General features: G+C 44.8%; 1 protein-coding gene and 1 long non-coding RNA gene across 5 annotated transcripts; one reads left to right on the forward strand and one right to left on the reverse strand.

Annotated features, from left to right (window-relative positions):
- Window positions 1-351: 351 nt before the first annotated feature.
- Window positions 352-65,828, reverse strand: SFMBT1 (Scm like with four mbt domains 1). 4 transcript variants are annotated; one of them, XM_042823326.1, is made up of 22 exons: window positions 65,766-65,828; window positions 36,305-36,460; window positions 30,838-30,932; window positions 26,146-26,386; window positions 25,766-25,854; window positions 24,315-24,561; window positions 22,922-23,019; window positions 21,814-21,915; window positions 20,546-20,696; window positions 18,872-18,954; window positions 17,405-17,531; window positions 16,585-16,698; window positions 15,408-15,450; window positions 14,122-14,186; window positions 12,574-12,713; window positions 10,816-10,925; window positions 8,329-8,504; window positions 7,380-7,558; window positions 7,160-7,195; window positions 6,950-7,051; window positions 6,335-6,463; window positions 352-5,640 (listed from the first exon to the last, which is right to left on the reverse strand). In XM_042823326.1, exons 2-22 carry the CDS (start codon window positions 36,330-36,332, stop codon window positions 5,500-5,502), a joined length of 2,496 nt encoding a protein of 831 aa, XP_042679260.1. In that variant the 5' UTR covers window positions 36,333-36,460; window positions 65,766-65,828; the 3' UTR covers window positions 352-5,499. The 4 variants fall into 4 exon arrangements, with proteins under 4 accessions (XP_042679260.1, XP_042679257.1, XP_042679258.1 ...); XM_042823323.1 differs by having other exon boundaries at window positions 6,950-7,195; XM_042823324.1 differs by lacking the exon at window positions 65,766-65,828 and adding an exon at window positions 42,472-42,566 and having other exon boundaries at window positions 6,950-7,195.
- On the forward strand, window positions 64,421-71,264 carry LOC122162754. The gene is made up of 3 exons (XR_006169687.1): window positions 64,421-64,536; window positions 69,138-69,253; window positions 70,632-71,264. It is a non-coding gene; the product is annotated as an uncharacterized LOC122162754 (long non-coding RNA).
- Window positions 71,265-144,179: the final 72,915 nt, after the last annotated feature.

Raw genomic sequence — 144,179 nt, forward strand, 5'->3', positions numbered from 1 at the left:
GGAAGCCCCGCCCGCGGCCGGCGTTAAAGCCGTCGGCGCCGGCCCGATCCCGACCGTGACCGGAAGGGGCGCCGTGAGCCGGCACGCGCGGAACGAGCGGCGGCGTCTGTGAGGCTCGGCGCTGCTCGGCTGCGAGCCGGCGGCTGCTCACGATGAAAGGCAGCGCTGTGCGACCTTCGGGATCCCGCGGAACGCCGGTTCCCCGCTTCCCCCCGGCCGCTCACCCGAATAGTTTCCCCAACACCTCCTTCAGATGGAAAAATCACTCGCTGGAAGCAGCGGCGTTAACAACCAGAGCCGTCCGTAACAGTTGAAGTATCTTTTTTTTTTTTTTTAATTTTCTTACAACCACTTAAAACCGTCATATACCACAAACCTATGTACATTATTTACAGACAAAACAAGCAAAATAGCCATCCAAAATATTTTTTAAAAAAGCCTCTGATTAAATTGTTACACCTGCTCCGACAATGGTGGGACTTCACACGCGCATCTTCTTGTTCCTGTTTCTCTTCCATTTAGTATTTCAGTCTCACTGCATATATATATATATATATATTTATATATATTTAAAAGTTAAGGATAAAACAAGAAGCAGAAGGGACACAACACAATACGCATTTAAATCTTTGTTTAAGAATAAGCAGCTAATTAAAAAAGGCGAAATACAGGAAAAGTGCATCAGTTCCGATGAGTTAGTATAAGAAACAGGCCCAGGTGTGGAGAGCAGGTTCCCCTTAGGGCCAAGTCTCCCCAAAGGCCTCTGATTGTCTACAAAGATTATTTTTTAATTTATTTTAAACAGAAATAATAATAACAAAAGGAATCAAACAGGTGTGGAGAAACGTGAAGCCTCCAGAAAAAATTATTTTTCCACAAGGTTTCTTGGAAACTGGTGTTCAACAACTTTTGGGGAGTGGGCAAGAAACGTCTGTGCCCAGAATTCATTGTTCATTCACACACGTTGAGCGTGACTGGAGCAGCAGGCTGTTCCTCTTCAACTGTGCGATGCTGGAGGACTTGTGCAGGCTGCGCGCCCGCCGCTGTGCCGTCAGGATGAGTTTTGTCAGTGCAAGACCTGCTCGCTCCCATGGCTTAAAGCTGAGCCAGACACCGCTGGCTTTGCACCTAATGGGAACTTTGTCTTCCCATCAAAAAATCCATCTTTATTGTCCGGTGCATTTCGGGACAAGAGATGCAACTCTGAAGAAGCGAGAAATGACCATGGGGACAAAGTGCCACTAAACGTGAGTTGTTTTCACTAGATTTCGTACAGATTCTTGTCATCATTTAAAAAAACCAAACACGCCCATAACAGTAGAGAGGCTTGCTGCACCAGATGTTCTCCAGTCCCCTTCCAGTCCTTCACCCATAAGGCTGCCTTTGAAAACAAGGCTACATGCATGCATGGGCAAGTTCAGCAGCACCCTGAAAGGTGGTTCAGCACACAATCCCCTTAAAATGGAGCCTTCAGCCAACATGTGAAGCCTCCTGACAGAGCCTGTCTTTGTGCTTGCTTGTTGTTCAACAATTTGAGCTCTCAGTAGGCAGTAACCACTGACAGGTCTGGTTAAGGAGTAGCTTTATATAGGATCATCATATTTTTGGCTTTCTGGTGAGGCTACTTCATCTGAGAACCTCTTCTCTAGCAACAAGTTTGGTTCAAAAGTATTCAGTCTGCAATCTGAGTTTGACAGTTCTGAAGCCTATTCAGTTACATTCAAAAATCTCCCGAGCCACCTCTCCTTTTGCCACATTTTTGTACTCCAAACAGAAGAATGGAGTGCTCAGTCCAATCTACCGTAAATGCATTTACACTTCTGTGGACTTAGCAGCTAAATACTTCCTTCCTCCTTTAAAGCATCGTTAGAATCAAGAATAAACCCTAGCAAAGTTTAAAGCAACAACAAAATAATGCTGAAAGTTGTGAAGGAAAAAGTAATCCTAAGCACTCTGAACTCTGTACTCAGTCCCAGGAGAAACTTCAGACATCCCCGGTGTTCCGCACAACACAATGAATTTCCTTTTCCTTCTGCCTTTCTCAAAGAGCAGCTTGCAGAAGGGCTTAGTGCTGCACCTCCCCTCTTCTGGAAGGGCCACTTTCAGCATAAGGTGAACAGCAAGCTGCTCACGCCCTTGGGGATCATTCTACCACATTAACCTTGCATGACATTTTTAGAGGTCAGATATTTCTCTTATGGGTTCCTTGTGCTGATTCTGCACACTGTAGAAACACAACAGCAAAATGTTGCTGCCAGTGAAGCTAAGCTTAGCACAGTACGAGTGTGACGCAGAGGCACCATCAGGTTTCTAAAGCTATGATGTGCAAACCAAGGCTGGACAATGCATACAAAAATCAGACAGACAAGAGTATAAGCCGTCAGTGGGTCAGTTAAGCAGCATCTCTGTTTACCATCTATATAAACAGTACACGAGGCCCAGCAGAGGGCTCCTCTTCTTGTAATGAAGCCATCTGCGAGGTACCACCGCTTCCCTCCTGGACTTCAGCTTCGTCATGTTTTGTGATGAATGGAAATGGTAGAGGACAGCACAAACCTCTGAAGCCAATCTGAATTACTGAAGTCCCAGCAATTTCTGCTGGTAAAACACAGATATAATCCTGAAGCCAAGGATTCAGGCATCAAGCTACCCAAAAACTCAGTTTTGAAGAAAAACAGCAGAATGTGAGCTGATTGAAGTCATATTGCTGCAAGAGGAACAAATATAAGGGCAGTTGTGTTGTCTGCCACACAGAGAGAGAAAAAACTTGAAACAGTTGTGTAGAAACACCATCCATCAAGATGCCCCAGGTATCCCTTTAAAATCCAGCAGTAAAAGAGTGCACCTTCTTCCAGGAAACAGAGTGTACAGTACCCGTGTGCAGCATAAAAACATTTCACAAATAATGAAAACATCCCTTTTGAAAATCACAACAAAAACAGATCCCATTGGGACCAGACTGTCAGTGCCTCCCAAAACAAGGCAGAAAAATCCAGCCTATAAAACATGCCAAAGGTGACCAGTAAGTCTCCCCCTATCCTCTGAAACTGACTGCTATCTTTGCTGAATAAAAGAAGTATGACTTTTGTATTTATACCCTAGGTGCCACGTGAACAGGCTCACTAAGTTATCCTTTAAGCTCTGTTCTCTCCTGACAGCTACTCTGAAGGACATCTATCTGGGAGTAACATCTCTTGGCTATGCAAGTAAATCTGCTAGGTACCAGCTTCTTTAACAACACAGGAGAGTTCTGGAATCCCTGAAGAATGACAAAAGTGCCATCTTTCAGCCCAGAAGTTCTCTCTGCTGGTCAAATTTCTCAAGACAAGATGCTGACAGCAAAGCAACAAGGTTTCTTTCAAAAAACTTGTCGGGTATAATTAGTTCCCACTGAGCTTACACTAAGGGAATGGGGCAAGGAGGATCACAAAAAGAGCCAAAGCACCCTTTCACTGCCCACACACTTGGTGCAGGGGAAGAAAAAGGGATATTTTGTTTTCAATTTAGCTTGTTGCATGGAAAAAAAATTCTGATTGTAGCACTTCTGTAAGTAGTTCTGCCTCAGTGAGGTCGTTATTCTAAGGGGCTCACAGCAAAAGAAATCAGAATCAGTCATGCAGTTTTGCTTACTCAAAACAGTTTGCATTGGTCGTCAATCCCCTCAACGTGTGTGGTGGATACAGACTGTGCAAACTCAGCTCCTCGTTTACAGCTCTTCGTTTACAGATGACTGATGACCTCTTCAATGAATCTACAGCTCCCAGCACCAGAATAACCTATCATTTTGGGCCCTGGAGAAGCTTGAATTCATCCACTGATCAGAGTAACCACACAGAAGCTAGCACAGACCCTAAAGACCCTGCAGTAAGCACCTTCCTGCCTCGGCTGTCTTAGTATGCCAGGGTCTGTATTTGAAAAGGTAAATGAACAGGAGAAAGGATCAAGGCTGCATGCTCCCGACTTCACGAAGCTCCTGCCCATGCTCCTCCACATACTGCTGAGAAGAGGCAAAGAAAATGAATGCAAAGCACTGGAAACCTAATCCTTCTGTGAAGCAGATCTCAAGCCTGATGCAAATTCCTCACATCTTTAATGGAAAGTAAGTTAAGCCCTCTTAGTTCAAGCGTGAAGCACAGGTCCACAGCAAGTGGCTGAGTGTGTTTAATGCCTAAAATTAAAATCAGCAGTTCATCCTACTGTGGGTCTACAAATAGATGCCCCTCAGGTCCTTTTTCTTTTCTCTAGAAAAAGATCAAAAAGCCCTTCCCAAACCCCCACATTGTTGTCAAGTCTGATCCTGAGTAGCTGTAAGTAGGTAAAAATACAAAGTCATGCTTTAAGATAGTTTCCAGTATGCAAACACTGGCACAGAGCTATGCTGCAGTCCTCATTGATTGCAGTTTTCTTAGTGTGTTCTCCAAGAAGATGCACAGGTAACAAAGCAAAAAGCTGCTGACAGGCTCTGTGTACATGGCCCAATTCCTTAAGAAAAGGGAAACAACTTCACAGAATTGTGAAGGGCAAAATAAAGAAAATATCTTTTATCTGAAAACCAGAATAAAAGAAAATGCAGAGGCACTTTCTCTTTCCTTCCTTTCCACCCCTTCTTCCCCACCCCCACCACAGTCCATCTGTAAGAGAAGTGCAAAATAATTATTTTCTGACACGTCAGAATAAAGTAACACCCAAGTTCAGCCTGCACAGGTTTCCATTTAAGCTCTGGAACAGAAGCTCTGTATGCTTATACTGCTTTGTATTTCTGACATGCCTACAGAAGAGAGACTGCTGTGCAGCTACCTATGAGTTATCCACAAGTAGTTCCCTCCCTTTCTAGTTCATCATTTCTACTGTTCAGGCCACAGAGGTAGTAAAATCAAAACAAAGACAAAACAAAAACCCAAGAACAGAGACAAAAAAAACCCTAAACAAAACAAGAAACAAATCTCACTCTTGCTATACTGTACATTCAGAACCTTGTGGTCACATCGCTGTCCTAACAACGAACAAATTCATCAAAATACTCCACATTAACAAACGAATGTGCACCAAGCACATTCCAAAGCCAGTGCTGTGGTAAAGCAAGTGTCCGTCCACGGGGAGGGATGGAGATTCTGCGAATCACCAGGAATATAGAAAGGTTATTTCTGGCAGCCTGCATGCGAACGTAAACAGGATTCGTTTCTCCTTTTAAAGTTCTGTGCCAACAGAACTATTGAAATGTCACTTCCCACCAGAGGAGACTTTTCTGTAACCATTAAAAAATACATTAAAAAAAGGGAACCATAGAGCAAGAGACTATTGTGTTCCCAAGCTGGCAGCTGGTAGAGTAGCCCCTGTTTTTGCACTGGCATTTTCCTCCAGATGTTGTCTTTTCTCCAAAGTGAAAAATGGAGGTTGACTCATGCTCCTGGGTTGCCAGTTCAGCTTTATTTGGCTTTCCTTGATAGAGAGAAAGGAGCATGGTTGTGCTTCAAAGGTCTGCTTCAACTTGACTGCTTCTCAGTTAGCGAACTGCTGGTAAAAAGCAAGTTTAACCCTTTCAATGTGATGGCAAAGTTTAATAGCTGGCCCAAGTTTCAAGTCCATACACTCCTGAACGGTCGGCAGGGTCAGCAGCAGCAGTGCCTGGCCGTCAATTTCCTGTCAGAAGACAAAACCTCCATATTGACTTTGCATTTTTTCTTCCCATCTCCCTTCAGCTTTGACTTGCTGTCATTTCAGAATCGTGACCACTTGTAAATTAGCAGATTTCTATCCTACTCTAGCTTAAAAACTCTCTTTCTCACCAACAAATTAACTCCTATCTTAAGATGTCAGCTCAAATTCACTTGCTAAGAGACAGAACGAGATGCTGTTTTGTTAACATCTATCATAAACCATACTCAGCACCAGTTCCTGTACTAGATATTTTTTATGGCAAAATTTTAATCAAGATGCATAATCTGACTCATGTTTGTACTCCTGTCGCCATACTTCAACACAGAATTCTTTACTTGCTATGTACAACACTATGACGCTTGCAGTCAGTCTGCAGAATGAATAACATCATTTGGAGACCTCAATACAAGGGGCAAAAACCCAGAAAACTAGCTACTGCCTTTGAAGTGCTGAGTGATACCCCACAGACTAAAATCTCTTCCACTAAGAACTTAGAAACCTGAACAATTGTGGCCATTTGCTAAAGTCTCCTCCGGAATCTGCAGGAAGTCGTGCATGCTTTCTTTTTTTACCCCTCAAAAATCTGTTATGCAATTTAAACTCATTCCTTTTTGTGATTCATTATAAAGGTCTAAGAATAAAGCAGCAGCTTCAGTGCTTTAACAGAAAATCATACCTGGTCGAGGAAAATTCTTGCCAGCGGTGCACAGTCAGTGGATTTGAGGAATCGCACGACGTCAGCCACGCTCCATTCCAGAGGGTTGCTGTCCAGCTGCAGCTTTTCGGCAACTTCAATCTTTATTTCCTAGACAAGCCACCCACCACAAAAAGAACTGAAATACTGTAGGTGTCACGGACCAACAATCCCACACTCCAAATATTCATCTGCCCAATAAAGCTCTAATGGGAGCTCCCAGGTTTTCATGCTCCTCGGTTGGCACAGACGTGCAGAACAGCACTGTGCTGCAGTTGGAGACGACATCCTTATCGTCAGTAAGGTAAATCTAAAAGGAGGATTTCTCCAAGCCCCTGCTCAAGTTGAACCAAGGAGTGCCAACAGTTGAGAAGTGGAAAGCTCCCCATTCTATCTACAGCCATCCTCAGTTTAGTCTTCATTATGATCCTGTAATACGATTGTAATAAAAATTACGTTTTTAAATATTCTGCAGTGCCTTCACAATATCCCTCATGGGATAATGGAGTATTTAAAAAAAACACACTGCTTAATACTTCCAAGACGTTTGTGCTTGCCCAGCGCTCAGCAAAGGCACAAATCTATGTTCAGAATTACCTTGGGCGAAGGAGGCTTATTTTCATCATCGGAAAAAGAAAAGGTCCTAAGCTTCCTCTTCCTCTTGTCTTGGTCCTGAGTCAGAGAATGAGACAGCTCACTCTGTGTAGGAGAGGATGACAGTGATTTTTTCTCTGATACCTCTGATTCCTCCAGCAGTTCATCTTGCTGCTCGGATGTACTATCCTCACTCAGAGATTCTTCATCTACCTCATCCTGGTCATCCTCCTCTTCTCCTCCACTGCCCTGGATGGTGGGGAAAAAGAACACAGCAACAAAATAAAACATGGGAAGATGAGGACAGAACTACATTAGTCACCCACTTGTCAGCTGTAACCTGAAGTTATAAGGAACTGACAGTTTCTTGTTTCAAATGAAGCTGGTCCACGATCACATACCATATCTGTTAAAGCTGTCGTCAGTCTCATACCTGGGGAGATCCAGCTGGAGTGTTATCCACTGAAGTAGAAGAACGTTTTTTCTTATGAACAAAAAAATGTTTTCGTTTCTTCCGTCTTTTATTTGGTTTCTTCATGGCTACTTCCAAGTTACTGTGGCCACCCGGAGGCCTACCTATCCGCTTGTTTTTCCGCTTTCCATAATAGTGTGCTACCAGGACAGAAGAAAGGAGCATCATGTTGAAATGCACCTTCAATGTCACTAGTTATGTTTGTCCATCATCAGGACTGGAAAACCAGTAGCAGGACATTTCCCAGTAGAAATCCCATTTCTGCAAAACTTCTGAACGAGCATATCTATATTTTCCTCTTCAATTTGGTTTAAGGAAGAAGAGTTACTAGTACATTTTATTTGCCCAGTAACAGTAGATTTACTTCTTTAACTTTGAGAAATCCCAGATGATCACATTTTATTTAAAAAAAAAAGTCATCAGCTACAGACTTCATCCACTGTCGGATGTCTCTTGTGATGTTTGTGCAGTTTTTAAACATGGCCTCAATGCACTGTTTGTTCTCACAGTGTCAAATGGCTAAAAACCTAAAAAACCTAAAAGCTAAGAAGAGGGCTTGAAAGTATTTTATTTTGTTCCACAACAGAATGGTAAAAGCAATTACAATGCCACTTAAATTACAATATTAGAGCCAGTTCTTGTCCCAAAAGTTGTCTTAAGAAGATAAAACTTTAAGCTCACAATAAGTTAATGCACAGTATTACCATTTAATATAAAGTTAATTTTTTCTGCCCTACACATTGGTGCATGGATATTTTGCAGGCCAGTGAGGGTAGCGCTCGAGCTTTTCCTTCTGTAAGCAAAGCAATGCACTTTGGATTCCTTTTGGAGGCCAAAGCCAGAGCAAAAGCAAAATATAACACCCCTCCATAACAGCCCCACCTCAGTTGGACAGCCACAGCCTACTCACTGTATTTAGTCTTTGTCAGGACAGAGCAGTTCTCTGAACACTTATCCAGCACCATCTGAGGGCCAAAAAGGTTCGGACAACATTCCAGCTTGATGCATGTTTTCCTGCAGAAATCTGCCACTCGATCTGCTGTCCTCACAACTTCCACAGTTGCACGGTAGCTCTTCCCTTTGTACCTAACATTGAAAATGTGATCATAATTCAGGAATCCTCAAATACCCTCTGAGAAGACTATCCCAGAGTTCAGATAGTTTGTTTTCTTTGTTCACAGGGTTCTCTTTATGCAACCACACTATGGTGTGGACCCTAAAACAAAGACTGAGCATACTAATTCATGCTAGAATCTGCCAACCAGGCTAATAAAAGGTATCAGCAGACAGCTTCTAGTGAGCCATTCTATGTGCATGCTATGGCATATACTGTCACATTTCCAATCAGCTTTCATCTAACTGCTGAAGAATTTGTCAGGACAGTCGTTTGCCATAACTCCACATAGTGCTCTTGTTTGAATTCAAAGTAAGAAATATCAATTTATTTTTCTTTATCAGCCTTGCAGCAACACTGACAGAGCAGCACAGTGAGTTATCTGCCATCTCATGCAGCATTCCTGCTCCCAGTCCAGCTATTGGCAAATGCTGATATGTCTTGGGGATGTCTCAGGCCTACAAATACCTAGGTGATACACTAAAAAAGAGCATTATATCATTGCACTGCAGACATCCTAGCTCTCACCGTGGTGACAAAAGAAGCACACAGCAACTTCAATGAAACAAATCAAAAGATTTTTTTTCTACTTCAGCCACAGCTTTTATTTGCATCAAATCGAAATGATCTTCCTATTATCCAAAGCCAAATACAAAGTAATCCTTCAGCATATGGAAAAATGCCCTTTTACACACAAAATTGATCCAGCAAAATGATTACTGACATATTCAAAAGCATATAGGAAAGTCTGTGCTATTGCACATTGGGAAAATCTACTCTTTAGTACGCAAATAGGGAGACTTAATTACAAGGCTACTGCTAGAGTGTAAGAGAATACCTGGATATATACAAATACAATCATTGTTTTTTTCCTAGCAAAGAAGCTCAAACCCAAAAGACTCAACAGGAAAACTAGGAAGCACTTTGGCTAGGCTGCTGTAGAAAGACTTCCACGCCAGACCATTTCAGAGTGCTGCTACAACTTAACTTCAGAGAACTCATCTCCCACTGAGAAATGTGTGGAAATGCAATGGAAGCCTGCTAAACTTTCAAAGTACTTTCAAAGCAAAAGTGTACTTTTGCTTCCAAATAGTGACACTTATCTTCAGGTGTATTCAGTAGCTCAAGCTTCACGTTCTAGTCTGCTAGTGGATATGCTGTGTTGTACCAGCACCACACCAATAACTGCTTACATGCCAACAAAGAGCACATTTGGCACAGTAAGGAACATTAAATTCTGATGCACTTTGACAGACATTCACAAAGGACCTTATGAAGAGTTGGAAATTTAGCTTACAGCATGTAAAGATTCTGGCAGACAATTTTCTCATCTCTGAGATGAGTGCACCCTCAGCAAGTTTGCAGACAACCCCAAGCTGAGCAGTGCAGTGGGTACGTCTGAAGGAAGGGATGCCATCCAGAGGGACCTGAACAGGCTTGGAAATTGGGCTCGCCAAATGAGGTTCAACAAAGCCAAGTGCAAGGTGTTTCATTTGGGTTGGGGCAATGCCAGGTACGTGTATAGACTGAGAGGAACTCGTTGAGAGCAGCCCTATGGAGAAGGACTTGGTGTCCTGGTAGACAAAAGACTTAACATGAACCATCAGCGTGCACTTCCAGTTCAAACACCAACAGGATGCTGGGCTGCATCAAAAGAGGGTGACAACAGGCAGGAAGGGGACTGCGCCTCTCTGCTCTGCCCTCATGAGGCCCCATGTGGAGCACTGTGTCCAGGCCTGGGGAAAATTGTGGAGCTTTTAGAGCAGGTCCGGATGAGGACCATGAAGATGATCAGAGGTCTAGAGTCCCTCCTCTACAAAGACAAGCTGAGGAAGCTGAGCTTATTTAGTGTGGAGAGCTGGGGAGACCTGAGAGCGCTCTTTCAGTACTTAAAGGGAGATTACAAATGAGAGGGAAGTCAACTTTGGGTTGCTTTATATATGGGTAGATAGATAGAACAAGAGGGACTGCTTTTAACTAAGAGGGGAGATTTAGAATAGATGTTGGGGAAATTTTTCACCGAGAGAGTGGTGAGGTGCTGGAACAGACTGCCCAGAGAAGCTATGGATGCTCCATGCTTGGAGGTGTTCAAGGTCAGGCCGGATGGAGCTTTGGGCAGCCTGGTCTCATGGCAACGCTGCCCAGAGCAGAGGGGTTGGAACTAGATGATCTTTGAGATCCCTTCCAACCCAAGCCATTCTGTGATTCAATGAAATATAAGAAGTTAAAGCACAGAACAGTGTTACTAGGATCAACTGAGTGGGGAATGGGACAAGCATTTACTTGGCTTTTAGGGTCTCTCCATGCCCATGCCATGCAGCTTCTTCATCCAACTGCAGCTCTCGCAGGACACGGCTGGGTTTGTATGCTGCATTGATCAATAAAGTGAGAACCTACAGTAGGGAGGAAGAGGAGAAACTGTGTTTAGACTCCTTGTACAATAAATCTTTTTAAAGTGCTGGGGTAGAATAGGAGATCACTTCCATTCATCTGAATTATCCAGCATCAAAGACCTCATTCACAGCAGGATTACAGATACAGCCAAAATGAAAACTGAGAGCAGTCAATGCTTTAGACCTTGCCAAACCTTTAGAATCTGTCTGCAGAGTCACCAGTGTATCTAGCAACTTCCCAGTCAGTGCCTTTGAATTACTCATCACTAAATTAAACTGCAGGGCTGAACACTGCAAAACTTGCACAACTTTTGGTAAATCCGAGTTACCATCTCAGAGTCTTGTTCAGCATGTGAAGATATGCCTACAAACACTGCTGGGCTTTCCTGCCTGCCAACCTTCTGCTTGCTACAAAATCTTACTCCAGAATCTTAAGCTCTCTTCTTTTTTGGCTTTTGAGAATGAAGATAGGGCCTGTACTGTAACAAAATGAGAATTTCTCTAGTGCTGTGAAATAAGTAACTCAAAGCTCTGAAGAACCTCAAGTTAGTGGGGATAGCACAAAATCTGCATTCAGAGAGGTCTATTAGCAGATTTGCTCAAATACAGGCTATATCTTAAAATCAGATCCCCCCCTCAATTTACAGACGTGCATTTCTCTCCCCAGTCCTGGGACTCTCTCTGCCCATTATGCATTTGACTGGGTATGAGCAAGCTTCACCAGTGAGCAACTACTTGAACAAGCAGAGCAGAGGATATAGACCTGCCTGCAAATCTGCAATTTGTTTGCCCCCATCCCCAAGTGCTGATGGATTAGGAACGTGTTTTTTGAAAAAGATGATATGCAGATAAATGATTTTAACAACTTTATGAGCATGCCAAAAGACAGCTTTTCATTTTCAAGTCGAATATTTGGAGATCAAAAGGAGGGCAAACATCTTACTCAAATGTCCACCAGGCTGCGTGCTTGTTCGACTCACAGTTACACCTTAGGAAACATGCAACCTCTCAGCTCAGATAATAACCATCCCACGACCTTTTTGGAGATTTTGGAAAAAATAATTATTACCTTAGGGTATGTGTAAACTTTCTGCAAAGTGATCTTAAGCATTAACAAATGGTCTTTTCCTCCTTTCTCCCCTCCTTTAGTTATGTTAGAAAGTGAATCCATGATTTAACCTGATCTTTGTACATTATATCCAAGTTAAGTACACCATAAAACAAAGAACTCCTTACATTTCCCAATTACTGAAAACACATACTTTCTTCTTTCTTCTAAGAAAAACTGCATTTCCTCTGTTCTAATATCAATGGTGTAAACTGTAAAGGAAAACTTGGGGGCTTATCTGAAGCTAACAGCTGTTAATGAGAATGGAAGCATTCATTACAGCTGAAGATACTAACTCCTCTGGTTGTGGTAATTAAAGGTTACTAAGAGTTAGCAGTTGGAGGTTGACTTTAATTCAGATACATGGGAGGGTTATACTCTTTCCAACTATTCACAAAACGATCCACAATTTGTACATCTTTCCATTAAAAAACCTGTTTGCTCATCAGCAGTTTATGAACTCCTTAAACATATTAATTATCCATCCATGATTAGAGAGTTTATGATGTTCTGCAGATCCACCACATGCAAGCACCTCACCTCTTTCAGAACGAGAACACAGTTCCCAGGTCCCACAGACTGAGGAAGCTCTGCAATCCTGCCCTTGTTAAGGTAAGGCCCTGAGAAGCACCGGTGGTTGAAGTAGATCTTTGGGCAGCAATACTTTCCATTAATTACCACTGAGAAAGGAGAAAGCAAAGATTTAAATCATGTGGCACAATCTCCCAGCAAAGAATTATTTCTTTGCAATGCTTAATATTTTGCCTGTTGGGGAAAAAAATAAAAAAAGGAAAGAACATTTGAATGTTCTTGAATGACCTGAATTTGGGCAAATTCTGGTGCCACATTTGCAATCCCAGCGCCAGCCATTCATGTTGCTAAAAGTACTTTTCATACTTTACATGCATATTAGCAAACTCAAGAACAGCTGGAAATCAGGCCTGTCATGTTTTGGAAAAGAAACATTTCTTCCAGCAGGATGGATGTGTTTGTTGTGGGATCACATCAGTGAGTACAGGCAGAAAGGCACCCACAACTGTTGGTAGCACAGCACACCCCAACATGGTAATTACAGACAATTTTTCCAGTCAAGTAATTGTCTGTCCCCAGGATTTCTCCACCACAGAAGCTGGCAAGGCTTTTCTCCACTATTCATTCTAAACTCGACTATTGGTTGCTTTCCATTTTTTGCACTCAGTCAAACCAAAGATGTATCAACTGATGAAGTGACCTCCAATGAATTGACATCAAGTTTGTTAAGCCTGCTAAGTGCTGTTCACAATTTCAGTTCTGGCTGTTGTGTATTGTAAGATATTTAGATATATAGAAATTGTTTTATTCTAGGAATGTTGTAGTATTTTTGATTGAGCAACACTATCACTAAAAGGTCTTAAACTGGAAAATAAATAAATGAAGTCAAATTTACATGGTGACTCTATTAAAAACCAATTAAAATGCTAAGCAAGCATGGATCATTTCAATAGAGCTGCGTTTGGTGCAGCTTCAGATGTTCATTTCACTACACAGAAAACAGCAGAAGAGGCATTTTGTTGCCAAACAAATAGATCTGCATGACTGTTTCACCAGCAGATGTACTTATTCATCATATTCATTTGCAACAGTTTAGAAAATTATTAGATTTCACCATCTGGCACGCAACACAGTTTACCATTTGAATTGCCTTTGTTTATTATGATGACAAAGTTACCGTAAAAAACAGAGAAACCTGCTTTTCAAAGCTAGAATCTAAGTCAAGAGTACAGATTTAGCAGGCCTATTATGATCTTCCCAGTGTTACTGAACATAGCAGGTGACAGTAAAAAAATAATCTGCATGGGTGACAGCAGGCATCTGGCTCCAGATATCCGGCTCTGCTTCTCATGTAAAACATCTAACATTAACCAGGTTTAATGCACATTTCAATTGCAGGACTCAGAGCTAATTGTATGGTTTTGTTCACTTCACTCTTTCCTGATGTCCAACAAACAGTCAAGGATGGAAATCTTAAAACCCTTTCCTCCTCTTCTGGCTGTGCTGACAGAAGACCGCTGGATTTTATTTTTGTTAGCCAGCCCTATCAATCAATACCTGAATCTGAGGAGTTCAGTTCCTGGTTCTTTAGTCCATCATGAACTGTCCTTGAAGACAAAATCCTGAAATGCAAAGAAAGATGTTAGGGACAGACGGTGAGGATGACACCCCTCAGCTGCTAAAACTCAAACTCTAAAAGCCAAAATATTTCTTGCTCTAGCTTTATTAGTCTGCTTTTTACATATTCCACATTTGATAATATTCCTAACCTCATCTTTTCTTTACTTAAACATACAAACTCAACTGATTTCAATTCGGGAAGGACTGCAGCACTGCTACAGCTAGTAGCAATCATCTCTTCCTTGAAACAGGGGCAAGATGCTGATAATCACATCACATAAAGCAAGCAGACGTAGTTCACATTTTCTACTTCCTTTAACTTCATTCATACAGTAAAGCAATGTACAGTCTTACATTTTGAAAAAGAGGATTTTAAACAAAATGTGATCAAAATGAGTCAAGCACTGCGGTAAGAATCCCAGTTACAAAAACATGGACAAAGAGTCTGCTCAGTATTTTAGGAACAATGAAAACATCAACAGGGCTGCTGACAGATCTGGTGTTCGTAAAGCTCTAAGTCAATAAAGCCAACTGTCAGGCATTCTACTGAGCAGTTTTGAACAAGCTCACACAGAGGAATTTCATATGCATGGCACAGTTTGTAGAAGATCTGTAGATATTACTAGGACCCATCTTTTCTTTTTTGCTAGTTTGGTCTTGTACATCTAATATTGCCTTCCTGAATTTATTTTGTTCCACCTACTGAGTGACAGTATTCACATTGAAAAGAAACTCTGTAGAACTGTGCATGTTCACATTACAGAAACTACATTGTTTGAAAGGAGAATACAACCAAAAGGGAACTGAGAAGTATTCGAGTTATCTTCTTAATTACCATTAAGAAAGCTTCAAGCACACACAATTGTAAATTCACATTGTTAACATCAGGCTAGTTCTTCTTAAATGCATTCCAAAACTCACAGATACTGCAATCTTTTGAAAGTGATAGAGCAATAATTTCAAGACCGGATCTTCAGTGACTTCATCTATCCAGTAACTCAGTTGAGTTGTGCTAGCATTGTTAAAAAATAAAGCCCATGCTTTCTGTATCCAACTATGACCTCTTCCAGGTCTTTTCCAACATTACCAACAACTGCAGCATTACAACAAACAAACTGTGGAATCTCTCTGCCCTCAGCGTAGCCTTAGTCTCCCCTGAGACATCATTTACTAATTAGAAGAAAACAAGACTAAACACAAACTAACCCAACACTGTTACTTACTGCTTCTCTGGTTGAACTACTGCAATCTTTTTCTGTTTATTTACTGAAAGAAAGGAGAAGAAAATAAATTCCACAAAGCAAAGAAGGCAAGCAAATAATGTTTCCACTACAGTAGATTTATTAGATACCTTTCCTTGAAGTTATATGCTATTTTTAAGTTCTGCTGTTCAAAACTGCTAAGAAGGCCTCCTTGTTGTTTTTATGCTTAAATCTACACTCCTGCCCCCCAGCCAACAGAAAAAGCTCCCTCTCACTATTGCACTGCTAATCTTGGATACCATTCTTCATGCTCTGTCTATACTGGCTCTTACAATTAGCTACCAGTATTACAATGGTAATAATAGTAGGGTAATGAAACATGTGCCTCTTGAGCTATTTCAGGCGTTGTCCCCAGCAAACAGCTGGATTTTTCAAAAAATAATCTTTTCTCTAATTATGTTCCTCCTTCCTCTCCTGCTTTCGGCATTTCAGACACTTCCCAGATGAGTTTCTCCTGCTTTGACTTGCAGTAAATGACAGCTCATTCCAATCTTACCGTTTTACAACTTTACTTAATAGACATTCTTAGTTTTCCCATCTCCCATTTAGCTTTAATAAACAGAACTCACTAACCATTTGAGAGAAGACACTCTTACGTTACTAGCATAATTGGAACAGATAGCATTTACTTTTCAACATTTTATCATTAAGGGATCGTGACCAGCTGGCACATTTACAAAGCCAGTCCTCCTCAATTTAGCTCCCAAATGTCTACCTACTCAACACTGCTTTACTAAGGCATTAATTTTGTTTGCACAGAATCAATATCACACTCAGCCAGACATGTGGCAAGAACAGCTCATACAGATGTATGTGCATGTCATGTGTATACATGCATGCTTACATATGATTTCTTTCCTGTGGTTCATGCATTGTTTTCATGCCCTCTTACAGCCTGTGAGGGTCACAGAATAACACTGTTTTGGAATTATTGTATGGATTCCAGTTCCATTGGAGCATTTCTCACAGCTGGACCACACATGCAGGGGAACAGCTGCACAAGGCACGGATTCTCTGTACACAGTGGAAGTTTCCAAATTCAGGGATGCCAGATATAACTGTGCAGTAACTTGCTCTTAAATGGTCTCACCATCTTTATTAAAACAGCTAGCCACTGCAAATGGAACACAGCTGATACCTATTGCTTTGCAAGGAGGTCTGAGCTGATATCCATTCGTCTCACACCAGCCCACTGGAAATATATTCATCGATTCCACACTCACTATGCAGTCAGGGATGGGCTTCTTGGAGCCTGTTAAGAAAAGCAAAACTTGATACAACTCATAAAATCCCAAGAGTTCACTCCCTTTCTAACTTACAGTGTACATGGATGTTACAGTGTACATAGATACATCAGTATCAACTATTCTCCTCCTCTGCTGCCCAGTTACTTTCCTGATGTCATTTACTTCCACCTAAAGCTGGAGATGGAATTTTCCATCCACAGTCCAGCAGAGATGGACAGGGCATAGTAAATGCATGCTGATGTGCTTTCAATCAAGAAGTGGGATTATAATGGAGAGTGTCTGATATAGGCCCATCTTAATAAGGAATCTCTCTTTAAAGTTTTCTTCAAAACACCAAGTCAAAGCTTGGCTTTAAATGGAAATCACTCATTTATGAAAAACAAACAAACAAACAAAAAACAACCCACATTACAAGGCTCTTGCTTTCTAAAAGACGCTGATCATCCTTTCACACAGGGCACTCACTGTAACCCTAACCCTAGCACTGACCCACCACAGTGCATAAATTATATTATATAGATTATATATATGGCTTAACTAAGGTTAGCTGGGAAACAGGCGGTGCAAATGATGTGCTGTGTTTTTCTTTAGGAAACTGATCTGTTGCTGATATTCAACAGGTAGTGAGTTTGTTCCAGATATTCTTCAGATCAGATTATGGTACCACAGAATAACCCATGTGAATTCTCTGATCTCCCACGTCAGGCTTACCCTCCAGCTGAAGCCAGAGGTAGGAATCTCTCAACTTGGTGACTGTAGCAATGCAAACTTCCTCCGGATCAACTGGGTTCACAGCCTCAAGTTTCATATTCTCCTTAAATCCATGGTCAGAAGTTAACTAGGAAAAAGACAGAAAGCTTCAGTGAAACACCATCCATATATCCAAAGTATGATACGAATAGCTATGAAGAGGAGTAACACACAAAACCCTCACTGTTCCAGTATCACAGAATGATATCCACAGACAGAAAAGACTTCAGGTAATTAGCATATTAATTGAAAAGAAAGGCTTTATACACAGACCTCGGAAAGCACATTAGTACTCAAAATAAGGAGGCTGAGACTCACTGAAAGGAGTCAGTGCAACTCCATGCGAGGAGGGGCTCCCTGCTGCTGGCTGCAGAGTCCCACAAATAGCATGACAAGGTTTTCTATTCTATTATTTTAGCTTGCAAGCTCGTTTTAGGTACATAAACAACATTCCTGCCTCATCCAGTAGGGTCCTAGCAGACAGCAGAGGAAGCTTGCTGTCCATTTTATATTGCTTGGGTAACAGGTCCACATCTATTCAAAAATTCCTACAGAGTAGGAAGGGGTGCTTATCCTGACCTGAAGCACCTGAATGAAATGCCAGGCAGGACTCTTCCTCCAAGAGCCACTCTGTAACGTAATTACAGGATCAACGCTACAAATTCTGAAACCAGCCTACAGTGAGCAACTTCTCAGAAAAGGGATAAGAAATTCAATGACCATGTTCTGAGACACCACAACTTACAAGACAGAATAAGGGCAACAAGAATTCACAGCCAGCAACAACCTCTTCAAAAAATGGCAGTTTTTCATCTCAGCTTCTTCCCTGAAGCACTGCAAAAGCCCAAATATTGTAAATGGAACTGGAAGGTAGGTGTAATGTATGATGAGGCATTCTGCTTTGGGACACAGCAATTCTATCATTTTACCAGGAAAAGACCAAAATCTATCATGTGCTTCAGGCATTGATTAATGTCAAATGATTGCCTGGTACTAATTTAAGATTGACCTGTTATTGCTTAACACAATTGAATGAATTTCTCCACAGTGAAAGGAAGGAGGATTGAAAGAGTACAGTAAGTAAATGGAAACAAGGTTCTACTGTAAGGCTGCCACGATTACTGCAGTGCCAAGGACCAGTGTTATTCTATGGCCATTCCCTGGACTCTAACACACTTCCATGTCATAGAACACTGGTTTCTTTCCAAGCTGCTTTATCACAACTGAAGCATTTAGCCTGCTACGTACTTAGCTAGGAAGACCACATGCACCTACTACATTCAACCCACACTCGCACTCTCTTAACTCTTTCATTTCACCGGTCATCACGGACAATTTAAGCCAAAACATGCAAAATGGTTCTTCGAGCTGGAATCAAACATATAATTTACCTAATAGAAATGATGCTTTTCTACAAGAGAACCTTACCGAAGGGAAGCAGCTCTGGGGAGCTGCCTCAGCACCACATTGTTTGAGGTAGTCTGCCCAATCAAAGTCCTGCCCAGGATAACCTAGGCAAAGAACACACAAAGGGTTAATTTAACAGTGTGAAATGACTCATTTCAAGCTGACATGAAATTTCTTTCGATCACTCAAGCTGCTCAGCTGACTGTGGTATCCCAGAACCTGTAGCACGGCTCTCACATATCTGACACATCCTCTTTACTTCCAGTGTAGAAGGACTTTGGGCACTGCTTCACTTTGTTTCTTGTTTCTTGAAATAGCGTCAAACTAAAATTAACTTGACAAAGCACATGCTGAAACTTGAACAGAGTAAATCTAAGCAAATAAAGGGTTTTTTTTCCCCCTCTTTTTAAATAGAGCATCTCAAATGTGCTTAATATCAACATACTATTCCCTTAAACACCTATTAAATACCAAGCCTTTAAAGGTGGCAGTTAGTCTTTCCTAAGAGTGTCAAGTTTGCTAAAAGCTCTTGCACACATGTTTAAAGGGAAGGGTCTTAATGTGGAGCCTGTCAGGGGACAGAGCATCACTCCAACAAAAGGAGAAATTAAATTACTCTCAGAGAAATACTTTGCTTCCTTATGATCAACAAGTAACTGAAGGGAATCGGACGCAAAATAAATGTGCTGCCACAGTAGGTTGAGGCTGGCAGCATAATACCAGGGGGACAACAGCAGCAGTGATTCCAGCAGTGTCTTTGAAATGTTCCCTTCCAAGGGACATCTGGGAGTAGGGTTTAAGAAATCAAAACTTTTGAAATGAGTCTCAGAACATCGTACTATCATGATGACCTACAAATAACAAGGAAGGACTTAAGCACAGAAGGACCCATGTATCTTTCTCAGTTTTATCAGTGCCAGTTGGATTTGAGACCTCACACAAATCTGAATGCCCACCATTTCCTGGGGGTCTGTAAGAAGAGAAGCTAAAAATTCATGTTAGCTCTAGACACATGCCTAGAATTCTAGGCATCTCTCCCATGCAAAATTACAATTAATGCTGGGTCAAACAAAGCAAAGACATTTTTTGCACCTGACTCAAGGAAAACCAAAAGACATACATGCTACAGTCTTTGCTCCTCTGAACTGAAGGGGTGAAGAAGGATACTGAGTCCCTGGTTTTACAATAGTACTGCAAATATGTATGTAATTCAGCAGCTGAGAATTACTCTCCATTCCCTTCCATCCTGAAGCAACATCTCAGCAATCTGCTACCTTGCCTGATAGGTCCAAGGAAAAAAAAAAAGCAACAACAAACCATTAACTTCTAATTGATAAGACTCTGAAGACACTTTAAGACACTGAATAACAATGTTCTGCTCTTACCAGAAGCAAAAATCCAGAGCATGGACCATAGGCTTCTGATACAATATGAACACTGAAATCAATGTTGCCTTTAGCCCTGGAACACAGTTTTCAAGAGGATTCCCATCCACTGCCATCTCCTCAAATCCAGGCACATATCCAGGAGACTTCAGTTTCACTAACTCTAAGCTCCTGTTTCTCAGAATATTTCATTCTCTTTGCTTCTCCTACAAGAGATTCTTTTGCAGAAGTGCTGTCCTGAACACAGCACTCTAGGGCCCAGCAATCTTCTCCAAAGCTGAGTGAGTGTGACAAGCTTGCACAAACATACCTGGCGGGGCACTGAGATGCACGCCGTTCTTCAGACTCCACTGCACCGGAAAAATCCCAGCACTGTTGACATGGCAAATGTAAGACTGGCTGGTTGCACGCTCTGCCCTCAAGTCATCAATTTCTATCATGAAATATTTCTCATTGTACACCTGTTTTTAGCCAAAAGCAAAGCGGAGTCTTGTAAATAGCACAAATGGATCTATTCCTCCTTCCTCGTTTTGATGACTTTAAATTAAAAAGCATAAAAATAAAATGATTCAAAAATAACCCGTGGGACTCATAGTGCAGGGCAGTCTGCTGACTTATCTGGAAAACTAGGCAAAGTAAATAATAAAAGGCAATGTGGGAACACTTAAAGAGATAAGGTTATCAAGTGCTAAATGGAATTATCTTATGACAAAAGAACACAGAGCAAACAGAACTTGCAGTCTTACTGCACGCTGGTAACAACAAGCTGCATATTTAAACAGAATCCAACTATGTCTTAGGATACACTGCCACAAGGAGAAACACTGAGCTGCAATAAGTAGGAACAGAACAACATCATCATCATCCAGAAAAACAAATGATTTTCCTTCCCTTGGAACTGCCTGCATTGTTTTAGTAATAAGTGAGCATCTTATTTGAAACGACACGGTTAGTGTTTAAAAGAGAGCTAGCACTGAAATGTAAGCTATTATACTGAGAGAACATCTGCTCTTAAAGTAAAAGAAATATTCTCTCAGATCCATACAAAAAAATTTAAAATAAGCCCTGGGTTTATGTTGTACAGCAATATTTTGAAAGCAGGTCTCTTCCAGAACCTTTTACTTGTTTATTAACACAATAAAAGAGAGGCTGTTCAAAAATTCTGTTTGAAATCTGATTATGGTGTGGAGTTTTAATTTTAGCTTCTAAATCCACGTGTGGGCTCTTGTTTAAAGTGAGACCACTTAAATTTCAGAGCTTATACATAGGAACGACATTAACTTCTGCAAAAACAAAACAACAAAACAAATCTTCAGTCAGACACTGATTATGAAGGACCATATCTTGTTTTAAAAACCCAGGTTTGACAACGTCAGTTATTCGATCCTTTGAGCTTCTCTATTTATGGAATTTTTCCCATCCTTTGGCAGCTAATACTTATACTTACTACATCAAAGAGTTTATTAGACATCTAGTTTGAGGTTTTAAGATCACCAGTTAAGGAGAATTTCCAGATCTTGTGTTCACAAGGAGCAACTGAACTGAATCTCAGCAGGACAATTTAGAGAACCCTGGTACCTTGAGAACTGTGGCAGGAGAGATTACAAAGGGAGCCGATGGGTCCACAGCTTCTAACTTCATGCCTTCAGAGAATGAATGCACTCCAATCACAGGTTTATCCTGAAAGATCAAGTTTCAGAATCATTACCTGCCTTTCTTCAATAGAAAAGACCAACTTCATGAATTCAACTGAAGTAGACAACCTCGCTTTTTATTGGTTCATCTGATGAAAGTAATCTGTCAGAGTACCAGCAACATCTCTACAATAAAAAGGCCAGCTGTGATACCTGAGACTGATACTTTTCTATGAGTTTCTACTTATAGTTCCAAAGATTCCCTCCTTGGACGTTCTCTACACACAATCAAGATTTCACAGTGCAAAGTGATCTGATAAGAACATACAAATCCTTTTTTTCCCCACTTCAGCACTCATGAGCTGGACTAAAAGAGAACTAAAGCAGTCTTCAGTTCCACCTTAACAGAAGCTAACAGAGTTCCTGCTCCAGAGAGTTGGCTGTTCTGTGTAAGATTCAACAAACTGTAGAGGAACACCACCTCCTCTTCTGTTTATGGACCCAAATGAAGCTGAGAAAATGGAGCTAAGGACTAAATTGATATTCCTACTTCTCAAAATATGTCAGTTTTTTTGATTTTTTTTTCCACTCAATGTAAAATTCAGACTTACTAGCAACATTTACTAACACTCAGGATCTAAGAGAATCCATTATGCAGCATATATAACTTTACCAGGTTACATTTTAGATGTCACATGTTAAACTTTCCAATGTACTCAAATATTTAGGAGTCAGACCAGATCAGAGGATCAGAACAAGGTTTTTTTCCCAGCATGACAAGTAAGGCTCACATAATTGCGATGGGTGCATTGTCTAACTTCACAAGAACAGGATCATAGTCCGACATTTTATTTATTCCACTTCATTTTCAATGAGAGGAGGAGAGGAGAGAAAAGTTTAAACGAACAAAGCAAAAACAAAAATAAATTTAAAAAAACATCCGAAACATAGAAGAAATTTTGCACAGTGACTGACTTCCCTGAATAATTTCTTAGGAATACAGCATTTTGTGGTATAATTCACAGCATTCTATTTCAATATTGTGTCTTTACCTTAAAGAGATCTGTAGGAACCGATGACTCTTCTTCCTCCTCTTTTACCTTCTTCAGGATTTCTTGCCAATCTGCTTCACTTTTCAAAGACCTAATGGCTTAAGTAAAAAGGATGGGAAATAGTGTATGAAGTGACCATCTTCATTCCTTCCCCTCAGAAAATGGATGCAGTGATACCAAAAGTTTGATTTGTGTCCCTTAAGTGTTACATTCATATCTGCTCAGAATCTGTGCAAGTATCTTCATTCTTAGAAACTTCCAGCTTGGTGAGACTTTTGGAAATGTTACAAGAAGGGACTGTAGTCAAACACTGCATCACCAATGTGGGGCCCAGTCTTGTCTTTCTTAGAAAACATTAACTGTCACATCAACCCTGAGGAAAACTGCTGCAGAAATGTATGACCAGAAAACTGGATAATATTAGTTTGTTCTAGGCTTGAGAAAGGAGATGTCTGAACAAATCACTGAATCACAGAACACCCTGCGCTGGAAGGGATCCACAAGGAACTTCAGTTCCAACTCCTGTCTTCACACAGGATCACTCAAAAATCAAACCAGGTATCTGACAGTCCCAGCTGTTACTCCTTCAATAACTGCAGATCCCACACCTCTCTATAGCAGGGGAATTACTTTTACTAGCACCATGCACAATGGATCCCTGAAGTCAAGTCTGTAAGGACAGACGTAAAAAGGAAACAAGTCTACTAATTAGATTGAAATCAAAACCTAACGTTTTAAAAAAACATTATTCACTCAGGTAGTGCTGTGAAATCCACTCATCTGGTTCCTGTCAGTGATGTGGTGTACCCTCACTACCCTCATTTCAGCAGAAATTGGTCAACCATGAGCAAAGGCACAGTCATTTCAGTTTAAGCAGTCTGGATTTTATCAGCACGATTTTTTCCTTATGCTCCACTCCCCCTCTGACCAATCCTCTGTACCCTTTTCCACACTCAAGGCACACATTTATAAGGACATTTTCGTACGATGTAAGACCTCTTTAGAGAGAGCCTGAAGTATTCTCCTAGACTTCAAGTCCCAACTGTGAAAGCTCCCATTAAGCAGTACCTCAACAACTGATTACCTTTTCCCCCACGTACAGGAATACAAACTAAAAAATAACTGTAGAGGCCCATTCCTCAGACCTTCCCTTCCCACAGACAGAAAGTTTCAACAGGCAAAACCATTTAGCAATTTTTAAATGAGTGAGTGAAAAGTCTTGTAGGACTATTAGTGCTGTTTTCACTTAGTTCTTATTAGGAATAGTATTTGACAGATCATATAATGATTATTTGACCATCGTATGCATCCAGAACATGCATTTAGAGCACCAGAGTGGCAGGAGTATTCCCCAATCTTTCTCACCATGTAAAAGATGAAAGTTTTGAAGTACCTAAAGGCGGTTGCAGGTTATATCCATTTTGAGTCGCCCATCCCACTTGATGAAGGAAAGGATCCAAGTAGAAGACCCACTGGTCAAACTTGTCAGAATCCTCCAGCCCTTCGTATCGCAACTTGAGTCTCCCACCAACATTTTCTACCACAGTGACAATCCAGGCCTCCAGGGCATCCCGGGAGTTCTGGAGCTCCAGTCGGGAGCCTGGTGCAATGAGATCCAACGGATTTTTCCCTCTGTGAAGCTATAGAAAGAGAACAAGAAAATAAAGTCAATTATTACAACAGAACTCAAAAACCCTGCACTTCCACTTTTGTTCTGTCCCTCACCCACATTCTTTTGGAATAAATCAGGTATCAGCACACAAGCAAAGAAAGTCACATCCTTACTTCCACACAGGACAACAGAAATGAGTGTTTAGAATCTCTGGTGCTTGCATCAGAGTTTCTGTACTGTCTGTTCTGTGCAATCACACATTTCACTTAAATGCTGTTTATCATTTTCAGAAGCATTATGCCTTATATATGCAAGGTTTGGAGTAAACATGAATAGTTCCTTGTTAACTCATCTAGCATACAAAGAAGACTGGACAGAAAAGATGCACAGATAAAAGTGTTAATTTTGAGGAAGACATCAGTAGTACTCTCCCAAAAAAAGGTGTTGCATACTTAACTAGCAGACACTAATAATGAGGTGGCCAAGTACTGTTTTAGGTTCAGAGAAGGACAACTTAACTAGCAAAGTTTAAAGATTTAAGTGAAACAATAATCTGTCCACTAGTGAAAAATAAAAAATTAATGATAGCAGTCAGCTCAGAAAGGGAACAACCTGAATGCCTGATAAATAAAGGATGATTTCCTCAGAGTTGTATAAAGGAGGACTAGAATAGAAGGAAGACTGAAACCTAAGGAAATTTGAAAAAGGTCTTTCTTCTGATACGGCTTATGAACATTTCACATTAATTCTATCAGGAGGAAGTTTTTCACTCAGAGGAACAGGTTGCCCATGGAGGCTGTGGATGCCCCATCCCTGCAGGCATTCAAGGCCAGGCTGGATGTGGCTCTGGGCAGCCTGGGCTGCTGGTTGGCGACCTGCACACAGCAGGGGGTTGGAACTGGATGAGCAATGAGCACTGTGCTCCTTTGCAACCCAGGCCATTCTAGGATTCTCTGAACAGGACAGACAGTCCAAACCTGCAGTGAAAAGTTTATTCATTATAAACTTATTATAATAACTTATTATATATATATATATATAAACTTATTATATTTATATAGCACAACACTATCAAAACAACGCAATGCAAATAGGAAATGTTAAGTTCAGCAGCATACTACGTTGCTCCTAAAACTTAAGGAAAAAAAAAAGGAAAAAAAAAAAAAGGAACTGAATCTGAATAGTAACAAGGGGAAAAAAAAACGAAAACCAAAATGTATTCAAGCACTTACCCCCTCCAGCAGGTTAGCAGGGGCACTGCATGCTCCTTTCAACACTTGCTGAAGGAATTCCTCCTGATCAGGTATCTTGTCTTTGATACCTAGTGAAAAAATAAGTAAAAGCAATAGGATTTAGTGGGTTTAAATGAACAACAAGCCCCTGAGTAAACCTAAGTCCACTTCTGAAATCAAGCTAAGAACTCTCTCTGGTGGAAGAGTAGCATCCTACTGAAAGTCACGGGGTTTCCAAAAACATGACAGATAACCTCACCTCCTCATCAGAGCAAAACCACATTCTCCTCATAAAAGCAACTATGAAGACAAGGCTTACAAAGGACAAAAAAATACTTTTTGTTTTATTTACCTCCCTCTTCTGCACATGGAGGCATTACCTTCAGGCACTTTGAGAACCTTCTCGTTCTGCTCACACCAGCCGATGGGGTGCAAGTCAGCTGTCATGATGTCACACCAGAAGTCAGCCTTGCGATCCTCCCCGTAACCATCGTAGCGCAACAGGAGCAGCTGCCCGCAGGTAGTGATGATGGTGGCCACCCAGTAGGTGTTTTGGTCAGACTTGACAGCAACCTCCAGCTTCATACCAGGTGCAAAACCATTCTGCAAACTTGTGTCCACCTGAAGAGAAAGATCATCACACCTGAGCACCTCCCAGAACTTTGTGGAACAGGGGAGAGAACATTTCAGATGCATTCATCAGCAAAGGCCCTCAAGTCAAATGCCATTCAGTCTCCTCAGAGGAACCACCTCATCACACCGTGACCCAAATCAGACTGAAAACCGAATCTGCATTAATGGAACCTCCTCTGCATTTCAGAGTATCCTTCCAACCTTTGCTTAACGCTTTGCAAGGCATCTCCCTGCCCCAGACAGCACCTCACCCACCACTGAAAAGCTTTCTAACTCACAGCTCGTCTGCCAAGCTAGACAAAAATCAAGGTCACACTCACACACACAGGCTTCTTGTGTTAAACTATTTCTTTCAGCTTCTTTGTGCTAAGAGTCTACTTAAAATATATACATACGCTTTAGTTAATGATAGCATTGTCTCTGCTACCATGCTTAAGAAGGCATGAACCTGCACAAATTGCAGAATGAGGACATTTACAGTCTCTAACAATCTAAATAATTGTGTGCAACACTGTTACATGAATGCTTAGATTAATAAAAGCTTAAGTGATTTTTCAGTGAGTTTCCGTCTAGGCAATAGCTAAGTGTAAACAGTGAATGCACTTCATGTGTGCAGGTGAGGAATCCAACTGCCCAGCACTCCGATACTGAAATGTCAACTTAAAAAGGAAAGGCAACACACCAACTTCCTCACCCCGCTAGCTTTTGCAAGCTCACACACTCCTGAAAGGGCAGAAGGACCCTGCGCTGCTCCCACTAAAGCAAGTTCCCAAGCCACGTTCAGTTCCACAGCCTCAGTCATAATTAAAAGTCGGACATGTCAATCCCCTGTTCTCAGCCAAATGCAACTGGTGCTTGTGCTCTTCAGTGGCCCCAAATTCCATTTCTTTTTTGGGTCAGCTGCAAGGAAGGCTCTTGGTATGATGCAGATGTGGAAGCTGTTTTTTGGGTTATTTATTACCAGTGCTGTGCTGACAGCTCAGTAACTGCCATAGCTGTTATAGTCTCATCATCCAGCACATACTGGTTTGCTAAAAATAAAACTAAGAAAACCACAGCAGGAAGAAAAGCACATGAGGCTGTTGTTAACTGTTTACACCCTTTAGGTTAATATCCACCATGTGGGGAACCCCCTTCATAAAAACAGAATCAGCAGAACACAATACCTGCAGACTACCTGAAGTGCTGTTTCAGAGGCAACTTCTTCAGAAAGGTAACTGCCTTGCTGAAGAGATTTTCATTATTTATCTTGCAGTCTGACCCCAAGAGAAAAGCCACAGTGACACAAAGCCTGAGAACCGAGCAGTCGATGCAGCTCTCTCTAGCTGAGCCTCCTGCAAAGCCTCACGAACTGTACTGTAGGAAACCAGCAGCAGCAGATGGAGCTATCCCTGAAGTCAGTCGCGTTCTTCAGATGGTTTCACCTATGATCCCAGCAGATGAAGCAGAGCCCAAGAAGTCAGCACCCCCTCCTGGCAGCTGGGCAAGATAACACCACCGACTAACTGATAGATAACTGTACGCACATCAAGTTGCAGAAAGGAATTATGAAGAGCATTAAATAGTCCCAGAGAAAGTGTACTTAAGGTAGGATGACAGCACTGGCATCAGTACAACTCCAGGTATTTGCTAAGCTCTGCTTTCTGCCAGATCATACGCAAAAACAGTCCCTTGAATCTTAACACTGTTTAAATTTTAAAATGCAAACAAATTAAACATTAGAACATGTTTAACTTGAGAGAACAGCTTACATTTTCCAATGCCTCTTACTCCTGGTGAGAGCAAAACATTCAAAACTAATGCAAGCTCCCATCAGCACAGCTAGTACTTTGCTAACCCAGGCTGTGTCATCATGGGTTACATTTCCCAACCTGCTTTGTGTGCTCTCTTGTGTTGTGGGTGAAGTATTTCTCACCCACCGCTCATAATGGCAGGCTCTTACAGTTTCAAAAGAACAAAACAAAGCCTTAAGCCCCCATCCAAAATTTATTTCAAGTCAATACCAGCCCATTTTTCTTGTGCCAGCATTATTCTTCAGCTTAGTGTTTTTCACTCCTCTTTTTTAAAAGTACAAAAGTCGCTCCCTCCCAGCTCTCCTGGCATTAGATTACAGAAATGTGTCCCTCTCCCAGGGAAGCACCAAGCAGCAGGAGGCTCCAGCAGGAGGGATGGGGCTCCAGCACTGGGCCTGCAGCGCTCTGCTCTGAGCCTCTCCTGCACCGTATCCTGCAGTCACACAGCCATATATACGGCTTCACCAGACAGGCTGCCGCTGCCTACCAGGATGCACTGAGCTCGCCCTCCTCCACCTTTTCTACACAGGTGCCTTCTAATGGACAGCAGGAACCTTGAGTGCAGGGCCTCACACTGTTGAATTTCTCTGAGCAGCAAGATGTAGGTGATGTGACAGTGCTGTAAACGCCCCCCCCTCTCTGCTGGGCAGTTCTGGGTCAGCATTCACCTCCATTTTTTTTGCCAAGTATATTACAGAGAATATTAAGGCTGGCTTTCATCAATCCTAAGGGAACTCTGCTACTTTGATAGTCTACAACTGACAGTCCACAGCCGGGCCTTATTCTCAGCTCTTTTATGCCCCCATGCAGGCCCTGACAGCCTGAGCCCCTGGCAGCCCCTCTCTAGGGCAGGTTTCCCCTCCAGAGGGCTCCCAGTGCAACACAGCAGCATGGGATGACGCTGCTGCGCCCATCCTGATCCACAAAGAGCTCTCTGTGCCTCTATTACTTACATCAACAAAACCGTGCAGTGTTCTACACAAGTAGGGAATCATCCCAACCAAAGATGTGGATTTTTTTTTAAACCTAGTTCGATGTAGGTCACTCCAAACGTAATGCCTCCCATTTATTTCCGTGGAAACTACAACATACAAAGAGCACAATAACGCTATTTGATATAGCAAATTCTTAGCTACAAAATACTGTTTTTCAATATAATCACCATCATCATTGAAGCATTTTTGCCAGTGATGAGCAAGAGCCTGCATGCTGCTTATAACAATCTGTGTCAGCGAGGTGACTGCAGTTGCTATTGCCATTGCTGAAACACACCACTCACCCATCACTGCTCACATCCATATAAGGAACGATCCCTAAACATTCAGCAAGTGTCAACAAATGTCAATGGGTGCCATTTTTTTGGCACGGAAGAAATAAATTTCACACCTTTGCTTGTTACACACTTCCATGTCAGACGCCATTCTATCAGAGTGCTCCTCTGCTGTCATCTGTCACATGGTGACAAAATGACACACAGAGTATAGGCAGGAAGGTTCAGCTCTACTGCCATCCCACCAACACCAGCCTCTCATGTCATGGGCCAACATAATAAAATAGGAGGCGTTACTTTTGGAGCAGCCCTCATGTTCCTATTGCCCACGAGGACACTGGTGGGAGCTCTTGTTTGGCACAGGGCAGCAGGCAGGGGTGTCAGAGTCATTCTGACTGTGTCTCCTACTGATGACTGAAATGCAGTCACCGTGTTAATTCCCTTGACCATGACAGTAAGGTTGGTGGGCTGGTGTGACAATTAAGCGATAAGGACAGGCTTCTGTAAGAGATACCAAACAAGGTAAAGCAGACCAGAGAGGCAGACAGATGGCAGTCCTGCTACAACATGCCCCTGCTCTACTTTCACGCCATTCCTCAGCACTTCTGCTTGCTCTTGCTAGAGCCTCGATAAACCAACAAAAGCCAAGGCAAATGTAAGGTCTCTCCCCTCCAGAAATGAGAGGTCTGAAAACCTACACTGAATGAACAACTTACAGTTACAGTGTATGGAAGAATCTCAGCAAAACGTCCGTTTACTGAGGATCTTTACTAGGTATTCAAAGGCAAAGCCAAGACTTTGTCCTACTCATTACACTTTCTGATCAGTATTCCAACTACTGCAGTCAAGTGTATGGTGGAGCTATTATTTCTCCTTGGCCTCCTTGAGAACCACCACTGAAATGCTCTTTGAGAGCACACCTGAATTCTGCTTTTTGCTATTCAAGAATTATGGCAATGCCTGTCTGAAGTGCAGCCACTCTACTGCAGCTGGCAAGGAGAAATCCCTCAGAGGAAACCGAGACCGGCACCTGCTCAGGCTTCACGAGAAAAACCAAGCTTATGCTCTGGTGCAGAAAAGACTAGGAGCCTTTCTGCACCTGGGCCATTAATGGGGTCACTCTGTGCTACTCTGCTCTGTTCAGAATGGAAGGCAAGAAATAATAATAAAAAAGGTGAAATTCCAAATTTCCCATTCCTCTAAGAAGCATAATTTTAGTGAATCTTCCAGATTTCAGTACATCAGTAAATCCAGATTTCCAGTACATTCAGTACATTCAGTACATTCAGTACATCACTCATTCAAAGAAACCTTCAACATTCAGTGCATAAAAAAGTGATGCTGAAGACAGTAAGTAAAGACATTCCCTTACTCACATGTTTAAAAGACCCATGAGGGGCTGCAACCGCTCCTGTGTCTTCTAGATACTCATCCCAACTGAATTCCATGTCTTCCACACCAGAACCAGCATCTGGAAGAGAAGCCAAACACCTTCAGCAACCTGTCAGCTTAAGTACGGGGCTACTAAGAACTTCAGCAAAGATGACTTCATTTCTAGGTGACTGACCACAGAAGTGTGCAATGGACTTCAGCTATGCAACTCGCAGCAGATAACGCTGTTTCACCTTCACTTGTATGTGACACTTTAAGTTGGATTTGTGCTGAAATAGTGAGACCTTGGGTATTTTGGTTAAGCACAAACTATTTACACACCTAAGCGAGGGGAGTATGGGGTAAGTTCTGTATCTGTTCCAACAAATAATTAGGGCAAGACTGACAATTCTGGGCATACCAGACCTTCAAAGAATTGAATGAAAAACCACCCCAGAAAATGCAATGCCATAAGTGGTTTGAAAAGACAGACTTGAAAAAGAATTGCAATAAGACTCCTCTCTTTTTTTAAGCTGGAAGGTTATTTACTTCGGTGTTAAAAGGCACCAAAAGCAAAGAGAAGAATTCAGGGTAGTTTTAAGAAACACAGCTCTGAACAATTGAAATCAAGAGCTTTCAAGTGAGTCATTAAAAATACCAGCTCATAAAGTATAACAGCTTCTTCAAAGCAAGAAAACCTATTTCTAGAGATATTTAAAGCCAAAATGGGCTAAACCCACTCAAGCCATAATTGTACATTCATGCTACCAGGAAAGAGAGCACCTGTAGTGTGAGCTGTGTGCTCCCCTTTAGCCACATTTTCTATCACTATTACCATACCTGCCCCTCCTCACAGTCTCCCCTTCAGCTCCTGGCTCACCTCCCTGTTCCCCCTTCCATTGCGTTCTCTCTGATGTGCAAACCCACCCACTGAAAGCCCCAGCAGGGTAGATTTGGACCTTTATTCTGTTCAGTGTGCTGCCACACTGGTTTTGCTCTGGCTGGCACAGTGTGGGATGACAAGGGAGGCTTGCTGCCACTCTATGCAAGGAGCAGCTTTAAGCTAAACACAAAACAACAGCTTCAGTAATGAAAAGGAACAGCAGTGATGTGAGACGCAAGCGAAGCGATCTTCACACAATCCTACAGCCTGCTCCAGAGCCACCTGTGAACAAACACGAGGTGCTCACCCTGTGTACAAGGGAACCAACCCCTGCTTTATGTATAAGAACAGAAATCTCCGTGTGTTGGACATGCAGGAGAGCTCAGTGCATAACATTCCCCACACTCCCAGCTTGTATCAGGACAGGTGGAAACTCCTCTTAGAAGGAGTAGCAGCGGGAAACACTAAGTGTCCAAAGAAGGGATGAGATACTGTTACACGCCATTATCTGAGCCGTGGGCACTGCAAGATCTGCCAAGCACGCTCCACAGCACTTCTTACCTCTTGAACAGAGAGGGGCAAATGTTTGCCCAAAGTTTGACCACCTTTCAATCATTTAAAACCTGCAAGTCCTTAGACTTCAAATTCATGTTACGCTCATCTTTGACTCTCACTGTAATTCTAGGAATGGCCAATTGCTAAATTCAGAAATGCACCTTCAAATTGTGCTGTTTGCTGATGACAGTGCCTGTTTTAGGGGTGGCTCTTATCACTCCCCAGCCCAGCATCACTTCCCTTTATTTTCAGATTGGCCTCCTCTAATCATCATCCATTTGATGGGATACCTTCTTAACTTACCGAAGAAACAGACCTGGAAAAGGACAAAAGTAATCCTAGTTCACAGATTCCGGGAGAGCGAAGAGGGCCAGGCACAGAGCACAGCTGCTTGCAAACCAGCATGAAGCGGGGCGAAGCTCTGGCTGCACGTCATCCCAAGGATAACCTAACCTCACTGCAAAGCCAGAGTACGATTGCTTAACTCGTTAGAACATAATATAGCCATAAAAATGCTTACATTCAGGAAATGGGACGAAACTTCAGCTCAAAACAAGCACTTGTGAGCAGCCCGGCACAGACCTGCTGGCTGCTGCCCCCACCTCCCACCAGCTCCCACCCCAGGCACAGCGGCCACAGCCCATCTCACAGCACCGCTCCCAGCCCCATATACATTCCCACACCAAGAGAGCCACATCCTGCCAGGTCTCTGCCATGGTCAGAAGGGCCCAACGTGGCCAAACCCCACCAGCACTCAGCTTCTCTGGAAACTGGTTTGCCACAGGAAGAAAAAAACACCAAAATTCTTGCTCAACGCTCACTGCCAAGATGAACACTTTCCACCCTCTGTTCTAGAGGATTTCCTTGCAGGGTCAGAGGTCTTCTTTTGATTGAAAAAAGCACCCAGAGCTTTTGCCACCCTTCTCAGCCCATTCTGCCTTCACTGACACACAGGTAGGGCTCTGCAGTTGGATGAGGCTGGGCTCTCAGCCTTGCACCTCGACCATTCAGCCTCACAGAGGGAAGTTCAGGTGCCCTTAGGATGGTCCTGCAGATGTGTGAAATCTCAGAAATACACTATCTGGTTTTCTGTACCCAACTGCAGGAACACTTCCAGATGTGGCAAAGCACTGCCCCCACAGCAGGGCTGGCTGGAAATCAGGGTTAGATCCCATCCCTTCACTGCTCACCAGCAGAACAGCTAAGGCAGAGCAGGGCCCCATTCCAGAGGAGGCTCTGACCCATTCTATTACTGCATTCTACCAGCCTCAGCAGCTCAGCTCCATTCAGTGGGTGAGCAGATCCTGGGGCACACAGAGGATCTCTTAAATCAAGCTGCATCCCTGAAGGCCTGCATTAAACATCCAAATCAATCCAAGCTCAAACGACCCAGGGAAATGTCAGGAATTTACAGCAGCAACTCACTTCTGCCATGACAAAACTTGCAGTTTAGGATGACAGATGACAACAAGGAAAAACATGTTCAGCCCATTTAATCTTAAAGCACAATTGCTTAAAGTAATGCTGTATATACACGTATGTGTATGTTCTCTCTCTCTCTCTCTCTCTCTCTCTCTCCACATCCTTCATTGCTTACAAGTCCCACATGAGTCCAGCTTCTCACTATGCAGTGAGACATATTGTTCTGCACCAGCCGGATGGCTGAAGCACAGGTTACTTCGGTGGCAAAGCACAACAGTGGCAAAGGCAGGGAGAGAAACCAGATGCCGTTCTCATCCCTATGGCCTCACCATACAACTGGCTTTTGCTCGTAAAGCTTTCAAATCAAGCTAACTTGTTTTGCAAGTAAAATGTGAGAAGCATCCCACAGAGCTTCTGTGGAGAATGCACAGAGAATGACTCCGGAGGGCAGGAAATCACCTGTAAGAACATTTGAAGTTCCCTTCCCATTTATCGCTGCTTCTACCAACATCATTTTCAACACCAACTCTTCCTTTTTTGAATTTTACCACAAGTTATCTCCTGTTGCTGTCTGACAGGTTCAGGCAGAGAAAGAACACTGAATGGTACCATCTGGATACAAGGCAGGGGATTACTAAGAGCATTAGCCCTTACATGTACCTGAATTGAAAGGAGTGCAGGCTGCTTTGCTCCTGGGACTCAAGTTAAATTCTCCCTGCGAATAACTTTCATGCATCTTTAATGTGATTGAGTTGAAGCCTGTCATACTGGACATTTAAGTACATCCCACTGAAGTCTGCAAGAACTTCAATTTAAAGCTTACTTAAAGGTTTCTCACCCTGCAACTTAGATACACTTTGATTTTAACAGCAGTTAATCTTTTCCATCAACACCAGCTGCAAGGCCATGAATAAATAAAGGCACGTTGGAATCTGAGCAGCTGAGGAAGTCTGTGACAGGGACAAAAGCTGTCACTTCCACTGCTAGCGCAGGAAAGCATTACAGCTAACACCCTGAGCACTGCCTGGGTCCTCATGCAGACAGCCAGCAAAGAAACAAACAGAAAGGAACAACAAAAAGGTGGAGGGGACGTTCCAAAAACTGCTATAAAACATCAGATGGCGACATGACAAACAACAAGGAGGGAATGCTTCCCAATGAGCTGGGACTGGTCTAACTCAAGACAGTGCAGAACGTATCACAGGACCACACCAAAACCACTGTGCATATGTTTACATGGGGAACGCTCACTGCAACTTGTCTCTGAACTGAGCACCTAACGCTCTCCTCAGTTACTGTTGCTGCTTTTCACAGCTGCTTGTACTCAAACCAGATGCTAACTTCAGGAAAATTCCTGTTCAGTCATTTCAAGAAAGCGAGAAACCCTCCAAAGCTACTGCACAAGCACAGAGAGGACTGTGTGACCTCTGCAACTTTTACAGGAAGTAGAGAGGGACGTGCAGTCAGCCTGCTGCTGAGCAGCTGCACAGCTCCTTGCTGTTCTTAGCTCCAAAAACTCTTTTCCACACTACATGACAGAAGAGAGCACATTCCAGTGGCAGAGGAAACTGCATATTTATCCACGCTGCTTTTTCTTGCTCATTGGAGGATACGATGCTGACAATAACCTGAGCGATTGGCTATCATTAATAATCAGAAAGCACGTTTTGGCATCAGACAGCAGGTGATATCATTCTGCCAGAAGCGCCACAGATTAAAATCATGTTTAACATTTCTTCAGTAACAGAGCAATTAGTCTTCCATAAGGTAAAAGCAGAAAGATCACTAATCATAAATTGTCTAATGAGAGGCTGCTTGTTGGACAAGTGTCAAAGGAAAGAAATGCTAATCCAATGGTTTACAGTAGTTACAGCAAATTTACTTTTTATTAACTGTCCCAATACTGAGGGTAGGGACCTTCTCAAGGAAAGTAAATTGTGGCAGGAAAAGTCAGAAAAACAGATGATCCCCCATTAGGGCATATAATCTAAGAACTCTATTTAAGAAAGCTGTTGGTATATTCCCAGCCATCCTGGACACTCTTCTCAGCCTGGTGCTACAAGGTGAACCAAAACCTGAACTAATTTATCTAAATTTACCACTCTGTAGCAGGTTAGGAGCTGATGTCCCAAGCTCATCAAAAGGGGCAGCAAGACACATCAAAAAACCAGGACAGATTACAGTGGCACCAAATAGCTTCAATTATCTGGCTTCAAACCAGCACGTGACCTTGTGAAAATATTACAAACAACACAAAGGCAAACGAGGGCACAAAAAGATAATATTAGCCACTTTGATAAGCAAATGCCTTAAAACAGTAGTGCTAAACTTTCCATAAGTTCATCTCATGCTGACATCATGAAGGGGAAAGCAGAGTTTCTAACAAATGTAATCAGCTCTGTGGGTCGCAGAATCATAGATGTCATATTTTGTTCTCCTCTAGGCCAGTGATAACTTGCTTTTGGCAAACTTAAGACCTGCAGTCAGAACGTAACTCACCATGACTGAAGCATACAACACACTATGGAGCATTCCCTGTGCTCAGGGCTGTTCCCTCTTACTTGTCAAGTATTTTGAGAACCTGTAGCCCCACAGCTGGGCCGTTCCACTACCTGCATCATGCCGCTGTTCTCCATTCATCTCCACAGCAGCCCAATGTTATTCCAAGTAGCCAGAAGCAGGAGAATCCAAAACTGTCACAGTTTAGCGGTCATGAGTTGCCTCCCACTTTAAACCCTGCTGGCAGCCAGGACATTCATGAAGGGATCCTGAAAAAAAAGTAAGAAAAAATACTGTTATGAAAATCTTTATTGGCCTTGAACTACTTTTGAAATACACCAAAAGCAGTGCGCACACACAGACAGAGCGTTCCACAGTCGTACAGTCTAAAGGTATTCCTGCCCATAATGTCCATTAGGCAAAATGAAACGATTTTTTAAACCTTTCAGATCAAACCAGCCAACCAAACAAACAAACGACAGAAGGCAGAAATACAGTCCTACACATTCCACAATGAGAATTCGTGGCTTTCAAACCTGTAAGCAGGAGATTTCTGTTGGAACCTAATCCAGCACCAAACTACTGCAATTCCTATGAGCAATTAAATCGCTTTGTTATTACTGGTAGAAAGTAAAAGGCGAGGTCTAAAGTCAGCCCACTGCAAGTGTTTTTGTCCCCACATTTTAAGCTTAGAAATGCTTTTTAAAGAAGGTAATTTTCCAACACCCTTCGCACTTCTGCTGAATGCCTGGGAAGCACTTTCTTTCTTCCCTTCTTCCCTTCTTTTCTATGTGAGGCACTAGAAGAAGCAGAGGAAGTTTCTAAAAACTTACAGACCCCTAAAAAGGCTGCAGGTTGTAAAAACAAAGGTTGTATTTCTCACTTAAACACACTTTGAGAAACTATGGTTTTCAAGAGGGAAACTGGAGACATTTGCAAAGCCTTATATTTTTCTGAGTTGTATTTACCTGGGGTATCTAAGAAAATCACCCGAGAGTCCTCTGAGGGATTTTTTTTTTCGTTTTCTTATTTTTTTTTTTGTAAGATTTTTAAAAGTATAGTAACCCCCTGCCATAGCAAAGACAAATCCTTCAGAAAGACCATTTGCTGAGCAAATGGAAACACAAAATCGGACTTCAAAACAAGCATCAGAAATGGGTGAATGTTCTCCATGATGGCAATGCTTTGGAGATGCAGCTATGATTTCACTTCTGAGATTCTAATTGGACTTGGCATAAGATGGCTACAAATGACTAAAAGATCGTTTTGCACCCCACTACAAACACCAGCAGGCTTTAAGTAGCTTTCTGCAGGCTGCACTTCATTTGTACCGACATTCAAATAAGCAAATTGTGACTAGCAGCTGGTCTGAAAAATTCTAACACCATGTTTTTTCCTTTGAAAATTTGCCCCCTTGCTAGAAATGGAAGTATCCTCAAGCAGCAGTTCTATGAAAAGGGCCTGAGGTGTCCATGCCTGCCAGACTCCTCCCAGGTCTATCAGAGTGGGCAGAGAACAAATGGGGAAAAAAAAACCATCCCAAAGTTCTGTAATCTGGGTTTGTGGAGGATTTCCATGGGTAACTGTAAAATGCTGAGTGCAGCAGAATGCAAATGCTTGTGTTCTGAGCACCCAGGCTTGCGAGGTGGCACCAGCACACAGCTCAACTCAACTGCAAAGTGCTCCCATACAGAGCTGCTCCGCAGGCTGAGCCACAGGGTTTGGCATCAATTTCAGGGAACTGCACAGCCTGCCTGGACTCTCCTGCATGCACCAGTCAGCTACACTCCCACACTTCGTCCCCCCTTGCTGTTACTGACCCACCAAGCAGAGGTACCAATTTCTGCCAGCTTCCATCACTTCTTCACAAGCCCTTCAGCTCAGCACAGTGCAGTGCAAGCTGCAGCAGTTCCTCACCTCCCCTGGCTGAAGGTGGTTTCACCCTACAGACAGCCTCAGTCTAGGCTTCTAAGGTTCCTTTTATCCTTTATGAAACAGGACTAGGAGATCAGCCTGATGACCCTTGAGATCCCAATCCACACTATGATTCTATATTATGTCCTCACGTTGTGTTACAGGAAATTTGGGTTAGGAAAAATTTCTTCTCCAAGAGCGGTCAGGTGCTGCAATGGGCTGCAAGGGAGGTGGTGGAGTCACCATCCCTGGAGGCGTCCAGGAAACATTTAGATGTTGTACTGAGGGCCGTGGTTTGGTGGGGAAACACTGATGGCAGTTGGACTGGAAGATCTCGGAGGTCTTTTCCAACCTTGGCGGTTCTGTGATTCTATAACCTGCGCAAAGCTTGGCACACAGCAACCACCAAAGTGCTTTTTATCATTAATCAAAGTATTTCTTGGTGACGGCCTGTAGGACGCCCATCACCTGCACACTGCTAAGACAGTGGCAGTGCTGTGACAAACACCCATGAAGCACCCTGGCCAACAAGGTGGAGATATACCGGACAGCGCGGTCCTAACAAAATGCCCTCAAAATGTACGTGAAGTTCAAGTTATTTTCAATTTATGGTATCCAGCTCTCAGTTAACTTCTAGAATTAAAGTAGACAATATAGAAATAGCCTCATCTGGTGGTGTTTTTTTGTTGTTTTTTTTTTTTTTTTTTTTTTTTTTTTAAACAACATTGAAGTATTTAAACATCCCCAAAATTAAGAGGCTGTTTATTTAAAAGATGCCAAACATTGGCAGCTCCTGCTGAAGCTGATTGATATTCTGCCCAGGCTGGGCAGCTATTCAGGATTCGATAAGCAGCACTGTTGTTTTCTGTACACAACAGTAAAAGCACTTGTAATTAGCACCCGCCACTGTGGATGCTTACAGTCTGGCACCCCCAAAGATTATCTTCTGATAAACCTCAAGAGGAGGGGAGCACGAGTGCTGTTGGAGCAAAGATGATTTGGAAACACTTTGGACTCCTCAGTCTCACTTCTGCATTTCAAACCTCCTTTCAGCACATGAAATATTCAGATGTTAGCAACTGGAGGCAGCATTAAAAACAGTTACAGTTCATTAAAGCCAGATGGCTCACTTGAATATGAAAAGAAATCAAACATAAGTTGGATGTTGAATTAAAGTAAATCAGCTGGCGTCTGAGACTTAATATTATTTTAAAACAAAGACACGCGAGACAAGGGGACACGCGGGACTCCCAGGGGCTGGGCAGGGCACTGCACAAGGGTCGTGTTGCACAAATTCCTTCATGCAAAAGAATCCAGCAAAATCTCTTGCAAAGCCTTGCGTGTGCAGTGGAAGCACGGCCCGGAGCACAGCCAGGAGCACAGCCAGGAGCACCCTGCTGCTGCATGAGATGCAGTTCCTCAGCACCTGAAACCCTTAGCTCTGCCATCGGGCTCATCCTGCAACCAGACTGTCTTGCAGCTGTCCTGTGAGCATACCTAGAGTGGGAGGAGAGGAGGTGAAGGTGCTCCCAGCCCCATGCCCACTCATACACATACATACCCATGCCCTCTCGTTTCAAGCAAATACAAATTATGCGTTCCTTAGGAGAGATAGCACACACATTTCATCTAAAGATATAACTTCTTCAGATGAAGAAGTAAAGAAGGTAACTTCTTTACTGTGAGAGTCCCGCTCTTCCTTTTAGCCGTGCCCTGCTCAGCACATCCCGCTCGTCCCGGTGCCCGTGGTGGATCACTGCTGGCACTTCAGCACAAGGAGGCACCTGGGACAAAGCAGCCCTCTGCTGCCAGCCTGAAGGATGCCTGGGTAGAATGAGCCTGGGGAGAATGAGCCCGGGGGGAGCCCACAGCAGCCCCTCCTCAGCTACCAACCGCAGCCGAGCCCCAGTGCTCACACCTCCACGTGCACAGCCATCCTTCTGGGGGACATTCCCGATTCATCTCACCAATGCACACGTCCACCTTCTAGAAGGGCCTTCTGCAGTTAAGATCCATATCTCGTATCACACAGTGAGCTGGAAGGAGACTCTTCCTTCACAGCAAGGCTCTGCGCTGGCACCAAACACAGCAGGCCAAGCGTCACGGCTGGTATGTGGTCCCCAGCCTGGGAAAGGGAAATCCATGTTCTTCTTCCTTCACAGAGAACATCGTGCTGGGGACAGCACCCAGCTGAGGGCATGGGCAGTGTGCTCTGACCGAGCTCTGCCAGCAGCCTGGGAGCCAGAAACGGACCAGGCCTCTGGGATGGAAGCTGCTTTTGAAAAGTTTCTTCTGAAACAAGCATTCACTTTTCAGTCTTCTGTTTGAGCAGATAGAATTTACTTAAAAGAATTCTGTAGCACAAGCAGGACCCAACATAAGAAAATACTTCAGGAGCCAACTTCACCTTACATCTCCTTGCAATCTGTAGTACTAGATGTACCAGAATGTTTTTAGGAAATCCATTCCAGGTATATTGGTGAGATTTGTAGCTTGCAGTAGCTTGCAGTTCCCATTAGTTGGTATGTTCAGCACAAAAAAACCAAGGTAAGATACCCTGCAAGCAAATTTGGAAATCAGAACCCAAATCCCCAGCAGTGAAGAAGGCTTCCAAAGCTACCAAGCTGCTCAGTTTCATTCATTCTCTTGTAGCAACATACTGACAGTACAGAAATGCCCAGATACCCCGTATCAGAGGTCACTGGCTCCTGGAAAGGGCCATATCCTCTGTGGGGAAATGCAGAGCTGGGTACAGCCACCAGCTGCCCTCTGCCAGGACACAGCAGGAGGTGTTTGCTGCTTTGAAAATCTCCTCTTTGAATCTAGAACTGAAAGAAGCAAAAGTAAACAAATATTCTGAACAGTGTAAGCAATCTTTAAAACCTGCAGTGGGAAGGACCTGTTTAAAATTCACACATCAGCAGAGGTCTGCACGAGCACTGCTGCTGCACATGGATAAGCAGCTCGCCCAAGTCCACAAGCAGTGCACGCTGCATGACTTAGATTTCAGGCACACTCCTGCCTCTCTAAGTCTTTTGGAGTCAAGAGAGGGTTTAAGACCTTCCTTGTAATTCAGTCTTCAGTGACTGAATTGGAAGCCTGGATACCACTCACATGTTTTCTATCTTTCATCTGTACAAGCAAGGTTTTTCAGAAGCATGTGCTTCCCTTGCACCTGACCCTCCATAGACAAAAGACAGAGTGGGAGATGTGTCACAACCTCTGATTTATGATGGAGTTTCAATTTTCTCAAGTCATTCTAAGTGCTGTCCAGTGACTAGCAAACAGCAATTTTGGTTTTCTTTCCTGCAAAGCCACCATCTGCCCCAGATCCCTCAGCTCAGAATGGTCATCACACAGTAAATCTTTCTAAGACAGTCTTGCAAAGCCCAGAACGTCAACTATAAATAGGCAAAAGAAAGTTTGATGCTTCTGTAACAAAACAGTAAGAAATGCTACCAATTTCACAAAAGTGTAGGCTGTTGAAGAAATTTTCCTGTCCAACACAGATAACAGAAGCCTTATGATGACCTCCAGTTCATCAAAGTATTACTTTTACATGCTTGTCCAGCACAGTGGGTCTGAAAGAGGGGCATATTCACTTGTGTCTGTAAGGATTTATCAAAGCTAAACAGATCATTGATTTGCCTTTTACTGTAGGTGTGCTGACCAACATTTCTTTCGAGCCATCTTGGTAGCATACTGGAAGCCATACAACAAAAGCAAAACCCTCCTTATTATTGTGCTATTTTAAAAAATACAGAACAGTGGTAGCTATGCTTCCATGGTTTTTGTAGCTGCTGGACTGCGACTAAATGTAGCCCATTTGATTTCACCAACCTGGGTTATCCCAGCCCCAAGCTGCCTCTTCCAGCCAAGCCATACCAATGTGCTCCTCTATGATGCCAAGCACTGTCTCAGCATTCTGCTCCTGTTCCACAGCTCTACCTGGAGACAGCCACTCATAGCTACAACCTGCAGCTAGAACCCTGCAGCCAGATACCCCTCTGAGAAGTTCTTTCATTAGACATGTTCAAAATTTCTCTAGAAGTCTCTGTCAATCTGTTTTTTGTCCCTTTGAGGACAATGCCTATCTTTCTTCTAATGTGTAACTCCTGCTCTTTGCGAGGAAAACTTTCCCAAATACAAGGCAAAGGCTCCTTTTGTACTTTTTTGGCTGCCAAAAGGACAGTCAAGTGTTCTTATCCAAGCAGCCCCCACATGGCCTGCATGCATAAAACCCACCAAACACAAGGATGACATGGGAACCGCTATCACTAGAGTTAATTACTAAAACTTCCTGTATTTCTCTGTCACACTGGCACCGCAACCCCCTCTTGCTGACTGGCATTCATCTCAGACGTACCCTTCTGTGCTTCCTCCATTCAATCCATTCAGGTGCAAGACAGCTCCAAGTTGTCCATCACACCACTGCAACACAACACTGAGACTCCCCCAGGGAAGCGCATTTAAAGAACACAATCCTCACTTACTTGAGCTTCTGTAGAAATTCTTGGGAAAATATAAATGGAGCGAAGATGTCCTAGGAGGAACACAGAATGTAAACATCAATAGCAATTAGGGCTTACAGCAGTTCCACCGGACACATAATGCACTTAGAACAGGGAAGCCTGGTTAATAAACGTTGAAGCACTCAGCTCCAACTAAACAAATGCTGAGATCTGTTCTTGCAGCCCATGCTGTGCTACCCACTCTAGCATTCCTCTGCCTTCTCCAGCTACTTTCTCCTGCATACTGGCTACAATACTGGCAGTCAGTAGCCAAGCAAAGAAACAAGACAGAACAGACTTCTCAGCTTTAACCAAAGACTCTGTACCATCCGTATTACAGCATGAAAACAATGGATGGGATTTGAGATAAGCCACACAGAGACCCAGAGAGCAACCAGGCAGAGGGTTGTGAGAACACCTTGCTGCAACAGCTACTAGTTCCCAAAAAGCAAGCCAGGTCCTGTCTGTGGTGCCAAGGGCTAGCACTTCCACTGCTAAGTGGAAGAAGACAAAGTAGCAGCAGATAAACACAACTAAGGACACTAAACTCAGCTATCCACTGTGCGAAAGCTGTTCCAAACCTTAAGATACATTAATTGCACACATATTTTAGGCAACTAACAAAACACACCAACAAACAATGCTGGGGAAATCTGTAAAAATTTATCTGTTAGAACTGATTTGGAAACTAATTTTCAGTGCACAAGGGATGTCAGTCCTGCAGGTAAATGTGAAGGTCAGTGCAGTCTTAACTAAATTATAATAAATACCTCCATACGCTGCTGAAAGGCTCTATTTATTCAAACAGGTCCTCTTTGCTAACTCATATATTCTGTGCATATGTTACAGGAAAGTCTTTGAACAAGATCTTAGCAGGACACTCGTAGCATGTAAAGTGAAAAACCCTGCAGCACCTCCCAAGGCCTTTGCTGAAGCTGAACTCCTCACTCTGGAGAAGCTGAACTTTAAGCACCTAATGGGTGTCACCACTACAGACAGCAGAGCAACGGAAGGAGAAAGAAGTGGAGAGGGGAGGAAGGTACCCTGCAAATCTGACTTGAAAAATAAAAAAGTCAATCACATAAAATGTTTTCAGGTATTGAAAGCATCCTTCATTTGTTATGTCATTGAAATATTATACGATACAAAAATAAAGAAATAAATAAAATAAAATTATACCCATTTCTAAGAAGAGCTTCCAAACAACCAGCTACACACAGAAAGAGCAGCTCTCCCCCAGACACCAGCACAACCACAGGACAAACTCAGGTTTCATCACCTAGGACACTTATTTCTCTCCATTCCAGACGTTTAAAGGTTAGGAACTAAACCTACTTAACTTACACACAGACACCCATTCATAGAACTCATCAAATCCATCTCAACAGGCACTGTCTGGTGCTTACTGCTTGTGAGCACCACTCTTCCAGATCTGGGTTTAAAAACAGAATCTGGAGTCAAGCATTAGGTTTGTATTTTAAAAATACTGGCACTGATATTTGAGGGCAACAAAGGAAGTAGCACTTCATACACACTTCTTACAGTCTTGGTTTGAGCAAGTAACTAACTCCAGTAAATCCAGTTCTCAGTGGCAGGCTAGATTGAAAAGTAAAATAGAAAATAGGTGGTTCCTAACTTTGTAGGCTTTGTACTATATTAAGCTTAAATCATTTCAATTTAAAATAACTGAACTAAGAACATATTTGTTTTTAAGCATGCTAACACCCAACTGATTTGTTTCTGAGTTCACAATTATGCTGACTTGCAGTTCCACCTGCCTAAGTGCTGTCAGACAGAGAGCCTTTCTAACAAGCAGCAGCACTAAAAAAAACAAAACAAAACACCCAGAAAGCAACACAATTACACTTGTAAGAGCTGCAGAAGCAATAGGAAACTGCGCTGCTCTACCAAAATCACTCATGGCACAGAGCTGGACCAAAACAAAGTCCTAAGTCACTGCTTTCCCTGTGAGGTTACCTGGCAGTGAGCACAGCTCACAATACAAAGGGAATCAAAACACACCTGGTGTGAAACCAAGCACCATTTCCCTAGCAAGCATTGGGTACTACCTCCAACCAAGAGCTAACCCTCAACTATCAACTGGCCTCGTGCTGAAGCCTACGGCCAATGTGTCTGGGGCAGGGGAAGCAGAAGGAGCTTTCACAAGGAGCCAGTCACACCCAGCACTCCCTGTACACGCTGTACAAAGCTCTCACCACCCACACCTACGAAGATCAGGCCGTGCTTCCAGAAATGCCAACAAGCAGCTCCTTGGTTCAGATGAGACCCAGGAGTAAAAGAGACTACAAACTCCCCAGGGTCAGGACGCCAGGCTTGCTGAGCCGTATTCCTCACAGAATCAGGCTTTAGGGCTCAGTGTCACTTCAGAACTTCTGTGCCTCAGGTTTTATTTTTACAGCTTAATCTCACTGTGTTTCACCGCCGTGCATGGCAGTGTCTTATGGCTACAGCTGTACTGGAATGGGACGAAATAACAATGCAATGGGCAGGACAGCCTTGCACGAGACGGCTGCGAGATGGTGCTGCACAGGGAGAAAGAGGACCAATGTCTCAGCACAGAGCAGATGTCTGCAGAAGCTGAAAGCTAAGGTGTTACGTTCTCCTGTGAGGAGATGGTCCCCTGGTGACCAGATGGTGGCCACCGCAAGGAGAGCTCTCAGTACGCCCAAGCGCCAGGCCTTGACACAAATGCATACAATTTCCTACTCAGAGGTATTCCTTCATATAAAAGCAAAAACATGACCACGAACTGCCATCTTCAAGTGGGAGGAGATGCCCAAAACTAAACCACAATTCTACTATGCACCATGGCCAAGAGGAATACATCTCCATGAGAAATGCAACTGAAGGCTTTGGATAACTTTACTCAGATCCACAAACGTGAACACTGGAACTACTAACTCCTTTCTTTATTACATATGTAAGCCTTCCATCCCGACTATTTGAGTAAAGACTGTTAAATCAAGTCAGAAATCCTAGGTGAGTGAAAACTCAACTTCCTACAATGCATATTTAAGTACCCTTGAGCAGAAAGAGGGCTGGAAGCAGCTTTCCTGCGGTTTGAGTTTCCTGCTCTTGTATTTACCTAGCCCCCATTCTGTTTTACAGAATTTCCTGCGCTCAAACAGCTGTGGTTTTGCTACCAAGACATGAATTCTGACCCGGGCTGCTCTGTATCTTCCAAAGCCAGCACTGCTGAGGAAATTTCTCAGTGCTTGAAGAAGCCAGAAGCCCTGAGTCTAACTTTAAAAACAACCCCACAAGGTTCACCAGCGCAGTGCATTCACCCTTCCCACGTAAACGAGGGCAAGCTGCTGAGGAAGTGAAGCGATTTCCCTGCAGGGAAGTTGCAAGGAAGCCCATGGCAGAATGATGATCGGGAGCAGCTCAGGGGCTGACGAGTGGCTGCGTGACTCGTGTCCTTATTTTTGCTGTTATGACTTGAAGCACCACTTCTGCTTTTGCCCAACAGTGACAAATACAACTTCACTGACACTACTCAAATACTACCAGCAGAGATGGTGACACTGAATATCCAGGCAGACGTATCTCCTGGCCAACAATTCTGAATTATTTAGTGGACAGCATGTATAGTAAGGAGAAAGAACCAAAAAAAGCCGAAGTATGACCTGGCTGAGAAAACAGAGTAAGAAAAAAAGAGCACTATTAGCTTCTCTGCTGCACAGAAGAACAGACTGATGGCAGGACTTGGAGGGCAGCCGTGTCAGGGGAGATGTGAGGGCACGGCCAGGGACAGTGACAAACAGCTCTGCACTTTGCTGGGAGCAGACCACTGCCCTGCCTGAGCTGCACACAAAGAAGTGGTCAGAGACTCCTTTTTTTAGACAATCTTCCTGAAACACTACCAAAAAAAAAAAAAGAAAAAAAGCCAGTATTCCCTGACCAGCGTCAAGGAAGAAGAGCAGGGAATGGCCACTTCACCACCCCTTTTAATAATCCAGCACAGAAACCAACTGATCATGGCTAGCATTTCCTTCAAAGGGAATATTTCTTCCTCATTTAACTTACAAAACTCTGTCTCCTGCAAATGACATTTTATTTATAGCAGTGGTATTTGCTGTAGAACTGATTGGGGAAAGGCTGTAAATGAGCATCATTGCATATATATGGAAAACAATGATAAAGCAGTCATCAAAAAGCTAAAGAAGATTTCAATATTCAAATAAGGCAATCTGCATAACCCCAACCTGAATTTTAATTCTGCAGAACTTATTTCAGAGATTTGTGCTGCAGATGATCTGTGCCAGCTATTTCTCTCCCACAGAAGAGCAGCAGCATGCATTAGGAATGTGTCCTGCAGTTCCCAGACCTGGGTTAATTTTAATCCTTGGACTTAAGGTGCAGGAGGCACTTTGTCACAGGGGGCTGGATCGTTTCTGCAGATTCTCAGGGGAAGAAAGCAAAGCTGAAGACTGTGACGGACCACAGCAAGGTTATGGTAGCAGTGGGCTGTGTCACCTGCTGAGCAAAACAACACTGTGACTGGTAGCTGTCTAAATGAGAAGTTGCCCGTGTGAGAAGGAGAGGAAGATGCCTGCTGCCATGCCATGCCTGCACCATACCCATGAACCAGCCGTCAGGACAAGCATATATTGGCCAAGCAGCCAGAAGTCCAGCCTGGTGAGGTCTCCCTAAGGAACAGGCTTGCACCAAACAGCCTGACAGATCACCACAAACCACACTGACACCTCTGAGCCCACCGGTGCTGCAGCTTTGGATCCTGTATTCCTAAGCAAGCACTTCAGTTGCAAAAGCCCACAGCCCTACAGCCTTGCAGGGCCACGCAGCACTGGTGGCTCAATCACACAAATACAGTTTGCCCTTCAAGTGCTGTGGATGCAAAGGGTCAGGGGGAGCAGGAGCTTTCCTCCTGAAAAACCTTGGTCTGAAATCTTGAGGAAGGTGGACTGAGCAATCTTTCTCTCCAGACCACAGGATTCTGAGCACATTATCTGCTATGCGTGCTCATTCAGTGTTACTAGTCACTTTCTCAACATTTTTGGTTGCAGTGATTGCACACTGCTTTGCAAATAGCATTGTTTCATCCTCAGTGTTGTCTGCATTCAAGAGCAGTAACACCAGAATAATCCTTGGACAACAAGAAAAAGATTATTTTTGAGCCCCACTCGATTCCCTAACTGCAGAAGCATTTTATCATGCCTGGAAAGCTTAAATTTGATAAGAAAAGCTCCAAGAAGGAAAGCGCGTTAAGCTCTTTCCATTGGCACACATAAAATTGGGTGTGCGGGGAAGCAGGAGAAAAAAAGAAACGGGTGGGATCATAGCAACCATAGCAATGTTCTCCAAATCTGAGGAGAAAAGATGAAAGAAAGAACAAGCACCAGAACATAGGCAGTTGCTTCTGAAACACCATTTTCCCTTATGGGCATTAACTAGTAGATCTAGAGACTTCCCCAAAGGATTGATGCCCAAGCAAATGAAATGCTTTAGCAAAACATTTGGGGCTTTATTTTACTGATCTACAACATGCTGCAGTAGCAAACGCTTTTTACTGCGCAATACAGTGCACGCTTTCTGGCACCTCAAACTGGAAGTAAAGAAGATAGAGGAAGAATTCAGACCAAGCTTCCTATGCAGGCCTCATTTTTACAAGCAACAGCACACAAAACCTCTTGTTTGTTACCAGCTGAAACTAAGACAACACCACGGGCATCCCAGCTCCACATCCCCAGCTTCCTTCAGGATCCGAGGGTTTCCTTCAGTTCAAATGAACTCATCACACTGCACCTCTGTCACACAGAGCTTATTCACCTTCTGCATCCATGAACTCTGCAGTTCTTATTTCTATAATTAATGCTGTATATTCCTATACACACTTTCCCTGTTGTTAGTTCTCTGTGGTTTTTCCTGTTCTCTATCTTCAACTTTCCACACTCAGTCTTACACGATGACACGAATCCCCACATGCTTCTATCAAGATCACTACGTTAGTCAATAACAAGTGAGTTACACTCTCATTGACATTAATTATGAGCTCATTCATTAGCATGTCAGTTTCCGCAGTAAAATCCAGCCTCTGAGAAGGAAAATGACCTGCTGGCTGCACGTGGCCCATATCGTGCACACAGAGCTGGGATAAGCTCAGGGCTGCCCAGAAGGCCCAGGGGTGCAGCTGATGCTTCCAACTCTCAGTTCCCTCAGCTGCTTCTCATAAGACTTGTGCTCCAGAACCCCCCACAGGTCCACTGCCCTTCTCTGAATGCTCTCCAGGGCCTCCGTGTCTTTCTTATAGCGAGGGGCCCAAAACAGAACACAACACTGAAGACCTCTCCAGAGCTGAGCACAGCTAGACTATCACCTCCTGCTCCTGCTGACTACACTACTTTAAGAGGTTGGCTGCTTCCAGACAGTACCACTGTCCAATTTCGAAAGCTTTGTGAGCATTCTGGATTATGATTTCCACACATAAGCAAGCCTGCACGATTCCAAGAAGCCATTGCCACAGCCACTCGCTCACTCCTACCCCACACTACACATCTCCCTGGAGCAAACTCCCGCAGCAAAGCCCAGCAGAAGACTGTGGCCAGGCCGTGTCCCTACTTACCAGGTAGTGACCAGACCATTTGTGATCCATTGCAAACCTCCAGTGAGACACCACAGGGTCCCAGAGCCCAGCAGAACCAACAGTTTTTAATCTATCCACCTCCTCACGTTCTCATCTGAACCCTGTTTCAAAAATGCTTGTGCCAGCACAGGTGGCAACAGCCAAAGGACTTCCTCTGGGTAATGCTGAAAGTTGTGCTTAAAAATTGCAGAAAATCTGTTGTACTAATTTTCTCTTGTGACCACAAAGCACTTGTGTGCTTCAGTATTCCCTCAGTGACCCCCTGCATGGGAAGGGTGCACGTCAGATGCAAAGCTTTACGGACACTCATCTGCATGGCAGAAGTGCAAACGTTTGGTAACCTAATTATCTTATACCTGAGCATTATGCCACGGCAAATGGCATGATTTCTAAGCAGGTTAATCAAGAAACAAACTTTTAACACAACCAAGAAACATGTCTGTTAACCAGAAGATGAAGTCAGATGGGCAGAAATGGAAAAAAGAAAACCTGTAGCTGTATACCAGTAACAACGCTAGCTCAACAACCCTCTTTCTCAGAGGAAGAACATATTTTATCATCTTAATCTGCATTCTCACATAGGTTTCAGCACTAAGCACCTCCAGTTCCCCTACAATTTCATATGTCTGTCCAATGCTAGAGGCTTTGCCTAAAGTTCCCCATCTGTGTAACTCTGTTATTTCCAGCCTGCCACCCAACAGGTAACTGGAACTGAACATTGCTCCATAGCTCCTGACAGACCTACATTTGAAAACTCTCAGTAGGAGGAGAAAACACTGCATCTCACTTCTGTGCAATTCACACACAGTGCCCTTCCTAAATCAGTAGTGTGTCCCTTCATTTCCCCTTGTCTCCTAGAGGCTCAAGGAGTGAAAGTGCAGAACGTGGCACATGGCAAAACAGATCAACCACTCACTGTACAGAACAGCCCGAACCATCACAGAACAGAAAACGGGAAGAAGCATATAGAAATAACACCAATATTTGTACCATGTTGGACATCACCTGCCTGCAGAGCCAGATGAAACTCTGTGGAAGGAACTACAGCACAAAAATGTAAAATTCAAAGCTCTTATTTTTATTTTTCTGTCATGGAAGGAGACCAAAGCACTGTGCACTTCACTTGTAAGAAGAAGGAAGAAATATATTTATTGATATAAATGGATCTAAGCTGGTAATTTGAACAATGATAACAGCACACCTTAACAAGATCTGAAACGGCTAAATATCCTTGACTGTTTGCTATACAGAGGGTGGGGGTGCACAGCGAATCTGAGCTCAAATCTTAGCAAAGCCAGTACAGCTCAAAAACAGTAACTCACTTACCAATGACCTGTCAGTAGGGATCACCACATCCTGGTGAATTTCTGTGCACACGTTCAGTAACCTCCCTGGGGATCCCTACTCAAGGCGTGATGCTGGTGCACAGCCCGCTGCAGCAGGAACTCTCCAAGGGCTTCTTGGGCTGCTTGCTACTTATGGGGTAAGATGATTGACTCATACAACTAAGATTTGGGTCTACTGAACCAGGTGTCTGTACGCCTGGATTGAGACAGCATGGTGGTGGTTAACTGTCTCAGTGAAACCCTGATTGCTGTTAGTCTCAGGACAAGGTCTTTCGCACCTCTCTGTGTGCACCAGGCCTTGGGCATAAGGACCAGGCTCGAGGGAGGCTGGGCAAGGACTGCACCATCAGTAAGTCAAATCACAACGTGCTAATGCAGAAAAAGGCCTGTAAAGATGATTGATTTAGGCAGAAAACACTGCATTTACCACATGGTGCTCACCATAGCTTATTTACTGAAAACAATCCATTTTCTTGCTGAAAGAAATTCACCCCCTCTTCTAAAGGCAATACACCTGATTATTTCAGTCTTAAGGAAGGAAAATAGCCACTTCATTTTCCTAAAGACGTAGGTCTACTGAAAGCAGGAAAGCTTCAGCTCCACTTTTATTACTTCACGCACACTGAAGCCCTGCTGTTTCAAAGGGCTGAAGTCCTTCTGCCCGTGCTGACATCCCCAGAGCCACACATCCTGATTACACAACCCCTTGCTTCAAGCAAGGACTGTTTCTTCCACATAATTATCCGGAAACTCACGTAACACATCCTTATTCCAGCATGACTTCCATCTGCTTCTCAGCAGTGTTGTACCGGTGAAGATGTGTTGATTTGCACAGATACACATACAAATACAAATATTGCTTTTGTTTCTGCATTTCACCTTGGTATGCTTCTCACAAGTACTGACCCTCTGAAACCCCCAGGCCTGTGCTAAAAATGTGTCAGCAATTGAGATCTAATGATGGCTGATTAGCTAATTTCTTAATTGCTAACAGGAAACTGCTGCACATCCACCCCACTGGCTACAGCCTTCTATCCCAGCAGCAAGATGAATGACTTTTCCAAACTCTAGCCATTTCTAGATCCGTTAGTGCCTCAGCACCCCAGCTATCACATAACATCAATTTCCATCTCTGCCGGGGCAGTAATGCCTGTTTTGCAGAGTACAGCACCATGGAGTAAGAAATACTTAAGCTTGGTCCATAAAACACAGAGCAAGGAGTACAAAATGTTCACTTTCTCTGTTCGCTAAATTCCCCAGCCTTCCCAGGCAGGACCAACCTGTGACACAGCTCCTAGGGCCTGCTGCACAGAGCGGGGCACGTGCAGGCACAGAGGCTGAGCCCAGCTCCAGCTGAGCTGGTAGGTCTGCTGGCACCTGATGTATAGCTCATCCTGCACCATGGCAAGAGAAGATGTGGGAAGACAGCTTGGGCTTTGTGGGACTACCACTGAACTGATCAGTGTGGATTTATTACTAATTTAACAAGCATTAGTCATGTGGCTTGCACATCATTACAAACATGGCCTCCATTCCTACTGAGGAAGGAGCCCCTTCATCTGTTCCTCTGGATGACCAGAACATGCATTTTTTCTCTCCACCAAGCTCCAACAGTGCTCCCCATTCCCATCCATTACTGACTAAGGGAAGGCCAGGCATGTAGTGTTTTTCATCAACTTAGTCTGCCAGGGCTGACAGGCAGACTAGAAATTAATAAAATATGTATCTATTATTGCACTGACACTAAACTTGTACATTTCACAGAAGACTGGAGCCTACTACACTCTTCACTCACTACCAGCTGTGTTTACACTGCAGCAGAGTTTGGAACCTCTGAAACTCACGTAAGACCTAAACCCGACAGCATCTGCTGGTTCCAAGGGAAAAACTGTTAGGAGAAAAAACGTACTGTAGCTTCTTGTGTTATATGAAAATGAAATCAGCTGCTTTTAAAGGTACCACAATTTCATTAAGCGTGGACTCTTAACATGGAAAACAAGATGGACTGAAAACTGATGTTCCATTCATACATAGCATAATATGGAAATGCATCTGCACTCACCAAATCAAACTTTTCCCTTCTCCCTCAGCAAGGAACAGACGCATTTCAATCAATACAAGAACCAGTTTGCCATTTAGAGTCTGAGTCACATCCATCGGTCACTGTCAGTAAGGACACAGGAGCTGAGCGCCTGTCCTGTGACGCATTCTTCAGCTGAACAAAGTCCAGTATCAGATAACTCAGCCTTATGTTTTATCAGTTTAGGCTCAGGGGATATCTTACTTTCTCCCCTTAACATTCATTGAACAGAATAGGAAATAAGTTATCTAGAGCTATCAGCAGCTTTGGACAACTATCCTGCACTATGCAGTCAACTTGGTCAGATCCATTAAACATTACTCATAAATGGAAAAACATCAACTTGATTTTACCTGGAAAATACACCATATGTTACACTGAAGATGCCAAATCCACCACAACAGGACTGCCTCAGCAACAAGCCCCAGCTGCAGGACACCATCGGCCTTGCACTAGCATGCACAGCCATGTTCACCTCCAGGCTCTCAGCTCTTGCCAAGCAGGACTGCCCTCTGCTGACCCACAGCACCACCAAGGATGCCTCGCCCAGGAGCTGGGAACACCCACAACACCACAGCCAGGTGGCCCCAGGGCTCCTGGCACACAGCACCGTCTCTTCCACTTGAGAAGGCAATGGTTTTTCAGCCTGGCCATCCCACTTGTTGCCTAGGATACAAGATAAAGTCAGTTTGGTGACATTAACATTTCTCCTTGGGCCACCTCTCCTTTATCTTACTGAAGGTAACTCCTCTCCCTTTGGCTTACCGTGCTGGGTCTGGTTTGGAATGGTGAGTGTGGGCAATCTCTCCTGGGACCTGTGCCAAACACATACAAAGAGCAGCAACACGTAAGTGCAACAGTCTCCTACTGGCCAGTGTAACAAGAGGACCACTGACTCCAGAGCGCAGCAGGACCGGCTGTGAGCTGCAGCCCCTCTCCTGAGATGGAGGCACGGAGCCACCTCCCCTCCCACATCTCCTCCAGAGGAAAGGGAACAAGAGCTGCCATACACCCAGCTTGTCTTTTTGGTGTGGCCTCCCTGCCTCAGAGCCACAGCCACTGCTGTTGGCACAAGCACAGCCAGCCCTGGGTTCAGGTGGCAATGCCACCTGAGCAGCTCTCATTTAACAGAGCCACAGACCCAAGTATGACAAAGAGCAGTCAGACAGTAATGCACAGCACTGCTGAAACTAAAACTGCATACTTTGTTCATCCAAATTACCAAAAACTCAGTGAGTTCTGATTTAGCTGTCACTGAATGCAGACATCTGAGAGCAGCTCAGTGATACCACGCAGCACTGGACACATTCTCGGCTTGAGCAAACCACCCTGCCCAAGGTTAATTTGTTTGGAGCTGCTCCATCTGCAGCAGTTGCAACAGAGAGATCACAGCACAGACACCTACTGTAGAGAACTCAGAGCTACCCCACCAACACTTCAATGACAGCAGCTTTTAGGAACATCCTCCTGTTCTTAAACTGAAACCTTGTCCAGAAAAAAAAAAAGAAGAAAAATCACAATTCTCTTAGGGCAGCTTTTACTCATCATTACAGATAGCAATCCAGGCAGAGGGTGCACAAATCTGTTTCCATCATCTGTAGCAGCACTGACATTTAAGACAATAAATGCAACAGGACTAAGTAAAGCGGGAGTTAAATTGAATGCAATCAGGACTTATTAATTTATAGTAGAACTAAATGAAACCAATACCAGTATCTAAATAAAACTGCTGACATCCAATGCTGCTGGGAAGTTGTTGGTAGGAAGTGAGAACTGAGTTTACTCCTCACTGCCACTTCAGGCTTCAGCAGTATGGGGCTACCAGCTCCTGCTGCAGATCTTACGAACAGGAAAGCTGCCAAGAACCTCTAACTCTAACAGCACATACTTCTCCCCATCACTGAGGACACAATGCAGGAGTGCATTTTTAAAAGCTAAAGGGAATTAAGTCCTTTCTAAAAGCATCTCCACCTGCAGTGCAGACCCTGGGACACAGACTCGCCTGGACACAGTACTCCTGGTGCAGCAGAACGGTACCCCGAGGAGAACCCCCTCAGTGAGACACTGCTGTGCCGTGATGTCACATAGGCTGAGACATGGCGACATGTCATGGAGACTGAAGCAGAGCTTGGAGGGATCAAGAGCTCAGCATGGTCCCAGCACTCATGGCCCAGCAGTGCCCTGAGCATGTGGGACATGTCAGCGCTTCCTGAGAACCCGGCACAGGAACTCACCCACACCTTCCTGACTCAGCATCTCTGCCCAGCTTTTCTATGTGACCTCTGGAGAGCACTTCCACCAGCAGCAAGTTCTGGCTGCCACCACGGTTATTAAAATACATTAAGTGATGAGCCTTAAAGTGCTTATTACATTATTAAAACATATTTATCAACATTTTGTCCTAGATTACATCTCAAACAAGACTCAACATCCAACTTCTCACCTGCTTGGTGAAGCATCTTTCAGCTTTACACACACACATGCGCATATCTTACAAAACATGTATATCTTGGATACATGGATTACACAAAATTCAGGGGGAGAATATTCCACAGACAGAAGACTTGATGGTTAGGAGAAACTGTCATCAAGCAGAGGGAAGATAGAAATTTGTAGAGCACATCAATTTCTCCGAAGTAATCATTGGTTATGGCAGGTAGCTGGAAGCCACCTGGGTCGTGTGTGTTGAAAGCTGGATGGCTGGAAGGATCATGGATACTTCCAAAGTCCAACCACCAACCCACTCTCACCATGCCACTACGCCACCACTTCCCTTGGTGCTGCATCTCCACGGTTCTTGAAAACCTCCAAGGAGGGATGTGTGGCACGAGAACTCCTACAGGAGCCACTGCACATTTGAGCAGTGCGAGTGCCTCGCGTACCCTGACAAGATGCAAGGAGGATGCCTGTCCCTGCATCATTGCTAACAGAGCAAGACAGGTGTGTGACAGAGCTGCAGTTGCCTGTGTGAGGACAGCTCGGGCTGGGAGTTCCAAAGCCAAGGCTGTAAAACCTGCCACAAGGCCTAACACAGGCCCAGGTGCAGAAGGCAGCAATGACAGCCTTTCTCACGTGCTCTTTGCAGATTTCATACTGGCCAGAAACCCGACTTAACCATCAGGAACAAAATTAAACACACCACCAGTTTAACTAAAGGAGGAAACTATTCATTGCAACTACATCCAGATGACAACGAAAAACTTCAACAGTCCAAAGCTGCAGTTCTTCTTATCCTTTTACTTGCTTTTGTCTTCAGAAGGAAAATGCTGCTAAGGAGGGTCTCCAAGCAAGAGCTGCAGGTAAGCAGTGCAAATCATTACATCTTGTGCACTGCAAGCAAATCAAACCCATTGAAATTGCAGAGAGGAAATCTAACCTTCCTCATGCCGCTCCACAGAATTGTTAAGGGCTTCCTGCATTTGGGCAGATGTGATCTCATTCCTGTTCTAACACAGTATTCCATGTCAGTGTTTAAAACCCGACAGGCAGCCTGCAGAGCCCCAGAAGATGTGTCCCGCCTCCTGCCCGCTACAATTCTCAGCCCTTGCTGGAGCATTTGTGCTGCTTTAACAGTGAGCCAACTGCATCGGTCTCGGCCTTTCTTCCCCAGGAGAGGCAGCGGCTCAGAGGGAGAGCTAACCCAGCTAAGCTCGGTTTCCCAGTGCTACATTTTATCCAGCGCAATGCCTACATCCCCAGGAGCAGCCTCAGCCTAAGCTCCTGCTGTTTCTTAAACCAAAATTAACGGAGATTCATGGAAAAACAGTCAGAAAATGTTAGTTACTACTGCACTTTCAAAGGTGCAGCAATATTTTGATAAAGTCAGGTTCAGGAGCAGTCACACCAAGTCTTCCTGACCAAGGTAAGAAACTCACGGCACAGGGACATTTAAGAGAAGTAGGGAAAACCATCCTGCTAGGAGTCAGCAGCTCGTGGTTGACTAGCAAGCGGAGGCAGCAGGAAAACAAAAAGAGGAGGATGTGCTGCTGTGTGTTTGCAGCACAGTAAGGCCCTGATCTTCCCAACCCCTGTCACTTATGAACTTTTCCAAACCATGGGCCACCTGTGCTTCCCATTTCAGACCTGACTGGGTGGAAGCGAGCACACCCATCTTTGGTAGAAAAAGGTGATTTTTGCTGAAAGAATTGTGACCTTTTTTTTTTGCATTCAAAATGCAAATGCATGGGTTTCCACCAACCTGATGCTCCCAGGAAGCCGTTTGGATGAGCAGTGTGATTATACACTTGCTCTCTCTAGCTGAAAGCATAGCTGCTTTCAGTTTCTAATTGCACATTTGTTTAATTATTAGCTTTACGAAAGCAACTGAACTGGCAGCACAAGCTATTCTATAAAAACAGGCAAGCAGGCACCAGGTATACCAAGCAAAAGACAAAACGAGGGAAGAATGAATTTTCTTAGTAGCAGAAGCTTGTCTATGAACTTGCAAGCAGTGAGCATATACACATCCAATACAACAAGAACATGGCACGGTTTCTTACAGTACTTCAAATTGTAATGCTGAGCTCCCAAGTACTGGGGAAGAGCTGGGTTTCTGAGTGCTACCCAGAGCAGCACCTGTAGCTCGAGCCAGGGGAGGCATCACCACAGAATCACAGAATCGTAGGGGTTGGAAGGGACCTCCAGAGATCGTCGAGTCCAACCCCAGGGCCAATGCTGGAACCAATCCCTGCTGTACACAAGCCCATCTCTTTTTCTGCCTTCCATTTTTAAAAGGAAAACTGCCCGCCAAGCTGCCCATGCAAGCAATGTCTGTGTCACAATACGCTGGCGGTGACACCACCAGAATCCCTTTGCATCTTCATAAAAAGTGTTTCCCCTGGGAAAAGAAATCAATAATCTTAAGCAGTAGAAACTTCACATAGAAAGCAGACTGCTTCAAAAAGCACTGTTTGTTCTGTCTTTAAACCACACTGAAAACATTGTTGTGTGTTTTAATCACACCCCTGCACACTCCTTGCTGTGCTCCCGTGCTCTCCTCTGTGCTCACAGGGCTAACTAACTTCAGCAGGGGAGGCTGCGTACGGCTGAGGTCCACCCTCATGCTGCAGCCCTGAGTTCTCCCACTGCTTTCCAATTCACTTTTTTGTCTCCAAGGGGTTTCAGTTCAGATCGCCAATTATGTTTTTAATGGAAAGAAACAAATATCTACAGGAGGAATGTTGCAACAATAACCCAAAGAATTCCTCTCTGTGCCTGAATGGATGCCAAAATCATCACCAAGCTCCATCACAAGGCTTAGCACACCTTGCAACTCCGTGCCCAAGCAGCAATAACAAGGAGCTGGGAGCCCAGGAACACAGCTATTTCTCAGCTCACAGACTGGATCACAGAACACACTTCTGGTGTAAAGCAGCAGCCAAGCCCTTCCTGTTCAGTACGTTAAGGTTCATAAGTGGCTAAGAACATTTTGGAGCAAGAAGGCTTTAAATGCGGCATGCTAAATCTAGAAAACTGGGAAAAACACACACACTGGGTTGGTTCTGAAGCCAGAATAGGTGTTACTGGGTATATTAATTTCTAGAAACTTCAGATGTCAAAACACAGCGCTCCTGAAGGCCCCCATGGACCCCTGAAACCTCCCACCCTCTGCACCCACACACTGGGATGGCAGAGCAGCTTCCTCCACTGCTTTTACGCACAGAATTGCGGCTCTGTGAGCCATGCTATGTGATGAAATTCTCTCTCTCCAGGCAATGTCAGAAAAATATGGCCTTGCCTTTGTTATCGTGCATGAAACAATATGCTTCCTTCCTGTTCCTCCTCTAACAAATAACTAAAGCTTAGGGGGAAAAAAAAAAACAAAGAGACAACAGCTTTCAACAATACAACTTTTAAATCCCAAGAGGCACAAATAAAGGCCTGGGGACTGCAACAGCACAGGTCTCAGTGAGCATCTCGTAGGGAGCGCAGGCGTGCCTGCTACCACAGCATCAGCAGTGATGCAACTACATGAAAATCAGTTGTCATTTTAAGACTTCTTTTTCACTTATGTTTGTTCAGAGTCAAAAACAAGACTGGAGCCCAAGGGCTTAAGAGACAGAGAGCAGCTACAAAAGATTCCTTTATTTTTAGGAGTACGATTTCGAAGCTTGATGCTGCTGGAATATTTACACTCATAAAATTGTTCTGAAATCCAAACAATTTTTTTTTTTTCCATTTTATTATTTGTGCAGTATCTTCCCCCCAAACTTGAGTGGATTTTTTTTCAGGCATCACTCTGCTGGCACATACAACTTTATTTCTGTTATTAAAATGTTAATATGAAAGAGATATAAGAGGCTTCCACTCAGTTCCAACTTTGGAATCTTAGACACGGTAATTAAATCAGACAGACATCTTTAATTGCGCAGCAGGATGCAATACAAAATGTCTCTGAAAATCAAATGACACCCTCTTCCTGACAATGCCACCTTAGGGACTCCTCTCATGAGGTCTCCAGAATTTCCTTCACCCATGCCAATCTCCACAGTTAGCCACAGGCCCGTGGAAGTCTGCTGCAGAGCACAAGCCACCAGAAGTTCCAGTATTTACTGTCAGCACACGCTTCCACCATAAGAGTCAATTTTAAATGTGCTCCTGATCATATGGGAAAATAAAAACAAAAATCACTTCCTTGCTTGTTTTAAAGAAATGGTAGGATCACAGAATGGCTTAAGCTGGAAGGGACCTCACAGCTCCCCACCCTGCTGGCTGCTCCCTCTGGCTCAGGCTGCCCAGGGCCCCTCCAGGGATGGGCACCCACAGCTTTGGGCAGCTGTGCCAGGGCATCACCATCTTCTGAATAAAGAATTCCTTCCTAATATCTGACCTGAGACTTCCCTCTTTCAATTTAAAAACATTCCCCCTTTTCCTATTGTTGTAGGAAGTCATTCTCCCTCCTGTTTATTAACTTTCCTCAAGTACTGAAAGGTTGCAGCAAGGCCTCCTCGGAGCCTTCTCCATGCTGAACACCCCAATTTTCCTAATCCTGTCTACATAGGAGAGGTGCTCCAGTCCTCTGAGCATCCTGGTGGCCATCCTCTGGCCCAGCTCCATCAGTTCCATGTCTCTCTTGTGCTGGGGCCCCCAGGCCCAGATGCAGCACAGCAGGTGATGCCTCACAAGGGCAGAGCAGAGGGGACAATCCCTTCCCTGTTAATGCAGCTCAGGATGCAGTTGGTCTTCTGGGCAGCAAGAGCACACTGTTGGCTCACGCCCCGCTTTTCACCCATCAGGACCCACAAGACCTTCTTCACAGTGCTGCTGCTGAAGAGTTGTTCTCCCATTCTGTACACATATCTGGGCTTGTTCCAACCGAGGCGCAGCACCTCGCATTTGACCTTGTTGAACCTCATTCAGTCCATCTCCTCAATGGGCTCCACAGGCGGGGGCCCTCACCTCACCATGCACCAAGGGCCCCACCACACTGGGACATGGGGTAATTCTACAGCACTGGGTAATTCACTGCTCCATAATTACGTCAAAGCCATAAGACCTCAGCATCCTTGCCCAAACTGTCGTTGTGTGATGGACAGAAAACCAGACACTTCTGGTGACACCCCAGATCTCCCTCTATTTGCTCTGTATGGATATTCAATTGCTAGCAAAACATCCAGGGGAAAGTGTGGTGCTGGGTGGAAATTACAGCACCTCACACCTATGGGCTGAGCCTGGCCTAGGAAAAAACACTGCCTCACAGCATTCCCAAGCTGAGCTCTGCACCTCTGCAGTGTCAAAACCCAAACTGTTACAGGGCACCACGTTAGCTCTCACACTGATGGAAATGGCCTTCTGACTGGAGACATAAGCATGTTCCTCTGCACAGGGGTTGGAGGCAGCACAGCAGAGAGGCACAAAATGAACAGAAAGCTGCCGAGGGAAGAAATGGGCTTGTGAAAGGGGCCCTGGGAAAATGGTCAGGGCATTTGTATGGGTGATGCACCCGCACTGCTGCATGGCTGGGAGCCTGGCACACACAGCTCTATAACAGCATTTTTAAAATCTTACAACCTGAGAAATTCTGCATGGTGTTTTCTCAATGGAGACAGTATCAGTGTTAAACTCAATGCCAACATCAGCAGAGCAGACCTAAGCACAAACACTTCACCCAAGGACTGGGAGAATGGGAGAAGTAACAGTTTTCAGGATATGTAACAGAAGAAAACAGTAACAGTTTTCATCAGGATATGACACAACCCAGTAAGGCCAAAACCAACTTTAACAGGCACCTCAGGTGCAGAGGTGCTCAAAATCAGAATGGAAATAGCAAACAGTATAGCTATTATACATAGCAAATGGTAGCAGCATTTCTGGTATATACCCGGGGAGCCCCTGCTCCTTGTGCTGCCTGGCAGAACAGAAGTGCCTGCTCCAAGCAGCAAGGAGACAACCCAGCACGACTGCGGCACCCTCACTGCACGCACAACTGCTGAGGAAAGCAAACCTGCCCATGCTTGGGGTGCAAAGACACACCACTGTCCTTCTGTTATTATCTACACAGACCTGAAGCATTTCGGAGCATTCTCTGGAAGGTCATCTCCTATCCTGATGGCCAGTTATAAAGATAGGTGATGATGTCAGGAAGACAACTCATTTTTCACAATATTAATACAAGGACTAACGAGCTTGTACCTAGTCCTGCTTTTCCAGTAATCCAGACAAGTGCAGAAATGTGAAAGAAACACAAAATTTTAACACTACACAGAACTGTGTAAGAAGTGAAAAATTGATGTTGGTTGCTAAGAACCATGGAAGGATAATAAGAGGATAAATTAAAGGCAGAGTAATAAGACATGGAGAAAGAAATGACCTTGCCTACAATAAGACCTAAATCAGCTGCTGCAACTGAAGATTTTGAAATTGTTATGACTAATTCTCTCTGAGCATCAGCTCTGTGCTCACCCCAAAGAATGGAGAAGAAAACAGAAAAGGTGTTACAATTCTATCAACCCAAAGCACACCTGCACCCTGACACAGCAGGCAGTGCTGGCTACAAGAGCAGGAGATGCAATCAAAGGCAGTGATGGGCTCGGACAGCGGAGCTGAGGACGGGTAGGAGACATGTAAAATCCTAACTGGTACAGTAAGAATACAGAAGGGTTAGCTGTAGCTTCAGCCTGAGGTGCAGCCACTTCCTCCTGCAGCAGAGAGCTCCCAGCCACCCCCAGCAGTGGCCATGCTGGCGTTTCTCTTTCAAGTACCTCTATTCTTGTAGGAACTGAAAAGGGTTAATTGTAATAGATTAAAGTGGATTCTGCCATGTGGCTTGTTGGAAGTTTTTGTGTTGTGATAAAACACACTCCTCCCTTTAGAGCAGAAAACAAAGCATGGATTGGCCTCCAGAGTCCAACACACAGCGCTGGGCTGGCCGCTGCGTGCTCTGCAACACTGCGCAAGGACACCGACCAGAAGCACCAGCACTGCTGCTCTGCTAGGAAGGAGCCCACAGCAGCTGAGAAGCAGTTGTTACACTGCTTTGTTATGTTACATATCACTCACATTTGCATATCAGCATGATCAAGACTGACAAAGCATATCTTGGTGCTGCTATCTATGTAAGAACACAAAGGAATGGCATTTATATTAATTACTTTAAACAAAAGCCTATTAGCCTGTGAAATACTGCCAGTTCTCAATAGGCTAAAAACAGTTCCCAGTACGATTCAACCACTGTTTGGAAATAAGGCAGAAAGGCAATAGATTGTCTGAACACTTAAATAAAAATCTCAGCTTTCCTATAAAAAGGTAATTCTGTATTTCTCACTGGATAATCCTAAGAGTTATAATTTACATCAAGCTGCACTTAAATGGAAATTGGACTCCAATTAGTAATAAAAACTGCACTTTCATTTTACCTAGCTAAGTAACATTCGTATCTCAGAAAAGCAGGTGCAAAGACAACATTTCAATTTAAGATGCATAAAGAGTTAAACCAAGGAACATTAACTTCAGTGAGGAGAGCTGATTGTTGTTCTCATCACCTCGTCCTCCCAGATATTACATTCCTGTCTCAGTTTTGTACCCGGACTGGAAGAACAAAAGGCAATCTACCCTGGTTTTTCAGTTTCCACCACTGTCTCCTACTGAAAGAAGCCGAGCTGGTTGAGAAAATGAAACCAAACCAGCCAACTGTTGCACATCATCCCTCCACACTGGTGCTTAGGCTGGAATTATCTAGAACTGGCTTGCTATCAATGGTGATGCTGAACTCAAGCACTTAGCCAAGCTGCTTCCCCAAAAACACTGGTTTTCATTAAGAGGAGTGACAAAATACACTCTTCAGTTTGCATGAGAGCACATTCAAACAAAGAGCAATATTTGGCCAAAAGAGCAATGAGAACTCAGAATTCTCCCTCTGATCCTTCAAACCTATTTTTAAGATAAGATATTTTTAAGTTTAACAGATACATAATTTAAGATGTAACAACCACCTTAGAAAACAGACTTCAGTTATCAGCTGCTGGACCAAACAGCCCAGCCGCTCACATGGCTCAGTTCTGTTCTGCAAGTACAGGAGGAAAAGTGCCCTGGAAGCAGGGAGAGCTTTCACGTCTGTACTCACTGCTGCCTTGGTTTAAAAGGAGTTAATGAGTCCAGCTGGGTAAACAGCACTAACTAAAGGTACGTAACACTTCCAATGAACCTGTGCTTCCCTTATTTCTGAGGGCATCAGTTGCACTCAAGGCAATGCTTTGCAGAGCAATGAGAAGAGCTGATCCCAGAACAAAACAGCACGGCCTGTGATGCTGCAGGCTTGCAGGCAGTGGCAGGGCTCTGGTAGCCCAAAGGACTGCGCTGGGCACATCTCATCACTCACAGTAATGCACCACCAGAACAGCTCGCTACTTCATAGTTCACTACTTCATAGGGGCACATCTGGAACCAAACATTAGGACAAAAAATAAAAACAACCAACACGTGAGAGTATGTCTGCCTATATATATATATATTTATATATATATAAATATATACATAGATAGATAGATATAAATAAAACACACTCTTGGAACCAAAAACAATTTAAAATCAAATAAACAATAGCTAAAGTCCTGCTTCCTTCATAGGGTTTATCAACATAGAGAAAACTGAGCGCTGGAAAAAACGAGGGATTCAAGTCAGTCAAAGCGCATAATTAAATGAAAAACACCGTTACACAAATGCAACTTTCTTCTGCAATATTATCCCCTACCAGAACACCCCTCACCAAACACCTCCCAGCTCTCCTCACTCAGCAGGCTGTCACAGCACGGTGTCATTGAGCCCCGGTGCCTGCACAGCACCACCTGAGGGCAGTGCCTTCAGCCGGGCAGCACCAAGCAGCACACACGGCAAACGCTGCGATCAAAGCTGCCTCAGGACAACATAACCAGGCAGGCGATACAACGCGTTACCAAACGTGCTTCTGCGGTACTCTCTTCCTTCAGCAGTGGTAAATTAAGAGCAGAGGGCGAAAAAGCCGCGGAGGAAGAACGGCATGGATCAGTGCAGTGCCCGCCTGCTATATGTGCACACACAGTGCCCCGGCACCCAGGGCTCAGCACACACAGTGCCAGCACACAGCTCAGAGATGGGGATCGCAGAGCACAGCCCCCAGCGGGTCAGAAGGGCAGCGGGAATCTTGCCGTGCCTGGAAGCCGGCAGCTCCGGGAAGAACCAGATCTTCTCACCTTTCAATCACAGCACCGATTCGCAAACCAAAAGTAAAAGAGGAAATGGCTGAGCGAGGGCAGGAAGCCCCTGAGCTCTCCTCCTGCAGCCAATCTCTCAGACGGATGGATGCTCGCTCGTTCTTTTTTTTTTTTTTAATCTGCAAACCCTACGGCAGCAACAACGGCCACGCAGGAACAGCACACTTCGCCGACAATTGGTACGTTCTCATCTCCGCATCGGTTTCCCCGGCCCCGGGACGGGCTGCTCCAAACCACCGGCCCCAGCCGGCGCGCGGGGACGGACCGCGTCCCGCCCGGCCCCGATACCGCCGCGACGGTCCGTCCGAGCGCCGTCCCGCACAGCGCTCCTCGCGGCGCGGCGGGTCCCGGGACAGGTGCCGCAGCCCCGCGCCGCCCTAAAGCCAGGCGGCCGGAGCGTCCCGCACAGAGAGGCCGCGTGAGGCCCCGCTACGGCGGCAACAAGTTTCCGCGGGCGTAACGCGCTCGAAGCGGCAGCGCCGGCCCTCAGCCGAACGAACGGGGCCGGGCGGGATCGCGCGGGACCGCAGCCGCACGGCCGCGCGCCGCCTCCCGCTGCTCTCGCTATTCCTACCGCTCACGGCGGAGCCGCGGTCCCAAGTTCGGGAACTCGCGCGGCACCGCCCGGCCGCGCCCCCCGCCCCGCCCCGCGCCCCGCCGCGCATCCCCGGGACCCGGCCCGGCCCGGCAGCGGCTCCGCAGGACAAAGGCCGGAGCCGCGAGGAGCGGAATGGAGCGGAGCGCAGCGCCGGGCGCGCACACGACGCGGACGCGCAGGCCCCGCGGCGGCGCTGCGGGAAGCGGCCTCGGGAACGGCCGCGCCGCTCTGCCCGCCGACGGCCGCCGGGCGGGACGCGCGCCGGGGCACGGCCGGGCCGGGTGGGGGTGCGGAGAAGCGCGGAGCGGCGTTTAAAGGTCCCCCTCCACCGCCATTTTGAAGGGGAGAGGGGCGAGCGCGAGGCGCTCGGTGGGCTCGGGCCCCCCGCGGGCGCGGGGCGAGGAGCGGCAAAGACGCGGGGCGCACAAAGTTCCCGCGAGGCCGTTCGGGCGGGGCGGGCGCGGGGAGCGCAAGTCGGGGCCGGGCGTGCCGCGGGACGGGGCTCCTAGCGGGAGCGCGCCGAGTTGCGCGCCGGGCAGCCCCGCGCATCGCTCCGCGACGCGACCGAAGGGGCGCTGCTCCCCCCGCACTGCCGTCTCCCCGCCGCGCCTGCCTCCTGCCGCCTCCTCCTCCCTTTTCCTTCTCCTTCTCCTCCCTCCTCCTCCTCCCTCGCCGCCTTTTTTCCCCGCATCCAAACTTCGGGAGCCCGGAAAAACCCTGTGGGCCCCGCGCTCCGCCGGCAAAACGTCCCCACCAGCTGCGGGCCGACCCGGTCTGCCCACCGGCGGACGCCGCCGCCCCTCGCCTCACCTGCGGAGAGTTTTTCCAGCCCTCCGCCGTTCCCGGGGCTCCGGCTCCCCAGCGCTCCGCTCGCCGCCTCATTCCAATATGGCACGGCCCGGCAGAGCGCATGCGCCCGCCGCTGCCTCTCCCCCCCCCCCCCCCCCCCGCCCTCCTCTCCCCTCCCCTCGCGGCTTTTCGGGCGCTCCGGGTCTCTCCCGAACCCGCCGCCTTTCCCCCGTCGCGGCCCGGCTGCCCACCCGTTCACCTGCTCCAGCCGCTAACGGAAGCCGCGCGGCTGCAGAGAGCACCGACATCTCAGCGCGTCCTTCCCGGGGGCGAGCAAAGCTCCGCTCGCCCCTGGGAGGAACGCGGTCCGTGGGCGCAGCGATGCCCGCAGCATCCCGCGGCTCTCGCAGCGCTCCGCACAAAGCCTCCGGGCACGGGCCGTCAGCTGGAGGGGGGTCTCGCCGTGCGGGATGGGGGTCCCGGGATCTCCGTCGCTCCCTTATGTTAAGGAAATGGGACAGAAGTGGGTATTTGTGAAGGAAACCGCTATCCTGGGCTGCAGCAAAAACGGCGCGGCCAGCAGGGCGAGGGAGGGGTCCTGCCCCTCCGCTCCTCCGCTGGTGAGCCCTCGCCTGGAGTACTGCATCCTTAGTACAGGAGAGATACGGACCTGTTGGATTGCATCCAGAGGAGGGTCACAAAAATGACCGATGGAATGGAACACCTCCTTGTGGGGACAGGCTGAGAGCTGGGGCTGTGCAGCATGGAGAAGAAAAGGCTGCGGGGAGAGCTGAGAGCGGCCTGTAGGTATCCAAAGGGGTTGTAAGAAAGAAGGGGACAGACTCTTCAACAGGGTCTGTGGTGACAAAGCAAGGAGAAATGGTTTCAAACTAAAAGGGAAGAATTAGACTGAATATTAGGAATTTTTTTACCATAAGGGCGGTGAGGCACTGGCACAGGTTGCCCAGAGAGGTGGCGGACACCCCATCCTTGGAGTCATTCAGAGTCAGGCTGGACGTGGCTCTGATCACCTGATGGAGCTGTGGGTGTCCTTGTTCATTGCAGGGGAGTTGGGTCAGATGGCCTTTAAAGGTCCCTTCCAACTCAAACAAGTCTATGATTCTATGAAACCAAGCACAGGGGCACAGTGAGAGCTTAGGTTGCCCGGAGGGACCTGACAGAGCCAGGCTGCCACAGCCACACCAGGAGCTCAGCTCAGGGCTGTCAACTTACTTTGTAGGATTTCTGCAAATGCTGCTGAATCTCTTCAGCTACTGGCTTAGAACTGCGTGTCTCATTCCAAAATACACAGAATTCTACAGTGCTAGAGAACAAAAGCCAACGAAGACTTGCTGATACTCAGTGCCCTCCATGTTCCCATGGGCAGCACACACAGCTCTGGGGACAGCAACCAGATGCATTTGCTGAAATGAGGTGGCTGTCGTTGGAGTTTCTGAGGTCAATGCATCAGACACTCTCTATGCCAGAAGAAAATGGCACCCCCTGTGACATCCCTGGACTTCTGCTTCTCTCTCCCTATTTCAGGCTGTACAGAGTCTGCAAATGACGTCAGGTTTAAGGTTGGCGAGTTGCTCAGCTGGCAGCCCTGTGACAGGCATTCTGTCCATCCCCAACCTTAACACAGATGCACAGGATGAGCTGTTCAGACCTCCCCTCTGCAGCTGCAGCAGCACACTGACTGCACACAGCATGAGTGCAACTCGGTGCACCCACTTCCAGCCATGGCCTCGCAAAAAGTGCTCCAGAGCATGCAGCAGGTGCCAGGCATTGGCACGTCAGCTTTCTTTCCAAGGCATTCCATCAGCATGCAGATGTGACTGATCAAGCTGAGCCATAAGATCATAGAATGGAATCATAGAATGGCCTGGGTGGAAAAGGACCTCAAAGATATCTAGTTTCAACCCCCCTGCCGTGGGCAAGATGAAAGGAAGCAGCAGCTGAGGTCCAAGGGGTTTGCTCTTGCCTGCTGCTGAAGTCCAGACTTGGCACAACAGGTTTCAGGTCACATGCAGCTGGATGCATCTCTGAATGGGTCCCTGCAGCTTGAGATATCTGTCTGCCTTCTTTCCAGTTCCATTTCCAGGCATGCTCTTTTACATGTAGCCGCTTTTTTCATCTGCATTTCTGCTTCTTTCTCATTTCATCTGACTTCTACAATCTCAATTTTAATCACTCCATATTAATATCATTTCACCTCACCTGGGTTGTTTGTTTTGTTGTTTTTTTTTTTTTTTTTAAAGTACAAATCCATTCTCAGTACTTTAAGGAAAACAAGTACATAAAAGAAATCTTCCATGATGCTGTTCACTTTTCATATACATTTTTTTTTCTCCTTGTGCTTCGTTTAGGTTATTTAGACTTAACTTGAATAATGACAGAAGGCTGAACCCTTTCTGTAAAGGAAACAAGTCACAGATGTCGTGACACAATCCTCAAGCTGAGCCTGAAGACAGTCCAGTACTTCAGGTCTGGAATCCTGTTCCTTTTCTAAGTCTCCCTGCACAAAGCTGGAGATAAAAGCACATGAGCACATATCTTAAATGCTGTTCTGCAAAGGTGAATGTAAAAATACTTTCTCTCTCCAGCCTACCAGCAGAAGCTATCTTTGGAAGTTTTGATAATGGTTTAAGGCTGCCCCTAATAAGATAGAGCAGCTTTACACCACCCTACACCTTCCTCATGGGATAGGGTGTCCTTATATTTCCCTTGCTGGCCATTAGAATACTTGCCCCTTTTCCCTTTTTTTGCATAATTGAAGACTTTCCAGATGTAGGATACGTTATACATGTCACAGTGGAAATGAGAGAACCTCTTAAGCTACAGTGGGAGCTTTAGGGGAAGAAAGATTTAGGAACCACACAGTGCCCCCGAGATACTCACAGACAGATGTGGCTGATGCCCCTTCCCCAGTTCCTCATGCATACTGAATAGGAAACTGTTTCTAACTCAGCAGGCCTGCAATACCAGATAAAAGACAAGAAGCTACAGAAAGCCCTGTTCCTCCATTCTAGTTCCTTCCAGTCCTTTCTTTCTAAGTTCCAGAATGTTAGCAGATCTCCTTTGGCCTCTGGAAGCTGGCAGCTTTCTGAGGTGAAGTGAAGCACTTATTGGGTACAAGGCAGTGAGGCACTCCTGAAGAAGCCCTCACAAGGAATGAACAAAGAACCATCACCCAGCTCTGCAAGCAAATCTGGACTAACATACTCTGTAATGCAGGTTGTTCTAAGCCCCAAAGCACGTGATGCTTACTGCATGTCACTGGTGCAGAACGTACCGTGCAGCTCCTGTGCAGAAGGGATCTCTTCTAGCTGTTTGCTTCATACACGGAGTGCATACTGACAAACAGTAGGATTTGTTTTGTATTTCCTGCAGTTCCCAATGATGCTCCCTAAGATGTACCAGTAAGGAGATGGATGCATCTCTCAAGCACTACACAGGGACTGTTGCATGCTTAACCTCTATGAAGCCCTGCCAACCATCTAAGAGAGGTGAGGTCTCCTACAAAATGCTTATGGACTGCAGTGAGAGGTGTATGGGTGCTCTTGGACACCACAGCACAACTGTGCGCTGTAAAGTAAGCTGGTGTGAAGCATTAAAAACTGACCAAGGAGAGCCTCTGGCCTCAGGCAGCTGCGTGGAACCACTCCAGCAGCATCACAAGGTATGGTTAAGGCTGTTCTGCTCTCACGATAGAAGAAACCTCTTCACATGAAACTAAAGCTCATGCATGCTTAAGAAAACACTGACTTTTTGCTGGAAGAATATAAAGGTGTGGAAAAGATTTGCTTCGTCTTATCTCCAAAAAGGTAAAATGGTTTAAATAACCAGATCAGGCTTCTTGGATAGCTTTGGAATCTAATATTACAGTCGGATTGCATTTCTCTTTAACTCCTTGAGTTTGCTTTCTTGATTTATTTTTAACTGCAGGCTTTAAACACTGGGTGGGATTTCACTGCATGGCTTTCACTTTGGGCTTCTGCAAGGCTTGTAACTCCTCCAGTTTCTATGAAATGTCCAGCTAACAAGTGATAGTAGCACAACAGGCAAACAGAGGGAAGCGTCGTACTCCAGGATGGGTTGGTGTAAACGTAGGGTGTTCTTGCATGGCATCAAGAGATTCCAGAGGAGGAGGAGGAGGAATTTCCTAGCTCTCAGGCCAATTCACCTGGCAGACTGTGTGCACCAGCATTCAGATGCCAGTGGCCTCCCCGCATCCCTCATGGCCCATAGGTTTCTGCAGTGTAGCCACCTTGGTATCTGCACCACTGGAGCACAAACATATTGGCTTCAATATGAACCTCTAAACCCAGAAAAAAATGAAATGGAGTGAAAACAAGTAGTCACGAAGTAGAGGAAAGCTGAGTGTGGGACAACTTGAAACACACATCACTGGAACAACTGGAATAGTCGTCTCTACAGAGAAGCAAAGCACCTCTATTTATGTGATGCCAACTTTGCTCTTTTATGGTTCTCCTCTTAGCATTTCTAAGCACTTCCCAGTTTCTAATACAATTCAACATACCTACAAGGTAGTTATGATCAACGGCAAATATGCAAGTACCCTTTACTCAAGTCAGTGTGTTCCCTTGCTAAGATTAAGTCCAGGATACTGACTATTATCAGTATTTTCCTTCATTGGACTGTAATACTAATTAGCTTTTGGAAGGAGGTAGAGGAAATGTATTTCTTTGAAATATGTGAGTGAGAAAGAAAGGTAGGCAATATGCTTCCTTTTGGCAAAGCTCAGACTGCCACAAGATTATGCAAAAGCAATATTGCCATTTACCTAAGAGCAAATATCCTGTTTCTTTGTTTCAATTTATGGGCAAAGCCATTTTTTTTCTCCAAATTATAAATGTTTCTCAGTTTTAGAAAATTCTGATCAGCCCTGCTCAGATGAGGAAGACAGATTATAAACAGCAGTGGAGCTGCACACCTCGTTTCATCATGCAAGCCAAAAAACCCACAGAAATTAAACCAAGAGCGGGAAAAAGATGAAGACTTAAATCTGCGCTGGGAATACTCCAAAGACTCATTAACAGATGAAAAAGTATGATTATCTTATTAAGTGTACTACCAGCCATACAGAGGCTTTGATCAAAACAATAATTAAACCACCAATAACAATCTCTCTGCATCATTAAATACTTTTGTACAAATAAATTAACTCTGCCAGACAGAAAAATGAAATGGAGATAATTCACCTCAACTAACTATACGTTCAAATGCTCAGGGAACCTCTCACATTCTTACCTGGAAAGCACTACCATTCTTCTTCCAAAAAAACCTTTTAAATAAATGATCATGACAGCATCCCTTTACATTTCTGTGCTTACACCACCATGATAAATCAATGAACCACGTGGCTTGAGATAACAGCCCGTCCCTTGGCCAGCGGTGAAAACTGATTCTTCCCTTACAGAGAGCGCACGCAGCTGGGGAGGAATATTTATTTCTGAGCAAAGTAAATGGACACTCAAGTGCAATTGTTGAGATGCAGAGTCTGGCAACAAATCAATATTGGCTTTAAATAACCAATTTATGCCATTAGTTTTTAATGCCTACAGTTCAGTTTGATTTTTTTTCCCCGAATCAGTGCAGGTCCAAAGTAGGTATGTGTGCATTTACTGGCTTGACCCTCTGCAGGCAACCAGTACCAGTATTATTTGGTGTTTCAGGGGCATAGATGAAATATACTGAGCTTTTATTTATGTTCCCTTAAAGAATCTCAAGAAGAGTAAGAGATAATTTGCCAGACCATGCAAAACTGCATTCTTGCTGTACGTAAGTAGCGGTGCTTTTATGTATGTAATCTTGCAGCCTCGTTAGCATAAATCTAAGGTGAAGGTTAAACAAAATATCTAGATTTCTGAGATCAGGGTCAAAATTTAGGCATGGAAACCAAATGCAGAGAGCGGGAGGTGAAGTTCCTACACAGCTGGAACTAACCTTTTCAGATGCATCTCTGAGAATAGATCAGGGCTGAGATACAACAGCAAAACAGCTTCATCAGTTGCAGCATATGCTGTACCTGTTTAGGGGAAAACACATTTTCAAATATGTGTTACTCTGGATGCTTTTATTAGTAAAAGATTCAGAAGAGTGTAAAATAACCATTTGAATTGAGGAACCTTGTGTTACCACAAGAGCTTCACACTCACTTTTGAGAGCACCCCATGACACTGGTTCAGCCTGTATGGGAGGGATGGAGCAGTGAAACCCACTGGAAGAACTGTGGAGAAAGAGAACTTGGCTTCCCAGTGGGCTGGATTCCACAACTTCTTTGACTAGCTGCTGTTTTAGCCTCGGTGTTCGAACACATTAAACAACTGAACAGATTTACACGTTTGTTTATTTCCTCTCAGTTTAGCAGAAGGTTGTACAACCAGTATCACTGCGCTGACATAGGGAAAAGCCTGAGACCTGCAGGGAGCATCCCACAGTAGATGCAGTGATCAGCACGGTCACGGGCGTCTGTCTTAGATCTGGGTTCCTTAAGATGTGCCAACTAATATTTGTAGTGTCTGTGATGTGTGTAAGGCAGTGAGAAGCAGGCCAGTGCTTACTGGTGCTGCAGAGTCAGCGATTGGGCCCTTGTCTCAAAGTGTCACTGCACAGTTATTTGGAGGCTTATTTTGTCACCTTGTGTGCCATCCATTAGGAACTGTCTCTGCAGAGAGGATGGTGAACCAGTCTGATTCATTCTAACAAACCCAATATTCCTAAATCATGCTCTTTACTTTCCCAGATTAACTTTCCTCGTGGTTTCCTCTTTGTGCCTAGAAAGATTTATTGTTTTTATTCAACCTGAAAATCCACTGGCATTAGATATATTAGGACACCCACAGGTGGTTGTTTTGTCATCCAATCACTGCAATGGGAAAATAGCAAAATAAATCAATAGAAACAATGTCTTGGCTGATGCTTGGGGAAACCGAGCTGCGGCTGAATGTTCAGCTCAGCAACAGACTGCCCTGTGTGCTGGCAGCACTGGGCACTGTGACTTCCACTTACTGGAGATCCCAAAAGCTTTATTCAACCTTTTCCTATCACTCAGGTTTCTATCTCATCCTGTGTCCTTATTTATTTATTTTTAAAGTGTTTATGATCTTTTTTTCAGATATGTGCTCAACTGAGAATTATTTTTCCATAAGGCCATGTTTTTATTCTCCGTTTTGAACGCAACTTTTGTAGAAAGAGCCAAATACAAAGCTGCTTTTCAAATGCCACTACCCAATGCACTGTGTTTCAAAGTCTGTATGCAAATCCTACCAAGTCTGCCTTCTGCACTACTTCTATTTTATTTATTTTCTATTGAGTCTGAATGGGAAGAGCAGCAGAAAAGCATGGGTATTTCCAAAAGTGAAATTCGTTAGAATCTGCATATTTTCTTCCTCTTATAATGCAAGCAAGTCTGAACATTATGCACCTGTAGATATCCTCACATGTCTGAGAAGATGCGAGTGGAAGCAGAGTGAGTATGGAGAAGAAAAGCATTTGATTAATAAATTCATTTATTAATGCTCTGGTAAGGATCTGGAGTGAAAACTGCTGGAGTGAAGTGAAAGACAAGAGAAACATGTGACCATTTACCCTCTAGCTGCATTCCCCAAGCTATTTTTCCCTGGGAGTACAGTGGATTGGCAGAGGCAGGCAGCTCCTGCAGAGAACAGCCTCCCTCAAACCCCGGCTGAACTCAGCGCCCTGAGAAGAACTTTCCAGCCCTAGGATGTGCAGGGGAAGAAGCTGCTACGCCTTGCCTCTTTGGGAGAGGCACTTCCTAGCGTGCATGAAGCTCCCATGTGATGTGGCCTGCATAGACTTATGTCTCCATGGCCTTGGATCACGTGTATTTGTGCGCTCCCGGCTTCCTGCCAGAGGAGTGTTGCTCAGAAATAAAGCTGACCCCAGCAGTGTCTCTTAGGACCTTTCCTCAGAAGAAGTACCTCAGAAGAAGGATGCTTTGTTCTACTTTTGTTGTCAGTGTCCATTCCATAATTGAAGCCATCAATAAGTGAAAGCTGGAGAAACATACCTGAAACCATTTTGTAACTGAAGCCACCATCTGCTGGGCAAACCATGGCACTGGTTTCCTGCTTTCCCACTGAGGGAAGACTGGCATCATATGTGCTGCAGATTTAGTTGTTACAATTCTAAGTTTATTTTGAATGCAGCATAGAGTGCATAACCAAAAAGCTAAATACATCACAAACAAAGGCTGTTTCCTACTGGCTGCTATGCCTATTCTGTACAATGTTTTTCACTCTGTCAATCAAATATAGGGGCTACTCAATAGAGGCAGTTAAGCACCGGGCATCCTGTTTTCCAGATGTCAGCTTTCAATTCCCCTTACTGCAGAGATAGGTGCCCCTTCGTGTTCTGGCTATAAAAGTGAAGCTTTGTGCCTCTCTGTCAGGGAGAGCATTTGTTAAATGCCTCCAAAATGAGTGAATAGTGAATAAATATTTAGCTAAAAAGCTAAAACATGCATAAGGTGCCCTACTCAATTTTCAGCGCTATCAACTGCAGCACAAGATGCTTGTGTGGTGAGAGCAGTCATGCCAGCTGTTAGCTATCAAACCTCTTGTCTCCACTGCACTTCCCCTAGGGTAGGGTTGTCTCAGCTCTGGGATGACTGCATGGAGACCCTGTTGAGGCAGAAAGACCTCTCTTTGTCCTAGGATACCTGAGACTGTACCTGAGACTGCTCCTGGACCAGAGCCTCTGTGCTTTGTTTGCACCCAACAGGAATGGTCAGGCAGGCATGTGCTGGGACTAGGAGCCAATACTTGCTCACCTTATTCATGAGAAACAGAATCAGAGCAACTACTACTGCAAAGCAGGGAAAAGAATTTTGAAGAAACGTTCCTATTTTGCTGCAGCAAGAAAGAACACGGTGGTTTTATTTCAAAATAGCTGATTTAACAATTTCCAATGCAGTTTTACGTTTTATGGTCTTTAAAAAACAAAACAAAAAACAAAACAAAACAAAAAACCCTCTTTTGTTCAAAGACCGGACAGCAGAGGGTGCCAAACCCCCAAGAGGGAGAGCACCCATGCCCACCGAGCTCTCCTGTGTCACCTTAATTCCTCCGTGTTGAGAGCTGTACTCCAGCATGAACGGCCAGGGCACATCGAGACACTTCGAGAGCTGCATGTTCCATCCGCACTGATAGCGGTACTGGAGTGTATTATCTCATTTAGTTGTGTCAGCACTTCCATTACAGTTTATAACCTCTTACTTTGTGGATCAATCTAGGCTTTTGCAAGCCAAGTTATTTTCTCCCTGATGTGCAATTGGCACTCAATGTTATCTTGGGAATCTGAAGCCATGTTTTGTTATCAGGATGCTGCAGAGACGACTCACTAAATTAAAAGCAAGCTCTTGATGATAAAGGGCTGGGCATAAGCCCTCCTCCACCTTTAGCATGTGATACAAATATGATATAGCTGCCGACGAGCTAAATCTGTTTAACTGGCATCATTTGTATGCATCATTTTACTGGGGACACAGAAACATGAAATTAAAACATCAACAGCCCTGAAATCCCATTCTCGTCCTACAGTGAATTGTGAAATGAAGCCGTATTATGTTGACAGACATTTCTTCCTGTTCTAATAGAAATATACTTTATATTTTCTGCAAATACTGCTCATGGGAATGAGATGGAAATTGGTCCTTGAGTAGTAACTAGTTACAACAGCTTCTAAAAGAGTCTACAGATTATTTGTGATTATATTTAGGAGCCAAATTCTGAAGCCTGTATTGTGTTCCTGTTCTATGCTGGAGCCAAAATTACTGCCATTGATCAAAGAATATTTGTTTTTCTTCTGTTTCTCGCCAGTTCCAGTCCTGAGGATGAGCACAGTCAGATGGCCAATTCTACTGCCCACATACCTGATAGCACCAGCCTATTATTTCTACACAGGAATGAGATCCATCATTCCTAATTGAAAATCCTGCAGATAACGATTGGTGATATGTAAACAGTTATTCAGTTTGATTGAGTTATATAGGCTCCGTTTACTTAATCCAGGTATTTGTCAGCTGTATCAGTCACTTATCAACAGAAGCAGAAAGCAGGCCACCACGTATTACCCATCCATCATCCCTTCATCATCCCAGTACATACCACAGAACTGGCAAAATTGTTCATAATATAACAGCAGAACTAAGGAGAGAAGTTACTTTCTCAGTGCCAAAAGCATTTAAGGTTTAAGGTGCCTGACAACAGTGGTAACAGTTTAATGCAGTCCCGCCTGCAAGGTCTATAGGATAATACTGCGGATGTGGCGCTGTTGCTGGCAGTTCAGGCAGAAGGCAGTTCTGATGGGCACCAGCTTAGCCTGGGAGCACCTGAGGCCCCTGTACAGTAATGTGGGCAGGATGTTCCCCGAGCTGGGGAACGCCCAGTGATGGGGATGCAGCCAGAGGGGCCCTGCAGTTCCTCAGATGACAGCGAGGTGATGTTTTATGATCTTCACACAGTAGCATGTGATACCAAACTCAATTTGTAGAAACAAATCATTCCTAAGGCACATTGCCACAGAAATGATCCGTAACTCCTCGCTGCAGAGGCAGCGCGGTGCCCTCGACCTGCAGCCAGTGGTATTGGTGGCTGCACAACCCCGAGGTCAGAAAAAAATGGGTAACTTCTACGTCTCAAACACCGACATGGTCTCGCTTTTCTGGGCCTCACTCACCTGTCGGTGCCCTGAGCCACAGGAAAGCGCTTTGACGCCAACAGTGAGTTCAGCCCAACCGCAGGGCCGCAGTTGGGGCTCTCCCTGCAGACCTCTCCTCGGGGGCCCGGCAGTCCTGCGCACCTCTGCTGAGCTGGGGACAGCAGCCAGCGATGGGTGAGCAGCGCTGAGCCCCGCTCAAACTGCCCTGCTTCAGGCAAGGCTGAGGAACGGGTTCTGGAAGCTTCCACCCTGGCCACCCCAACCTGGCCACCCAACATGGCCACCCAATATGGCCGCCCCCCTTGACGGCCTCACAGCTCTGTCACCTCAGACTTTATCCATGCGCTGGTGATTTCACTCAGCCTGCGGCGAGCAGGGAAAGGGAGGAACTGCAAATCTAGCTTGGGTACTTGGATTCTGGGAGCACTGCTGGGTAATGAGAGCCTCCTAGAACTGATGCCCTTCAGGACAGCACCGAAAGGGACAGAGAACAACATTTAAATTCCCCAGTAAGTAACATCGATGATCCCTAGCTCAGCTCAAACACCAGTAAAGCCTGTGGTGTAGATGAGCCCTTTGGAAAGCTTAATACATTATGAGCATCCATTACTTTTTGCTGATTTATTTTATAATGGCTCATTTACATGCACTAGGGAAGTGTATCTGTGCCTCGTAGAAAGGCACAGACTGCCTCTTTACATTCATACAGGTTTTAAATTTTAGACAAGATCTTTAAAAAATTGACAGCATTATGAAGTTCCAAGAAGCTTTTTGAAGTCACTTAGGTTTCTAAAATCTATTAAGGTGACTTTTTTCTTCCTATTCCAGAGGTTGTATTGTTGGACTTGTACTAACGAATCCTGTTGTATATGTTGAGCAATACAAAAAATAGGGCACTATGTTTTAAAGTCTCTAAAACATTTCTCAAATTGACTGTAAAATGTGGCAGTTCTACAGTACACAATTGTTTGGCAGGATATAAAAGCTTACGGGTTCTCATTTGGATGATTTGCATAAGTTGTTCATGGCATCGTTTGTAAATATTATGCCCGTCCCAAGCTACTGCTGATAAAAGAATAAAATGGCTTTTGCCAAAGTGTATCATGTTATAGAGGAGGAAAAAACTTCCTGCGCAAAAAAAGAGTGGAGCTATAAAAAATAAGTTAAAATTTCATACTGCACCCATCTCAGGAAATCACTTTATATCTGCTAGAGAACGTAAAATTAAAAAAAAAAAAAAAAAAAAAAAAAAAAAAGTGATCCTTTGCACTGTGAAAAGTGATTCTCCACATACTGGACAAACCAAGGTGCACTGGCTGTTCCCCAAGAGCAATTTGCTGTGAGCATCTTCCATGCTATCACTCCTGAAAGCCCTTTGCACATGCAGCAGAGAAGGTGGACTGGGCTGAGAAGGTATTTTCCGTCTCCCCGGCTTGCAATTCTGTTTCATGCAGACCGTTGACAATTCAGTTTGCTCGCTGACCTCTGCTGACTCTTCATTACTAACAAAACCCACATCACCCATAGACTGAGTACAGAAGAAAAGCTCATTTACTTGGCAAATAGGGCAACTTCCATATAATCATTTTAGAGCGTGCTTTAATATTCATCACTATCCTAGAAGGGGGCAGTTTTGAATAATGCTGCACAGTTTACCAGCCTGTGTATGCTTTGGAGAGGTTCTCTGAGGGATGCTGTCCCTTTTTTGGGAAGCAAGGCTGTGGTGAACATGACGCTGCTCATCTTCAGTGGCACTGTCATAGTTCCCCAACGGATGGAAGTAGGTCGAGAAAGCACATATGTTTGTTCCCCAACAGAGTCAGGAATGCTATTGTGTCTACTTTCACAACTTCCTTGATTATAAAGTTCAAATAAGATTTTTACCTCTATAGCTGAAGTATCTGGGGGGAGGAAGAAGACTGTAACTAGGACTGATGTAACTAGGACTAGCTATTGCAATTATGTCCAAAAGCTTCTTAGGGTTTCATAGTAACTAATATTGGCAGCTGTACCAACATCCTTGTTCTAATTTTTATGCAAGCAGTTGAACTGGCTGTTGTAAACTTTTAGGAAGTATGCCAGCTACTGAGAGATGCTAATGTGTCTAGATGTGAGGCTAAGACTTGGACAAGACATCATCTGTTCACAAGCTCTGAAGTTACTGGTATGCCATTGGGCAGAGAGGGTAATAATACTGCTCAGCTCCACTAAACCTGTTGGCTAGCTTAACGAAAGCGTTTGACTCCTCCGTGAGGAATACAACAGATCAAAAAAGATATTGTGACTTCTTAAATAATGGAATTTAATGACTTGACTCCTCACCTTGTATTTTACTGCTTCTTAAACTCAGCAGACCTGGCCTTTTTCAATCAAACTTTAAACTGAGAAAAAAAAATTTGAGTCAGCAGCCAGGGCAAAGGAATTCCCAGAAAGAACAGTTAGTTTGAGTTTGGGAGAAGAGGCAGAAAAGAACACTAGAATTTGCTTTCATTCTGAAGTATGGGGGAAAAAAGAGTAGGTGACTAATTACATCTTTAAGGGTTGTGTGTTCTGTTCATTCGGCATGTAGATGACAGTAAAGCACAGAGTTGGTAATTTAGTAGGTACAGCAAAAGAAAAGTATTATAGATTGCATTCCTTATTGCTCTGCAACAAGATTAAAACAAAATTTCATGCCATTAAGAGCAGTATCTTGCTAAAGTAAGATTAGAAATACCTCTACGAATGTAAAGCTGAAAACTTGTTCTTTGCTACAAACCAAAATTACCTCAATTAAGGAATTTATACTGATGCCTGGAGTTCAGAGCCACTGACACTTGAAAGCAGATACAACAGCCTGGGTTGCAGTATTGCCTTTGGCAATATCTGGGCAATAAAACTTAGAAGTACAGAAAAGTTGTTTTTTTTTGTTTTTTTTTTTTCAAAGACAAATCAATAATCCTACATTTGAGCACAGAAGATGTAATTCACATTTCAACTTGGTACAGAGCTTGGTATGGATATTTCTTAGACCATAGTACAAGATTTAGCTGTTCCTGCTGCAGTAACAAGCTAGGTTTTTTTAGGAACTGTAGAAAATATGAACTTTCCTGCACAGAAAAATTATGAGATGATAACAAAAGATATATGTTTGTGTTTTCACGCTACAAGCATCATTGTAGAAGCACTTATCCACTCTGAAGTCTGCATCACGACATGGCAGGAAAATACTTCTGTTTGCACAGTATTGGAATTTTGGAAATACTTTCTCTCAGATCTGTTTTACGAACAATGCAAATTCTTCCAAAACAATTGATGCAAAAAAGTACTGGAAAAGGCCCATGTTTCTCCAGCAGCTACAACATGGTTAGAACATCCACCTAGCAAACAGTGTGATGCAACAAAATTGTGGGGTTGGCTATTCAATAAAAAGTAGAAAAAGCAGAAAAAAGATCTGCAGTAGCACATGGACGCGTTTTGGAATATGAATAAATACCTTGCTGTCATAGAACCACAGAATGCCTTGGGTTAGATGAGACCTTAAACCCATCCAACCCCACTGCCATGGTAAGGATGCCACCACCAGCTCAGAACCTCAACCAGCATGGCCCGGAGCACATCCAGGGATGGGCATCCATGTCTTCTCTGGGCAGCCCATGCCAGGGCCTCTCTGCCCTTCTAATGGCCAAATCTCCCCTTTTAGCTTAAAGCCACTCCCCATTATACTATTACTACACTTCCTGATGATAAAGAGTTCACCCACTTCCTCCTGTTTAAAAAAAAAAACTTAGTCTGATGAGTCAGCTCAGAAGAGAGCCAACTTAAAGTGCCCAGTTTGCTCAACCAACATATTAATTAAGTGAGCACGACAGGAAAAACAAGGCTGGCCAAGTGGGAATGGATGAGATGATCTTGTATCCAGCACAGACTCACAGTCACTCTGAACCCAATCTAAAGAACAGCGAGCCATTCACAAGGAAAGGTGTGGACCTTATGTTGGACTCAATTCTCCCTCTGCAGCAAGGTTTAGGTAAAGAGGCAGCAACTGGAAATCAATCGATGTGACTAGCAGCAGGAGGAAGATAAATGTAAATTGAACCTCCTGAAAGATAGCATTGTGCAAGCGTTAATCCACTCCCAGTCTATAAATCCAGGAGTATTTGCAATTACCGTGCTAAGCAAGGAAGGCCAAAAAATGTAATGGCAGAGGAGGCCCAATAATGTATTAAGTGCTCCAGTGAGATCATTATTTAAGGAGTCCCTCACATTAATTTCATTCTTACTGAACATAGGATTGGATCTGGCCAAAACCCTAAAACCCTAAAATATGGCAGCACAGCTGATGTTCTCCCCTCTCAAATCAGGTGCAAATGTTGCATTTCTGTAGCATGCTTTGGTGCTTGCTGCCTTTGGGTTGACTGAAGGACCAAACAGCTGGAGAGCTTTGGGTGAAATAGAGGGATTAACCCTTTGTGCACACCTAAAATCCCTCACAGATCCATCATAACAGAACAACTCAGAGCATAAACATAGAATCATAGAACGGTTTGGGTTAGAAGGGACCTTTAAGATCACCTAGTTCTGACCCCCTGCTGTAGGCAGGGACACCTCCCTCTGGCCCAGGTTGTTCACAGCCCCATTCAGCCTGGCCTTGAGTTCTTCCAGGGAGGGGGCATTCACAGCCTCACTGAGCAACCTGTTCCAGCCTCTCACCACCCTCACAGTAAAGAATTTCTTCCTAATATCTGGTCTAAACCTACCCTCTTTCAGTTTAAAGCTATTTCCTCATCCTGTCACAACATGCCCACATAAAAAGTTCCTCCTCAGCTTTCCTGTAGGCTCTTTCAGGTATTGAAAGGGCTGTACGGTACCCCGGAGCCTTCTCCTCTGTATGCTGAACTGCCCCAGCTCTCTGCCTGTCTACGGAAGGGAGATGCTCCAGCCCCCTGACCATCTTTCATGGCCCTCCTCTGGACCCACTCCAACAGCTTCACGTCCTTCTTGTGTTGACGTCCTTCTTCTTCTTAATGCTCTGCTGAAGAATAATGCCACCTAAAAATTCTCAAAAAAATTGCTTCTTATCCTCAGAGTAGTTTAAAACAACAACAAAAGAAAGAAATTATAAGCATGAGAATACCAGGCTGGAAGGTCTGATTTCAGTAAAGCAATTTTTGCTTCTGCAACAGCGCTAGCACTACAGGTCATCTTCTTATGATATTTAATTTGACTGTTTTCAAAGGAAAACAACACAAAAACAGAACAAGCCTGGACACAACCAAAATTGAATGGTACTAACGAAGCACCCAACAGGACCACATTCTGTTTCCCTGTGTGAGCAGCAAATGGCTGCTAATTGAGCTGCCATCAACAGGAAGTGCCTGATGCAGTTTTGTTAACTTTTGGTGCACGTTGCACACATGCTCCAGTGTGACCTGCCAAGGTAGATAACACAGCATTGGAGCTGAATCTCCTAAGGTGAAAAAGCAGTAACCTGACACAGGAAATATTACAAGGACTTTAACCTGCTGGCTTTCTCATGGTGGGCACACAATTTTTGATCTGGAGAGGATTGACTGACACACAGGCACTGCAGACACCTGCTTTAGAGCCAGGCTTTCTTTCCATTTCTGTAAAGTACAGTACACGATTCAGCCAATTTCGAATAAATAAGGTCTATATTAACAGTGGCAGCTGCTTAGTGGTCCGAAGCCACTTTTTTCTTTGGCAGCAGACAATGAACGTATCTCATATGAAAAGTTGTTTGGTTTGGGGATCTTTTTAAGCGAGAGCATCGCATTGTACAAAATGAGTTTTGCAGAGAAATATTATAACGTCGGATGCGGAAATCCAGAGATTTGTGAGGCCAGCCTGAAGGGATGCATGGGTAAGAGCAAACATTAAAAAAAATGTATTGTCTTTAAGTTTTGTTTTATTGCTGTTTAGTAAAAAGCACCAAATGGTCTACAAGAACAAAGCGGATGCACAGTTTTAAAGACTTTAAGCTGCTAAGCAAACTGATTGCAAAGAAAGCTTGCAGACACACACTGCCTTTTGAAGGAAAATAGCTAATATTAAAAGTAAGCAGAGATGTTGATGATTTTCCAGGCACCTTCGACATGTTGCATTTAGGCTAACATTTGATGAGTTAATACTTGTAATCCCTATTGGAACATGACTGTATCTCTTGGTAAGGCCATCATGTGCAAGCAATCTCCTGAACACTGTGCAAGGACTATGGGCTCTACTAGAAATACTAAAGAGAACACATAGTGTGTGATCCTGGAGAAAATGCTCTGCAGTTACACGGCTCTTTCAACAAAAATAGAAAAAAAACACCACTGTGCACATGCAATTCCATTTTTGCCAATATTTCTGAAAGGACTGCCCAACTTGATGTTTGCCATGCATCCTGAGGCAGGACACAGGTTCCATCGGTGAGCCTCTATTAACGGATCGAAGGGGCAGCTTCTGTCAGCTCCTCCTGCAGCTGCAGCATCAGCATGAAGGCTGAGGGTTGCCTGCTGCTGAGAAAGGACAGCTCTCCTGGAGCACGGGGGAGTGGGCAGCTCTTCAGAAAGTACTGCTGTTCGTTGTAGACAATACACCAACACCGCACTGTGCAATTTAAAATCTAACTTTCGACTCCCAGGCTGCTACATTTTCAACAAATCCTTGGGGAAATGTAGGAATCCTATCAAAGCTGCAGCCTTATGACTCCTTGGAAATTTTCTGCTGTGCAGCAGAGCAGAGGGCATGTCTTATATTGAAAATAAGATCTGGCATTTCCTTTGTCTGACAGCCAATTGTGGCTAATGGGATTCTAATTTAATCAGAGTACAGAGTGGGGCAGATGCAACATTGATAAGTTATAACAGGGATCAACATGCAAGAATGAGACAGGCAAGAGCTGCCAGTGGAGAGGGGCAGCTGCTAACCTACCAGCATCCAGAAGGGATTCAGCACACCACAGTGGTACAGTCCCACAACATGACAAATTGAAGCAAACTGAATTTCAGCACTGCTCCGAGCTTTCTTATGTTGTTCTCTAACCAGCCCAACCCCCGTGTTCACACCATTTTTCAAGCAATGGAAGCTTAGTTCTTTCAAACAGCACCATGACAAGAGCACTTAGATTTGAGCAAGCTAAGCTGCAAACACACAGAAGGAAGAAAATGTGACTGAGGACACTGGAGCTCATCCAAACCCTTCATTTCTGCTTTCCAGCTGCATTTTGCCACTGACTGCAAGTCCCATCAGCTTTGAGATCTTGCCTTGTGCTGATCTCCTTTGTGTGCCTCTGAGAGCAGCCCAAAGAGAGCTCCAAGGCAGCAGTTCAACAGGAGCTTCTCTACAGCTCCTACAGTGTAATCCCTTCCCTCCAGCTCACGCTGCAGACATCAGACAAGCAGTGTGAACTGCTGATGATCCTTACCACATCGTGGAACTTCCTCACCAGAAGAGGCTGTCATTGCAAGCAGAAGAATTCAAAACCCACTGGGGAGATTAATGGACAAAAAAAAAAAAAAAAAAAAAAACCACCAACCACCATCAGTCAAGGTTGTGCAAATCAGGCACCATCAGTGACTTAGGAAATCATTCTGCTGCAGATCACTGAAGTCTGGGAGAGCATTCTGGAAAGTATCACCGCATGCTTGCCTTGTCTTTGCGCTGCTCTCTTGCTACAGGCCACTGCTGGAGGCAGCTATTACCGTAGGTGAGCCTTTTTACTGACTTTGTTCCATTATTTTCTATAGTTATGCCAAGTGTCCCTGCCCAAAGGACTGAGTGCTTTACAGTAAACACCTGGGTGTATTTTTTCTAGAGAGATTACTAGCTGACTCACCTGCATAAATGAACCTAGCCAAAAAGCAGAGACACACTGAGCACTGTGTGGGCACCTGAGAGGCTCAGCGTGCAAGGATGGCCAGGGCCACCCAGTTGTTAAACTTTGATAAGACATATTTAACGTACATTACTAGGCATTTAAAATGAGTAATGTTGCCAGCTTTACAGATTGCTAGCACTGTTCTCCATTAAACCCGGAGCACAAATTCACAAAATACATTATTAAGGCAGGGAGCAGTATTGCCAGGGTGCGAATCTGGTGATGCTCTTAATCTGGTGAAACAAGAAAGTGATCATAGAATGGCTTGGGTTGGAAGGGACCTCGGGGATCATCAGGTTCCAATCCCCCTGCATCAGACAGGGTTGCCAGCTGCTAGATCAAATATTAGATCAGATTGCCCAGGGCCCCATCCAACCTGGCCTTGCTTCTCAAAACGTAGGTCACTGTTGTATATTGTAAATCTTAGAACTAGTCCACAGTCTTGTTATTTCAACATATTAATCAGAACACACAAAATTAATCAAAATCCCAAAGAACAGTATCATGAAGTCCACGAGGAAATGTTCTAAACAACTGAAATTCTTTTCCTTACAGGATGATGTAAATGATCCAAGTCAGACTTAAAATATCACTTAAAAGAAATGTTAAAGTATTTAATATTGCAAAGACATTGATACTTAAATCTATCGTGAGAAGAAGAAAACATTAAAACTCCACATCTCTAGAACAGATTGATTCTAACTCGGCATCAACATTTTGTACCCCTGCTATGACTTCAGAGGGCAGAGTAAAATTTGCTTAGATGCATCTTACAAGACATCATTCTTTTCAGCCACTCCCCTCCAAATCAAAGTTGGGAAAAGTTGAAAACAGAGGACACTTTTCCACATCAGTGTATGTGTTTGAATGGATGAAGCACTTTCAGTTAGCAGTGTGTGAAGAATGCAGTTCTGGAGAATTAATGCTATAAGCATTAGCCAAACAGATTTTGGATCTTCTCTCAACACTCCATTCATCTTGCTTAATCTATTTCATGTTTTATTCATAATTTTGAGTTCATTTACAAAATTACAATGCTTAAGTAGAGTGGTGCATTGCTAACAGACCTTTTAAAATTCCTGATGAACTCTTCTTCATGGTGGTATGATGCAAAATGTTTTTGAAAATAGCTTTTTTATAAATCTTGGGAAGGCTATTTAATAACTGCAGTAACATACTCAAATATAACAGCACACTCTTCTCGATTATCACCAGATGAATATACTTCTCATACTTCTCATACTTGGTTTACTGAATGTGCCAGGCATAATGCAGGTACAGCAAAGGACATGGTGATTTCAGGGTACGGCGCTTGTGTTTTGGGACCTCGGTATCACAAGCTGTAACAGGACAAGCCTACTGAAATTACCACTGTGTGCAGCATTTTATGACTAGCTAAACCAGGACAATTTTGAAAGATCATCAGAACTGCCTACTACAGTGAATCTTCCACTTCAGAAAAGCGATGGTCAACAGACTGCCTAAAATTCACGCTGGGTTAAAAGAGGGTGACTTTTCTAGTCTGAGGATCTCCCATCACTTCTGGGTTGGTATTCTGTGCTGTCCTGTAGCTGCATCCTACCCCACCACTCCTTGAGGCACAGCATCTGTGCAGGCTTTGTGACTGCTCACCTCCATGCTTCCTGAGAGCTCTCTCCTCGGACCATCACATGAACACTTTGCTCTACACAGGTGCAGAAAACCACTTCCTGAAGACATGCCAATCTGTGACTGTAGCTTCTGAAAGGGAATGCAGTAGTAAGGCAAAGCAAACAATGTACAAATGAACGATCCAAACAAAGTATTGTGTGATGATAGAGGTGTGATGATCCCTGAAGTAGTCCACTGTGCAGAACTGTTGATTTGAAATGGACCTGGACAGGCAGCTAACATTTCCACTGCAGAAAAAACCCATGGCTCTCCAGATAGTTGGTGAAGGACAAGAAAGATCACAAATACAAGTCACTTCAGGGAAAGGCACATCAAACAGTGAATTAAAACTTCTGCCCTAGGAGTCAAAAGGTCTGCCTAATCTCATGGCTGAGGTCCTAACAGTTCCAAGAACAGCTGTGATCTTGACTCCATCGAACAAGACATGCCAATGGTTAAGCTGGAACAAAGAAGAAGTCTGGCAGACTCCTCAAAGCAGAGAGAGGAACTTTGCCTTGCTAAGTACCTCTGAAGAAAGGAGGCCTGGTATTCTCACAAGTAGCACCAGCTTAGTATTCAGGAGCAATCCAGATACTTGGATTTAAGAGAGACATCCATATGCTTGTATTTGGACAATCATGAGCAGTTCTGGTTCTTCTCAGAAAGCATTTATTAAAACTGGAACGACAAGAAGATGGGCAAATGATCCAAGTTATAAAAATGGCTTCTCTTTGATGAATGACTACATGAACTAGGACTGCCCACGCTGAGAAAGGCATGACTTAAAGGGGTGAGGTAGTAGAGGGCTAAGTAACTGTGTGTTTGGGAGAGGGTAAATAATCGGTAAGTCAGCAAATTCAAAGCAAGCAAGAGGAAGGATTTCCTCACCCAGTGCGGAATTAAGCTGTGGCATGTGTTTCTAGGCTCTTGCAGAGGCTAAATTTGAAAGGAGATCAAGAAAACTACACAGAGTACTAGGAAAAAAAACACTAAGCAAATAAATAGAGAGATGCCATCTTTGGTTCAGGAAAGCCGAGCTTTTGATACTTGGACACAACAAGTTTCTGCTACTTCTGTGTTCCTGTAACCTTCCCTGGGGATCCTGCTGTCAGCCTCCATTCACAACAGGTACTAGGCTGGATGGGCTTTGTTTTACCTATCCTAGCTGGCTTTCTGTTCTCCCTGTAGCCTTTCTGCATAAATCTCCACAATCACATGCTAAAATACACGCTCACTCATTTACTTTACACCCAGAGAGTAGCAGAATAGAACCGTTAGGGACAGGCACTTGGGCTGTCCATCCAGATGCAGATCATCTCCCTGGTCAAAATCTTGACAATGGGCAATGTGTGTGTGCTGAGTTCTTCAGTGTGCCAAAAGAGCAGGTGTACCCAGTGGAGACCAATACTGCAGCCCCTGACAGAGGGAAGCAGCCTGCGCCCAGGGGAGGAGAATGAGTTTCAGGAGGCTGCAGCATATGGGCTGGTGTTCTGAATCTCTCCCACCAATTTGTATAGCAAACCTGCAATTTCTATGGTAGCCATGGAAACTAAGGTACTGGAATACAATGAAACACATGTACGAGTGCCACTGCCACCACTGAGCGCGCATCACTCAGCATTTCATGACAGCGAGGGCAAAGAGAAGAGTGTCTGTAATTACAGTCTGGCTGTGGCCACTGAGGTCTAGATGGGGCTGGACTGACAGCAGGCAGCAGTAGCTCTTCTTCTCTGCTCAGGTGCAGGGTGGGATGCAAGGCTGATGTCAGCCATGTCCACCCCAGATGCAAAACCAAGGAACAGATGGAAGAAGTGTTCCCAGGAGAATTGTATAAATAAGACAGATCTGACTCAATTTACCTTGTTTCACACTGGCTGTACTCTTGATGCCTGCTGAGGTTTAATTTCTGATGGTTTTTCAGCCAGTCATCCTCTCAAGTCAGTCACCTCACTTAAGGCTGCAGGTAAAAATAGGCAACTGCCAGTTGATACTCTTGAAGATGTCCAGAAGTTTGAGAAGGATTTTCCTTCAGTGTACAGCAAAAAGAACTGAAAGCCAGGAGACTCTGCCTTAAAATATTCAAAAGAGACGTGGTATTTCCCTCAGACAAGCTCTGCACAGATCACTAGCTTTTGCTGAACTACTGCTATGCAGGCTTGTGTCAAGCTTCTGCCGAGACACATCAAGTGTGCAGGTTTTTGAGAGGGCTGTGCTGCATTAAGATAGCATAAAACAGGTCAGAGTCTGGCCAAAAGATGTTTTTCCTTAGGATGCGAGGCAGTCCTGAAAATGGAGATGTCAGCTTCCCAGGATGGTTTACAGCAAGGAATTCTGTTGTAAAAAGTGGGTAGGAATTTTAATGGGGAACAAACACTGATAACCCTTCAAACAAGTTGGATGAAAGCAAAAAAAAAGCCCCCAAATATATTGCCTAAATGAAACAGATTAAGATTTTTGAGTACTATGAGTTACTTACCGTTTATCACTTGAAAGTAAGAGCTGAATGCTGTGGCAGGGGTGCCAGGTCCTTGACAGGAGAACCAATGCATCACAACTGTCTTTTGTAATTGGGGATCCTTGAGTTCACATTTTTAATGGGCGCAAACTTACTTCAGCCTATAAATCTACTTAAATCCTACATATTAGAACTCAGAAGTAAGGAGTTCATTCTGTGGGCCTGCCCATGCACTTATATTTCATTATTTTAAAAAAGGCAAGATCTACCACTGATGTAAATCTGAATCTTGCAGTCTGATTGTGACCATTTCTCAAAAAGTAAGTCTCACTGGACTCAGCAGTGGTTCGTGTATACCTGTGTATTTACTATTGCTATACCTGGGCACGAGCAGAAAGCCTGTCAAGATGGTTCCTTTCCATGCTTTTTAGTCCACTGGCCTCACTAGTTCATTCACAGTTGCCTTTTGAGATATCACACACCTGGTGAGGCTGATATCTGCAGCTTAAGAGTAATGACATTACCTATTTTAGAGCACCAACTTTGCAACCATGACAGCTCTGTGACTGGACAGCCCCTCCAGCCCAGCTGGCTTAGCAAGCCCAGCCAGAGGTACCCTGGCACAGCAACTAGTGAAGGACATCCAACTGATGTGCCATTAATTTAATGGGAAAGTGTACATCTGGGCACAGAGGATAGATTAGATGAGGCTAAAGTATTTCATGTGGGTTCTCTACACCACCACAGACTCCTCCAAAAGACTTAATTTCCTCCAGCAGTCATTTGCATAAACCTTATGCAGATTTTAGAATAAGACTAAGGTTCAAGTTCATAAACTAAATTGAAACACCATCACACATCTTCTACATTCTTTTCACATTACTTTTGCCTTCTTCAACTCTTCTTGACACAGTTTGAGGATGCAGAAGAATGGCTAAAACAACAATTTGAACATTGCTTCCCTTGCTCAGAAGTATTTTCCCCATCTCTGTTTCTGTCCCATCTATGTCACTTCCAGAGACTCTTAGCATTAAACTATCTCACAGAGGAACAAAGCTTTGCAATAGGTTACAAAAAAATGACGTGAAAATGGATGAGCCAAACTCTCAGCCCCTCCAAAGGCTCTAATGGCAAAACTACAGCAAATATCCCCTGGCAGTTGAGCAAGAAAAATGGGTGTTTAGACCACTGGCTTAAGTAGAGAAGCAGAGACAAGAATCACCGGTTAATTCTGCTCTGTACATGAAAGTCGCAAAGGCAAAAGAGATCACGGATCCCTTGTTAAATTTCTCCTTTACAGCTAAAGCACTGCGTGGCCATAGCAAGATGTGTGTGCTTATTGAGATCCAGATCAGGCATTTTAAAGGCTACTTGGAAGAGTAATGGTGGAAAGAAATAACGTGCAAACAGGTCCCTAATTGCTGTTCCTTTTCAGGTGGATAGCGAGTAAATTAAAGGAAAGAACTTAGCCAACGCACAATCTCATTGCAAGTGCTCTGTAATTTCTAAAGTGGGATAAATAATTTCCACTGAATAACCCAGCTGCACTCTGCCTATGAAGCACATGCAGATCACTGTGTCCTCAAATTATTCCTGGTCAATTAAACTTCAAAAGTTTGACTTTACAAGCAGTGAATATCTGTAATCTGAGCTGCTGCTCGGGGCTGGTATTGATTCTCTTCTCTCACTGGTTGAGTGCACAAGCTCGCCTGTGAATGCTTGCAGTTCAAGTGAAAATTCATCATCTGCAACCACACAGGTGTAACTGAAATTTGTTTCCTTCAGACATTTTTGCCACTGAAATTCAATTACTTAATTTAGGTCTTAATTTGATTTTCTTTTTTATTACACAGGCAGCTATAATCAAGTGCTGCCTAGGCTAAGGCACCCCAGATGCTACTGGAGCAGCCTGTATCTTGCAAATAGATGTTCTAGAGATGCATACACATTTCAGAATTAGAAATACATTGGAAAGAAGTTGCTGGACTTGGGGGCAGTCACACTTCTTCACCGCTATTGAATTTTCACAGACAGTTATTTGGGAGGCTAAAAAATGCAAGATGCAATGCAAATGCTTCACAAAAGTTTGTTACTTCTGCAGTGAAAGCTTCCGCAGTAAGGCTACAAAGGTGAGAAGCAGCATCACTAAAGAAAAGAGGAAAGCCTCCCATTTGCTGCTAGCAGCACTCGCTGCTCTCCCAGCCCACAGCCTCACTTAAGGGCAGTGCTTAATTTCAGCTTCAGTGACTTTTGGCCAACATTTTCCTCAGCCTTAACCTCTTACTCAGAAAGATTTTCTCTAACAGATAACACTTGTAACCCCCTCTTCTCATTTCTGCTCAGAATTCCGAGTTTTTGAGTTTCTGAAATCAGCTGTTTCTTTCTCTTGGCCTCAGAAGTTTTACATGAGGAAGAGCGTTTATAATTTAAAAACAGGTCTGTGAGCAGGAGAAACACTGAGGTAGAGATCAAGAAACAGTGGTGAGAAGGGGCAAAGTTCTCAGGTTTTTGTTCTTTCTTTGGACTCCTTTGCTAAAGAAAAATGGAAGATGCAAACAGACATGAACATATATTTGAGCAATGCAGTTTTTTGCCTGTCTGAATGACAGCGCAGTTGCTGTGCTCCAGGCTGTGCCTGATGAAAGTAACGGTTTAAGAGAAGATTCAGCGGAACAATGGTGAAGCTTAAGAGCAATGAGACAATTTACCACGAAGTCAAAGCAAAAGGGAGTCCCAGGGATGCACATAAGGTATATGTCATGCTGCACTAACCAAACTCTGCAATTAACTGGCTTAAACCATGATCATTAAAACATTTAATGAACTAGTAGGCTCCTCCTATCCCACAGGCCCAAACACAAAGGCATGAAGAATCATGAAAGAAATAAACAAGCAGAAACCCAAGGATCCCAAGAGATTATTTCCCTAACCCATGTGAACTAGGCACTGCCAGGCTCCTAATCCACCATAGCTGCGGCACAGGTATCACAAGGCATTGTCACCACAGCCCTTTGCTTTGCACTGCCCTGACACAGCACAGAGCCCTAACACAAGAGCTCTTTCTGCTTTGTGCAGTGAAGCAATTGGACAGATCAATACAATGGGAAAGGCATTACAACAGAGGTGGGAAGGTGGAAGGACGGCACTATAGAAGGTGCTATCAAGGAAGGGAATTAAAGCAATAAGGATTGCTCACCTGTATCAGAAGATTCCAGGTTCACAGGGGAAAGCTTTAGTAAGGAGCTGTCTCCAAAAAGAGACCCTTCCCCATTAGCAGTCAGCCCTTCAATGAGGTCTAAGAGAGGTGCAACCTCTCCAACCCTTCCTGTCTCACAGCTGAACTGCCTTCACCTGCGCTCCCAGGGCTGACCAGGTCCTTTCCCCAGGTGCTCAATCAGTGGTTCAGGCTGGGACTCAACAGTTCCCATACACGTAGAAACATTTGATTTAGCTTTCTTTCCCTTCTCCGTAAATTCTTTATGTTTTATAAAGTTGACAGACTTGATAATACAACTGAAACGTGCAGCCCCTGGTGCATCAGAGCTAACCCAGCACGACCTCAGGCAGAGCCATCCCTCAGTCTCAGGAACACCCCTGCCAGGGGGGTGACAGCAGAAGAGCTGGGAGCACCTCCAGGGAGCAGATCTGAAGCTGCTCCACTGCCAGCCGAGCCATTGCTGCTTTCATTATGTTCTGGAGAATCTCAGGCTCTACCAGACTCTGCCTTTAGTTAGCACATAGCAGAAGCATTACAGTCTCCTTGCATTCCCTCAGAATAACCTGTATCTGCAGAGAGGTAACATGGGGAATAAAGGTTCTTCTGCTGCATTTCTTAGTTCTACTTTCAGCTTATGCTTTATTTCCTCTCCACATCCACAGTCTTTAGCAGCACCTTTCAATCAGATGTATGTCACAGCATCCCAGCATGATCCCCTGGCTATTCAGGCAGTGCGTGTGTCTGAGCCCAGGAAGATGCCCACACCAGGGAAACATGGGCTTAGCCCTGGTGTGCTGCTCTCCTGCTTTCCAGTGCACAGCCTATGTTGGCCTCATCCTATGCAGCCCTCAAATCTACTCATATTAGTTTTAATTAAACTCACCAGAGAGCCAAAACTTTTCTGTACTTTGAATGTTATTGCCTCCAAATATACTAAGGAAAGAAACACCTGGAAGCCTTTAGAGGTTTACATACATCTCATTTGATTTACTTCATGAAGGGAGAAGAACAGAAATAGAATGGGAGACTGAAAACAAATCAACAGCTCAAAACGGAGACCTTCAGATCATAGAATCACAGAATAGTTTGGGTTGGAAGGGACCTTTAAGATCATCTAGTTCCAATTCCCTGCTATAGGCAGGGACACCTCCCTCTAGCACAGGCTGCTCACAGCCTCATCCAGCCTGGCCTTGAGTGCTTCCAGGTCCTGCTATTAGCACAGTGTCAGAGCAGCATTAATCCTGGGCTGGCTCTGTGATAAGTGACAGTAACACAGATTCTTAACTCCACTGACTCCCTTTTTTTTTTTGTCCAAGCTACATAGGACATCTCTGCACTACATGCAGGCACAAAGCAACTTCTGTACCCTGCAGAGCCATCCACACGTACCTGACCCTACATCCAAACCCCTGAATCCCGGCCTCTGCAGTGGTTAAACAAAACAAGGTTATGGGCCTGGCTGCTTTGTTATGACTGAAACATTGAGAAAAGCTCTCAGCCCCTGACCTGGAGTGCAGGGATGTGTGCTCTGTGAGCAAACACAGCTGCACAGCTTTCTGCAGACAAATGTTCTGGCACTGTTGAAATAGTTTAGCAAACACCAGAGTGTGCAGTGCTGCCCATGTGCGCACACACTTCTGTGCTCTAAAGGCAGGTTTAAAATAAAAGATTCCATCATTACCTTTGTCTTTGCCTCCTGATTTATTGAATTATTCGTTTAATAGTTCTCAATGAGGGAAACTTCAGCAACAGTTTTGCCTTTGGTCTTTTATCTGTTCTCCCCAAATCTACCTGTTTTTCAGATTCACTCAGTCCTGCTGTTGCTGCCCCGTCTGAAAAATCTTGTATCCATCCTGCAGCTTTGCACAGATGTGGCATTTGAGGTGAGTTCTTTATTCTCACAACAGTTTAGGTAGTTCTGTTTTTTAACACTTTGGTTTGGGATTGCCTAGTTAACCTCCTCACTGCTTCATTCTTACTCATCTTTTTGTTCCCATTTGAATGAAAATCTTTTGCATATACCAGTGCAAGCTATAAAAATAGGAAGAGCATTTAAACTTGAATCATGAAAAATATTACAATGCATTGCCTGCAGTGGAGCTGCTCCTCAGACACAGCTTGATTTGAGAGCTGTGCAGCAAGCTGCCAGCAGCATGCTCCAGCTCCACAGGTGAACAGGAAAATGCTTTACTCAGAGATTCCCACTTATCTTCAGGGCTTGAACGATTCTCTTCTCTCTCGAATTCAAGTGCAACTGCAACCTGCCCTGTATTAGATACTTGCAGCTGTCAGGAATAAAACATTTCTGAGCTTTTTGTTGTTTTTAATCTGGAAAACAAACTAGTTGATATGTATGTTCTCTGAACATCAGCAACAGAGCTTTGGGAAGAAGGTCATGCAGTAATGAGGTTCTTGAGAACAGTCTTTGCTGTATTAATAGCTGAACTGTTTGAAGCTTGGTAGAGACTTGGTTAGAACAAAGTATGAATGAAGTAGATCTAAAATATCTCAGCAATTGAAACCATATCAGACTTCTCTACAAGAAGTAATTAACTTCTGGCACCTCCATTTTGGAACACTGGGTTTGAAACCCCAATGGCTTCCATTCTGAAGTGCAGAGGAACTGCCTCCCTAAAGTGATTTGTACAAAATCACTTTAGTACATCACAAGTTAGGAATGGAAAGCCAAGAGATGTTTTGGAGAAGCTAGTCAATAAGTTTACCAACATTTAGACTAAGAAGAAATTAATTTAACTGAGATACCAACTTACATCTTTCTTCCCATGAAGAGCCAGCAATCTTATCTAAGTGGAAGATGAAGGGCAGATTCCCTGCAACTGAAGGAAAAGAAATTAGATTTTATTACACCATGATAAATATAAGAGGAACTACATTTAACTTAAAAAAACGATTGGCCTGGAAGAAATAGTGTAAGAGAAGGTGTGGCAAATGGTGCTGCTCATGTAGTAACATGGTCCTATTTACATTTTCTCCCACTGAAAGGAAGCATATCAATTTGGCAACTCAACTCTCACTTAATTCCCTTTGGTAAATGGAAATAAGAAATAATTGAATCCTATTATCTTCTGACATTTACCTTTCAGCTAAGAAACTGCTTTGCTGTGTGGCCAGGAATTCAGGTCAGAGGAAGAGCTTGAACATGACTGCTTCTTCCTTCTGAGAATGAGCCCTGGCCCAGCTCGTCCAGCTCCTTGATTCAGTTTGGACAAATCAAAAGTGTAGTCACTGCCTCCTGACAGTAAGAAGATGCATTCAGAGCAACACAGGTTTTTCTATTAGCCAAAGCAAAGCGTGTGCTCTGTTTGACTCATCTCTCCAACCTCCTCAATCTTTTGTCCTCTCAACAGCCATTGTTATCTTTGGAAGAAGACTGGTGCTCTTGTCACTGCAGAGCATGAGAATGCCCTGGACGTAAGGAGGAAACATGACCTCAGAGCAGCTCTTCTTGTGAGGACAGTGATGCAGGACATGGAAGAGGCAGTGGATGAGCTGGGGGAAGAACCAGCCACACAGAGGGCTGCCCCAGCTACTGCATGGCTGGGGAGAGACATGAGATACCCCCTGGGAGCGTGCTCAGCTTCCATGTAGGGTATGGATCTGGGGGACCAGCAGCCTCAGAGGATTTATCCAGCCATTCATTGCACTCACAGCATCACAGCTCCAGAAACACTAGTGCAGGGCAGCTATAGAAGGCCTCTGTGCAATCTCCAGAAAGAGGAGCTTAGAAACCAAACTCCTCAAATACTCCTGCTGGGCTCACACCGAACATCTTACAGCACAGCCCCAGTTTGAGCAGCTTTCCATGCAGAATAGAAAAATGCTTTCAGAGAACCGTGCCAGTTGGAAAGTTTGCATAGAGAGGCACATCCTCAGGGACCAACAGAGCTGGTTATATAAACTCCCCCTCCATGGATGTTTTCTAATTAGACATGCAGCTGCTGACAGTGCTTTCTTGTAAGATTGCCTCAGAAGTGTGATGTATTCCAGGGGCTTTGATGGATGCAGACTGCCCATGTTTGATGAAGTCCACCTCTGTATGGCATGAGGAGGCATGCATCCACCTCCTAGATCAGATGGCTGAAAATGAAACAATGAACTGTCCACTCATGCATTAATAGCCAACAGCTTCCAGGAAGTAAGGAAGTAAGACTGTGACAGTTTGACAAGGCTGTGATAGATACATCACCATTGCTAATGCATAAGGGTTCTTCTAAGGAAAGATACAGAGATGTCAGTTGTCATCGACTCAATAAAATATATTTGTTTAACTAGAATAATATCAAATCCTCATATGAAATGTAATGAATTCTGCATGAACTAAATGAAAATCAAGCATGTTATAGGATCTCTGCTTGAACCTGAGCATTTCACAGTCTATAAAAATGACTGTATTGATATTTGATATGGCAGCAGCCACAAATTCCAACACGCTTTTTGACAGCAAGCACTGCTGTGATGCTTCAGGACAGATGAGCTTGTAGTCAATTGCATCTCTTAATTTGCTTAGCTCATTTTATAGACTAAAAAAGGAATTCAGGAGTCACATCATCTATTGAGGAAGGCACCATGTGATGCTGGATATACTGGATCAGGTATTTCATGCTATAATATGGAAAATATTATGAGAAATTCGGCTCTTTAATGGCCAAGAGACTGAGTGCCTAAGGACTCCTGTCTACTGCTACCTATAGGTACAGAACTTGTTCTGGTCCAGGATGAGCTTGCTATGAACAAGCTGACAGCTCTCATACAAGCTGGGCTCAAGCTGAAGGCACTGCTGATGCTTTTCATTGACTTTACACTCTAAGCCAGCTGCAGCCTACACAAACAGGATAGAATGGGTGATACCTGGAAGTGCTACCCTAGAAATGCATTTGGGTTTTGGTTTCATTTTACTGTTAGCAAACTGGAGGCAGAAAAATTCCTTTGCTTAGCACTTCAGCTTTACTGACCTAAAGGAGAGATCCCCATGGTGCCCTACAGAATTCAGCCCACGCAGCAGAGGACAGCAAAACAGGATGCAAAGGTTTGTCTGTTTGCTCTTTCTTCCAACCAGCCTTTTCTTTTGGCATCTCCTGAGTCTGGGCAGTTAGTTATTGATATGAAGTGGCTGCTAGAGCCATTCAAGGACCATTAGTGCTACTGAAACACAAAACAAATTACATTAGATTTGAACAATGAAGGCACTGAACAGAGATGTTTGCAGAATTATTGTCAGGCTCCGTGCTATAGCTCAGGGCTCAAAACTAGTTTGGCTTTCAGTTTAACTGAAATGCTGCAGGAGGTTTGATGTTTGCATTGTTATGCTGTCTTGAGCAGCCAGCACTGAAAGATATTTGAAAAAATGTTCCTTTCCTTTCCCTTTAATATACAGCTGTATTGTTATGCAAGGAAAGCATTTGTTTTCTCATCCCTATTAGATTTTCCTGCCTGTTCCATTTTAGTTAGTTGAACATTATCAAACTTTTGTGGCTGTTTCTAAGAATGCCAACAAAATATCTGATATATGTCAGGAAATCTCACAAATTGCTATTTCTTTGAGATGCTATCAATTATATCTTCAATTTCTCTGCCTTGCTAAAGCACCAGGTAAAAGCTGTGCATTTACAGAACCTCTGAGTGTCTTTGATATTGTCCCATTCTAAAATACAGCTAACCTGGTGGTAATTAGACCTGTCAATAAGAACTGGAGCTGAGTGAACTGAACTGATGTAAAAAGAGGCTTGTAGACACCTCCTCCATTTGTCACAGCAAGGAAACCCACAGATCCATGGGCTCTGCACAGTGAGCTGCACTCCTTGGTCCCACGCTGGTGTGAGGTCTGCTGTGCACAGGGCCCCTGGTCCTCTGGCTGTGATCATAATGAGTCTGCAACCATCTTTACAAAGAGCCTGGAAGGATGCTAAGGCTGTGATGAACAGGATGAAGCCTGACACCTCTGAATGTTGAAAGCATATCTGAATTTAGAGTCAAGTGACAAAAAATGGAAAACCAGAATTCCCACCCTGCAGAGGGAGGTTCCCAGCAGGAGCAACCTGAACTTCCCAGCTTCTGACGGAGGGGTGAGGACACAGGCCCAAATTGCCATTTACTGAGCTGAATGCTCAACACCTGAAGAAAGGTTAATAAGTGATTCCTTGGTCACGCTCTGCATCTTCCAGTATCCTTTAATGGCATAATTCTGATGGTGCTTAACCAAATAAACAAACCTGCTGGCAAAGCAAAGAGCTGCTGCTGTTCTCACTCTTCTTTGCCAGCTGCCTGGTGGTTCACTGCAGCAGCCCAGTGCTCAGACACACACGAGAGAGAAGCAGCTTAGTCCTTGCAGGGTTCATCCTACTCTCCTGAAGTGCCTTTCATCTCTCAGGCCTGGGGTCTGCAAATCCTGAGTTGCCCAACTCATGCCTACAACCTGCAAGTTGCTAGAGCTAAGCTGAGCATTTCTGTGACTCCTGCTCCTCCCAAACCATGTACAACTTTTCAAGCTCAAGCAGTTTTCGCAATTCACCTCAGGTCCAGCTGAGCACAATGTACCACGTTTTCAGTCCCACATCATGAGACGCCTGGCCCTGATGCTTTACAAGGCAAAACCACTTTTCTAAGAGGAGTGAATTTTTGCAGGTGGAAACCCTGCAAAATTTGTACCCCATGGAAATGAAATAAGTTAGAGTCCCAAGGGTGATTCCCTGGCTTTAACACTGCTTCAGCATGCCTTGATGCTTAACATTTTTGCTGTTGTTATTCAAGGTAAGCTGTGTAGCCTTGGCTAATCCACAGCAAATGTAGTTTGGGCACGGAACAGCTCTCACCTTTAGGTGCAGACTGTAAGAATTTTCTTAATCTTGGGCAAAAAGGTGAGCTGCAGCTAGGAGCACCCATCACTACATCACTGTCAGTGTCAGTGCTCTGAAATGCCTCATACAAACCAGTGAGCTGAGCTGGGAATTGCAAGCTCTGCCTGCAGGTGAGAAAAAGCAAAGCTCTTCCTTGCGTGAGCCCCTTGGATAAATCCCTTTTTGATTCAGTTCTGTAGGAAGTGAGAACCTCTCAGGCAATTTGCCTAAATTGCTTTGTCAGCAAGGCTGTCAGTGTGCTTATGGAAATTTCAGCCTTCAGTCAAGAAAAGACTTGGTTATCCCTGAAAAAGATGGAACCCAAAAGTAAATTATACTGCATTTAACCAAATACAGGCAGATGTATTGGCTGTCGTGTAATCCCACCAGCATAATCAAATGGGTAATGACATAGGAGAGGTGAGGATTTTCACATTTTTTAAGCTACGTAGGTTGCTTCAAAACAAATGCCTCCTCTTTATTTCCATAATAAAGAATTTCCATTTCTATATGGAAACTACAACAGGTACAAAGAGCACAAGAACACTGCATAACAGGCTAAATTCTCAGCTATGAAATACTGTTTTTCAATACAGTCACCACCACTAGCTGTGCATTTTGCCAGCAAGGAACAAGAGCCTGCATGCTGCACTCATAACAGCCTGCACCAGCCAAGGTGACCGCTGTCACAGTCAGCACTGCTGAAATGTGCTCTCCCCCTCACTGCACTCACATCCACTGTTTGGTCTCCATAAACATTCACAAGTGTAGATGAACGTCAGTGGGTGCCATTTTTTCCCCATGGAGGTGTTCAATTCCACACCTTCACTCCATGTGCACTTCCATGTCAGATGCCATCCTGACAGATTGCTCCACCTGCTGCAAAACAACAAAATATCGTGGCATATTCAGTAGGAAGGTTCAGCCTCTACTGCCGTCCTACAAGCATCTGCCTCTGACCGACATCATCGCGGACCAATGTCATAAAACAGGAAGCCCTACTTTCAAAACAGCCCTCGGATTTCCAATGCACTGATATTATTGTTGGCAACTTTTTTAGCAGGCAGACAAAAAGATGGATAAAATTCAACAGTGACAGCTGAGACACTCGTATTAGTACAATTAGGCTGATGGGAGGTTGGAAGGATACACCGTGCATCGAAGACAAGGTCTGCCTTCCCTGATGTACACACGAGATAAGGCTTATGTGCTTCCCTCGTGGCTCTCTGTACGGCCACCAGCACCATGAGCAGCCACACAGTCTGGCATCATTTTAAAAGAACAACACGGATATGGAAAAGACAACCAGATCATCAATGTGAAAACGACCCCTCTGAGACTCCCAACCAAAGATCTTCACTCTTTTCTGTTAATCATGTCAGACTTTATTTTAGATCCTTTCTCACAGAATCACAGAATGGCCAGGCTTGGAAGGGACCACAAGGATCATGAATCTCCAACCACCCTGCCACATGCAGGGCCACCAACCTCCCCATTTAATACCAGACCAGACTGCCCAGGACCCAGAACGTGTGGTATCCACTCAAGATAAACACTCATCAGTGTCCTCCTTTCCCTCCCAAAATGCAGCACACTGATCAATCATGTGCCATCCAGATCCCTATCCATATAAAGAATAAATAGCCTGAGTTCTAAATCACAGCTTTTGGGAAAAACTAGCATCTTCACATGAAAAACAGTTCCATGTATATATGCAGTGTCACTGAAATGATGAGTCAAACCTGAAAGTACAGGTAACTGGAGATTCCTCTAAGGCTGGAAAGCAGCTGAGCAACCACATGTGGAAGACTCAGCTCCCAGACGGTGCTGCACACATCTCCCCTTGGCCCCACAGAGGAGCTCCAGACACACATCCATGGCACTTCATGCAGCTCCCACTGTTGGTTTGTCCCTGCTTCCATGTTTCTTGTTTTAGAACAAGAAAATGGCAACAGGAAAATATTTGTATGCAAATACTTGCATTCATACATGCATTTAGCTGTTTATACAAAAGGAGTTGTTTATAAACACAAAGTTTATAAATCCTTCTTGTAAACAGACATAGTGGTGAATATTAGCATAAAGAAGAAATCCTTCAAAGCAAGGCTTAAAAATTCAGTTGACCTCAGGATAAGTTTATATTTAATACTTAAAAAGCATTATTCTTCAGGAGGTCACGAAAAGACATGCTAGTTCCTTTCAATAAAAGATTCAAACCGTTCTTCAACAGGAAATCTGCACTGCGAACATTCAACCCAAGCACTGTAAAGCCCAGCACTCCCATTTGGACCTTTTCTAACTGATAAGTAAAGCCAGCAGATTAATATCCAGTATATGCGAGAGTAGCACATCTGTTAGTAACTAATGCATCCTGTCTGCTTTTTTCCCCTGTCCTTCACCACCCTTTTTGCTCTGAACGTGGTCCTCCTCATTTCTCTGACTGCTGTGCACCACAGCATTGGCATACACTTGTTCTCTGAGCTTTGCTTGGCCACGCTGATTATATTAAAACCCTGACAATTTACACTGCGTTTGGATTCATTTGATCTATCCATTTTTGCCACCCAACAAAAGAGCTGAACTGAATGAATCAATTTCTAAAACAAATAGGACTTGACAGCAGAGACACAGATTTCTGTGAATGGCGAAAGGTGCCTAATTAAGAGCTCTGGGGATGATGAGGCTTTTATTTCTTTAATGAAAAGGAGCTTTGTGAGCTTACAAGTATTCTCCGGCTCCAGCAGGACAGAACCTTTCTCTGGGGAGAAAAACAGTTCATATTTCGTGCCTTCGCTGAGCTGCTGGTACCTATTCTGCCTTCTGCGTGAGCCTCGGGTCAAAGCTTTCAGGCGATTACTGGTTTCCAAATGCTGAAACAGACACCTGGAAAGGCTGCTCCCACCTTCTGGAAAGCATAGAGCACCCATTTCTGTTACCCACGCCCCCTAACGTACCTGGCATTTTCTTTCTTAGGAAGCAAAAGTCCCAGTCCTACGGTGTATGAGTCGGCGTGATGGCAACACCATTAGAGCTGGACATAAATGAACCTAATTAGACAAGCACACCAGTCTCCCTATTGTATTCTGTAATAAAATGCATATCAAACATAAAATAAAAGATTAATGGGCAGGATTGCACCAGCTATTCTACTTCTGTTAGGCGAGCAGCTAGGAGGTGACTCTGACCCACAGCAAAACTTGCTCTCAGCACTGCTGCTCATTTGAAGTGCCCCAAGGGGAAAAAGCAGACTGCTTCCACATTTGATTCTGCATTTGCTTGTACAAATTATCTGGGCTTGCTTAATCCTCACCCACAGAGCAACACATGCTTTAGAAGTTTACAGAGTGCTGAAACTGAAAGAGCCCTTAAGGCAGCAAAGATACTTCTATTACACATATATATTTTTAATAAATAAATGGGTCCTTATGGAAACCGAGGAAGACCTGGAACTCCTTTGGCATCCAGTTGCACTGCTGTGGCACAGCAGCTCCCGCATGAGTGTGGGCCAGGCACCAGGAGGAAGCCAAGCTGCCAGATTTCCAACATCTTTGCAGCTCTTTTAAAGACTTGTGGAAATTGTTACACCAGCATCCAAACAGAGCTCATGGTCAGCAGAAAGTTCAGCTGTACTGTTCCATGAGCAACGCAACCCTAGGGAAATCTCCTTTATGTAACCCTGTGTGAGCATGGACTTCGTTGTCCAAGAAGAGCCTTCACTGCATTCTCCATGGCTGTTCCTTTAGCCTCCATCATTTTTCACAGTACATTGTCTTCTCAATTATTTTGCTGTACAGTGAGACTCTAAAATTTGCATTACAACTACCAAGAGCAGGTGGCATCCCAAGTGTTCCTTGGCATAAGCATGAGCAGCACTGCAGGGACCACAGCCTTCAGTGGGGCTGTGCACACATGAAATCAGAAGCAGCTGAGGAAAGCAGGAACAGAGCTACATATGCTGCTGTTCCTCAGAAAAGTCATGATTTACTGAGGATTTGGCACAAGTTATAGATCTTTAGTAATGCCTAAGCTTGACCTGTCTTCAGCAAAGCACCCTACTGTTACGTGAAAGAAATTCTTGCTGAAGAGCATCCCACACCATAGTGGTCAGCCAGCTTTGGGCAAGGGACAAACAGGCTGAAACCTGCTGCAGAACACTGGTGTGCTGGGAGCATATTTAGGGACATACTTGTGTGGACATTTGAGTCCACACAGGTGAGGAGCACTGGGCATTTTGGCCATCGTATCACCTGGGACATCTGGATCACACATAAGACATATTCTACATCTCTATAGGCTTTAGGGAATCAGGGCCCGTAAGCATAGACATGATGTCTGTGTTTTACTTCGCCTTTTGTTCAAAGAAAATTGGAGATGTGCCTAACAATGAGAAGCAAAGAATAAAAGCAAAAGGGAACAAAAAGAATTTCCTCCCTGTGCAAGCAGCAGTGCTGAGGCTGCAAAGGCAAAATCTCAGTGCAAATGAGATCTCCACGAGAGTCTGTGCCCAGTGGTGGATGCTCTGCATTCAAATTGGAGCAAAATGGTATCTTCCCAGGCAAGGGAGCTTTCAGCTGAGTTTTGTGTATAGGAAACAGAGCAGAGCTTGTTATCCACCCACTTATAAAATATTAGAGGTAATGAACTTGAACAAAACATCTCATTTTTCCTGGCAAACAGAAAAGAAAATCATTTTAACTAATTTGTCTTAAGTGAAACACGAGGAGCCACTGCCAGCAATCCTATTTAGAACTCTGCATTTGTTTTAGTTCATAACATTACAAGGCTGAGAGACCTGGAATGGAAAAGACTGAGAGGGGATCTTGTCGATGCTTATGAATATCTAAAGAGGGGGAGCTGAGAGGGCAGACAGAGCGACTGTCTCAGCTTATAAAAAGTAGTAATCCTTTGATCTCATGTGTTTGTGTGTGGACACACAAACACCATTGGTACTGGAAAATAAAGACAGAGGAATCTGTCTACAATTTCAATCTTTGGATGCAAGTTTGTCCTTAATTGGGTGGGAATAACCTGACAATAACTGCGTGCTCCAGAAACCTCAAAGACTAAGATTTGCTGTTTTGTGAGCAAAAATTACAGCAACTGTTTTGGCTGAGGCCCTATTTTGAAAATATAGTCTGACAAATGATGCTCAAAACCTTATGTATATATATATATTAGTAAATACAAAGTTAGAATCACAGAATCGTAAGTAATTTATCAGGAAGAAACACGTCTCCAAAACACAGGAATAAGAATCTGACAGATGTCACCGTCACCTGTTGGATTTGAAATGTAGACTGCAAAATGAGAGCTGTGGCCAGATTTTCCTCTCTGTATGGAAATACTTGTTCCTTTAAGTAGTGACTTGGAATTTGCATAAAAACTTCCAAAGTAAAAAGAGTTGAGGAACGTGTTATATTAACTATCTTTGTGATGTGCTCTGAATATCGAAAATGAATTTAATTTGAAACGTGTCTTGGAAGGCCTGATGAAACCTCAACTGTTTCAGAACAAATATTGGTTAATTTACAGCATCTTGTGGAACAGACATTTTTGCACGTATTGCCAGATGAGCAGACACACTTCAGGAGAGATGCTGGAATTCACCATTTCTCGGGTTGACCGAAATTGAAATCATTTTCTCAGGATTTCGATTTTCAAAAGGTGCATCTCAGGATTAAGTCCAATGAGTGTGAACTAACACCATTTTTTAGACCAGGCTGAACTTGCAGACCTTCTGCTACTGTTTCTGGGCACCCCATCCCCACAGAGACCTCCTGTATGGGTGCCTCTTTGGGCAGCCCAATGGAAAGGCCTCCGAGCCCCGTGTCACATTGGCTGCTCTATGCAGAAAGGCTGAGCTGTTACTTGAAAGCTCTCCTTGCTTTTTTTTCCACTTTGTTGGGAATTCAGCTTAGAAAAGTGGCATTCTGAGAAAGAAATACAAACCACGAGGGAATAAATGCTGCATTTTGGGCACGTCCGACCAGCAGGGAGCACCAGCCCCAGTGACCTCCAGCCAGGGCAGATGGCAGCCAACCAAAAAGGAGCTGACGGAGGTGAAGTCACACCTCAGTACAATAATAAGGACAGAGTTCCTTTCTCTCGGGTTTCTTTGATAGAGATGGATGCCTGGGGTGGAATTTGTCAGCTTGGACAGCAAAATGTTTGCTCCTTCTGGCTTTCTGCTGCTTCTGCATCAACACAGCCCTTCTAACCCCCATGTGGAATCCCACAGCTCCTGACTTCCTTACTTCTAGACTTCATCAAATTTACCTTTTGAGTCTAAGGCATGCTGTGCATGGTGCACAGCAAAGTCCAGTAGGTGTCCGTGAAGCTGCCAGAATCCGCTCAGCTTGGGAAGAAGGAGCTTTCCAAAGGGAAGAGAAATCCCCTGCTCACAGACCCTGTGTCAGGGATGAGCACACACTCTCAGGAAAATCCAGAAGGCCCAAAAGAAAAAAAAAAAAAAGGAGAGCAAAAATAAACTCTTGTTGAGCTCTTCCAGTATCTCAGGGCGGTCTGTTCATGCTCTGCAGGAGTCTTAACAGAGAAAAGGAGAAAACATATTTTTATCTTAAGCAGATTTCTCTTTCCTTCCTAGCTCATCTATGTAATCATTCATGGATTTTGGAGTACAAACTCATGGAAGGCTGAGGAGTAATTGTTGCTATTTATTAGCTTCTGACTGAAGAGAAGGGCAATAACCTTGCCTCCAAGGGCAGCGTTTCCTTTGGTTTTACATCCACAGCCATTGAAACAATCAGCTTTCCAAACAGTATTTCACCAAGCTGAAGGCAGTGAGTAATGCTGTAATAAAAGGAATGATTTTTAAACACTTGGCAGCCTTTCATTTTCCTCCTGGCCTGTCAGAGTGCCAGCAGCAGGCACTGCTATGCTTCCTCCAGCCTGCCTATCCCTGGGGCTCCTGGTGGATGGTGCTTTCCCTTTGTTTACATTCAGAGCAAAAAAAAATCATGTAATATTGTAAGTTTGGGAATAGATCCTTGTGCAAACTATTCATGAGCTATGCATTATGCATAGGGTGTTGTAGTGGTACAAAGCAGTATCTTGTAGGAGTGTATTTGCCTCGTGCAGACATTTAACCCCCACACAGCCTTATGCGCTGCCACTTAAAGTCTAGTTTCTCACATGAATAAAACATCGAATGTTCACAGCCTGCTGCAGGGAGGTGTGCTGCAATGCCCAGAGCCCTGCTTTCAGTGTGACCTGTGCCTTCCAAACAGCAGGCATCAGAAGGGGGAAGATCCTGCAGGTGATCCTGAGCAGCAGATCATCCTTCGAGACCCGTCTCTACACTGGGGACAGGCTGTGGCACTCCAAGCAGACCCTGCAGCCCCGTGTGCAGATGTGGCAGTTGGGCAACCAGGGCTCAGAGCATCAGGAACGGGCAGCTGGTTGTGACTTGGAATTGTTTTTCATCCCACATGTTAGGCTGAGCTTTGTTTCAGTATGAACTTGGTGGAACTCTTCACAAAGTGGATGTGCTTTCTCTTTCACTCTTCTTTTCTAAGTGTCTTTTACCAGGTGCAGAATTTTCCCCTTGAATGCTTAGAAGCAGCGTTTGAGCAAGCAGCGGATCATGATAGCAAAGAGACTGCATTTTCAGGAGAAACAAAGAGTTTGGAATTTTTGGAAGCAGGATTTTATGAAGCATAATCCTTGTTTACTCCTTGCTCTTCTGCCCTGCTGGTCAGGCCACAAAGCATCCCTCAGCTCTCACCAGAACACCTGAGCCTCTTAAAAACCCAAACTCAAAAGCCAAAGGCATTTGCTTTTTCTCAAGAACTTTCATTTCTTGTGGAAAGCAGGAAGCACCCACAGAAGCTCAAACTCCACTTCTCTATGGGATAGAGCAGGTTGAAGTGGAATTTAAGTAACGCTCTTTGCTTAGCTGTGATCTCACATGATGTAAGCCTACATTACTTTGGCTTTTTTTTCTATGAACAAGAAGAGATGAAAAAATGCTCCTTGTGGACACAACAATCTCTGTTCTGCATTATTTCCAGTAGAATAAACTACTTTTGAATCCTTATTCATTCAAAGGGCTTCCTGGCACTAACAGATCCCAATCTGTTCAGCACTATCCAATTTTTCAAATCTGAGAAATCAATCGATTTTATGTCAAAGCTTCAGAGTGTAAAAACTGGAGATTATGACATTTCACGCCTGTTCACATTCCATTACTGACAGACTGAAACAGCTATGGTAAAAAACTTTCCCATCTGATCACCAGCCCTACAAATCAGGTGCAACACCTACATGAGACCAGCAGCACCAGTACCCAAATGCATCTTCAGAACAGCCTAAGCATTCTGTGTTTCTCCTTTCTGTGCTCAGTTCCCTTCTGCAAACGCTTGATAAAATGTCCAGATCTTGGCTCTTGCATTGTAGCACAAGCAATAGAGAGAGCTGAAAGCACCTCTTTTTGTCCTGGCTGCATGGGCTGCCATCCCAAACAGGGATCTACAGGAATCATTTATTTTCCTGATCAATCAGTGGAAGCTATGAATGATTAGCCAACTTCATTAAGGAAATTAGCATTCTACAAAAACAGAAAGATGGACAGTGAGATCTTCTGCCCAAGGGATGCAGCAGCCCAGGAGCTCAGGATCCCTGCTTCCATCTTCATGCACACAGGCAGCTCTGCCCAGCTTCGTAAGTCAGGACACAGCTCCACTTTGCCTTCCTGGCAGCATCTACAGGACTAAAAATATTTTGTCTATGCAGACACACATTTCTCTATCGATCAAGCTGTCCCTGGCTACAAAGTTGGTGACTTGACATTATGTTCTACATGTTGTGTACCTCCAAGCATAGGGCTTGGGGAGGAGAGACAGGGTGCTTACAGCTGAGCAGCCCTGTGAGACCTGGCAGTCTGCACAGGCAGATCTTCTGAAGATAAAAACATTCAGTAATTAGAATTCAGTCCTTAGTGGCAAGAGGTAGTAAAAATTATTCACTGTCTATTAACAGTGCGTATTTATATGAATACTTACATGAACACACACATTTACACCTCCCAAACCCAGCACTGCCAGCCCCTGAATTGGGCACACAGGGTGGTGATTTAGCCACAGCACTGCTCATGGCACAAGAGCCTGCAGGTCTGCTAAGCCCCCAGCACCAGCAGTGCTGGGATGCAGGGAAGCTACAAACAGGAGGGGAGTCAACATTTGGAAAGGGTAGATAACAGCAGGACAAGGGGAAACGGTTTGAAGTTGAGGGAGGGAAGATTGAGGTTGGATATCAGGGGGAAGTTCTGTGCTGTGAGAGTGGTGAGGTGCTGGAACAGCTGCCCAGAGAGGCTGTGGATGCCCCGTCCATCCCTGGAGGTGTTCAAGGCCAAATTGGATGGGGCCCTGGGCAGCCTGGGCTGCTATGAAATGGGGAGGTTGGTGGTCCTGCGTGTGGCAGGGGGTTGGAGATTCGTGATCTTTGATGTCCCTTCCAACCCTGGCCATTCTGTGATTCTATGTTTGGTATTTAAACAGACAAGCATTCTCCCTGCTGGTGATTCCCCCTTCTCCAGTGCAATGTAAGTAACACTTAATAGATTTCCTTTTTTCACGGTCACTCTGATTATATCTTACATTTTCCTTCAACAGTGAAAATTATTTATAAATAATAATGCATTTCCACAGCAAAGGGAGGGCATTTCGATTGTTTTTCCTTCCACCATTTCAGCTGCATTTATGTTGTGTGACAATTACCCAGCTGTGCTCCTGCTAATGGAACAACTTTACATTTCCTTGCACTTATGAGGCTTGGAGGGACCAAAGTGCAGAGCAGCACCCAGAATACCTGTAAGCTGAGCTCTGTGCTCTCAGGAAGAAAAGGCCCCATGCACAGAAGTGGCACTGACAAAGTCTGCTTCCCAGAGAGCAGCACAACTTTCAGAAATTAATTTCCCAGCTCTCTCCCTGGAAAACAGCTTTGTCCTCCATCAATCCTCATCAAAATTAGGAAATTTCAGGCCACTCTTTGTAGACCAGGCCTGCAGGAACTCTCTTCCCCAATGCTGACACGTATCATTTCTTAGGACAGTGGCTAAAAACCTTCCCAAAACCAGCAATCACATTGAAGCCCTAAAGAAATGTGCTAGAAAGCACATGTGAGCACAAAAAGAGAGACTCAAAAGCTGAAGTGTGACTGCGACAGGCAGGACTGAGCGGCTGTGGGACATGAGCAGTGTGGGAGGCACCCGGTGACCACAGCCTTTCTTGGAAGATGGACAAGTAGCATTTCCTTGGCATGCACCTAAATGACCTCAGCAGCCTCATGCTCACACCTGGCAACCAGCATACAGGAGCTGGGGCCCAGTGAGCAGAGGGAGTGCTGATGGCATGTGCTGGGGATCCGAAGCCCAAGCAAGAAATGGTTTCCTTCCTCTCCAGTTTTCTAGGTAGAACAATCGTGGGGAGGAAAAAAAAAGCGACACCACAAAGCTATGCCACTAGTAGAGTTACAGAGATGTTTATAAACCAAGCACAGAGGGGAGAGCGGCTCTGGAAACCTGTTGTCTCTTACAGGGGGAGCAGAAAGGATCAATCACATTCAGTCTTCTATGCAGCAGACCAAGCACACTGCTCCATCTGAGTGACATTCAAAGAGACAAAGCTGCTGCTGCCAAGAAGGAAGCTTCTGTCTGCTTCCAAGGGCACAAAGGAAGAGCAGCCCCAGGCATGGCTACCCATCTCAAAGCTGCACTGCCCTGCAAAAAACAATGCTGAGGCTCCTACAGCTCACACTGCAGGTGGGATCCAGTGCGAGTCACTGACTGGGCACCACTGGGTCACCAGGGCACTGCTGGTAGCATTGTCCCCCAGGGACAGGCACAACCATAAGGAGAAAGGAAGAAAAGCGGTTTGGAGCACTGCATCAATCAGAGGAGAGATGAAAACTGCAGGATGACCAAGAAAGGCACGATGGAAAAATGCCTGTGGAAAACATCCCCTGTAAAAACTGGGATGGGTGTCAGGTGAGGGAAGAAGCTGTCACGTGTGCAGGAGCACAGCCCCGCTCTGCATGGGCTCTCCCTGCCCCTCGCTGCCCCCCACCCAGAAACATGGAGCAAGGCAAAAAGACCACAGGGTTACAAACACCCAGCAGCACCTGCATTATATAAAAGCAGGGAAGGTGTTGTCACTCAGGTTGCTTCAAGCCAGAAAGCTGACAAAGATGCAAAGAATTCCATACCGGCAAATGAGGCTGGAATCAAGCTGGCAACAATTAGGGCTCTTCTGTTCTCTTCCTCCTCTGCTCCTGTTGTTTACCTCTGCCTCCCTGCCTGCTCCCTGCTTTGATATGTTGAATAAAATGCATTTGTTCACACTCTCACAATCCCCTTTGCAGTGCCTGCCTTGAAACGCTTGGATTTCACACGGTCACAGGGTTTTGCCTTCAGATTTCAAGCTCCTTAGGGCAGAGACAATGTCAAATCAGTGTGAAACACCGTGTACTAATGAGGCTATGGAAACAGCGACAGTACATATAGTTAACATCTTTCCTAATCCATATCCTCTAAGCAGCATTTTGTAATCCACACTGCCAAGAATCAAGGGCCAAGAGCAGGGATGTCTTGCTCCTTCCATAAGATTTTACAGCTAAGTATGTTTTCTGGTGTCATCCAGCTCTGCTCTGTAGCCAAGAGACCTGTCTTCCCCTCTGCAGCACACCTTAACTCACAGGCTTCAGATGACCACAGTGTACTGCTCCCTGGAAAGAGTTCATAAGACTCCATGAAAAGGTTGTTCTGCCAACTTCTGGCAGTGACCCATAAAAGTCAATCACCTCAATACAAGTATTTTGGCAGGTATTTAGGCTTAATTTCCCATTCAAATGGCTATTTTATTAAGAATCCACAAGCTGTTGCTTGCCATTTCACTTGAGAACATCTGAGTTCTGCTCAGCCACCTCCTCCTCTTGCGGTGCAGGCTCCTACTCCAAAGGACAGAGAGCCAAGCTCATCAGGGCACTACAGCAAACACAGCCCACGGTGTCCAGATGGGGAGCTGCTTCAGGATGTAGAGCTGGGTGGCCAATAACCACACTGAGAAGCCCTCCTGCCCCCCAGGTGTCAACCTCTGAGCAAGGCCTCGTGCCACTGAGCTGACCTTTTCCGTAGCTTTGCACTCATCTTTCCAATTTCAGATGTTAACTTCTTGATGTCAGATCTGAACACAAGCCAACAGTTCTGAATGAAAAGCAATTTACAACAGAATGAAAGTGGTGGCAGCACACAGGGGGCTCAAAAGCATGCCTTTCCCAAGGGGAAATTAGCTGTGTTCTCTCTGCAGCAGCGCCAGTGCTGTCAGCGATATTAAAAAGAGGGAGTGGGAAGACAGATAAACAAGAAAGTCTTAAAAAGCAAATATGCTCTAACTAGTGGTTATCACTGCTCTTAATAATTAGGGTACTAATTAAGAGGGTAAGTAACACACTACCTATTAGCTTCTGATAATTAGTGTTTTTTTTTCCTGAAGATAATAACAAGCTGGAAAGAAAACAAAAAGACATGAATCCATTCTGCCATTCACTCTATTTGCGTAATGCAAACCCAATACACTTGTTGATGTTCCTGTTACCACAGAGAAATACTTTCCAATTTTGCAGCATCGTGCAGACCCCCATTTCACATGCACAGACTGGACCTCGCTGGTGGCTAATGGGATTTCCATTCACCATCCATAAGCCAGCTCCTTAATCCACCCAGCCTTGGCTTCCATGCCATGGTGGTGATCAGAGCTGTGTGTGTGCACAGCTGATCCCTGTGGGCATGCAGTGACACAGCACAGTGCTCCTGTAGCTGGGGAAAGCACACCAGTCCTTGTAAGAGCAGGTGGCAGTCAGGGATAATATACCCCAGGGTTTCCAGTCCTTTCACATGGAACATAGGATTTTCCTGTCTTCCTCCTCAAACTACAGCCCCTCAATGACACAGAGAGCAGTGCCCAGATCCAACTACGTTTTGGTAGCTGGAATGGTGGCAGTTACCTTGCAGAATGCAGCATAGGCTGACCGGCCCTTGCCTCATAGACCCTGTGCACTTAGAGCCACAGCAGTGACCAGACAGAATCAAGAAGAGACATGAGGGGATGCTCTTGGATACACCCTCAAGCTGGGGTGGGCAGGGACAAGAGAAGGTGGTACGCAGTGCATGCATCTACACCAGCATTCTGATTGCTATCAGGAGGGAGAAAATCTCCCCGCTGCCCTCCACTCACAATGCTTCAGCCTGCACCGCGGAGCAGGAGATGACAGCTGCACCCCTTGGGGCTAAGGCTAACCCTGATCTGTGTGCCTCGTGTGCTGCCCTGAGACCCCAGCAGAGCTCATAGGGAATGGCAACGTGCATGGGTGGGTGCGGGTCCCCAGCACATGCTCATCCCACAGCCAGGGCACTGCACTGCAGGGGATGCAGCCAGTGATGTATTTGTTCCCAAAGGACTGAAGGAGTGTGCTCTGGGTAACCAATTAGCCATACGATTCCGTGACTCTATATGGTTGTCCATGACTTTTTATGCAAAAAAAAAAAAAAAAAATCTTGAATAAATTGTATGAATTGGGTTAAAGGCGATTCAACAATATAGATTTAGAAAAAACTCATGTCTATCCTCTATTTCAGGAGACATTTTTCAGAAAAAAAATTATCAGATTACTATTTGCTTGTACGCATTGCTTTTGCTGGTTTCCAGGGGTTGATTAAGATGAGAAAAGTACTTAATGCTGATCTTCTTTCTATGTGTTGACCTTTAAAATACATTTTTTGAGAAGAGAGGGGCGTAGATTAATACCTTATCTGAGGTAATGCAGCCACTCTAGTGGGCAAAGATGCTGAACTGCAGTGAAAGGCAACAAAGGAAACGTTACCCCTTACCTTGCTTTTAGATTTCCCTCCTACATGCAGCTTCTCACACACCTCTGGAAAGCACAGCAACAATTCTCCGTGTGCTGCTGCCTTGAGAGAACTGGACTTCCACTGACCTCTGGATAAAGAGCACTTGAAACAAAGAAAGTGAGAGTTATTCTCTGCTTAGGCCACATTCCTGTGCTGTCATACATTACAATTCCATTTCACGAGCAGCAGACACACATGCATGCAAATCAGTCCCGCTGGGAAAACAGAGTTATTTGGAAAAAAAATAAACAACAACAAAACAAAACCAACACAACTAAAAGTAAATACAAGCTTCCTAGAAAACGTATTTCTTCTTAGTTTGTGTTACAATGCATTAGGTGCTAAATTTAAAATCGTTGGTAGGTGAACAGCAGATAGCATTACAGAGACCCACTCATCATATAATTCTAATTACACCTCTGGCGTGTGTTGTGACATGCCCTTGCTCAGATTATGGCTTTGGACTCATGCCCAGCCTTCCACTTTGGAAATGCAAAGTAAGCACGAGAGGTCTGCACAACCTCTGACTGCTTTCTGCGTACGGTTGGGGCATCTGGGGAAGCTGCTGCAAGAAAGGTAGCTTGGGCTGTCTGCCTGCTTCTCCCCATCCTTCCTGGCTCCTGAGGAACGAGCGTTTCTTCCCACCATGCATTCTGCAAAGCGCAGCGCCTCGAGGCCTCTTGCTGATGGGCCAGGGATGGTCCCTGCAGAACATCTAAAAACGTTCCTAAAAAGCCTTTCCCTCATGCCATCAGCCCCTGCAGCATCTCCTCTGCAGACTCACCTCCACTCAGAGCTGAGAACTGAAGAATCCCAACCATTACCCAGCTGAGCTGAATAAATGCAATAAGAAAACATGCAGTTGTAGAAGAATTAATCTCCTGAATGATGCATGGATGTGAGGGGAAATGTCCTTGATTTATATGATGTTGGAAGAGGGAAATATAATTTCAAGAGGTAATTGCTAATTTTGATTTATTAAGTTACACGCTGGATGTAGTGGGTTTATTATGGTTATACTATCTAATTTATTACGATAGATATTTACTGTAATGGGAATATATATTAATCAATAGATACACTGATTAACTAGGGATTATTCTCTACACTGCAGCACTGGAATGACAGTCAAGCCAGTCACAGACAGAGATGACTGTCATGCTGTGAACGATACATCTAATTCTGAATTTTACCCTGGAACAAATGAAAAAATAGGCAATGTTTGTCGGCTTTGGAAATTAATATTTCTGTTTTAACAGGCAGTATGTCAGATGTTGTAGCTGAGGTACTTGTTCAGAGTCCAATTCTTCTCCAAGTGGATGATTTATGCATTTTAATATGAAACGTGTCACTCACCAGGCAGTTTCTTTCAGTACGTGACACGTGCGTTCCACCTACCAAGTACACTTTGACACGTAATATATCCCACTGCCCTGCTTCTTGCAGGGGAATGTTTCTAATCCCTTCCATGCCTCACAGAATCACAGGGGTTGGAAGGGACCTGAAGAGATCACTGAATCCAACCCCTGCTAAAGCAGTTCCCTACAATTGGTCACACAGCTCAGTGTCCAGACGGGTCTTGAATACCTCCACAGAAGGAGAACTCACCACCCCTCTGGGCAGCCTGTGCCAGTGCTCCACCACCCTGACCATAAAGAATCTCTTCCACGTGTCAGTTAGCTTTCCGATGGCTGCAGGAAGCCTTTGCTTTGCAGAGAGACCTACGAGCAGCTGTGCTGCCTTGGGAGAACCTTGTGAGATCACCCACAAACCCCACCTGTGGAGGACCAGTATCCATGCACACTCCTCCTTCTTCCAGCCTGCGGATGACTGGACAACCCAAGCCAAAGAGTGATGACATTCCCAGTGCTGGATAGAAAGAGGCTGGCACGTGGCTGCAGCAGCCATCGACAGCTCCACTCTTGCCAGGGAGCCCTTCTTTCTCCAACAGCCTCCACCAGAGCAGCATTTCTCAGTCTGCTTCCTTCTCCAGGCTCTTTCCAGCCTCCACACCGCTCTGCATGGAGGCAGCTGCTTAGCCTGGGCTCAGGGACTCAAGATGCACAGTCCCAAGAGCTGTTTGTTCAACTTGGTCTCCAAACATTCACAATCTGCCTACGCAGCACATTGCAGCCTCTCAGCTCCCATTAGCTAACACTCACTTTACATTTCTTTGCCGCAAAATTTGCATCCTTTTGTCTTGTTCTCATGGAGGAACATGATGGAAACAGTCCCTCCACCTGTGGGATTGCTCAAGTCACAGCTCAGGGTTTCCTTTTTCATGCCAGAACTCTGCCCCAGGTCATCTTTTGTGACTGCTTTCTTATCGTTTTCCTTCAGGATGTCACAGACTTATGCTTACTTGTGTCCACATTCTGCCCAGAACTGGACATAGCATCAGACACAGACCTAACCTACAACTGGAGCTGAGATGATAATGATTTCTCACATACACACAGGACACATCCAGCAGCACATCCCAGTATGAAGCGTAGCACCACACTACACTGTTGGTCTATATTTACTTCGTCAAACTGAACTACAGTGTTTCCCACTTCATACCCTGGAGCTGATGTACCACTGCAGACATTCAGCCACGGCACACCATGGCTCTGATGCACTCTACAATGAAGAAGGTGATACCTACAAGGCAGCCAAGCTTCAGGACAAGGTTTGGGTCAAGGTTCCTGTGCTCCATTAACCAACCCCAGCCCACCAAAATCCCCAGCAGCAGAACAGCAACCCACGTGCTGGTCTCTGATTGCTGCTAAGGTGAACAAACAGACTTTTGGCTGGGATGAATGGAGAAATATGATGGATGAATGACAAACAATATGTAGATGATGCACTGCACCCAGAGGAGAAAGGGAATTGTCACCTGTAGGCGTTGCTGACTGGAAGTCGTGCCAATGGCAGAGAGAATCTCTCAGCACAGACCCCAGAAAAGTACTCTAATCTCAGAAAAAGTAATTGGAAAATTTCTGAGAATCATGGGAGATAGAAAATGGCTCTTTAATTATGAAAAGCAAAATCCTCTTTCCGAAAGCAGATCCAGAGAACAGAAACGCAATAACATACGGGATTTCTGGGGCCAAGTGCATCAGAAAAGGCACCGTTTGCTGAATAAGCAGAAGTGCTGCTTAGCATATGAGAAGCATATGCAGCAGAGGAAAACACGGTCTAGCTACAGCAATGAAATGAAAACAGCCCCAGAGTGTGGATTTGAAAACCATCTGGAGGTTTCTAAGTAACCAGCCTGATTTTTCTGATGCGCTGAGGGCTGACTACATCCCAGCGCAAGCAATAGAGGATGCCGATTGCTTGGCAGATTTGAAAATCAGGGCAACTCTTCAGGAGCGTTCACATGGGCAGAAATGCATGATTTTGCCCCACTTGAAGCCTGAAAACATGGCAATGCACCTGCTGATCAGAAACATGCTCACAACACACACATCCTCTGTGAAGATGAAGGGGGAGCCCTCCCTGTGACAGTCAGAGCAGGGACAGAAACCTGATTTCTTCAGCCTGCCTTTGAAACTGAATGTGCTATCTTCCACTACGAAACAGGAAAAACCCTCCTATAGGTGCTGGAGCATATTATAAAACACTGCATGCTATATAATGTGATACAAAATAGAGGGAATTAAACGGGCAGGAAAATGAAAGCGATGCACACCTGACTGGGAGCTGTCCCTATCCAGCCACAGGCAGAAGGCAAGCCAAGAAGAGAGGAAAGGATGTGGCAACAAGAGAGTTAAATCCACGCCTTCCAGTTAAGAAATCTGCAGACGCTTGCTCTGAAGCTCTGATGCTCTCCCCATGCCATGGTGCCCACCGCGTTCTCCAGGCGCCGCTCTGGGCTCGGCCGTTCTCAGCCGCTGCCTCCTTTATTACCGCGCTGCAGACGCCCCACGGCCTCGTGTGATGCTTCCCACCTGCTGCACGCAATGGTTCAGCACTGAAGCACACAGCAACACCGACGAGATCCTTCCCAGACTCATAACTCCTGGCAGGACGCGTTTTCTCTTATGGCTGCAGGATTGTTTCCGTGCTGTAAGCGGCGCAGCTGAAGGAGAGGCAATGAATGGCGGTGCTGTGAAATCCACTCTACTTGTCTGTTAGCTTGCTGTCTCCATTTCCTCGTCACAGGTAAACTGGGATCTTCAGAGCTTACCACAGAGGTATTTAGAGACTGCAAATGGGGACACGTTAAATCAGCCGCACCTGTGCTTCCTTTGGCTTACTTGATTGTTGCCTGCAGCTTGGGGAGCATCTTCCCACCACACAGAACCCTCAGCAGCGGTCTGGATGAGCTTAAGCTTTCTTTACAGCCTTCTCTACGTATATGGGGCAGTGATTTCCACCTATCCAGCCGTGAGCTCCCTGCAGCAAACAGAAGCGTTGTGGGAGGATGCATTTGTTCACGGCTTGTTTTGGGTCACTTGTCTGTCTTGTCTCTACCAGTGTGCCGTCCTGGAATTACCTGCACTACGTGACTGCAGAAATGCCTACTGTAGCACTGGTCATGCTACTCCAAGTATTTTCGGAGAGTTTTTGGCTGTGCCATTGTGCCTTGAATACAGCCCTGGCCCAGAACAAGGGTTTTAGGCACAGTGCCATCACAAAATGAGCATCTTCTGAGATGCAGTGGCTGCACAGTACAAAGCCGTGCACCGGAGCTGCAGCCAAGTCATTGTTTGCCCTCCTCTGGTCCTCTGAAGTCCAACACCACCAGTTTCAGAGGGCCACAGCAGGGATCACCTCCCTCTATAAATCCAATGGAAAATGACACCTGTGAACTCAGCTGAGCTGTGTGCCTGGTGAGTGGCAGAAGAAGACACCCACAGTCATTGACTTCCTGCCAGCGGTGTCCTTCAGTGGGGAAAAGCTGATGGTTCACACACTGTGCTGAAGGGAAACCTGTTGGTTTTCTTCCCTGCTGCCTATCGGGGTGCATCGGGATTTCCTCCAAGTGCAGCAACAGCAGCTCACAGAGAGCCAATGGAAAGGTGGTGGTTGGGATCTGCTTCTTCAACAAGGACTGCTGTGGTTTGTTGTTTGTTTTCTTTGTTAACATCCTCAAAAGGGCAACCAAGAACTAGGAGTTGTATTTTGTTCTGCTGAAGTAAATGCATTTATACTCCCTGACTCAAATTCTGCTGACTGCTTAAATGGCTTTATGTTCTAATTAGTCAAATGTAACGAATGGGTTGTTGAATATGCAGCTTATCCTTCTGCTCTGACTTATTTCTGCTTTTCTGCAGTATGTGGCAAACCTTACAAATAATTCTGTAACTCTCCAACATCAAATTGCTACAGACAAACGTTGCTGTGCAGCCTTTTGGTGTGTAAGCTTGGGCAGGACCTGTTTAAAGGCAAAACTGCTCTGACTTCCTCTGCGTCTGTCAAAACCTGAGCTCCACATTGTACAAGTTGCAAGTGACAAAAGCAGGGGGAGAAACACAGAGCGCAGTGCTGTGCTCTGGTTCAGCTAGAAGCGATTAACAGTTTGCGAGTCACACTGACTGCTGTGAAGCTCGAGTGATATTTCAGCATTAAAACCCCTCCCACTCACCACCACCACCACAAAAAAGACAACGCTCTTTCAACACTATCCACAACCCTCAGCCCCCAGCACCCCAGCTATGCCGCCCCCTCGCACAGCCCGCACTGGGCTGCCCGCCCAGCACCCGCAGCTGCCCTGTCGGGGCCGCAGCTGCAGGCGGTGCGGGGCTGCCGGGGAGGCGGCTGCAGCACGAGTGCCTTCCTGTGAGCAGAAGGCTCGGCTTCTTCTTTGCGGTGCTCTGCTGGCAGGACGGGTCTTTGCAGAGCTGCTGCTCTTCTGCCGGCGCTGGAGCAGCATCAGGTGTTGATCTTCATTGCACTGGAGAGCAGAGTGGTGTCCCAGGACTCAGTGGCTTGTCTGAAACGGAGATTTTTTTTTTTAGTAACTGTCTGTATCACAGTCTATAATTTAACTATCTCACAGTCACCTGTCCTTCTATCCACTATCTCCCTATCAGCTGTCTGCCTATGATCTACCTACACCACTAGTAACTCTTGCCACAAAGTACCTCGCTATCCACAACCCACCTCTCTATTAAAGACCCATCTTGCTATCTCTTCACTACTTGTATCACCACCAGCTATCTATCTCTCTATCAACTCTCTGTGTCCTGCTGTCTGCAGGGATAGGGAATCCCTTCTCTGATACAGCAGTGATGCCATGTCCCAGCACAAGGCAGGATTCGGGGCTGAGCTGCTCCCTCCAAGACTCTTTCAGCCCAGGCTGCAACAAGAAGGCAGTGCTCCTATGGAGCACTTCCAACTGCAGTGTGCTCCTCGTGGCAGAGGCGCCCATAGGCCATCCCAAGGAGATGCTGGAGGGGACAGCAACCTCCTCAGCTGTCTTGGTTGTAGGATGGCCTGTGCTGTAATTTGAGGGATGCTCTTGCTGGAAATTCTAGGTTCAAAGACTCATTTTTCCAGGTGTAATGCTATAATGGGGATGGAATCTACATCAATAATAGCAGAGAAGTAAAGTCTTTTGCTAGAGCAAATGAGAATGAGCCCAGACACAGCAACTGTGGCTGAAGAAATGAAGGAAAAGAGCTACTTATCTTTGGAAGGCCTCAAGTATACAGGGATCTCCAGCAAGAGATGCCCTCACCTCACCCCTGCCAACCCTTAAATGAGATCTGGGAAGGGGTGGATCCTGGCCCCCATCCCTTCCAGTCACTCAGCTGCATTGCTTGCACCTGAGCCCCCCTGGGTTGGCCCTGCCTTCCCACCAGGTGCTCAAGCACTGTTTCAGGTCGTGACTGAGCATTTGCATCTGGAACCTAAGAAATTCTGTCTAATCTCTATAGAAGGTTTAGATTGCTGTGCCACCACTGAGCCCTTTTTACTTGCCTGGCTGAGGAGGTGTCCTAATTACTCTTCTCATGAAGATGCTGTTCCTGGGACACGCTGCAAGGTGTCTGTGAGCAGGCGGCTGTGCCTGTGACACCTGGCTAAAATGAACCAGATTCAATCTGTCTTGCCTCTTCCCAGTGAGCCTCCAAACAGCTGAAATCCCAGCGTGGGACCACAACCCCTCTTCAGCTCTTCTTCTCAGAGCAGACCTAAAAATCCTAATCTCACCTCCTGATACTCAAAGTGAATGTAGTATAAAGCTGTAAAAGCTGCAATTAGACTGAACTTACTTTTAAAATCTCTCTACACAAATGCTTTCTCCGGAAGAAGTATTTCACTCCAGTTCTAGGTATTTACAGAGCTGAACAAGGGCAGGTGAATGGCACGGGTGCTTTGTACTCGGACACTTCTGTATTTTGTACTAATAATGCTTTGCACATGTGGTGTTGAGTTGTGCTCACACAGAATTTCCATGTCTACACAAAGACATTTTGATAGAGAAGGAAAATGAACTGTTGCACATAGAGGAACAAACAGCTGGAAACACACAGTGGTGGCTGAGCTGAGTCTTCTGAGCTGCAGAGCTGTGCTTCAAGCACGACCTCTTGGCCCCGGGGTCGGGGAAAGGTGGTCTCCTGACACTGCCTGGAAGCAGCTGGTTCAAATACAACTGAATCTTTTCACCCAGACTAGGAATTAGGTCAAAACTTTCTAGGAAATTTCTACATCCCCTTTTAGAGCTCAGTTCAAAAGATCAAAGTAGAGAAATCCCATAGAAATCCGTAAACCACGCTTGGAAATGGAACATTAACAGGAAGAAATCTCACTGCTGAACGCTGCTGAGCTGACATCTGGGGGCTTGCTGGTTTAAAAACCTCAGCACATCTCTGCAAAAGGCAAAGAAGTGAGTAAAGGTAAACCAGCCCTTCCATCAGCACCCATTCACTTTGTTGTGCTGTGGCACCATTTCCCCTGTTCCCATCTCCACCAGCAGTTTGGCTGCAAAGTGCCACTTCAGCCCTTTATGGGCTGTAACAAACCTTGCCCTGGTGGTGGAGCCACCATCAGTACTTGGAGCTCCTCGCTCATGTTTGCTATTGAAGTGTTCTTTATTCTAAAGCACTATTTTGATTAGATGATCTCTTCACAGAGAAAAACACTTAGGGCCAAATTTTTAAAAAGCCATTAGGCTCCTGCTTAATTTAAATGCATAACAGCAGGCAGCTCAGTCTGATTCTCTACTTGAGACCACAGTCTCCTGATTTATACGCACAAGTGGAATAGCTTTTACAGATGCTCATTTTCCCTCTTGTTTTATCCACCTCGTGCCTAAGAACTTACCTTTACTTATGATTTTCTTAATTTGCATGGAAATTACACAAACAATCATTTAGTACACAGAATGCGTTGGCCAATTTTCTCCAGTTGCCTGGAAAACAGAGTTTATTGGGCTCCTTTTATCCTAGGTCATCCCATGATGAAGGAGTCTTGGGGTCAGTCCCACATTTGAGAGACAAACATGCAAATCATGGGCAAAAAGAGCAGAGAGTTTAAGTCCAGACATCATCATCCCCTCCCAAGCAGCCATGGGGAGCACTGCACCTTCCAATAAGACCACTTTTGCCTCTGATATTCCTTTCAATTCCCGTTCAAATCTCCACACGTTGCTTTGATTTCTCAGTTCCTTTGCCTGTTGACGTTCTGTCCCAGAGCGGGGAAGGCTTTTATTTAACCTTCTTTTGGTAGTTGAAATGAGTAGTTGGAAATGCAGCTCCTCCCTACACGGTGGTTAAATTTCAAAACATTCCTGGGACTCTTTCAAATTTCTTCAGAAGATTAAAATGAGACAAAGATCTCCATTGGAAGAACAAGTTTTTGTCAGTGGGTTTGTTCTTTTTTTTTTTTTTTTTTTTTTTTTTTTTTTTTTTTTTTTTTTTTTTCCCACAGAAGAGAATGGCAGATTGCAGGAAATTATGTTTAGAAATTTCTTAAGCATATTACTATTGCTGACTGTGATTTATCCTGGAATACTGCTCTGTGAGCATCAGCTTCCAAAACACTTCCACCTGATCCATGCAGATTTTCCTGAAAGGACACCAGAAAATCAAGATCCTACTGAGAATGACTGCAACAAAGACTGCCATCTAAAGACAGCACATACAAACTAACACAGATCAGAGGCCAGTGCTGAAGACCTCAGGGTGTCCAGATCTCAAGACACAGATAAAAACTATTAGACAGGTCTGTATAATCTGGAACAATTCCTAATATTGTGAGCAAGTAGGAGCTGAGCACAGAAATGCCAGAGGTGATGGGCCTAAAACCAACAAACTAAGGTAGATGATGAGGAAGAGAACCCCAAATAAATGGTTTCAAATAGGAGGCATAAACTTTTCACTTGCTCAGCTACAACTGACCACAGCACAAGAGCAGTGTGGTCTAGGCAGCCACTGGCTGTGCAACTAAGGCTGAGGGTTACACCTCGTCTTCATGGAAAGACAGTGCTCAGTTACATGCTTTCTGCATCGTATTTTCAGTAATGCATGAGATGGATAATAAAATCAAGGCTCAGTACAGAGCTGCACTGCAGTAACACCTCTGTTTCCCTGAAACTCAGCAGCTTCCCCTGGAACAAAGTCTGTCTCCAGGCTGCTGTGGTATTACCGTTTCTAAATGTTCTTAAACTTACCGTAGAATCACAGAATCACCAAGGTTGGAAAAGACCTCCAAAATCATCCAGTCCAATCCTACCACCACCAATTCCCACTAAGCCATGTGCCATAATACAACAACTAAACGCTTCTTGAACACCTCCAGGACAGTGACTTCACCCCTCCCTGGGCAGCCCATTGCAGTGCCTGACCACTCTCTTGGAGAAGTGTTTCCTGACATCCAACCTGAATCTCCCCTGGTGCAGAACTTCAAAACTTCTATTCTTTTTTTTCTTGTGTGCCTATAAAATTGTGCCATCTAAGTTTTTCTATCAATATTGTATTATATCTTTCAAGCCATCTGTGTACTCTATCAGTACTATTTTCAGTGCAAGTTTTCTTTAGAAACATTTCTTTGTGGTTTTTTTTTTTTTTTTTCCTGGCATTGATTCCTCAGGTTTTTTTGGCTCACGCTTCTCAAGGCCAGAACTCCCCAGGCAGGATTTCCATCAGCATTAGTTGGAGTTCTCACCTGACGAGAAGCTGCAGCAGAAATGTTTACAGTCACACCTGAAATGTGAGGTTTCTGCTTCTCCTGACGCACCATTTCAAGATCTGATTTCAGTTCAAGGAGCACATCACAACTTGGAATTAAAAGGCAGTTCCTTTCTAAAATTCCCCATAGAGAAGAAAACACTGAAATAAATAGAAAATAAGGTTAAAAAAAACCTTCCCCCCAGGTTATTACCAAAGTTAACTTGGAACTTTTTATTTAGTTGCTGTGTTTCCTGTTTGACTTGATTATATGACGCGCCAGGATCAGTTTCTACTCACAGCAAGCAAGCATAAGAGTATTTCTCAGTAATGCTTAACAGTTGTTGTTCAGACCTGAAAATAAAAGGTTATATTCATCTGCCTACAATACTTAAATAAATGTATATACACATATATATATATATATATATACACGACTGGGATTATGCCATGTGATATGGCTGGGAATGCTGATGTGAATTGACATGTAACAGCCCTCTGCTGGTATTAACAAGCCATGAGATAATATAAAATAATAAAACAAGATGAAAAAATAATGAGTTTCAGAAGAAAAATGCACTTTTGATCTTTTCTCAGAAAGAAACTTTCTGTTCTGCATTTTCTCCTAGCCCACTTTTACAGCTGCTAAGGAGGGTGCTTTTCACAAAGCACACCGATTAGTCAGTAATCAACCCCTTTTGCAGAATAAGCCTAACGAAGCCAAAATGTAAGTGGCAGTGCTCTAACCCCTACCTCCAGCAGCTCCTTCGGCTCCCACCCGTCTTGGCTGCTGTTCAAACTCCATCAGGCAGCTCAAACAGGGAAGTTTCACAGCGACTCCTGTTCAGCTCCACCAGCACGTGCCCACACCATCACCAAACTGAAGACATCATCCCATGGCAGTGGTCGGAAATCCTCCTGGGGACAGCTCAGGTGCTGGGTTAAGGAAGATGGACACCTAATGGACGTGATGTTCCGTAGACAAGGACAGCCCCAGGCCTGGTGCACACTACGGACCGAGCGGGTTCAGCTCTAGGACTGAGCAGATCACCTCTCTCTGGACAGCCTCCATCCCACACGCTGCGCAGGAAAGGTCCCGAGGTTGCTCCACCTTTGCCTGCTCCCCTGCCAGCTGTTCAGCAGCTGGAGATGGGCGGCTGTTTCAAGCCTTTGCTTCCCTTTGTCTCATTGTCCAGCACTTCTGGAAATAAACTTTGAATAATAAAACTTCTCCAGTTGTCCTGTGCCAGTTTTTGCAGAGCAACCCCAGACTTTTACAAACCACTGCATTCTCTCCTGCGTTAGAGACATTTCATCAACATTTTTAAAAGTCCTTTGCTTTGAAAAGCACTACATTAGCACACTGTGGCTTTCAAACAGATGCATTTTTCCAAAATCATCGTTTTTATGCCTGAAGATACTTCAATAGGAAAGATTAGAAGAAGTGATGCTTCTTATTTCTCCCTTATTTTCTCTGTCACCAGGATGGTAATCTTTAGTATCGCTCATCTTCTATTTCAGTCAGCACTAAAGCAAATGAGTGTTATCTGCTGAGTGATATCACGATTCCATTGGCAGCTCCTGCACGTCTTTAGGAAGCTCCTGATGGAGGCACAGCTCCTGGCTGGTGCATTTGTCCTGGCGAGATCACAGCAGAAGTCGTTTCAGCAACAGTCCTTAGAAACTCAAATCACTCCACAAGCTTTTAATGCAAATAAGAGGTCAGTCAAAACAAGCACCTCCAGGAAACTAATTGGAAGTGAAATATGGGCTCTGACGATAAGCTATAGCTCAACTGTACACAGACTAATGCTCTAATGCAGTTACTATTACATCCAAAGACAAGCAGAATGAAAACATCAGTAGCTGGTGTGTTCCTACCTTCCCACCCACAGTGACACCTCTTTCAAGCATACGGTCAGCAAAATGGAAGTGATCTCGAGGAATGTTATTGCTTAAATCACTGCAGTCATTTCATCAGAACTTCCAACTACATTTACACAGCATCTCAATCACTGCCCCACTGTCATCACTGACCAAAGTAACTTGTTAGCCTAGGAAATCTGAACACATATTAGACATGGAGCTTTTGGACACAGTGACCATTTTCAAAGTTCAGGAAAAAGTTACTGACATTTGTGTGCATGAGGGAAAGCGAGACCACAGTGTTTTACTGCCAGTTTAGAATGCACATGGGACACAGAATTTTAGATGCCAGCTTTTAATAGGCCCAGTTTGCTTGAAAGAATGACAGATTTTGCCCTGAATCTGTCCAATAGTAAAACTGTATTTCTTGAACTGATGGAAGAATTTGGGGTACAGGCAACCCAACCTGGAAGTGCAGGGAGCTCTCTCTGTGGCAAACAGCAGCAGCACTGAGCTGCAGGGCTTACAGCTTCCTCCAGGTCCGCAAGATTAAGAGAAAGAATGAGTCATTATGGGAATTGTTCAGAAATTGGGGAAATGCATTCAAAGCTGGATACAGACCTCTGTCTGACAGCCAACCACGTCTATGTTAGAGGTGGACTTCTATAAAGCTCAACTGCTTGCAGGTAGAGGTCTGCTGCCCAGCCTGTCCTGCCCTTCCAGCAACCCCTGCTGTCCTCCTGTGCCATTCCCCAGAACAAGGGCACCGAGGCGGTGCTGGGGCATGGAGCCTTGCACTGCTAACAAGTCATGTGCTCCATGCAGGTGTGCACGTGGCAGCTAAAAGCACAAAAAAGCAGACTTCTGGCACAGCTCTCCTTTGGAGAGGTCACAAACCACTCCTTTCCAGCAGAAACCTCGCCAAGAGAAGCGGACTCCGCACCTGCAAAGCACTGACATCACGGTGAATATATAAGCATCTGTTTTCATGCTTCAGATAATTGTATCCTTGGGAGGCAAATTAAAAAGAGGAATAAAATGTCAAATTCAACATTTGTTTTAAGTCACTGTTTTGCCAGCACATTTTTTTTTTTCTATAGAAGAGCAGGGAGTGCACGCAGATGGCCCTGCAGCATCCTGTCAAGCAGCCCTCCACATTGCTCAGGTCCTATTCCCCATAATGGGCATTGCTTCCCAGCAATGACATTGTCACAGCACTAGCACTTCTTACTGTAAGCTTTTCACCTTTTCTTTCTCTCTGCACCCACTGAAATCTGTGTGAACACCTAAAAATATGTATGACTTGGCACATGTGTGCTAGGGCTCCTCATGTATCAGCAGTCTGCCTACGGCTCCATGTCCACGGGTAGAACATCGTTATAAGGCACCCACCCAGCTGATAGTGCTGCTTCATTTTTGCTTCCTGCATTGATTTCCCCCTTGATGTGACAGCCCAATCTCCCTTGCTCACTGTCAGCCACCATTTTCTATTTCATGCTGACGTTCAGTCACTCAGGCTCTTCAATATATACCTTCCTTAGCCTTAAAAGTGCTTGCTATGGGCTTGGCTTGCTGAAATTCCTCAGGAAAGCTTCCTTTCTGTGGCTTTAAAATAACCTATGCTATTTCTTCATCGTTGAAGATGATTGCTTCACCTTGGACAATGACATCGTGCTGTCTTTTACACGTATGTCGCAAACAAAAGCACTGATGTGCATATTAGGTATGGCTGGGTTTTATGTTCTTTATACATATACACAAAGCTGAAGTTTTCAATGCCCTTTAAAGTCCATTTCCAGAAAGGTAAGCATGCACCTTCCCCCCTGATGCCCCCAGATTCCCCAGCAGACCTGGCTGGAGGGATGTGCTTTTTTTCCCTCAGCCAAACAAGCCAAGGAGCTTTAGGCAGACACTTTTTCTGAATTTCCAGCAGTGAACCAGGAGGCCTTGCAAGTCACCTGCAGGTAATTGCATCTTAAAGCAAAATCAGCACTCGCAAATCAAACGTAGCACATTTGTTTAATTTGGTGTTTTAGTTCTTCACAGAAAACAAGAGAATGCATAAAGCACCAATATTTTGATTGCCCTTGCTGTGCTCTGTATGCTGAGGATATGCTGAAAGCACTACACCCAGACTTTTGGATGATAGATTTTCTGTTGGCATCACTTCCTTAGGCTTGACATCTCAGTGAGGCTCTTGGTATGGCCCATCTTGATATACTTTGTTTACCCCAGCCCAATCACTCTCCAGATGGTTCAAGCTATATCCTGACTCGTTTGCAAGGTAAGGGGGCTGCACACACCTGAGGGCCAGATTCAGCTTGGCTGCTGAGTTCCACCATCCAGCGCTGGGGAAGCACCAAGAAAAATGCCAGGTTTCCTGGTCTTCTTCACAAGGATGTGCTTCCTGGCCAGGGATATGGGGTGAGCAGGATTTTCTGTCACTGCTGCTGCCAACCCAAGTCCAGCACACCGCGTGCTTCACAGCAACAGAGATTTGCTGGCCCCCTCAGCCCCAGAAAAATCATATTTTAAGGCTAAAACAAAGGACTGGAGATCAAATTGCAGAAGAGCTGATACTCATAATTGTGAACAGATTTTGAAATAGTTCCATGTATGTGGAGTACTTCTGAGTTTCTGACCGCAGAAGACATCAAACACTAAAACTTTCAAAAGCCCTGATGCCTCAAGTAATGCTACAGACTATATTAAAAGATCTTTTTAATATTTCAAGGTTTTCTTACTGGTAAGCTATTAAAAGTGTACACTGATGTCCACAGAGTAAACTCATCCCTGCCCAAAAACTCAGAGAGAATAGCAATCAAAATATGAAATACTAACCAGAAAATCCCACTAACTGACTGCGTGGATTTTGGTTTTATGAGATAGCGTTATCCTTAGGAGAGCTCTTCAAGCTGAGGTTGGAGAATAATGACTTTCTGAACAGGAAATCATTTTCCAAATCACGGCAGAGATGAGCCAAATTCAGCCTAAGGCCAATAATATGGCCTTATATGTGCCAGTAATTTTTATTCATAAAAATGGGTGAGAAATAGGTGGCAAACAGTGACAACAAGAAGAGGAGGGGGATGTCCTGGAGGAAAATTTTGCTAAAAGCAACAGCCTTTGACTTTTCATCTTCAACAGCTGTTAGGAGGTATACAGTTCAGCAGGCTGCTGGCCACAAAAGCATCCTAAAAATGGTTATTAAACAGAATTCTTGCATATTCTTTCTTCCCTACTCATCAATAATTAGTCCCAAACAGGAAGCAGTGACCACACAAGGCCTCTGTGCTGGCTGCTAAGCATTCTCACGCAGAAGAGCAGCGACCATTGTCAATACTCTACCTCGAGCTTCACACCTGGACTTTTTCTAGAAGCCCTGCACTTATGCAGGATTAACCAGGAGGCTGTTTTAAACTATTATTAAGACTCACAGTGGTGATGGAGTGCTTAAAAGTGTAATGTGCAATAAAAAGTCTGTTGCCAAGTGCTCAAAGCCCAAAGACTAATTAGAAGGCTTCACGGGATTCTTGCTGCTCAGGAATGCTGATTTCAGCTGCAACCCTGCCCCACACTTTGCACTCAGCCTCATGATAGCACTGAAAGGGCAGAGGGCCTGGATGAGTGACGCTGAGCTCTGTGTGCCATAGCCATCACCTACAGCACAGGTTGCAGGTCTGCAAGTTATTCCCAAGCTAGGAGGAAACTGCTTTGCTGAAGCTAACTAATGTCATTCTTGGAAAACTCAAAAGCAGGACAGGCAAACCATGGCCCTCCCCTAGCACGTGGGGCTGTGCTGGTGTTACAGGATTGCTCAGCAGCAGTCTCTCCTGAGGAAAACTGCACACACTGAGCGCTCAAATCACATACAGTAACATAGCAGCTCTACGCCTCTCCCCTTCTGGAGTATCACTTCTTTTGCTTGCCTTATTTTTTTTCAGCTTCAACTACTGAGGAATGCCCATTTTGCTACAGTAGTGCCATCCTCTGCCCTAAGCACAGCTCACGCCAAACTGTGGGTACGACTTGCTGGATGCTGACAGTAGGTCCTGCACTGAGCTCGCTGGGAGCCTGGAAGCACTGTCAGATGTAGTTTGGGTTTAATAGTTGGGTATCTGGAAGCTTTAACAAAGCCTTTCTGTGCAGATAAAGCTCGGTGCTGATGTGATTGGCACACTGACATGTTCTCTGAACAGGACAACTTCCCCAGCTAGCAATAAAATGTATACCTCTGCTCCATGTCAGCAGCGAGTGAACTGACATGGGGGCTAATCAGCGGCTTTAATTATGGCTCAGTTACTTCATTAAAGCAGCTGCTCATTTAAGCTGGAAGACCCATTCTTTGGAGGGAATCAGAACAACGTGCCCGGCGGTAGTGCTCTCCACAAAGAGGTTGAGCAGTGCTGGTGAGCAGCGCAGGCAGTTGTCTGAACGGTGCACAGTAAAAAAATCAACATGAGGAGTTGCAAAGGAAATGCAGTCTACAGCCTGTGCCACAACTGGATTCCACTGGGACAAGACTGGCAAGAGTACCTGAAACCATGTGCCAAGTCAGAACGGAGTGTGCAGCTTAGGAAATGAAAAGACCCCAGCAATTCATGGAACCCCACCGCACGCAGCTGCATTCAGCCAAAGCAGAGCACACCAAACAATGGCTGCTCCAGGCCTTCTCATGGCACAGAGGTTGTGGCAAAAAGCTGCTGAAGACTGTGGGACTCCCACAGCCAGGGCAGCCCTTGGCAGGGCTGAGCCTCAGTCAGACTGAGGGCAAAAAGCAGCGCAGCAAAGGAAAATAGAACGGAGGGGAATGAATATGAAATAAGATTCTCTCACTGATTTGTGCTGGAGACAAATTAAGGAGCTATTGCTGCAGATGTAAATGAAAGCCAAGCCAAAAGGGCAGAGGTTCTACAGAAAAACAAATTAAACACGTTCTCTTCTTTGCTTTCTGCAGAGAGCGTGTCTGACTCCAGAAAGTGGCTGCAGCAAGAGCCAAAAAACAAGCCGAGTGAAATAAACATGCCCTGTGTGGGGAAGAGCAGTTCACAGCTGTGCATTTAGCAGCGAGTTCACAGCTGGAACGGTACACTTTTCACCCCCCTGAGGGCACAGTGAGATGTTCACAAATCCAGCATGACTTCCAACAGCAACCAGCCCAGCAGTGTTGCTCTTCTGCAGGACTGCTCCTTCACAGATGGGCCGGAGACATTGAGATGTGAGTCTGATCCACAGAACGCGTTGCACCTCACAGATGAGGTGAATGTGCTGTTGGTTTGGTTGCTGACTGTGGGAGCCTGATCTGTGCGGCAGCAGGGAGCCTTCTGTCCAACAGAAAAGAGATTGCTAACACAGGAAGAGAAGGAGATGGAAGCGCAGATAACTGCATTGGATTTATGTACTCTTTGTTTTTCAAATAGTGGCAGAAGTCTCTCTCTTCAGCTCATGAGCAATCCCTGTAGAAGTGGATTAATGCATAACACACAGCAGGTGGTAGAAAGTAAAATCCTTTACAAGGTTTACCCGTGCTGGTCAGAAATATATTCATAAGGAGCAGAAATCATTATTCTCCTGAGAGTCCTCAGGTAGGAAACGAGTTTATCATTTGCTAGCAAATGATTTCGACCTTTTTGGCAAAGGTTAGAGGACAAAGATATATTAACTGAAGTAATTTAAGTCAAGTGTAAAGTAGCAAAGAGTTACATGGCCTTGGGGAAGAATCTAAAGATTTAGCTGCTGAAAACATTTCTGCATTTGAAAGCAAGGAGTGTTTCGGTATTCTTTTTTAAGAACAAAACGGTCACCAACAATTTATGAAGTTTTATCTGCATACGACTGGAACGCTTTAAATCTCTTAATAAAATGTACTGCCAACTTAGTGTGTCAGCTGATATCTGCATGCCTGCACTGCACCAGGCTACCAGGTTAAACTGCCAGCTCCAACACGAGCAGCTCTGTGACCAGAGGCTGCAGCTGTGCTCTGCTGCAATGTGCAGGAGTGTTAGCGTCACCGACCTTACGCTGGGGCTGCACACCCACATCCACTGAGGTCTGACAAAAACTCAGGCCCTCAGACGGCTGGATGACAGGTTAGATGGCAGTGGACAGATGGCCTGCTTGCTCTTCCCTCGTGATCGCAGACTTGTTGGAACAAGCACAAAGCTGCCTTGCAGGAAGCGCCTGCAGTGGCTGCCTCTGCTGCATCACACAGCATGCTCTCCTCAAGCAGGTGCCCTGAGGAGCAGGACGGATGTGTCCACATGCCCTGTTTGCTTTGAGCTCCATGAAAGTCAGCCGTATCAGCCATCAGAGACTGATGTGCAGTGCAAAGGTGAGAGGAGGTTACTCTTGTAACAACTCCCATGAAGCAAAGAGGGACCCCTGGAATAGTAACATATTCCCATGTGTTCCATCCACAGCTGCTCATTGTGCCCATGCCTCACAACCACACAGCCCCCCCAGCAGCTCCCTGCACATGGGACCACAAGGGCCTCACAGTTACAGACTAGAAGGTCTGTCAAAAGACACTGTTTCCTAAATGATCAGCATTTAGTTCCTGATTTCCTCATGCCTTGGTTCTGTACATTATCATACTGCTGCAATATGAGAGTTTCACTTCAGACTGAAACATACTTCACTGCCATACCCAGAGTAAGAGTTTGCTGAGAAACGAGATCTAAACTCATTATGTTGAACAATGCATTACTGCTTTTTCATATGTCAGAGGGAAAGCAGGAAAGCCTGTTGTGCTCAGAAGCCTTGAATTCTGCAGTTCCTCCAGTACCACCCAGACCACTGCTCCATAGATTGGGCAAGTCAGGTGAACACACGTGGCCTCCACTCTCACTTTCCAATAGAACGAGAGCCATCGCACCTCTCAGGAGTTTCCTGGAGCCAACCTAGCTAACATTACCCAGGGCTTGCTCTGTTTTCTGCAGCTAAATGAAAGTTTTTGGAAGGAAAAAAAAAAACCTCTGAGAGACACAAACATCATTATTGAGAACCAGTTTGGAAATCAGTTCGGTATCACACATTGCCAAGATCTGAAGACTAAGCATGGAAAAGCCAAGTATTTAGCCCTGCTAACATGGTTTTAGAGGATTACCTAGAATCAGGAAAAGGCAGAAGATGGCAGCACACTGACTCAGCTCAATTTCTAAACATCTCTCTAGTCGTAGCATCTGAACCACACGTTCACTCACAGGCTAGTCTAAAGAAGCCAGCACACACTCAGTGGAATACCAAGTGGAAAATGAGCACAAACAGTTCCTGAGAACTTCAGCAGGACCTTGGCCTTGGTCTGTTCTAGTGTCCAGCATCTTCCCTTTGCACCTACAGCTCCTCCAGGCAAATGAAGGTTGAAGGCAGAAATCCGCTAGAAGACCGGGCCCTGAGGTCACCAAGGCACCAGTTTTCAATGTTTTTTATTGAAAGGGAAAAAAAAAATATCCCAGGTGTTATCTTTGCCCTGTGATGTCTGCAGCAGCCACAACAACTCAGATATGGGCCTCAGCCTCCAGACACAGCCTTCTTCCTCCCTCTCCCAGAGGCTGCCAGCCCATGGCTCACCCTGCTGCTCTTCCTCAGATAAGGGCTGCGGGATGATGAATGGCTTCCTTGTCCCACCAGCCAAAGGACTAAAAGACAAAGAGCTCATGATCATTTTTAGCAAGGAGGGAGACAGATGTCACACAGTTCAGTGGCACAAAAGATGACAAGACTAGCAACCTGCCAAAAATTAAGACATGCTTTAGGTGGGAACGTGCCTTCTTTCCCTCCAAACTCACAGCCCCTCTCTGTCCCCCCCTCATTTCTGAGCAGCCATCTGGATGCACTCCATGATTCCCTTCCTGGCTTGCACATAATCATCCCAAACTTGCTGACGATTCTGTGCAGGCAGCTCGATGCAGCTCACAATCAAAAGGAGCTGAACTGCCCTCTCCTGGGAGCAGTGCAATCAGCAGGGCAGCCTCTTACAGGCAAATGCACCCTTAGCAGGTGGGAAAAGCTGTTGAGATGAGAGAAGAAGGCAGCTGGCAGCCTCCCCCCAATGGACTTTTCAATTGGCAGTTGCACTGAAGTTGGGCTTTATGGTTTGTGTTCAACCCAAGCAGCATTTCTTCTCCAGCCTTCTGAAACAAGCCTTTCTGCATACACCTCTTCACAGGTTTGCAGAGATGGGTACCTACAGCTATTCTAGATTAAATCAATAGTTCAAAGGCTAAGCAAATGCTGTGTCAGAACATGAGGACTGACACCAGGCAGTCTGAAAAGGTAACTGTGTGGAGCAAAGCTCACCAGCACTTAGGATTTTTTTTTCCCCAATCTTCTGTTAACTTACTAAAATGAAAAAGAGTCACAAGTAATGAGTAAATCAGCCTTGAACTTGACAAAACAAAAAGAGCTTTCATTGTTACATGCTTTTTGTGCCCCAGACTTAAGAGGACCAGTAGCTGTGACAATGCCAGCCTGCTCTCTCAGGTCCCTGCTCTCTGTTTTCAGACTGCTCTATCATGGGAAGAAGCAAGGAGCTGGCTTACAAAGGCTGCAGGCTATCAGTTTATATGCACACTTTTTACATATCACAGTTTTAATATAGTTTTAGCAATAAGAAGCCGGAATTGCCAGGCTAGTCTCTCCACTCCATTACCGACAGAAATCACTAGGTGGGTGATTTCTGCAATTTAGAGAGTTAGGGAATTGGTGCTCGTTATGCTAATCAGGAGAAGTTTGGGGAAAATACCTGAAGCAAAACCCAACAGGAATAAGATCCACATATGCTTTTAAGATAAAAAGCATTTAAGCTGCCTATCTTCACCTCAGATGTTCTGATTTCTTCCTTTTATTTTTTTTGTTTCCTTAAGCAAAGCTACATTTCTCCAATAACTTGCTTTCCCTCTGCAGTCACTTAGAACAAGGATGATCAGGTGAGCCACTTAGCAAATGCTCTTGCACCCATATGGCACACAGAAAGTCCATTAGAATTAATATTTCTTTACATGGTTATTTATTTGAGTAAGCCCTCCCTTCAAAGTGCTGCTGCTGTTCTCTTAACATAATAATCCTGATAAATTACTCTCCTCTTCACTGCTCCATAAGCAAAGAACATAAAGACTCAGCACTGCTACATTAGGACCCATTACTCTGCTCATTGCAAAGAAAACACCATATTTTTAAAGACATTTCCTCCAGCAACAGATGCCTCCCTACATTTTAGAAGATTTTAGAAGGAAAAAGAAACAAAAACGAGACAGCTCCCACCTGTGATTATAACAATGCATTCGTTTCTGATAACGTACAGCTCCTACGTGAAGCTGGGTAATTCTGCCACCCATTCGCCAACCTGGGCTGCAGTCTGCCAGCAGCGTGCCAGGCTCGTGGTGCCCACATGTTGAGTGCTCTGAGCTCAGCTGCTCGCTTCCATTCCTGCTGGATTCGTGCTGCTGACGTGCTGAGCTCCTCACCTCTGTTTGGGTCCAGCTGAACTCATGTCTCTGAAGGACAATTGGCTGCTTTATGGCAGTTTGTTCATAAAACAAAATTGTCAGGCACGTGGGCTGGTTTGGATAAATTCAAGCATGCTCTACTGTTCATCTTTACAGCATAGAACACCTCAGGGAGCGCTGTGAACACCACATTGGGGGCCTGACCTCCTCTGCAGGCCCAGCAGCTGGGTATTAGCCATGCTCACCAATGACACAGACCAGCAGACCAAGGGCTGTTGTCATTTCTGTCCCCTTCTTTTCCTTCCTTAAGTATGTTCTTGCTCAGGCTGGCCTCCCCTGCCCAGTCAATGCAGTCCCACCTGCAGCCTTCCTTCCTCTCACAGAGGGCAGGGAGAGCTGTACAGGCAATGAGAGCTGCAAAGCACAGCAGAAACAGCAGAAGAACCTGAAGGCCACAAAGTTTTAGAGAACAAAAGATCTTATCCTGCCTGAGTGCTGCAGGTGGGATGAGGGGCTGCTTATGGGGAAAGAGTGGAAAGGCAAATTGGAATGGAGCAGTTCCTGCCCATGGACTTCAGGCTGGTAGATAAGCCAGGCTGGGTAAGGGATGTCCCTTCCAGTCTTGCCAGAGAAGCCAGATGCTGCCATCTGTCCCACTCCAATTCCTCCTTGCTCAAACAGTTTATAACCCAGTTGGTGAGGAAGGTAAGAAATCAAATCCACGACTGCCCTATAGCCAGGGAGGCAAGGAAGCAGAAGGCTAACTTAGCTAAATGACATAACTGCTGAGTGATGACTTTTCTCCACCGTCCCTCCTCAGTGCCTGAAGCTGCACAGCTAGATGGAAAACGAGCCCTCCCACCCACCACGGTCACACCAGTGGCACTGCTGTCCCTTTGGTGTGAGCAGGTCCAGAGCCACTCTCCTGCAGTGCTCCCTGCAGCCCTCCTGCTCTGCTCCAGATGGAGGTGGCTTCCAAACAGGCACGTGGGCATCTCTGTGCCCCATGCTGTGTGCAGGCTAGTCTGCACAACGTGATAAACCATCACTTCCTTCCTCCTGTGCATCACTGCTGTTGCTACCTTGGGCTTGGTAGACCGGTGCTGGCTGTGGAACACACTCAGGTCCTGCCTGGCACATCCAACCCTTCCTTGCTGGGACAGGCACATTGCATCCAGGTTTGCACCATTTCCATCAGGACTACTTTGCCTACTGCCAAAATAAAGGATCTACTTCATCAAACCTACCTTACATTTAGCAGACACCATCCCCTCTTAGTTCAGTGTTAAGATGGACCCATGCATCAAGCACTTGGGAGAGCACTCTGCAACACACACCAGCTCTGCTCTGGAAGACCCAACTGCTGCCCTAGCCTGCCATGCTCTTTGCTTCCACACCACATACAGCCTACCACAGGCAACTTCTTCCACCTGGACTACCATCACGCTGAAAGAAATACCATCTGGTTCTCCTGAGCTCATGAGTACATTCTTTCTACAGCAGAGGTTAATATACAAGGTAAAGGCCGCATTATAACAAAGCAGCACCCCCCCTAAATTTAGTTGTAAGTCCTGCACTTCTTAAGTTATGAGAGAGAAAAAAGAAGGGATCCGCTTCTGAGTGATAAGGACAGTAAATGTTTAGCACTGCTTAAATTAGTTTTATTTTGGAGCCATTCAAAATTTAGACTTTGGATGAATTCCTTATGGAAACAAGTAAAGAATTTGCTGGCACAATGAGGAATAATCTCCTACCCCAACAAATAAAACAGGGCTTAATTTGACTTAATTTCCCCAGTGGTGCAATGAATAACATTCTTTCCAGATAAGTGTTTCCACTGGCAGAGCCTGTGCTTTTGCTGTGCTCGACATCCCCATGTTGCAGACATTTTGCATAGGGCATTATGAGAAGAGCTTGAGGGAATCGAAGGCATTGCTGAGCTCTTCCCTGTGGTACTTCCCTCACCTGCCCATCCATATGCTGCTATCCACACCATGCAAACCTGTGCAGCACCAAACACTGTAGCTCAGAAATGGGCCTTGTGTTTCCTTTTGGGTAATCCTGAGTGCACACACCAGTGCAGTAATCCACAGCAGGCAGGAGAAAAGTGGCAGGTGTAGGGTTCATGAAACAGGAACCCGACACTACTAATAACCAAGCACACTTCACTGCTAAGCACTGGCAGCCACACATAATAAACATAATGACACGTCCTGTTCCATCTGCACTTTAAGCCATGTAGAATGAAAGCTTCAGCATCCTTTGAAAAGTCCTCCGGCACAAAGAAATGATTCAACCTAAGGCTGCTCTGTTCAACAGTGATGAAGCAATGAAAACCAGCATTTTCTTTTCTGCAGTCATTCTGTAGTGTTTTTCACTTTCAACCTTAAAGGATGTGAATTATCTGGGGGAAAGAAGAAAATTAAAAAAAAAAAAAAAAAAAAAAAAAAGGAAAAAACATAGATGACTGGTCTCCACAGAACACCTCGATACCAGGTAAATGTTCCTCTTACAGAAATGAACGTTAGCACCCTCAGATGGCATATTTCATTCTATGAATTGCTCAATTACTTCACAAAAATGTAGTGGTATTGATGAATACTGGTGTAAACTCATTGATCTGTTCCCAGACTTACCAGTACACAGAAAGGATGGAAACACTCAGGCACTGAGTGCCTACAACGTGCCTTATTGATTCTCTGAAATGCCAACATCTGCAATGTTTTCACTCACGCTGCATTGCAAAGTTTATAGAGAATGCCCAATCCAATTTTTGCTTTTTACAGAAACATTTTGTATGAAGAATTAAATCAGCTATAAATAATACGCATGGATTTTTGCTCGCGCTTATGGTTGTGTTTTACTCAGATGGAACACAACACAGATTTGTACAACAAGAGTTCACAGCAATTTTTTTAGCTTAGATGAATATAAATTGAATAGACTTTCCTGTCTGAAGAATGCTGGGTCAGTGCATCTGCCCAGGGCTCCTGAGCTCTCCTCCCTCTCCACAGCCCATGCAGAAGAAGTGAGCCTGGTCTGATCTGCAGCATGCAGCCACTGTGCACACACACACATTTTCCTGAATGCACATAAAAGCCACTTTTCTTGCAAAAAACTGGGACAACAGTAGCCAGAAAAACACTGATATGCCAAAAAAAAAAAAAAAAAAAAAAGGTTATGATTGACCTTAAGGCTGCTTTAAGCTACTTTAGGACCACACAAAGTTCAATGCAACTAATGCTGTAACTAATATCAGTGGGATTTCAAGGTTTGACTCTTCACAAGGAAGCAGCTGACAGCCAGAATGACTTTCTTCTCTGGCTCATGCCTGTTCTCTCACTCTCAAATGAAGTTCTCACTGATACTGTCTCAAATTCCAAGTACGAATTTTTTGCCAGTGCAATTCTACTGCTTTCCTCAGTACTGTCTGCACTACCTGCAAGGCTGCTCAGAGCTAAGAAATAACTTTTTCTTAAGACCTTGACTTGTTTAGCTATTGTGAAGCAGAAGTCTCCTCCCGCCTGCAATGAGCATGCAGTAGCCAAATTGCTCATACAGTTGTGCTCAAGAGCTGCTAAGGCACTGAAAAACCATACAAAGCAGATCTGAGTAAGTGCACACCATCACTGGCACCTGAACAGCTCAAGATTCGCTCCATGCTCATTTTTTTTTAATCGAGTTAATGGGTATCACAGCCTGACAGTACCCCCAGAGCCAAAAGTTGCCCAAAGGACCACTCTTCCTTCATTACACCTGCAACAGGCAGGAAGACAGGAAGCAAACACAACCTCCTAATGGTTTTATTCCAATGATTCCATAGGCTTTTATCAAAACAAAGAGCATTCTGCAACACAGTACATGCTGCTCTCTGCAGGGTAAAGGCTGTGCTTTTTTCCATCTTCTCTCAAGGTGGAGACTGATCCCAAACTGGCATGTTTTTTTGCATAGCTGGGGACAGTCAGCTACTGCACTCCAATCTCCTGCAGAGCTCAGAACTTATGTGTGTCATCTTGCACCTCCTCCTTCCAAGCTCAGTGTGGCCTGTGGGGCTGCACAACCATCCAGCAGGCAGCAGAGGGGCTCACAGCTCTCTGCAAGGGGAAAGAGAGCGTCAGCACTACATGGATAACGAAACAACCTTCTCATCTTGGGGTTCTGAAGAGGAGCAGGAAAGAGGGCTGGAGGGAAGGAAAGCACCTGAAGTCCTAAAGAGCATTTGCCTCCTGTCCGCTTTTCTCCATTACCAGAAAACCAACACTCATCACATACCACTGAATACCAAACAGAGGAAACAGGTTAACGTGCAACTCTGTTATTCATAAGCTATGGGCTGGCCTTCTCTCCTAGAGTTCAATTAAATTCCTCTCCTTAAGCAAATAGTGTATTGTTAAAAGATTTCGGCTCAGAGTTTGGAAAGTTAATAAATGGACTCTGTACAAAGCTGCAGGTCCCAGCTCTAGGCAAGCTGCATTGGGTACACAGACATGATAATACTAATTAGATAACAGAACCACAATGTAAAACAAATGATGCCAAGATTAAAATACTATAGTGGGTTTAGAGGTTTTCTCTGTAGGGAGAACACAGGCGCATACACAAGTCTGGAGAGAAGTGAAGAACACCAAATCTAATTGAAACTACAGGGTGCTAGAAGGAAGGGGCACAGAAGACAGACGGTAATTACAGCAGCTGGAAAGCAGCCAGGACACTGAGGTTAGAGCAGCACACTGTCAGAAGCCATTGTGAGATCTTCTGTGATTACAAACCACCAAGACCTAGCTTTAATTCTCCTCTGAGCTCCATTTGGGAGCAGGACATTCTGTTGGCAGTCTGAGGCCCTGCTTCCATTTGGGCAGGAAGACAGAAGACACCAGTCTCTTTCCATCCAAATTCCCTTTACTGCCAGGTTTCTCACACAAACGCTCATAGCACCTGGGGAGCCCCTGTTGACAAGTCACATCCCTGGAGCTGCACAGCTCTTGGCAGCCGTTCCCTTTAGCAAGGCTTCCTGCAGCTGCCAAAGCACTGCCCTGTGCAACCTTCTCTAAATGGGGCCCAGCCACCAGCTCCTCTGGGGACCAACAGCAGCCCATCGGCAGCAAACAAGCTACCACAGATTCCCTACTCCAATCTTAAAAAGTCCCAAGCCCCATTTCATCAGACCTATAGCAGCTGAAGGGATCCTTTTGGTTGAAGAGAATGTGGATTGTGCTGCTCCCAGGATATGGCAGTTGCTTTTGATTTTTATGCTCTTATTACACATTAGTCCCCCAGGTTTGATTTGGAAAGGACACGGCTCTCAGTTGCACTTCATTGCACATAGGGAAGATAACCCAGAGCCACTCATTACTGTCTGAACTGCAAGAGACTATCACACCAATTCAAACAAAATGCCAATAGCACAGTCTGCTGCTTACAGTATGTGTTATATCTAGATACAACAGCAAGGCAACAGTTTAAGCACACTGATTTTGCCATAAACATTTAAATTGCTGTTAGAATTTTTCTGAAGGATCAGAAAGATGTGAGTAAATGTAAAACCACGTAATTGGGAACAACTGTGGACATTTGTGCTAACATCAGAACCCCAGAAAGCCCCAGGATCAAGGGCTGCAGCAGTGAAGAACGGGAAAACATTCTGCTCAGCACAGATCCTTGCCATTAACAACTGTATGCACAGAAGAGGCATTTCCTCACAATCAGAAGAGCCGCAGATTTGGATTTCCAAACAGCCCCACATTGCTTGAGGCCCATCTCAGCACTTAGCTGACTTGTGTTTCCTCTAAGACCAAACCATGCCTTCTGTCAGTGTTTTTATGATGTCAGCATAATGCTCTCATTACGTGCTTGCTGGAGTTGTGCAAGTTTGTGTGTGCTTCTTCATTAACTTCTTACCTACCTGTTCGTTTCCCTTTCTGCTTCAGAAACAAGCCTCTTCCTTATCTTACAAGATCAGATCCACTTTAGAACAAGCATTAAAAAAAAAAGCATTCTTTTATGAAGGAACTGTTCTAAAACTGCAACTGCCCAGCAGCTACTTCTGTATACTTCTCTCCAAACATCAGCCCCGTGCATCACATAAAAGAAACATTTCACAGGTGGCGACATTACTGAAATGTAAAATTGCCATGGAAAAGGATCCTTGGGCACCCCACACAGCCCAGCGGTCAGAAGCATAACACAGCATAATTATACACAGGGTGGGCTGGAAGAGTTCTGGCATCTCAGTACTTAAGGCCCAATCACATGTCACAGCAAGATCTCCAATGAAGGGTGCAAACCGCAGCACAAGGGATGTGCGTTTTGTAGAACTTCGTATCCCAGGTGCAGGCTTTGTGATGCTTTACTTGGAAAATCTCATTCCAGGCTGCTGGATGGGTGGAGCAAGCAGGAGCGGTGCAAGTGAGCATTTCACAGTCTGGCACAAGATCTGTTCTGAAAGAAAGGGGCAAGACTTGTTATTCTGCACCTCAGAAGACATTTGCCCTTGAAAGTGCTGTCGAGGGAATGCCAGTATTTGTAATAATCCAAATTCTGGGACATTTTTGACCCAAATACTGTTAAGGAGAATCCATGAAGTGAAAGGTGATCCCATTCTCTTGTAAATATATACATTTATATTTAATCTTCTCTCTGCAAATTCTTGCTCTCAGGGTCTTATGTTTTGGTCATTTTAAAAATTGCATCAGGAACCAATCTGCTAGACAAAGAGCAAATCTCCAGGCACTTATTATTCAGCAATGGACTTAAAACTAATGTAACAATTCTTAGTTACCTCCAAGCAAAACAAAAACACATTTCCTAAAGTCTCCAGCTTACAAAACCAACGAAAAATGGCTGCTGCCATTCCTTTCTCCCAAAAATGGATGCAGCTTTCACTCCTGCCTCCAGCAATCTTACACTTTACTTCTGGGTTTCTTTTCAGGCTCGCTCTGTATTTCTGCCAAGGTGAAACTGCTCTACAGGAGGGCTTCCTTCCACCACGGATGCTCTGGGAGCAGAATCTCTTACCTCAGCAGGTGTTAGGATGTAGCACTGGTGGAAGGCAGTCTCATGGAAGAAGCCCTCGGCAGACCATCCATCTAATCCTCACTTGGCTCTGACTCTGCGAGCAGACAAACCTCATTACAGCTCTGCCAGGCAAACAGATTGGCTTGAGAAAAGGCAGACAGGTGACCCAGACACAAAGAACATAAACCATGGGTTTGCTTCTTACGGTACCCAGCCAGAAATGCTGTCCTCACTGTCTGGTCTACAAGGAAGCAATATGCCTTTTGCTGTGCCAACACAGTGACATTTCATGCAGGAGTGCATCAGAATGGCATCTGCTGCTGCAAAGGCTACGCTTCTATCTTAGCTGAAATCCAGGCCTAGTTTTGCCTAGTGTCCAGACAGGTTTCAAGGCAGTGAAGTCTACATTCTCTTCACAGGGATGCAAAGGGCCAAAGACCTTATTTTGGAAACACAGATAAATGGCATTTCAGATTTCTATATAAACTACAGGCACCAGAGATGCTGCTGCCTTGCTTGACTTCAGAGAATAAATTCAACTAAGCTTGTGAGTGGAAAGGAAGAGAAATGTCAAAAGTAAGAACCTGTAGGGAGCCATAAAAAGTAGGAAAGCTCTAGATGGAAGAATATATCTCCTTGTCCCCAGAATCTGTTGTCACATTTACTTTTCCAATGCATACTCAGGAGGCAGAAAAATCCAAAAATAGCAACCTCCTGTGCCAAGACATGGGGGGGGAAAGTGGGAGAAAAAGGCGTCCAGAGACATCCAGGAGTATTAGCAGGTACAGAGCAGGAACCTGGTGCTGCATCCTTGTGATGAGGTGCAAGTCATGGGGCTGGAGGAGTATACAATACCTTCCTGGAAAAGGTGTTATCCTGCTATGCAAGTTGGCTCTGTTTTGAAGAAATCTGAATCACCTTGAAATCAAGAAGAGACTAAGGAAAGAAAAGGCATGCAGGCACCAACCACGCAGATGCTTTTAGCACTTTAACTTTGCCAAGTTAGCAGCCAGTCTGAGAGCAGTGGGATGGTAGAGTCTAGCCAAAGTGAAGAGACTGAAACCTGCTTTTCAGTCAGTAACAGGCTTCAAAATCTAATAAAAAAAAATTACATCTAATGAAGATATAAGCATATTCATGGAATTCTTCATCCACTCTGTCCCCAAGCAGCCTATAGCCACTGTGGTAGAATTCATTGGAATGGCAGGATACAGAGGTGGAAGAACAAGGACCGCTGAAACTACAAACATTTCCATGTTCCATCCTTGGTCTCTGTAAGAGATCTGAACACACACCACACCAAAGCCTCCAGAAACAGTAAGTGCTTCACAGCAAGCAGGTATTCTCAGGTGTATGTCAACACTCAGATCACAGCCAAGTAACTTCCAGGCTCATACCTGAAATCTTGTTGAGATTGGCCAGCGTGCAGCAGATATCCAGATTTACGCATGCAGGAGATGAGAGAAGCCAGTCTCCCCTGCTTTCCAGTGTTACTGCATGCAGAGCTTGAGCTGGTAACACACTGGACTGAGGTAACAAACAAACTGCCTTCCCCCTGCAGGAGCTCAGGAATACATCTGGAGAGCTCCTGCTTTCATTCCCCAAAGCAGAGCAGCTTCATGCCCTATCAGCCTTGATGAGCTTCCTACTCCATCCACATCTCTAGAAGGAAAAGGCAAAGCAAAAATGACTTTGTATCAGCAGAGACAGGGTTTGAGACTGCACACCAGCTGCATCCCCCGTTACACAGGAGCTTCTCATACTGTCCCATGGGCCAATGGCATACGTTTCACATTCCCTCTGGCTTCATGTCACAAAAGACCAGGACAAGGAACTCAGATTCACCATCAATGGATGGTGGCAGAATTTGACTCAAAAAGAGCAAAACTCTGTAGCTGTCATCTTGACAAAGACTCAGCACAGTGTTAAACCACGGGTCCTCCAGTGGCTGGCAGAGGCTGCACTGCATGCATACACAGGATTAAGCCACAGCTTACTCTGAGCTCCCCATGAAAAAAAACATTAAACAGCTACCTCTGTACATGCAGATGAAAAACACAAGCAAAGAAATGCAAAAAGCAGAAGCATCTCTTCAGTACATGCAGCTAGGGCCAGCTGGCACACTGCTGCCATGGAGCACGGTGTGGCTTCGGCAGAGCCGTGACCAAGAGGCAAACTCCCTCAGCTTGAAGAGCCCTGAAGCAAACAAAGCCCCCAGCTCAAGTCTGCCAAACCTTCTCTACTTGGATGGTAGCTTGCTCACACTTGGCAACACTTTGGTGCAATTTGAAGCTGGCTCAGACCTAAAGTGAAAAGATTAATGGGATTTTTGAAATCCTGCTCCTATTTTTCCTCAGATCTTACTTACGTAGAAGCTCTGATGTTGGTTGCTGAGCTCCTTAAAACACAATCTGCACAACGTGCCACAGTAAATAAACAGATTTAAGCAGCAAGTCCATTTAGAAGGAGTTTATTTAGAAAGCACACACATCACTAAAGAGAGCTTATTTCTTATCTAACTCCAAGCACTTAGGAGGCAATCCTTCAGGGGTGTTCTGCAGGCAGCGTGAGATTAATTCTGTTTGCAGCAATTATTTTCAGGATGTTCTGCACTCCCATTAAGAGCCTGGAAGTTCAGTTAGTTTCTCAGCTTGCGGATTAGAGAAAAGCTGGAGACATTAAGCAAAAGAAGAAATGCCTTCCAGCAAACTGACCCATAAGAGGAACCTTCCTGTCAGAGTGGGGCAGTGTTGGCTGAGACCTGACGTGCTGAGCCCTGCCTGGCACAGCCTGGACATGGACTCCCATCCTGCCTGGGAGCTGGACCTGTCACACTACCCCAGGGACACGTTGCACTTGTGCCACAAACATCCACCTTCAGCCTCCAGCAACACTTCAGGATGGAGAAACCTCTGAATTTGTTCTAGAAACCAAGGAAAGGCTGACATGCACATGCAATACACAGAGCCCTCCAGGCCACACGAAGCCCTGCTTATGGTCCCCATGGACTCAGGGCTCACAAGAGAAGCTCTGGATTAAAAGTCTACAGGAGAGATGGCAACTTTAGCTACTACAGATCTGTGATCTTCACTGGCTGCTCACTCACCTGCACCTCAGTGTTTAAATGGGCAGAGACCTACAATCTTGGAGCTTCCTCCAAAAGTCAAAGTTCCTTCATCTCCCGAAGTCACCCTGTTGAGGCACACAGGGCTGTGGGCTCCCTCTGTGCCTGTTTGCCTGTGATTTTCTGTGCCAGCTCACCAATTCAGGCAGCCCCAGCCATGGTTCCCGGTTTTTCTTCCACCAGCACCTGTGGTGGAGTCCTGAGAGCACGCAGCTGG

Source organism: Centrocercus urophasianus, unplaced genomic scaffold, assembly GCF_019232065.1.
Source record: "Centrocercus urophasianus isolate 14NV4802_14NV808 unplaced genomic scaffold, USGS_Curo_1.0 seq_22, whole genome shotgun sequence".
Classification (NCBI taxonomy): domain Eukaryota; kingdom Metazoa; phylum Chordata; class Aves; order Galliformes; family Phasianidae; genus Centrocercus; species Centrocercus urophasianus.

Bases quoted from the DNA above. Each gene is read 5' to 3' on its own strand.
- SFMBT1 (XM_042823323.1), bottom strand. From the start codon at position 36,332: ATGAATGGAGAACAGCGGCATGATGCAG. The intron at 23,020-24,314 runs GTACTTCAAAAC...TTTTTACTTAAG, and splicing joins TAACCTGCAACCGCCTTTAG to CCATTAGGTCTTTGAAAAGT. The intron at 8,505-10,815 runs GTAAATGCTTGT...TTTCAATGTTAG, and splicing joins GGAGAGACCCTAAAAGCCAA to GTACAAAGGGAAGAGCTACC.